The sequence below is a fragment of the Neltuma alba genome, unplaced genomic scaffold (genome assembly GCF_004799145.2).
Source record: "Neltuma alba isolate B1F8T4 unplaced genomic scaffold, ASM479914v2 tig00013498_pilon, whole genome shotgun sequence".
NCBI classification, from domain to species: Eukaryota; Viridiplantae; Streptophyta; class Magnoliopsida; order Fabales; family Fabaceae; genus Neltuma; species Neltuma alba.
The window spans coordinates 55,838-173,201 of record NW_021637724.1 but is presented as its reverse complement, the minus strand read 5'-3'; the positions used below and the strand labels follow the sequence as shown (position 1 = coordinate 173,201).

Sequence of the window (117,364 nt, the reverse complement as noted above, 5' to 3'; positions counted from 1 at the left end):
GTAGGATTACACAATACTACTGTTGTCCTTATTCTGAATGGATTAGCTATGTGAGCGTGGTTGAATTGAAGTTAAAGTAGAAAACATGTTATTCTTATTTACATCAAATTGAATATACTGCCTCCGTTATGCATTAAGTTTTATATTACAACTAAATAACTAATTGGGATATTAAAAAAAAAAGTTAATTTGGTTATTTGTTACAAATATGTGTTAGTCTCCTTAAAATATCCTCTTTAATCATGGGTACTAAATTATTAAAATTATCCCTTCTAGAAAATCTTTACAGTCAATAAAGATATTTTGAAAAAAAGTGAAAGACAAAGTGAACAAAAGTCTTATATTTATAACCAGATCTACTTCCATCTAGTTTTTATATTAAAGATCGGAGGTAGTATATAGAAAATTATTTAGGTTAAGATACATCCAGTACCTCAGGATATTTTCTCATGTACATTCAGCACTTCGAAGTATTTTGTGATACATTTAAAATTCTAAAATATTTTTCAGGTGCATCCAATACCTTAATATATATATTTTTACCTTGGTACTGGATGCATAGAAAATATTTTTTGATGTTAGACATACCTAAAAAAAATATTTTAAGATATTGGACATACCAACAAACACTTCAAAGTGCTATGTGCACTTAAACAATTACTTCACTGTGCTGGAATATTTTGAGGTATTAAATGCATTTAGAAAAATATTTCAAAGTGTTTAATACGCCTTAACCCAAATTATTTTGACAGATAAAAAAAAGTGATTAATAAATATCGAAGAAGCTAGTGACTGTTATGCTATTAATGATGGTCAATTAACAATGCAATCCCCCTCCCTTCTCTCTAACGTCCAAAATTATGGCTTACTAGCCCAAACAAAATAAAAACAAAGAGAATAATAAAATACGCGTACCAGTAGCAGGAAAACCTACGCATGAAGACGCTCGGCAGAGCATTATTTAGAAGTTTGTAGGTAATTAGGAAGATATTGGCACTAGAATATTTCCAAGTTGATTCTAAAAGTTAAGATCCTGTGGCGAGAATATTTCAAGATTAAGAGCTAATCGAATTAATTTTCTTGGTTTAACATGTGCAGACGGTAATGGCGTGCTCAAAAGTCAAATAATAACCTGCATCAGTGCATGAATAAAATAATAGAAGTCTGTCTCGCCCAAAAAAAAAAAAGGAAGTGTGAAATCATTGGAATACAATGAAGAAAGACGAGGAAAAATGGCTGGGGAGCCTGGGGAGGTCAAACTACGACCCCAAATATTCTGCATCCTATACCAAAACTGTAATGATTACGAGTTGCCAAATTACCAAATAGATTGACTAATTCACATGAACTCTATATGGGAATATGGCCTAATGTGAAGTGGGGACTTTTAACTTTTGACCCTTTTTTGTTGTTGCAATTTTAACACTTTATCTTGGCCCAACTCACCTGAAATATTGGGCCAACCAGATTATTAACCCACCTGAATCCCTGTAGTATGTAACTTTAGCATGCAAAAAAATATGGCCTTTCGTGTACCCAAAAAAAAACAAAGAAACAGCTTTTCTGCTTGTTTTCTTACGCCAATGCCCGGTGATACTTTGATTTTGTCAAGCTAGCCTCATGTGTCTTGATTACTTTCTATTTTTATACCAACAAAGAATATTGAACGTTGTACCAACAAAACAAAAAAAACTGAACCTTCCTGTCTCTGCCGAGGAGATGCCAACCATCCATATCCATAATATATATATATATATATATATATACACTCGTATATGTCACTCACATATCATGGAACACGGGAATCTAGCAATATAAAAAGGCCAATATTTTTTTTAATAAAGAGGGCGAATAATGGGGAGGAATCGAATTTCGTGCATTCTGCTACGTAAAATTATAAAATTTCTTCTGTTATAAATTTCAAAACGTCGACCTGTGCAAATGAACTTTAAAGTTTTAATCTGAACCCAAATAAAAGTTCTCAGAGCCATCTAATTCATCTCTTTCGTGAACAGCATAAACCTTTAATTAAAGGTATTAGAAAAAATCAAAGCGATGAGAAACAGATGAACTAAGCAGAATAGGCAAGATCATGGGGCTTTAAATATGTCGGGATTTTGATCATTGTCACTTTCCTTAAAAACATACCATATCTATTGAGAATGAGAATCGGCCCTTGATCATTTTGTTTCATAATCCCAGTGTGTGTTTAGGAGCGGGGGATATTACAAGAATGAAGTCAAAACATTGCACTGTCACCCTTCATTTTGCGTCCAAAGAAAAGACGGAATAACTGTTCATGAATCATGAACAGCAATGCTAATTTCTCAAATCTCGTTACCATGGGACACTAGTACTGCCTCCCATTTTTAATACAAATATAAAAGTTACTTGATTAATTTGAATTAAATTAAAAAAAATTGTTACGTTATTTATTTGTAATAAATAGATATTGTCTTTATTAAAATATTCTTGCTAATTATGTGTATCAGCTAACACTACCATTTAATGAAATATTTAACATGTACAACTATTACAAGAATTACTTTTAAAAAAAAAGAGATAAATATGAGGGACAAAGTGAATTAAAATATTATATTTAAAGTCAAATTGAAGGTCAAACCATCTCTTATACTCCTCCGGTCCTTATTATAAGACCCCATTTGACTTTTTATTTGGTCCTAATTATAAGACCCCAATCCATTTTGTCTCTTATATTTATGCATTTTTTCCAAGATAATCCTTCTAATAATGATAGTTTTAGCCAATATACTTAATTAGCAAAGATATTTTAGGAATGACAACACTTAGTTATTATAAATAACCAACTTAACTTACTTCCTTAATCTCCTCAAATAAGTTAATTGGGTCTTATAATTAGGATCGGAGGAGTATTAAAGATTGAAAGTAGTATATAAGATCTAAAATATCTATTTTCCATATATAATTAAATAATTAAATAAATTTTTTATATCGGAAGCTCAATTGCAAATGTTGGAAATTTAGTCGTAAATAATGAAAGATTACTCACTAATAAACTAGAAAAGAAAATTTTAGGGCCCCAGGATTTCGAAAGTTTTCATCAATTACAAGTGATTTCCAGTTATTTTTTTTATTTGGAGTTGAGCCTTCAGTTTTTGTAACTGAGCTTTTGTAATTTATAATTTCTTTACTCGCGATCTTTTAGATTTGTCGCCCACGATCAAAACTTTAGTTTTTTTTTAATAAAAAAATCATGAAAATTAAAAAATTTTAAATTGAAGATTAATTAATTAATATATTTTTGTGAAATGGCCTGATTTGAGATTATTCCACAGGCTTTTTTTTTTTGGTCATCTTACTAATTTACTTTAATCCTTAAAAGGCAAGGTATTTTTTTTTGGGGATAAATAGAGGGCAAGGTATTGGAAAGAGGCGACTTCCGAACCTACGTGGCCCTTTATAACTGGTTAAACTCAAAAAGGCAGCGCGAGATATCGCCAAAGGTAACCCCAGAGCGGCGCATCCGGTGATACGAACCAAAATGGAAAATCTAAAAGACGAGAATATAAAAGAGAAGCAGAGATAAGATAACACTGGAAGATCAAAGCGCATAAACCCTAGCTCGAAAATCTCGCGATAAATAAAAAAAATTGCCTCGTCTGCAATCTCCGCTTATCTCTCCGTCGAGAAGACCAATCTCTCTCCTGTAAGCTCCAAATTTATCGCGATCCCCTTCTTTCCTCAATCATCGCTCGTCGTATTTTCTACTGCCATATATATGTGTGTATTTTGTGCACGCTGAAGCATTCCAATTGTGTTTATTTAGGATGGTTTCCTCTGTTCGCTTCAGGGAAATTGTTTGACGCTAATTCTTCTATGCCAATAAAATGTACTCGAATTTTAGTGTTGATTGGGAGTTTGGAGAGACTGCGTGTGAAAAATGTGGGAGGGGGAGGGGAAGACTTTGCTGTGAGATGGAGAGAAGGGTATGGTCTATTTAAAACGACGACAAGGCATTTAATCTCGAAGTTATTCAGATCGTTAAATTCTCAGACCTTCTTGTAAACAATCTAACAAAAACAGAGATGACTTAATCCTTTCAAATCGTATATTGGACTGACGAGTCTTATCCTTAACCTGCCAGGGACTGTCACACTGTTTTATCTTTCGCCGTAAAAATGGTTTTCATCTTCAACTATCGCAGTACTGTGAATGGGCTGGAGAAGTTCTTAAAAACAATTTTTCCTTGTTTTGTGTGTCTGATTTCATCTCTTAAACTTACACCTAGACTGGTTTGCTAGTCTGCCCAAACTCATGCTGCCTATGCCATGTCTACCAAGTCACTCATTAGATCAGATAAAAATATATACTTGAATTTATAATGTTGGTTTAATTTTTTTTTTTTTTCCCCTACGGCACCTGAATGGCTACCAAATGCTTGGATGACTTTTTTCCCTCTCTTTTGTGTTTTCTGCTCTCTCTGCTTATCGTGATTCATGTTGTACGCGTAATTAGAAAGAAAAATGTTTCTCATTCCATAACTCGTTTGCTCCTTTTGTTTAGGCTGTCATTACTACCCTGAAAGAGCTGCTGCATGCCAAGTGAGTTAAAGCTTATTTTCCTATATATATCCTGAGCAGTGTCCCAGTGACTGCATCAACTTTTGGATTATTTTCTCTTATTCTCTTCCTATAACTTATAATTAATTATGATTAATGATTTTTTTGGATTAACACCATTTGGGAAAACCACTTGAGAGTGCCCAAGAGTCAATCATTAACTTATATTTAATTTAGTGATTTGGAAATCCCCCCCCCCCCAAATTTATTGTTTTGGTAGCGACTTAACATGTGGATTCCTATATTTATGTGTAGCCTTCTCCGAAATGTATATATATTTAGGTTGATTTTTTGGTCACCTCCATATAACAAAAGAAAACTGAACATATAACGTATTGATAATATTTTGTTAATTGTTAGTGGTTCGAGAAAAAGACGTCTGTTGGGAATATGCAGATAAATTAGAAGGAAACAAGGTAAGATGCAAATTTTGCCAAAGGGTTTTAAATGGAGGCATCAGTAGATTGAAGCACCATCTATCTCGGCTTCCAAGTAAAGGAGTAAATCCTTGTAGCAAGGTCAGAGACGATGTTACTGATAGGGTGAGGGCAATTATTGCATCAAAGGAAGATGTCAAAGAAAACTCTAGCGCGAAAAAGCAGAAGCTACCAGAAGTCAAGTCTCCAAGTCCTGTTTCTGGAACTAAAACTCTTTTGTCTATAGATGCAGCGTCTCCTGTTATGAAGGGCTTCCTTACAGTCAGTCCTGTGACTCCTCCCTCTGTGAACCACCAAGAGAATGCAGAGAAAAGTATTGCTCTCTTCTTTTTTGAGAATAAGCTTGACTTCAGTGTTGCACGGTCGTCATCCTATCAACTAATGATTGACGCCATAGGGAAGTGTGGCCCTGGATTTACTGGTCCATCAGCAGAGATGTTGAAGACAACATGGTTGGAAAGGATAAAGTCAGAAGTTGGCTTACAGTCCAAAGACGTTGAGAAAGAGTGGGCTACCACAGGTTGTACAATTATCGCAGACACATGGACTGACAATAAATCAAGAGCCTTAATTAATTTCTTAGTCTCATCACCATCCAGGACATTTTTCCACAGATCTGTGGATGCATCTGCATATTTCAAGAGCACAAAAGGCCTTGCTGAACTTTTTGACTCTGTTATTCAAGAGTTCAGCCCCGAAAATGTTGTGCAAATTATCATGGATAGCAGTTTTAACTACATTGGCATTGCCAATCATATTGTTCAGAACTATGGAACTATATTTGTCTCTCCTTGTGCTTCCCAATGTTTAAACCTAATTTTGGAGGAATTCTCAAAGGTAGATTGGGTAAGCAGATGTGTTTTACAAGCACAGACCATATCAAAGTTTATATACAATAATGCATTGTTGCTTGATCTTATGAAGAAGTTCACTGGGGGCCAGGAACTGATCAGGACCGGTATCACAAAATCAGTATCCACCTTCCTGTCATTACACTCCATGCTGAAGCAAAAATCAAGATTGAAGCATATGTTCCACAGCCCTGAATATGCTTCAAACTCCTCATATGCAAGTAAACCGCAAAGTCTATCTTGTATTGCAATTGCTGAAGATCTTGATTTCTGGAGGACAGTGGAAGAGTGTGTGGCTATCTCCGAGCCTTTTCTGAAAGTCTTGAGAGAAGTTTCTGAAGGAAAACCAACTGTAGGTTCCATATACGAACTAATGACGAGGGCAAAGGAGTCGATTAGGACATACTACATAATGGATGAGAACAAGTGCAAGACATTCTTAGATATCGTGGATGAAAAGTGGCGGGACCAACTCCATTCTCCTTTACACGCCGCTGCCGCCTTCTTGAACCCTAGTATTCAATATAATCCTGAAATAAAATTTCTTTCCTCTATAAAAGAAGATTTCTACAAGGTTTTGGAGAAACTACTTCCTGTACCTGACATGAGGCGTGATATCACTAATCAAATATATACATTTACAAAGGCTCATGGGATGTTTGGTTGTAGCCTAGCAAAGGAGGCAAGAACTACAGTCTCGCCGTGTAAGTATGAAATTGCGCCCTTGTTCTCTGTGTCTCAAAGGCCTTATTTTGTCAGCTGATTGTTTCAACGAGTAAATTTCATGAAATCTCCTTTGGCCAAAAAAAAAGAAAAAAATCACAAAATCTTGGGGACGGACTTCATTTTATCATTTATAGCCATAAGATGCAGAAAACAGACCATGTATTTTGGAGCGTAGCTCACGCCAAGTTTCCTCTAGTTGTTACAAAAAACTTTGTTTGAGGTGTTATTTTATGTAGAATTTAATCCATTATTTCCCAGGATCATGCTAACCACGAGTAGCTGTTCATAGGTTTCAAAACTTCGAAGTGGTCCCTGTTATTTTTTCCTATGGGCTATTGATTATTCATTATGAATTTTTTTCTGAGCATTGTGGGCTTTATCTTGCCCATAGGAAATGAAAATTTCTGAAACTTGGTTTTGCTTGGTTTTTGATCTGGGAAGCCACTAATCTAATTTCAACACGAACTATATATTCCGGTCTGGAGGAGGGCAGAAGGTTCGATTCGTGAAATCGTAAGGGGACGCATTTAAAAGAAATGGTTCACAACTAAATTAGCCGTGGCTATATTTTCAAGTGATGGCAGGCTGGCAGCTTCCCCTTCCACAACATGTGCTTATTGCTTTGGGTCTTTGTCATTATTTCTTAGAGTAAGAATAACATGCAAATTGCTTATTGCATTCTAAGTCTCTTGTTCACATTGTGTTATAGATACAATATGATTTTCTGTTTTCTTTCATGCAATTGCTATAGCTGCAAATCTGCCAATGTTACTACCATATTGAGGGAGAGATAATCAACATGGTCATGTATTTACTGCAGGGCTTTGGTGGGAACAATATGGTGACTCTGCCCCTGGGTTGCAACGAGTGGCCATTAGAATATTAAGTCAAGTCTGTAGCACATTCTCTTTTCAGCGGCACTGGAGTACATTCCAGCATATTCACTCTGAGAAACGAAATAAGATTGATAGAGAAACGTTGAATGACCTTGTCTATATAAACTACAATCTCAAGTTGGCCAGGCAAATGAAAGCCAAGTCTTCGGAAGCTGATCCGCTGCAATTTGATGATATTGACATGACTTCGGAGTGGGTAGAGGAGAGTGAAAATACAAGTCCAACTCAGTGGCTTGATCGTTTCGGCCCTGCCTTGGATGCGAGTGATCTGAATACCAGACAGTTTAGTTCCGCTATTTTTGGCGCAAATGATCCCATATTTGGGTTGTAATTGTGGGGCTTCTTAATTACTTATTCCGATTGTGCGTTCTTTTACTCGCTTGTAAAGATTTGTCATCCTCAGATCAAGCTGAGGAACGTATTCTTTCTTGACAGTTGTAGATCTTGATGTATATTAACATGTTAATGATGTAAATTGCATTAACTGCTGATTAGGGCCAACAAGAACGACAGCGGCCGGCTGCCTGATGTAGTGGTATCCAAGTTCGACTCTCTGAACTGTACTAAGAGAACAATTACTGTCACATTATAGAAGGCAAATTTTAATATATCATCAAATCATCATGTGTGTTTTTTAAGCCGAATTCATAATTCTACTGTATTAGAAGTCAAATTCAGCTGAAGTTGCAATATTTCGTTGAACAAAAAATCTATCACATATATTTTTGTATTTAATTTCCTATACTATTTTTAGTTTCTTATCACAAAATTTGAAAACTATGTTTGGGCTTGGAACCAACCAAGAGCATCCTCTACTGAGTATGAAGGATAAAGATAAATTCCTTTTATCTAAATTTTTTCTACATATTTTCACCAAAAAAATTGTTCTACATATAAAGTCTGGTCACTTAAATTAAGGGATGGTATTTCTTATTCACTGTGACTTAATGAAAAGTGAATATTTAATTTCTGAAGCTGAGAAGTTTACGTGATTTCTCTTTGTAAATAAAAAGGGATTATTAAAGAACTTGCAAGTGTGAAAAGAAAATTATTGGGATTTAGGTAACTCTTTGACACTGACATCCTTAAAGATAGTCGTAGTTCTCCTTCGAAAAATAATAATCCAAGGTATCATTTGGTACGAAATATTAAAAATGAGGAATAAGGACTAAAATTGCAATTGAAAAAAATTATTAAAAAAATATTTAGTATAAGTAATTACGTAATACATAGGATTAGACAAATCCATAAAGGTGGGATTAGGGAATATCATCTCCCATAGTATTTATCAATTTCACATACATAGGTTTTATCTAATTTTATGTAACAAGCAGTTTTTCATATTAAATATTCTTTTAATAAATTTTCTCTATTATAATTTCAACGCATGCCTCTCATTTCAGTGCCTTATAACCAAACAGTATCTAAGAGTTTAAGAAGAGAGAGAGTTTAAACTTTAATTTAAATTCGATGAATAAGATTGGCCAAAGAGAGAGAAATTTGCGAGAAAAGAAATTCTTGCATAAGCTAGAGCATGGCATGTAGCCGCGGAATTCTTACGTATTCGGTTACTCTTGCGAATAACTGAATGTGTTGCCGACGTGGCATCCTTGGTCACCCGCCTCCACTTTCAAAGCGGGGGCAGGCTCCTCCTCAACCGGAGGTTTTGGCGTTTTTACGTAGTTAGGAATTTCGACTTCCTCACCGGCCTCAGTCCACCGCCTTCTATCTAATCTTTTAAAATTCTACAATGACCAAAAGAAAATTGTGTGATCAAGAAATCGGTAGTTCGGAATATCATGTAAAACGAGATTGTTGATTTTTTTTTCATGAAAAAACTTCAACTCCTCTTCCACTGAAATTGATTTATTCAATGCGTTTTTCTCATTGATTTGCAGCAGGATTGGGCATTAAGGTTGCTGTCAAGCCAGAATATAAGATCACTTCTCCGGTAAATTTTGCTCTGCTTATCTCCCTTATTCATTTATTCCAAGATATATGACCTTCATAATATTATTAATTTTATCGCAATCTTGACTTGTCTCTATGCTTTGATCTCGATAACTTGTGCGTGAATGCTTTTTAATCCCCATTTATGCTAGTTTAGGGGTCATACTTTCTTCCTTGTGTTCATCAGGATCTTTTATTCGCTACGATCAATTTGATGATTTCTTATTCTCTTTTCTATGTATTGGATAATTTTCTTGAATTTCACTCGTTTTAATGTTGCAAAAGCTGACGAAAATGATAGTCCTTTTTTTCCCTGGACGTTACACTAGCTTTGTATTTCTATCAAGGCAGCCGCAATCTTGCAGGTCTGGGTTGGGTGAGCCTTTTTGATGATGCTTTGTTTTTCTTGTTTAATCTTTGCTTTGCATAATGAATTTATTTTATCTTAAATCTCATCGACAATACTTGGCTCCTTCAATTGCTTTGACAGGATCTTCTAAGGCCAATGAATAGCTTGTTTTTATATCCTTTTGCACCTCTTCTTACGTGGGCGCAAGGTTGCATATTCACTCCTTTTTCTGCATACGTTAATTAAAATTGAAAAATCCTCGTTTTCTGGTATTTCATAAATCTGGGAAGGATAGCCCTACTTATTAAATATTCGACCCAATGCAGCTAGTTGGTATTTTGCCTTTATCATTTAGATGTTGCTTAAATTTCTTATTCAGCTTGCCCCCTACCTTGCATGGGAAAATGCTCAAGCTATGCGCAATTTACTTGAGGATATTTTGATCTCTTAGCGTGACTTTTCAGTGCTTTTCTGAATTTTGTAGCCTCATTTATCACTGTATGCTGGAGATCTTGCATCGAGTAACTTCCAATTTGATTTTGTCTTGTAAAGAAAAATTTGACTGAAGCCGAGAAGGAAAGCCCAAAATGGAGCAGTTTTGGTGTTGAAAATCTTCCAACTAAAGGTGTTGAAGCAGCATCACCAGTGGTATGTTATAACATTTACTATTGTTTTCTCTGATTATAATGGTTTTTTATTTCAATTTTTTCTGGGACACGTGTAACGGCTACAAGTTTATAAGACTATTTAAATTTTGTTATTTTATGATAAACTCAATTTTTTTCTGTATATTGATAAATAGTGACTGGTTTATCTTTAAAAATTCTTTGGCAATGATGATCTACGAATATAGCTTCCAAAGTTCCAATGCTGTGAAATGAACAGTATTTTCTTGCAGATTCCTGGTCCAAATCCCATTGTGAGCAAGTATATTGCCTTGGGGCTTAGCCGAGAAGCTGTCCCCATTGCTGTTTCAAATTATGGTGATAATCCAACCAAGGTATGTGCTTGACCCAAACAGCAGCATAACTGAAATGTATGACTGAGTGTTTCTGAAGAACGGTATGCAACAAAAGTCTTGCTCTCTGCATCAACTTTACTGATCAAATAATGAATCGTTTTGTGTGCACAAGATTCACATGGTTCTTCCTTCAGTGCTAAAGTTCTTCCTGCAAAACACTACACTGAAATAACTGTCGTGGAGTCCTGGAAACAAGGTGATTAAAAAGTTGTCAGTTCAGTACTGACCTGAAAATTTTATATCCTGTTTGATCAGATTATCTTCTTCATCTGGCCCATATAATCTACCCCATATTACTTCCCTATTGACCAATTTCTTGCAAACCTGATCCCCAGCCACTAGCACTCTGCCACATTTTCTTCTGCTATAAGTCAGAGGAGGGCGTCATGGATTGCTATCACCCCATCAAGTCTAATGGTTATCTTAAAAAGATAATTGTTAAACATCAATATTTTCTTCCCTTGATTAATATTCTTGAATTCCTAATTTTAGACATAGCATGACTCTGATGGTAGTTCCTGACTAGAGCTTCTCCTTCTTCACATGTTTCAGCATCAAGTATGTAGTTTTGGCATCAAGTTTTTTTTTCCCCTTTCGGTAATCGTCTAAAAATTCTATACATTACAACCTCAACTTTGTATATGTCCTGTTTGGTCTGATTATCTTCTGACCTTACCTCCCTCTACGTGCTGAGGGGGAGGGGATTATCTATGGTTAGCATGGAAACTAATAGCCAGTTTTGATGAAAGCTACATGTGCCCATGTTCCAAGGAAGCCCTTGTAATATTTTGGACAGTTCCTTTTTTGGGCATTTTTTGGATCTATTTCTAGCCGGAGTATGGGAATAATCACTGGCACTACAAGCCTTTCTAGGTAACAAGATTTTAGGAGTCCTACTAGATGAAATCCTTTACCCTGGATATTAGTTTCGCTTTCAGCTTCATCATTCTTAGACTTGAGATGAAATTTCTATATCTTGCATTTCTACATTAGCTGGTAGAAGATGTCTGGCAACCTTTGCTGTTTAATTTGCCTTGCTAACCTAATGAATGCGTTGTTCATTTGAAGGTTCGGGAATTTGTGAAGGGCTACACCATTCGGCGCGAAATGGGGTTTTCATCTAGTGCGGTTGCTGATGCCTTGGTCATGCATGAAAATAATACGGACAAGGCCCTGGCACACGTTTCGTTGGTGGTTCATCGTGATATTCCTGAACGATGTTTGTTGCAAGTGTTGTTTAGTAGATAAATTGATTTTCGAAAGATAACATTCAAATATAGAAACACAAGCACAATCCGCTACTGTCTGTTTTTCTAGAACAAATAGACCATTGTCCTCTCAACTAGACATGCAGGCGGTGCACGAGAACATTAACCCTGTTTCTGCCCGAGGGAAAAAGATGAAGAATTTTAATGAGTGGAATAAAATTTTAAAGTTGAACTTATTAGAATCTCCCAATTTTTTTCTTTCCTCAAACCTACCAGACCATAAAATTCTAAGGTGGAACTCATTAAAATTAAACGTATGATTTTTCATTATGGTGCAAATTCAAAATATAAATAACACCTTATTTTGTCTCAGAATATTTCACCTATGCAAACTAAAATTTAGATAATAACTAGTTTTATTTTATAATTTGTTATCGTGATATCAAAAACTTAAAAACACATTTTACATCAAATTGTATCATGGAAATTACAAGAGGAGGAGAGTTACGTAATCAACTGTGTGCTTACTCCCAATTAAATCAATACACATGAATTTTTTATTTACTACTCCTCCAGTCCTAAATATAATGCTTTTATACTAATGTGTATAAATATTTTATATTTAGGACAGGAGGAGTATTTATTTTACAATAAACCATTTTTATTAATATTATTAACACTTTACATTAGAATCCACTGGTTTTCATTTATCACAATATTTTCTAGATTTCATTTATCGCCCCATGGATGTTAAAAACATAAAAACATTTTCCTGTTAATTTTAAAATTTTTATCCATGTAGACTATTACTTGTTATCCGTACATAACAAAAATGAGTTTACTTTAAAAAATAAAATTTTATATTTTAAAAAAGTTCTTTGAAAAAAATAAACGCTTCTTTACGTAGATTTGTGAGCATTTACAATTGCATTTTTACTTTTTACACTACAGAGCATATTTACGAAACTCATTGGATGTAAAAATGTCTAGTACAAGAAAAACGCTTAAAAACCAAAAGATGACCCGCCAAAACAGCACTCTATTTGATAGTTTTGTTGATGAAAATTGGGAACTTCTTTGACCGTCAACGAATGAAAGAACAACAGAAACCAACTCACTGGAGGAAAGCTGAACTTCTATAAATGCACCGTACTGTTTGGCCAAAAAATAAAATATAAATGCACTGTACTGCATACCTTCAGTAATCAATGCCTGCTGCACTACTAACTCAACAACCCGCTAACTACCCTAGTTTGCAACTGAGACTGTTTTACAGATGGACTTGAAATCTGAGGAATAACAAAATTCCTAATAATGTGCGAGTATATATGTCCAATCTGTATAACTCCAAGGGGATAACCAATCAATTCAGACACCCGCACAAATCGCTCCTGAAAGACGAATATGTTGCAAGGAGAGAATTCAACACGTGATTCTTAAATAATCACTTCCGCTATCAATTTCATGAGCTCAAATTCAGAAAGAGACTAAGAGAGAACCTGATGACCAAGATGAGCAACAAAACTTCCCCTCATCAACATGCTTCACATCAAGCCCAATAAACCAGGATCCAGCACTAACATCATCATGGGCGTAGGTACGGAGAATTGATCTGCCAATTCAAGAAAAAAGATTCAAGCTTGTGCTGTAAAAGCAGTTACTGATACAACTGATGCAGCAAAGAAGAATGAATCAGACCTGTTAATCGATATGAATTTAGCCAAAGCACGAGATATGACATACATCTCTCCTGATGCATGACGAAAATATCTGTTGGCCAGAAATTTATGGATCACTTTGAGTTGGTAAATGGATGGAATTAACTTGCTTGTACAACTTGGGAGTCCATCAATGAATTCATGGCAGTAAAGCAGATTAATACGAAATTACTCGCGATTCAACTTACGATTTTTTATCCCCAAATTTCCACCATTCTGGTTCATACCATTTATGGTTCCTGCATGATTCACGTGTAGTGATAAGAAAACCATAGAAAATCTCATTCATAAATGCGCACCATTTTAAACAGCAAGGTTCATAAGGGCCTCACGGTTCAGAGAATACTTCGCCTGACTTCATGCACCCTATGTAAATACGAGGTTTATCTAAATGAGCTGCAAGTGTAGCTCCCAATGCATCTGTTGGGGGAAGAAACAAGTAAGCTACGTGAAATATAGACATCCATAAGGGGTTAAGTCAATAGCGGCGAGACAACCCGGGAATTTGCCTAAATAATGCAAAGAAGCAGACAAGAAATATTTTCACGTAGCCAATAGGAAAAAAAATTAAGCATATAACTGACTGTTCCTTCTGGAAATATCAAAATGAAGGAGCAGCAGCACAGGGATCATGAGGCAGTTTAGTCATTTTTTGTCTATTATTTTTTTGTTTCGGGTCGTCTCCCTCTTCATCCCTTCGTTAGAGGCGTACCTAAGACACTTCATTAATATGCATTTTTTGAGCCTGAGGTTCCTTCAGTGATAAATCATGTAAGTTCAGGTTAATAGAAACATGATAAAATAAGCCACAAAAGGCATTTGATGCATGATGAAATAGCAGACGTAGGAATTGAAACAGGACCTTTTCTTGAATGCATGTCCACAAAGATGCTAAGTCAATGAATGACATAAAGACTCTTTTCTTGGAGATAGTCTGAATAGGGCCACAAGAAAGAAGTATTTCTTGCAACGTATAGTTCAAGTTAATGACTAATAACTACGTGTAAGAGATAATGCTATAAATGCAGTACACCTGACCCCTGCAGAAGAAACCAAATAGTTTAGGTGAGGCATAGCCACATTAGAGTCAACTGGCCTAATGCATAGAATGACATGGCCATTGCGTTCTCTAAATAGGAGAGTGCATTCTATATATCCACAGTGAAAGTACTCTAAATAATCACATTTCTTGAGCTTAAACATCAGAAAATTAGCATTAGACTAATTATTCTCTTTTCAAGGAAAAACTAACCAATATTTACATAAACATCATCATTGACTTTGGCATAAAACTCAGCTTCCCATTTATCTGCAGCAAAAGCAAAGAACAACTTAGCCTTCTTTGGGAGCTCCTCATTAGCCTCCACATGGTTATCCTGTTAACATGATCATTAGAGATCATTAGCGAACTCGCTTATGCTGCAGAACCTTATGCTCTTCTCACAAGAAGTCATGGCGTATAAAACAGAAATTATAAGCCCTAAGCAGGCCATGCAATTGCCACGGCCAAAGTATTCTATCACATCTGGTATCTACCTCAATAATGCCTAAAGTCAACATAAACTATTACTTTTAGAAGCAAAAATGTTCGTGGTCAAAAATAATCTTACACTCAATATGTATAAAGATTGGTCATCAAATCAGAAATAGACTGAAATAATGACTTTCACGCCTTAATCTAAAAAGAGTGATCTTAAACCTAGTGGCTCATACAAACAGAAGCATAGAATAACAGAATTCTCAGATCAACGATTAATTGGAAAACACAATAATGGCTGAAATAAAAGTTTTTCTAAAGCTGTTTGGTCTGCCTTGACTCGCATAACTAGTGAATAATGTGCTTGTAACAGTTCGTAACAGCTTCTAACAGCATCCTTCAGTGACATAAAGGTTTTGCAGGCTCTCGTGCGTTATTTAGTTATATGAAAATTGTGCTTTCGAATATCGAACCTCTTATTTCAAAAAGCATGCAATCATTAGGACATTAGGAAAGCAATGCCATATTTATAGAGGACGGTATCCCCACAGTTTCATTACATTTCTAATACGGTAAAAAATGCAAAGTATATCACTAAAATAAAATCCTTGAAATATATAATACATACAAGGATCATGAAATCATTAGTCTGCCTATTTTCACGATCAATGTCTCTATCCAGACTGTCCCCGCGATTAGCACTGGAGAGTTGTAAAATTTCATAAGGGTTCCAGCTGAACCAAAAAAAAAAAACAAACAAACAAACAGTTAGTCTGAAAGTATTTTTACCTCCTTCCAATAACAAATCGTGCAATGATACCCTTCTTTTCCTCCATTTTCTTCAAAACCGCACCTGCAAAAGTTGTGCCCTAAAATATAAGTCTCCTTGAACTAAAGTTTTAGCATGACAGGCTGTAACCTCAACATAAGAATTAAGAAATCTTTAAATGAATACTCTATGTAGTACTGAAAGCTATATACTTCACAAACCATCAAAATAACTATAAATAGAACAAAAGATAAAAAGCACAAAGCACTGTAACTTATAAAACAAAGTGGTAAAGTCTTCACGAGTCAATACATATATACAAAGAGCAATAAGAAGGGTATACAGATATAATGAACAGATTGCGTTTACTCTAGAAAGCAATATTTCCCAAGATTGAGGGGCGCTCAGGCACAATCACAAATCGTGCTTAGAGTTCTCATTGCAGCACATGATATGATGACATCTTAGTTTCTTCATGTTTTGAGAGAGATGCAGAGTTGTAGACAATTAGAATAGGTTCATACTACATTACTAGATATGCTCACGCCAGAGTTGTTCAAAAGGAAGTCACCAGTTTAAAACACAAAGCAAGGGAGAGCACAGATATCCATGAGATCGGAGGAGTGATATTTCTACCAGTTCCCATCCATGCCTTGCGGATTGCATCTCTATTGTTCTTCCGGCCAAACCTTGTGATTATTCCAATCACTACCAAGGGCCCTTTCCTAGTGTAAGTCCCATTAGTCTCAGTCAAACGCTTCGAAACGAAGCCTTCTTGTCTAGCTGCAGCAAGTTCCATCTCAAGGGAATCAAGCTTCTTATGTTGTTCCCTAACAATCATAAATCAAGACCATGAAAAAAGTTGAGAAACTCAGGGAAATCAACGGAGATCATTACTCAAACCATATGGCCATCAAGAATGCTTTTTCAGAATTAACTTACCTGCAGGCTATGATTTTCAACGTATCATCCACAGATATCGCAGATTGCCCCTATAGTGAAAAATGAAAACCCTAGAGTTAACCTAGCCAGAAGCAGAGATTCCTACTCAAACAAGATTTCATAAACCGTACAGATGAATCACTACAAAATGAGAGTCCTCAACGTGGCCCTAATCAAATAATTCTCTAACTCTAGATAGTATCACGTCATAAATACAAAGGACGTTCCGTAATCTAAAGGCATTCCACGTCATGGGAACACATTAGTAACAACATTCGGCCGGTTTATTACTTTACTGTGCAACTATAATGAGTTCCTCCCACAGGATTTTGTCTGCGTCGAAATCCAAAGAATCAAAATTATTACAAAACTAAAAATCTATGACGAATTATCACAGTTAGGAGCCGCATTATCACCTATATCTCCCATTAAAAAGTGCGCGCAAGCGCGCGCTGAGAGAGAGCTATGTTGTCAGTGACTCCATGAGTGATGAAGCCCATAATGCGCTAGAACAACGTATGCACCATCAATCATATAGATAAGGATAGAAGAGTAGTCACCTGCCCAGTTATCCTGTCAAGTTCTCTAATCAGATACACCCTGTTCTCTGCGTCCTGCCATAACCTGATTCCATCAGCGCAGGAGGGGAAAACAAGGCAAAATGGAAGTAGGAAAGAAAAAATATTAGAATTCCCTTAAAACGATAGCCGAAGAACTGCAGAAGAAGAAGAAAGAAAAAAGAACCTTCCAGCGACGTAGAAAGAAGCAAAAATAGCGAACATGGAGATCAGAAGAGTTGGCACCCGGGACCGATAGGCCATGGCAGAAAGCCTGTAGCTCGACCCCTTGCTCTGCATTTAAGTCCGAGATGCCTCCGAACTATGAAGCAGATCCAAATCTTACAAAATTGATTCGATTATGGGAAAGATGCGGGTGAGAGAGGGAAGACTTACTGGAGGATGCAACCAAGCGGGACCTGCTGTTGATGTTTGGCTTTCAGTGCCGGAGACGGTATACAAAAATCATCCGGACAAGTATTTATTAAAAAATATTTTGTTATTTTTTCCGGATAAATATGATTGGTAACTGCTATCATAGTATGATTAGACGAACCTCTTTGTTCATTTTTTGATACAACGAACCTCTTTTGCCGCCATTAAGGGAAAAAAAAAAAGATCCTTTTTCAAGGATGTTATGTTAGGAAACAAGTGAGATTCTTCGAATGAGGGGGCCTGGCTAATTTAGGATGGCATAGAAAATAAGTGAAATTCCTTGTCTGATTTTTCACTGCTTAATGAAGGCGGAAACGAAAACCATGAAAATTATCAACTTTGCCCTTTTTCCCCCCCACTTTCCATTTCTTTATAAGATAGTCTGCCTATATAATGACGTCGCCGTACATGCGCCCGAGGAGCGGCTAAAAAAAAAGGGGGTAGGTGAGCGCTCCAAAAAAAGTAATTTCCCATAGATACCCTTTCGTATCTTGCGTTGCTTTGTTCCGAATTCTGAACTTTCCATTTCTCCCCGGGGATATTTTTTTTAACCGGACCCAGAGATTCATTCGCAGTAGTTGCGTACAAGATTTTATTGATTTAAATAAAAACATGTAAAATACTACTAACAGCGGCTTTAATAATTTTGAAGATGATTTTTTTGCCAACAATAATTTAAAAAGATAATTTGACATCAAAATCGTTGACTTACTATGTTATTCTTGCAGTGTTTAGTTTTTTGCGGCAATGAATGGTTTCACGGAAATCACATATGTTACAATAAGCTTACCATATGAATTAGTGCTTTGTAAATGTGACAAATCCATAAGTTTTTTTTTTGAGCAAATAAAATCCATTTTATTAATAGTCAAAAAAGAGTACAACCACTAATAGTCCGGGTCCAAAAAAGATTACAGCCTAACACATCAAACTCACCAAAACAAAAGAAAAACAATTCTAATAAATGATTTATTTTGTAAACAATTTAAAAAGGGATCCTTGGCTACCAATATCGAAGACCTTGTCAATTAAGCACATAATGCCATCACAATGTGGTCACGGAAGCATGGTGAAGACGCGCGTGGTGTCTGATGTTGTGTTATGTTTGGAAGGCGGAAGCGCCGAGGAGCTGAGTTGAACGGGCGAGTTTGTTAAGCCCATAGCGTACCAAAACAAACCCCATTCAAGCAGTATTTGGGCTTTCAAAAAGTTCCCCGCTGCTTTTTTGATACAAAAACGACCCAAATGTTTAAACCCAACTGCACCTCATTAAACCTAGAAGCCCATTTTATTTAAAACTCACACAGGTCCGTCTTTGTTAAGCCCAATCCACTTCAGCTAAATATTGCATTGAAAATACTGTTAAGCGCCTGGCTCCCCTCCAACTTTATACACCTGAAAAAATACCATTCCCACGTCAATCCATATAATTTGTTTCATTCACAAAATATATATTCCGGTTGTTGATATAGAACTTAATTATTTATATTTATTAATTTTTTTTTTCAGAATACCTTTATTAGTACTTCTTCAACCATAATCAAAAAACAAAGGGAGGAAAGATATTGAGATATATGATCATGGTTTTTTAGGAAAAACATGTCAAATTTCTCATAATTAACCAACTTACTCAATTTTATTAATCTAATTAAATTAGTTAAACCGGTCTTATATTAAAAATCGAAAGAGTATTAAATAATATAATTGATGAAAGACTAGCATGTGCTAGAAGACTTCGTATCGGGAGATCACATTTGAGTTAGGTTTCCAAAAACAATTTTTGAAAAAAATAATGTACAAATATTAATTCCCACATTTATAAGTGAAAATCTTAATTACGAACTCATGGTTATATTTGAAATTTAAATATCTCATTTATGCTTAAAATTTCTGAATTTGTTACAGCTTATTTTTTAAAAAAGGGGTTAATATATATTTTGATCCTTTAAATTTACAGTCATTTTAATTTTAATCCCTTAAGTTTCAAATCATAAGTCTTGTTCCTTCAGATTTCTTTTTATTTAAAACATTAATTCATGAACGCGTGTGTAATTACCATGCGTTGCTATATCTTGGTACGCCGCTGTTTTCATTTTAGAGATGCTCTATGTGAATATCGCTCTTAAAAATTCAAATCATACATGCTTTCGTTTGATAATAATCAAGGTCTTCTTTGCCACTGTTCATCTAAATTGAAGATAACAAAATACTACCTCCAGTCCTTAATATAAGATCTTATTTTACTTTTATTTTTGTCCTAAATATAAGACCTCAATCCACTTTGTCTCTCATGTTTATATATTTTTTTCCAAAGACAATCCCTCTAATAATAGTAGTTCTAACTAATACACTTGATTAGTAAGAATATTTTTGAAAAAACAATACCTATTTATACCAAATAATTAACTTAACTTTTTTATTAATATCTTCAAATTAGTCAACTAGTTTTTATAATTAGAACCGGAGGTAGTGCAAATTAAAGATGTGTGACGCCTACTTCTATCATAATAGCCGCTTATATAAAATAGACATGTCTCACTTTATTTTCCTGTTAATAAATTTTTTTTTTCAAGTTTCCTTTCAAAGCTTCGCTTAATTGCTCTATTGTTTAAACTTTAAAATCTTCTGTCTGAATAAAGAAACTTCTTTCAGCTTATAGCTGAAACTCAAAACCTCCCTTATAAGTTAAAAACTCTCTTAATATTACTATATCCGGTCTTTAATATAAGAGTTCATTTAATTTTTATTTTTATATTAATTATAAGATCCCAATCTACTTTAACTTTTATATTTATTTTTATTTTTTTTTCAAAGCAATCCTTATAATAATAGTAGTTCTAACTGATATATTTGATTAGTAGGGATATTTTAGGAAAAATAGCACATATTTGTTACAAATAATTAACTTAACTAGTTTTCTTAATCTACTCAAATTAGTCAACTAACTTTTATATTAAAGATCGGATGTAGTAGTACTTTATTTGGCAGTATTGCTAAATTTTCATTCGCTTCGTGTAACAATCCATTCATTCGCTCCGTGCAATTTGCTCCTAGTTGATATGTGCTAAATTTCACGCCACCATGCAATTCTCAGATAAAAATATACGGCATCAGTGTGAATGGATTTAAGACCTAAATTGATGAAAGCTTACAAAGCATCATTTAATTGACCGACCTGGATCAATACGGTGTGGGAGTATACATTATTATGCGTGAGATTACAAAATTTGGCAACAAAATCCACTTGCGTGGCAGCCAAAATCCCAAGCTTTTGCTTTCCGTATTATCGTGTTTGAAGCGCCAATCATTATTATAATGCCAAATTGATCAGTGATGGCCAGGTTTTTTTTCTTACCAAAGCATGCCTTTAATTATATACTATGACTATATCTATACACAGCCAACTACCCCCATGTCTGACTCTCGGATGATTATAAACAAAAAGATTGAGTTTGATTTTTGTAATTAACTTTTGACTCTGTGCACCCAATCGTATATGACTCGAACATCAATGATAAATAATCATGTAAATTAATTAACTATTACTGAAACGCACACTAATATAAATAGAACGCCATATTGCCAACCTGATCTCTACTCTCCCCTGCTAATTTTTTTTCCCAGCCATATTAGTTAGGGATTGAGAGCTTCACATGGCGCCATACTTTTTCTAATAACAAATATTAATGAATTAATAATACGCCCTCTCTGTAGTTAAGAAGCGTTGACATAATTAATTATATGCTCCACATTAGGCTGCCTGCAGAAATGAGAGTATTATTTCAGCATATAGGGTGGTTCCGTTCCATCTATCTAAGGCTCTGTAGATTGAATTGAATACTCCCGGGGACTTTTTATTTTCTATGTGCAAGCTCCGTTAATGACGTCATATGTACCTCATATTGACGCGACGCATATAAAAATCTATCTACGAGCTTGATTGGGTGCACAGACTCAAGAGCGGCCGGAATTAATACTGGGTAAATGCATCGGATGGTCAACACTAGTAAAATGGATACAATGAGATATTTAGCGTAAACAGATGGCCCGCCAATTAAATGGAAGCAAAGTTGATAAAATTGAAAGAATAAATACAATAAGGAATTTCCAACAAGCTACCCACCTAAAGAATAACAACTTTCTTTATTTTAATTGGTCCTTCTTTAATCATGAAACAATACTTTCTAAACCTGACGATGAAATCTATGAATCAAAGAAATTGTTGAATAAGTCGATGGAAGGAGTATGTGGTGAAACGAAGTATGAAGGGCTAGGCACGAAACTACCCTCCATAAAACTCCGATGGAGGGCTGGGCTCAAATCATGAAGGAAGCTGCCCACGGCTGGATCCGCCGTCGAAGGCGGCGAGAAGAAGCTAGCGGGAATCGGAGACAGTGCAGCAGGTCCGGGCGACAAAATCCCAGGAAACGTACTATTGGGCCGCTCAATCGCATCGCCCACCTCCGCGATCCCTTCGCCGTGGCCGCCAGCTTCCACACTCTGATGCTGTGCCAGTACTTTCTTCGGTTGGGGAGACCTAGCTTTCTCCATGGCGGCGAATCGCGCTGCCGGTGATACCATATCGCCATTATTACGGTTGAAAGGATCGTTGGGCGCCATGTTGGAGGAAGAAGCCGAAGAAGAAGAGGAGCCAGTGAGGCGTTGAACGAGGCTCATGAAATCGCCCGGCGTGGTGTGGATCACCTTGGGAGAGACAGTGTAGATGATGACAGGCTGGCGCGGAGGAGGTTGCGGTTGCGGGGGTTGCGGCGCCAGCGGTGGTTTCTTGATCTTGTGGGAATCTTTGTGTATCCTTAGGGGAGCGGGACGAGGGCCTTGCAGTTCTCGTCTCGGTGATTTCCCTGTCGGAATATCCGGGAACTCCATTACTTCTGCTTGCAGCTATGGATATGATTGAATTGTAGTTGCAATTAGAGTAAGGAACAGAATATGTAAGAGGAAGGGAACAAGGAGGATCGGTGGAAAAGCCAAAGATGATAGAATTCGATGTAATTATTTTAATTCGAACGGATGGGGAAATATATATAAGAGAGCTGACATAAAACCTAGGAAGAGAGCTGGTCAACAATGAAGGGAGATTAATTTAATACCTAATATATTCGTTAGTAAAAATTGGCTTCTTCTAAAGGTAATTTTTTAAAGGAATCATATATATACCAGGGCCGGTTTCGTGACGTCATGGTGGTCTGAATGTGTCTATTCTCTTTTCCAATTTTTTTTTTTTAGGGGGGGTGTGGTTTCCTTTGTATATCGTCCAGGCGGGCGCGGAGAGTTGGAAAGGGTCCGACAGTGCCATGTCAGAAGGGCGTACTGGAGGAACGGCGTAGGATGGAGGAGTAAGCACGTTTTATGTTAGGACGGACAAGTCTATTAACAAGTTGACGGTTGACAAAATTATGTGGCTGGGATCTCTCAATGGCACCCAAAATATGCGCGCCACGATAAAGACAAAGCAGTGATTTTAATTAACGGTGTCAGTGGAACAATCCTGAAACTACAGTATGTTTTGAAGCACGTTTCTTTTATAATTAAGTACCAGGTATGTGTCCTAGATTTCTTGCGACTCACGGCCAGTATAGCTGGAGTACTGGAAGTTTTGGATATAGTAGTACTTAGCAGTAGGGGATTAGGAATTATGAGCGCTGTACATTTGGAAAAGAGGGTTTGTGGCTGGGAGGCGAATGACCGATTTAATTTTTCGTTAATTGATTCAGATATGTAGCGGGTGGCTGAATATAATTCTTCATCTGTGGGCGATTCCCCTAACTTCTGTACATCGAACATTTTGTGCTACTCCCTCATTCCAAAGTCCAGACTTATTATTATTGTTTTAAACTTTTTATTTTATTTTCTATTTTTTTATTATTCCATAAATCCAATATTTAAAGTTATTTTCTTAACCGTTATCCTGATCATTTAATAATTACATGGATAGTTATTTCAGATTTATTATTTTAACTGGTTATAAATACACGTCTCTCTCATTATATTACTCATGCTTTTCACCGGCATCACCTTTTCTCTTTTTCCTATTAATCTTGTTTCTCTTTTACTCTCTTAACTAGCTAAAAGAATTACATAAGGACACTTCAGTCAATAAATGTATAGTAATAAATCTTGCTCTCATTTTTTTTTTGGCGATAGGGTGTGTGCTTGTAAAAAGAGATTAATATTTAATGGCAAAAAAAAAGAGATTAATATTTACAATGTGCATGCTCGTTCCGTATTTGAATTTTATGCTCCTCTAGTCCTTAGTATAAGACCTATTTAACTAATTTGGCTAGATTAAGAAAGTTAGATAAGTTAGTTAATTATAAAAAATATGATATGTTTTTCATAAAACACCATAATCATCTTTCTTAATATTTCCTTTCTCTTTTACTTGATTATGGTTGAGGGAGCATTATAGGGGTAATTTAGAAAAAATTAATAAATACGATAAATATGTTTTATATTTAGGACCAAAATCAACTCAATAATTAAGTTCTACATTAAGGACCGGAGGATTATTAAGCAGTTGGGTTCATTGGAGTAGTATAAATTGGCTTGTTTAGTTAGGAAAGGATATTATTAGGGGATAATACGTTGCACACACTCCGTATATTTGAAGGTTGAAGTTGGGTGGTGTTGAGATTTCAAATGGAAGGGGAGAATTAATGGCAGGTTTTGTCAAAAGTAAAAATAGCAAGTGGCACTCACTTGCACATGGCATATGCAAGGATTTGTTAGATATGGTGTCCTTGTCTGCAATTAATAATAATATCTCACCCCTTCCAACTTCTAAATTAAGTACTGTGTCATTCAGGTCCCCAAAAAAAAAAAAAAGCACTGTATTTGCATACCCCTTTGTCCAGTCGCAATTGACGGCTCATACACCAATATGCATAGTCTTACGGAGTTATTACAGTTGCAATGGTAGCAAATTAATTTATACTGTTAATTAGTGATCCCAAAAAAATTAGCCAGAAGTGTACGTATATTTTCAACTCTATTTCAGACTTCGAAACAACATGTTTATGAGGTAACAAATGATATAGTGCCTCACTAGTCTCTTTAGTATACTACGCACGCATCTTCGTCGTTTCATCGTGCCAGACTTCTTTAGTATAAATACCACGCAACGAACTATATACGCATACGTACCAGTTCACAAAAAACTCTGATCTAAAAATGACTTATAAAACCTCATTAATTAATTTATAATCTACAAAACGAACTATAATGTGAATATGGTTGCAATAGTACTAATTAGTAACGGTCAACACACACACATAGTGCCGTCAGTCATCGTTTGAGACATGACAGCGTGGAAAATTAATTTTGGTTACTTCAAGCACTCTGACGCCCTTCTTTTGCTCGTCCTGGGTAACGACATCTCCTTGAAAGTGTCAATTAACTGAACTAACTAACGCGTCCAGGTATACTCATACTGATTAATTCTAATAAAATACTTAAATTGTCTGTGACTCTGATTTTGCGCTGTCTGACTGCAATTGAATATCTCATCGGACAAGGTTCCAGGCCCCCAAAAATAATTACATGACTCCGTCTAGTGCATGAGCGGGTAAAACGATCGGAGCACCAACTAGTTCGTGGGGCCTGATTTATGTTAACATTATTATATTATCTCCAGTTCTTAATATAAAAACTAATTGATTAATTTGAGTAGATTAAAAAAAATTTAAGTTAGTTATTTATAATAAATAGGTATTTCTTTTCTAAAATACTATTGCTAATCATATGTATTACCAGAACTATCATTTAATTAAACATTTAACATATCAACTAGTACAAAAACTATTTTAGAAAATATGAATAAATATGAGAAATAAAATGAATTGGGATTTTAGTTTTAGAACCAAATTAAAAGTCAAATTAATTCTTACATTAGGGAGCGGAGGCAGCAAGTATAGATGAGCATCCAAGTCCAATGTTTCTAGGAACTTCTCGATCGAATATGTTTGCTAAGCTGTATATTTTTTTAAAAATAAAATTTCCTTGCATATATATAAAAATGCCTTTTTTTACTGGGCTCAAATGGTCGCTTTCGGAAGGAACAAATAACAACGTTAATATTATTGACAAAATATACATGAGATGTGAGAAAAGAACGAAATATAACTAAAATTGAACTTCCTTTTGTCTTGCTGATAAACCATATCTGGGACTCGAGAAATGAATGACCTAGATTCGAGCATGCATGAAATGAATCTCAATTGATTTTATTTAACCCTTGTACCCTTAAGTTATATAATAAATAATACTCCTCCCGTCCTAAATATAAGACCCATTTTATAGTATAAATTATACTACAAAATGAATTTTATATTTAAGATTGAAAGAATATAACTTTTCCCGCTTATCTAAAAGAAAGGAAAATAGAATAGAATAAAGAGAGGTCAGAAATAGAATGGATGTGTTTGTCGTGGCGCTGTTTAATGATAAGAATGTGAGTTATATTCTACCTGACCTTTCATAATTGGGGTGAAAGAAGAGTTGTGGGGCAAATTAAAAGCGAGCGGAGAAAAGTAAGCCGGAATGGGTCAGTGGACCTCTAATCCCTCTCGCATTGACCCAAAAGAGCCTTGACTCAGCGAAGCGATGCAGTCAAGTGACTGGGCATCCATTTCCTTCACTTTCCATTTTCAACCAAAGACATTTTCCGCTACCAAACACATTCACTGCTTGTCTTCCAATCAACTCAGACATGTTTCATCTCATCATAATAACAATAACACACATTTTTTATAGTGCTTTTAAGGATAAGCGCTGCTCTGCAGCATTTATAACTTGTTGATTGTGCCACTTTTTGCAGATTTTATTACATGTACATTACCGATAAATTGATAGATTAAATCCTATTTGATTCATTCATATTTTCATTTTAAATCAATTGTATAGTATTTTAAAAGCCAGTTAAAAAAATAGTACTAATGTTTTTATTTCCTGACTTGAGTTGGTTCCTTTAATGCTCGAATGTCCCTAGACTCAAATTCTTGACGGACCGAGTCAAAGCCCATATCAGCCGGTATGGTCTGACGTCTGGAAACGCGAGCTCAGCCCTTCCCCCATTTCCCAGCCACGGATCCCCTCTGCTTTGTGATAATGTTCCTCCCATGTTTTTGGGAGAATTGTCCTTAATTAATTTTAATAATACTCGAATCTGATCTTGATAGTTGTATGAAAATAATTTTACTTAATTACGATCAATAAGATCCTACGAAGTGTTTGCCAAAAAAAAAAAAGGAATCCTATGAAGTGTGTGTGTGTATCAGAAGTCAATTAAGAAAATAACAAAAATAATCACAGGGATTTGGGAAAAGAACCAGGTCTAGGGATCTGGATAGTTCTGAGGGGTCTTAGAAACTATGTCTGTAAAATCTGAGACATCCTGATCATCCCATTCGATCATAATCCGACGGATAAGGGATACGCGATGGATAGAGCCGGGAAAACGGGCCGAGCCTGTCGGGCTGGCCCTTTTAGGCCCTAAAATTATGAGGGCCGGGCTTGATATTTTTATCTTAAAATGAGAAATAAGCCCTGGAGGGCCGAGGGCTTAAAAGGGCCGGCCCTTTTAAGCCCTTTTATAATTTTTTTATTTTTAAATTTTTGATATAATATTAATGTTATTAATTTTTTACATTGTTAATAATATTTCAAATATTTAGTTATTATTATCATTTTAAAATTAAATTTAGTTTTAGACAATAATTATCCAATTAAATTTTTAAAAAATAGGTTAATTTGGACTTTAATAATGATTTGATTTATATTATATGCATCGATATTTTAAACTATATATATATTTGATAATAGAATTTTTTATACTTATATAACTTGTGATTCTATAATTTAAATTAGAAATTCATGAGTTTTAACAACAATGTTTCTCACATTAAAGTAAAATAATAGTTATATTGCAAAATGTAAAAATAAAATTCTTATAAAGAAGAAAAACTTGATTTTTTGTTACGAAAGAAAAGCATACTTATGAAGAAAAATAATTAATTATAGTGATGATGAAGTTTCAAAAGATTAATGATAATGTTTATTTATTACACAATTGCATTATAGATAAAACTTTTAGATGTTATTATTTTGTTAATGAATGTTTTAGATGTTCTTAGATATTGATGAATATTTATATATGATAATATTTTATATTTGTGACTTAATTTTATTCATATTTATGTCTTTTATTAATAATTTCATTGGTTTATTTTTATATTTTTATAAAAAAATATGATAAATATAAAAAATAGCATTTTTTCTTAAACGGGCCAAAAGCCCGCGGGCTGACCCTGGCCCTGTAGCTTAAGGGCCGGGCTTAGCAAATTGGGGTATTTTTAAAATTTCAGCCCTGGAGGGCCGGCCTTTTTAAGCCCGCCAGCCCTGAAGGGCCGGCCCTGATTCCCGGCTCTAGCGATGGATGGCTTATTCATGAATTATAGTGAAGTACTCATTCGGTCTTTAATATAAGACCCATTTGACTAATTTGATTAGATTAAGGAAGTTAGTTAATTATGAGAAAAGTGACACATTTTTCCTAAAACACCATAATCATCTTTCTTAATATCCCCTCTCCATCTTCTACTTGACTATAGTTAAGGGAATATCTATAGGGATAATTTAGAGAAAATTAATAAATATGATAAATGGGTCTTATATTTAGAACCAAAACCAACTTACTAATTGGGTCCTATATTAAAGATTGGAGGAGTACCATTTTTAAAAGGAAACAGTGGTCGTGGTGAAAATGGACGAAACAAAAGAAACGCACATGCACTAACGATTTCATTTGCCCTGGCTAGTACTCCTCCGATCTTTGATATAGAACTAATTGTTGAGTTAATCTTAGTCCTGAATATAAGACTTATTTTTATATTTATCAATTTTTTTAAAATTATCTTATTGATATTCTCTCAATCATAATCAAGTAGGATAGGGAGAGAATATTAAAGAAAGTGATTATAGTATTTTATGAAAAATATGTCATATTTTTTATAATTAACTAACTTACCAAACTTTCTTAATCTAATTGAATTAGTTAAACAAGACTTATATTAAAAACGAGAGAAGCAGTAGCTAGTAGCTAGTGGGGGAAGAGGGAGGGGAAAGGAAGGAAGATATGATATGATTGTGATCAGGCATGCGTATAAAATAAAAGGAGCACGTGGTCACGTGCCTCCATTCCCGCACACCCACGTGCATTCTCCACAAACTCGGTTCTTTTTGCACGTCTCTGCAATTAATCCAAGAACTCGATCACTTTATTTGAAACGTATATAGTGAAAGAAAAGGCTTATTGCCAGTTAATTGCGCCCATCAGCTTCCTGGTATACAAACCCCAACCCTGCCTCCAGTGGCAGATTAATTAATTGAGGCTCTTGATGATATAAGCCCATGAAGCCTTTATTTTTAAAGTTGCATAGCATCCAAGAGCAATTGATATAGATGAGGAGACACTCACACCAGGGATATCAGTATTGCTGAAACGCCATAACCATTCATTGTATTATTAGATTAGAAGATGGCAACGAAGGGTAAACATCAATTTGGGAGGATGACGATGGTTATATAACTTGTGGCGGAAGAGATCGAGCAATCTTTGGCTTGGTTATGGGATTCAGCTCATCATCCCTCTAATACCCACCAAACAACGCTTCCTGTTCCAATCATGTCTCGTGGTTCGCGCCCACTTGATGCTAGCTGTACGTTCAAACTTCAAACTTCTCCACCCATATGTATATATACGTGCACCCGTCCTCCACCACTAATAATACGAGTAACAAATACTCTTCGCCTGCGACGTAGAAAGTATTTTTTTGTCCATAGTCATAGCATAATTTTTGTTCTTAATTTAATTATGATTCTGCAGCTATTATTTTTTTAAAAACTATGTATCTATATATATATGGATATGTTAAATAGCGGTAAGATTAAAACATTATTAAATTTTACAACAAAAGTGATGAGATTCAAGAATTTTCTTAATTCTAACAATACACGCAGGGAATGAAAAGTAGATAGAAAAGCTAACAGTTAACAGGAAGTTAACAGTACAACAATTATATATTTGGTTGGCAAAAAAGAAAACAGTTATATATATTTTTGCCAACTAACAATTATATATTTGGCTTCTTAATTATTCTTGGATTTATATATACACAGTCATATATAAAAGAACCATGCAATTAACAATAATTGCCAAGAAACATGTAGCAGGTGGACTATTTGCGATTCACATGCATGCAAAGTTATCAGATGTTGAGCCGTCGTGCACATGAGTAATTTGGGAATTAAAAATAAACAAGTTTTGCCTTTTGGACATGAGAATCAGAACGAGACATTAATGAATAATGAAGAAGAGAGAGGGGCAGTCCAGTCCGCCTCTGAAACAGGACGCCCCCAAAACATGAACACCAACCTTCCTTCTCTTGAGCGCCTTCCTCTCATCAACTCTCCATGCGCCCACACATATATGTGTATATATATCCCTTCCCTCCACACATGCTTAGTTAATTCCCTATCAACTGATGATCTCCTTCTCCGCAAGGTAGACCCTGCATTGGCAATAATGCAGTCTTCAGCTGGGTGGCTCAAACCCAACATCGACTTAGCTCCCTCTTGCCCTCGCTGTGCCTCCTCCAACACCAAGTTCTGTTACTTCAACAACTACAGCTCCTCCCAGCCCAGATACTTCTGTAAATCCTGTCGCCGCTACTGGACCAAAGGCGGTTCTCTCCGCAATGTCCCCGTCGGCGGGGCTCCTCGCAAATCCCGCCCCGCTAAGCCCTCTCGCCACCCCACTCAAACCTCACGCCTTTCCGTCAGTGTCATTTCTTGTTCTCAGCACACACCTAATTCTGACCCCGAATCCGGTGGCTCCCAGATCGACATGGCCCTTTTGTTCGCCAAGTTTTTTAACCAAAACACCACCTCTCACCAAGAATTCAATCACCAGCCCATGAATGGATCATCCAATCCTGTGACACCCGAAAGCGTTGAAGCCCAGAACGACGAGACTCGACCACCGTCTGATCCAGACGCAGATCGCGATCATGATCCCATAGAGGGGCTTCCTCAGCAAGAGCCGGGTCATAATTTTTCGGGACATGAGTTGGAGGGCTTGTTTGATGAGGATGGAGTGGTTCGAGATGTTTTCTGTCCCGATGTTACGACGTCGTCGGCGTTGGCGTGGCAACCTCCAAGTCCTATGATGGCATTTCCGCAGGAGTTGGAGTACTCCATGTCCATGGTGATGCCCTTCCACGACGACGATCAATTCCCGATTACTTCAGTTTAACAAGAGATTGGGGAAGATTGCCATGCCTAGTTAATCTCATGTCCTCCTTAATTTCTCGACGTCATGCCAGTCATTAGATTTTAATTGCCCCTTACTATATTAACCTTTTTTTTTAAAAATAAAATAAGTTACTCCATATATTCTTCATTTATTAACTACAAAGAGGAGAGACACATTCTACTGCTACTGCCACGTAATGTCACACACACACACACACACTATACGGCGGATCTTCAAGTAATTAACAATTGAGTGTTTTGATGCACCTGTAGCAGTATAGAGCAAAGGATTAAAAAAAAAAAAACTGAAGCAGTAAAGAGCACCAAAGACATCTCACATGGTAGGTAACAGTTCTGATTACTTAAACCATGCATATGGGAACATTCATAACCGATGGCCGGGATAAGTGAGTAGCTTTTATCTGTAACTCAACATTTCGAAATAAAATGATGTCATCTATTCACTTACGGCCAAAAAACAAAGCACTTTTATTAGTTCAGCGATTAGCTTCCCTCTTTAAAATTTATTCAAGTCCATTTTCCTATATTGATTTTATTAATGAGAATCTCTTGTCAAAATCATGTGACTGGTCACCGTGCATGAGACATATAAGAGAAACTAAAGTACTACCTCCGGTCCTAATTATAAGATTATGTTTGACTTTTATTTTGGTCCTAAATATAAGAGCCCAATCCACTTTATCTCTCATATTTATCCACTTTTTTCAAGATAGTCATTCTAACAATAGTAGTTCTAGCCAATGCACTTGATTAGTAAGGATATTTTAGGAAAGACAACACATATTCATGACAAATAATTAACTTAACTAAATTCATTAATCTCTCCAAATTAGTCAACCGGGTCTTATAATTAGGACCGGAGGTAGTAATAAAGTTTGAGACGGAATTTTCGTTGATTGAATAATGGAAAATATTTAACTCAAAGGGAATAAATTAATCTCGTTGGCAAACAAGGAAAAAAAAAGAAGACATTAATTCCGTCTACGTAGTTATTATATATTAATAGCAGAGGGCTGGCCACAAGGGTCCTCGAGATCATTCATCAGCGTTTGTGTGCGAAAAGATCGAAATGCACGTCTGGGTGTTTCCCTTCTTCGGCGCCATACGCCTTGAGCATCACTGCCACAAGACAAAACATACGCATCGATCTAAAATAGAATTCTCAACCCTAAAACATACTTATATGTATATATATTTATGGGTATGGGAGAATTACAACAAAAGACACATACTCTCAGCTGCTAGTGGATAGCGATCAAAGAGCGCCCCTATTGCTTTCAACAGTTTCTGCACAACAGGGATACGCGTCAGTGATATTTCAAATGCTTTTTTTATGAACGGAAGCTAAGCGCCAACAATAAGTAGTAAAATACCAGTGATAGTTCAGCCGGTTTTACAGGAAGCTCCTCCACGCCCGTTATCTTGCTGCATCATTAACAACCGCAATTATAAGCAATGCGGTTCTGGATGAGTTGATATGCTATATTGTTATATACCATGATTTCACTGATCCAACACCTACCTAATCACCGGTCTTCCTTCATCTTTTTCAAATGTGAAGTATCTGAACCCACTGGTGAAGGGTATCTTGTAATCTTTCCACCCTGCAATTAACCAAGCCCACTGATCCCATTATAATACTCCTCCGGTTCTTAATATAGGATCCAATTTTTGAGTTGATTTTGGTCCTAAATATAAGACCAATTTCTCATATTTATTAATTTTCTCTAAATTACCCCTATGGATACTCCCTCAACCATAATCAAGTAGAAGAGGGAGAGAAGGTATTAAGAAAGATGATTATGGTGTTTTAGGAAAAATGTGTCACGTTTCTTATAATTGACTAACTTACCTAACTTCATTAATTTAATCAAATTAGTTAAATGGGTCTTATATTAAGGGCCGGAGGAGTATCATATAATTCCGATCAATTTCAAGCTTTCAATTGATGATCTCAAATATCCAGATTAATGTTGGCAGAGACAAACAAAACAAGGGTCGATGATAGATAATAATTATAGAGAAAATTGGGGGGAAAAAAAGGGTCTAAAACGAGGTATACTTAGGTGCAAACGCACGGTGACAGTAAGATGTTCGCTCTTGATGTCTTCGATAAAAATATGGATATTTTTACCCATGGCTTCCCTGGCTGCCAAAAAAAATTTGATGACATCCTGTAGGAAAGAAAACGAGCATTGAATTAGGAACACATTGAGCGTAGGATTCAGGGGAAGAGGGAAAGAGAAGTTGAATATGGCCGGTGAAGAAGGGAGATAAACCTCGTCGCCTTCATGAGGACCGTAGAAGAGCAAATCCTGGAAGACACATTGAGGCGCGAGCAGTTCTTTCAACCTCTGAGTGTTTGATTCATGAACGGCGACGTAGAAATCTTGCACAATTTCCTCCAAGGAAGGATGTGGCAAGAACTCAGGGACTACACCGCACGATCCATCGTCGCTAAACCATGCTTTCCCTTTCTCTCTCGGCTGTGCCTCTAATGCCAAGGCACCAAATGTGGGTTTCCATCCTTGAAATTTTACTGCTAAATTGCCAGAATGCGTCTTCTTGTTCAAAATCTGGTGCTGCAAAGTCTTGTTGGAGCTCGCGAGGAAAGCAGTGTTTTGAGCCAGAGATGCCATGCCCGTGTAACTCCACGCAGCATTTGGAGGTAGGAATGAAGGCGCGAAGCCATGTTATTGGAGCTCGTCCTAATTGAGTTACTTGTCATATTAGTCTTCGAATCTGTTTTCCGTGATGAGGATTCCAACTCGGGGCAAGGAATAGATCCATGCCGAACCCGATTCTAAAGTTTCCCTCTCTATTCAAGTTTGCGGAATCTAGTTATCCTGTTTCCTCAATTATTTATACGGAAAAAAAAAATACATTTATCTGTCTTTTGGCTGACGTCGAGCCTGCTTTCAACATCTTCGATTACTCCATTTTTGGCTTTAACTTCATGTTCATGTGTCTCAATTTTTTACCGGGCTGTTTACACGAGGTGGTTTGAAATTTTATAAGCAGTTTTTTAATCATATAAAAAGAGTTTTTTCTCAACTTATATAAAATATACTTATAAAAACTTATAATCATGATTCCAGAAAGTCTCTACATGTACTCGCAGTCATTACGTATAACATGTTCTATCACCATGTTACTGAAAGTAAGGAATCAAGGTGATGTGATATAGTTAATTAGTTATTTTAACTAATTCATCAAAATTAAAAAAAAATGATAGTTAACTTGTTAAATCTCTGCCTCGTATTAAAAATGTTTTTCAACTTTACCTATATTAAATGAACTTGTTAAAAAAAAAAAGAGAAAATACAAAGAGTTACATTTAAACATTAATTATAGGAATAAAATATTAAAATTGATAAATAACTATTAATTACTTCTTAAATAACTTATATTTTCAACTAAATTAATTTTCTAAAAACCACCCATAGTCGTATACTATATTGTGAGTACTATGTGTTATAACACGTTTCCACCTGGAAAATTACGTCCTGTCAATTGTCAAATAGTGCAGAAAGGAAAAAGGAAAAAACAAAACAAAACAAAAGAAAAGAAAACGGATCTTGCCGGAATAACAACATATGCATGCACGTGGTACCCCCAAGATAATGGGAGAGTAGAGTAAACTCGTCTTTTCCCTTCCCCCCCTTTCCCTCCTTCTCCAATTAGCTTTACTTGAAAGTCTTTTCCGTTAAGTTAATGGACAGTGAAAAAAGAAAGAAGAAACTTTTGTTTCTGTTTTAAGATTTAAAAAGATAAAGCCAGTGGACAGAATAAAGTAGTACTACCTCCGGTCCTAATTATAAGATCCAGTTGACTTATTTGAAGAGATTAAGGAAGTAAGTTAAGTTAGTTATTTGTAATAAATAAGTGTTGTCATTCCTAAAATATCCTTGCTAATTAAGTATATTGGCTAGAACTATCATTATTAGAAGGATTATCTTGGAAAAAAATGCATAAATATGAGAGACAAAATGGATTGGGGTCTTATAATTATGACCAAATAAAAAGTCAAACGGGGTCTTATAATAAGGACCGGAGGTAGTAGTATAATATACACTTAAGGAACAAAACTATCGTTTTCCGCAGTTGTACATTACAACACAACCAAATTTACTCTGATAAAAAAGAAAATGATTACATTAACTAAGAACGATAACACACTGGAAATAAAGTAGGTTGAAGACATTTAAAAAAACTGGCGACGAAGACACTATTAAAATCCGGGAAAATTAGAGATAAATCTCTCATTGTCACTTTAATTGGCAAATAGGATTTAAGATGATTGATTGCATAAAGGAAGATTAATTGCACACAAAAAAAGATGAGTTGCACAAAAGAAAAATAGTTTGCACAGAACATTACTTGGATATAAAGAATTAGTTTACATATAGGGAAGATGACTTGCATATAAGAGAATTTCATTTGCACAAAAGTAAATTGAGCTGCACGTTACATAAAAGAAGATTATTGCACACAATGAAAGATATATTACACACAAAGGAAGTTAAGTTGTACACAAAAAAAGCTAAGTTGTACAAAATCCTTAGGTCTCATTTGCCAATTAAATTTTTAATAGGAGATTTATTCTCAATTTTCCCTTAAAATCCGACTGGGTAATTTCTAAATGGTATTCTCCAAATAAAAATAAAGTGTAATTTCTTTGCTAAGTTACCAAAATGGTTTTCTTATGAGCATTTCAAACTTACCATATCCGAATCATTCAGATCTAATTTGAAAAGTCTAAATTTAATTTATTTTTTGTTTTTATTATTTTAATGAATATAAAATCTAAAATAAAGATAATATTTTAATTATTATTTTGTTTGGAAAATAATTTTCTATTTAAAAATAAAAATAAAAAGACAAATTAGATATCAACCATCTAAATTAAATCTTCATGTTCTCAATAGGATGACTCAGCGTGCACGTTCAAGTTAAGTCACCGTTTTGGCAATTCGATCCGAGAACTTCGCATCACGCATCAAACTCAAAAGCGCACACAACGGTGCAAATGCCAAGGCAGCTAGTCTCTGTTTTTTGGGGCCCAAAGCTTAGTTTTTTAATCATTATTAAACAACTGCTTCTCAATCAGGTTCAGCCAGGCCACTAGGCCAGTAACTTCCATTCTTTCTTTCTTTCTTTGTTTTCTTCGGTTAAAAGTAAGGCAGGACAAACACACAAGATATAGGAAATAATAATAATGTAGCAATACGGAACAGTTTTGCTCATCTCCATTCACAAAGTGAACGCATTTTTAAAAAGAGCAATGTTAAAGGGAAAAAATTTACCCAAAAAACCTGCATCTACCTCGATCGTAGTTAAGTATGAAGCTCATCAGATCACTTTGCTATTTTATCTTTCAAAACGCAGATTTTAAAAAGGTTTAAACCTTTGGCATTTATTCACGCTCCGTCCATTCCATCCCTTCTATTTGAAATAGTTACATTATTCTCTACGGGATATGGATGAATATAAATATAAAAAAGAGGTAAACTTTATTAGGTGAATATTGGTAGTTTGAGGGGACCATGCATCTTCATGGGAGTAGGAGGAGGTGCACTGCCAAATAAACTAGGGAAAAAAGTCCGAAAGGAGATCTTGAATTGGAAGTCCTCGCACACACCTGTTGTTTGTGTGATGCACATGGCCTCACCTTTTTGGATTGGAGGCAATCCTATATTCTATATGTCAATGCTTGCTTCTGTAAGTTTCCGGATGCAACAGTGCTGGCCCCACTCTTTTCCAATTTTCAATATTTGCGTCGGGATATTGTTTTCATTTTTGTAATAAATTGACAAGACATCCTAATTTGAGAAAAAGTGTTTAGATGAGAAGCAAATCATAATTCTAAAAGTAATTTTACGGTATACGAAATAAATATATAAAAAAATTTATCTCAATTTATAAAAATATATTTTTAAAAATACTTCTTATAGCTCCCAAACACCCCCAAGAAAGGAAGGAAGGAGTATACCGGGTTTTGAGGGAGGAGAGAAACAGGAACCTGATAGCTAACAGGTGTGAATTAAATACGAGAGATCACTGGACTCGATGGATAATAGGAGGGCGATGGAAGGTTAAAATTTTTGAAATGCTACATGTGGTGTTCACAGGGGGGAACGTAACAAGTCGCTGACATAAAAATTGGGGAGGCATGTATAAATAAATGGGCATTATCGTGGCACAAACAGTTGATTTTTAAACAGGAATTCCTGCGTCCGGGAAAACAAGAGAATAGAAAAACAAAGTCATGAAGAAGACATACGGATGCCGCTTGTCCTGAGATTTGCCGTCCAATGGGAGGGTCACACATTGACATGGTTCCCCAACAAATCTGTGCATTTCCTCCCTCTCCAGCAGCTTCGCCCTTGAAAATCTCAATGTTTCTGTCTTCCCACGCCCCTGATCTCTTTTCAAAGCTCGTCGTTTCCCAGACAGCATTACTCAATTTACTACCTTAAAAGGGGGCAAAAAAAAAAAAAAACTCCTCTTCGTGTGATCGTTAAATATGGAAGGAAATACTCTCTCGCTCTGTTCTTTATTATAACAAACAATTATTAAACTCACACATTCAAAATATCAATTAAAAGCAAAAAAAATGTGTAAGATATATATTTATTAATCATATTTTTATTTATTAAAAAAGTATGTAAAAGATTATGAGTAAAAATTTACAAGTGACATCTACTCCTTCCGTCTCTTATTATAAGATTCAATTTTTTGAATGGGTTTGTCTCTTTTTATAAGATTTTCTTTGAGTTTGTCTGATCATTTAATACAGTATTAACTATTTTACTCCTAATTTAATATATTTAATACATTTTCTTTATTTATTTATGTTATTATTACTCTTTCACATTTATCTATTTATATATTGAGGTATATTTGGAAAACAACTGCACTTACTACATATTAATTGCTTTTAATTAATTTTAATTGTTTTCTTAAACCATGCAATCTAATAAGGCATGGAATAGTATTTAACAGGGTAAAAATTGAAAGATCAATTTAAAATTTTAGACAAGAGGAGTTATTTTTTATATGCAAGAACACACAGAGACGTAGAAATATTAAACACATATTGAGAGAATTGGGGGATGGGGGGTAGACACAATATTACTGGATGTCTTGATGTTTTCGAACAATTCAATAGGTGGCCTTGAAAGACTCTCACAACATGAAAGAGCTCGTTTTTAAAATTGTAGGAGCAGGCTCTCCCTCCCTCCCTATGTATCTACGTGTGTGTGTGTGTATCTATATCAGGCAGAGGAAGGGAATGGTTACAAATAAAGATGGAGCAGAAGTCGGAGATAAGGTGTGCCATTGAGGAGTTGTCGATGGTTATTATAGCCAAACCTGGAGATAATAATGCTGATTCAGCCTTCATCTCCGCCGAGTCTTTTCTATCTCTGTGCTACTTGGTCCTACAAGTTCTGGGTGAGTTATTGGTTCTGACCACCAGCTAACGCCTCTCTCGCCATATGTTATTCCAATAAGTTTCAGTCATGATAGTGACCCACACCTAACGCATCTTGCATGATTGATTGATGCTCTCTTGCAGATAAGATAGGGCCAACCATGGCTGTTCTCACACGAGACATTTCTCAAAACGTCAAGGTCTTAACATATACTAATTAACTTGCTTCTTCTTATCTTATGATCCATGATTTTGCTTTTCTAATTACTTTTGTGCTCCCCCTTCCTTCGGCATGAGGCTGTTAGATTGTCAGTTTTTCAGCTAACGCATCATATATACCTGCACATTTGCTTATCATTTAAGATTAATCGCAGAGATTGGAAGGGTGCATAAATCAAATCCCTCCGTGAACTCAAACTTGGTTGAGATATTGAAAGTAGAGGCAAGCCTAGGCAAAGCAAAGAAGAAGGGGCCCAGCTGCAGTAATGCCTTTGTTTGGCTCACTAGGTCAAACCGGTCATACCTTTTTTCTGCTTTTTACCTGACCTTAGTAATTTTCCATGAAATATTTAGACCAGATTAATTGTTATTGTAATTGAATATGATACTGATATGTGCAAATTTTGTCGATCGGTGCAGATCCCTGGATTTCGCGTTGGCGTTATTGCAAAGCGTAGCTGGAGATGGGGGGAGGAATATGGAGGAAATAGTGACAGAGTGTTATAATAACACTTTGAAACCCTGGCATGGATGGATTTCATCTGCTGCTTTCAGAGTACGCATATATATGGACCACTTGTTCTTCCCTTCTACCAACAGTAGTTTTTTTCTGGGGGTTTATGGTAACCTATCTCGAGTTTAATTTCGTTATTGACCTCACAAGTGTCTCTCATTCATTTGGAACTTCACCTTAAGAGCGTGTAGCATTAGTGACAGATAAAGCAACATTCTTCTGCTGCTGTTGCTTTCTGAAGTTCAAAATCCTATTGCGACTATACAAGAGTATACATGCATATTTTGCAGGTGGCTCTAAAGCTAGTGCCAGATAGCAGAACTTTTGTAGATCTGCTCAAGTCAAAGGATGAAGACTATGATACAGTAAAGGAGGAAATGCAGGAATTGGTTTCTCTACTTGGGCCTTTTCTCCACGATGTCCACTGCATTTTAGTAAGCTTTTATATTGTATTTGTATTGTACTACTTGGGGAAATAATTAACATACTGATTCCTTTGTTTGTCTCTTCTACATATATATGTATACCTGGCTAATCAATGCCTACTTATCTTGCAGGAAGTTTATAAATTGGCTAAGATTAAGTCAACCTGAAGTTGAGATTGAAGAATCCGACCCACATTTTCATTCACGTTATGTGTATTATATCTCCTCTAGCTTGTGACCTGGATGAGCTATATTATGCATCTGTAAACTTAGCTTGATCTATTCAAAATAAAAGAAGATAATTTCGTATAATGAATGTGTTGCAGTATGTACATATAACATTCCACATTGAAGCGATTCTAACACAAAATAAATTTGGTCCGCACCCATACTTCTCCATTGTTTCAAAATGGGCTTTCCATCAATTGGTCCTGTATGCCTCTACCCCCTCAAAAGATATAGTACTACTGTCTGTGTATGAACAAGCCTTACTGAATTCCTGCGAAAAATAGAGAAGCAGAACAGCAGAAAGAAGCAAAATTCAATAGGTAGCAGCAAACAGAGGAAGAGGAGAAATGCTCAAGAGCTCTGCAGCAGGCATAGCCTTTAATCGACTGTAGATACGGAGGCACTGGGCACTGATTAAACACGATATTACGCCTTTGGTTTTGAATGTTGCCGCCATAAACTCGATTGACATAGTCATTTTTGAACGTTTGAAAGTTATGGTTAAAGGTAGACGATTCTTGACGTTGCTATAAAACCGACCGGTAAAGCTTCAACGTTCAAAAATGAGACTGATAAAATGTTTTTTTTTCCCCCGTTTAATCACGCCAAATTAATCTCTTCAGCGTAGAAGAACCTCGACTTGGCGAAGTAATGCAGCCTTGCGGCGAAGTGACTTTGGCATCCATATTTTAGACATTTCATTCTCCACCGAAGAGCAGAGACGTCTCGTATGGTACAGGGACTTGCAGCTCAATTTACATCAGAGAGGTCCGGCATTGTTATTGGGTAATGGCGGCTCTGATTACTTAAACCACGCCCATGCAAGGGGAATATGGCCTGGGCCTAGTCTCTGACTGCGTGCCTGCTAGCCCACTCGGCAACCCACTAATGGGCCGGGCCTCATCACTCAAATAATCATATCACCCATGAATGATTCGTATAATTGGCCCAGTTAGTGGCTTTGATCTGTAACTCAACATTCTGAAACAAAATGATGTCATCTATTCACTTACGGCCCATGATTCTTACTTTTCCGAAGCACTTTTCTTGGTTAGGTCATTTGTTGCAACCGTCACCCCTTGACCACTCCTCCCTAGAAATTTAACCTCTTGTCAAAATTACGTTATTTGCCGCAGTGCACAGGGCCTTAAAGGAACTAAAAAGTAATGCAGTTTGAGACGGAATTTTCGTTAATTGAATAATGGAAAATATTCAATTGAACACGCGAGCGTTTGTGTGCGGAAAGATCGGAATGCAGGTCTGGATGTTTCCCTTTTTGGGCGCCATAAGCCTTGAGCATCACGGCCACAAAAGACACAGATCTCAAACACAATTCTCCACACTGACGCATTATCACACATAAGGCACAATCACAAAAAATAACAACACATACTCCCAGCTGCCAGCGGATAGCGATCAAAAAGCTCCCCTATTGCTTTCAACTGTTTCTGCACAACAAGGAATACGCGTGTAAAAGTGATATTTCAAATGCTTTTTTGTTATCAAGGGAAGAGCCACCACTAAGAGGGTGTTTGGCAAAGCATTAAAAAATACTTTTAGACCCAAAACCATGATTTGGGTCCAAAACTATCCAATCACTTCAAATTTTTGGAAAACCATGGTTTGGGCTTTTGGAAAAGTCAAAAGTATTTCACTTTTAGAGATTAAAAACTGGTGCTTGGGGTAATTATTATGGGTGTTAGACTGATAGTATGAGACGCAAGGAATAAAAAACCGAACCAGTCAGTAAACCGATTGAGACATTGGGTTAAGGGTTAATAGGTTAGATCGGGTCAAACCGGTAATAATTAAAATAATTTAATTTAATTTAAATGTGTAAAAATATTCCTATTTTAGCCCCAAAAAATCAATATTTAATTTATTTATTTATTTTTTCCTTTTAATTCTCTCTCCTCTTCGTACATTAAAATTTTTTCTGTTTTATTTTTTTACTTTTATTTCACATCTTCCGTCCTCATTCACGTGGCTTGGTTTGCTTTTTCAAGTTTTCAGTTTTTTGTTTTCTTTCCCACTCCTTCTCTCCTGTCACACGGATCCATCAAATCACGCACCACATGCCTTTTGTTTTACTGCTCTACACTTGAGTGCCGATCTCATCTCCTCTCTCACCGAGCCTCCTCTCTCTTCTCTCTTTGTCCTTACCTTTAATCACAGTCTCTCTCTCCCACTCTCTTTCTCCTTATCTTCCATCAACAACATGAGCTGAGTTGTGAGTCGAATACTGAGATGAAGATAAATAATACTGACAACCATGGAGTGCAAATGACAGTGATGAAGCAAGAGGTGAAGAGTGAGATGTCACAATCGTGACTTAGCAGCGACGAACACAAATGAGGCCTAGCATTCTAGACAGACTAGCGGAGAGATTTAGAGTTTCTCTTCTTTCTTTCAACTTTTTCTCCAAATATTCACTGTGTTTAAAATCTTTTAAAACATAAAATGATGTTGATTCTTGAAGGCGGAAGATTGAAATCATTAAACCGGGCAACCCATCTTAATTGCCTGGTTATCCGGTTTTTTCCCGGTTTGAATAGTGTCGGTTTTTTTCCTGAACTAGACCGGATCAGAGACTGGTTCATCAGTTTTCTAGTTGAATCGGCTGGTCCGGTCCGATTTTTTCTTCATTGGTCAAACGCCTTTCTCCTTCTTTCTCTTTTCTCATTCTTTTCATTTTTTGACCGGCTCTCCTCTTTCACTCCACATTTGATTTTTCTGTTAGGAAGGAATATTTATTTTTCTGAAACACATATTAATCTTATATTTTATAAATATTTATATACATATTAACAATTAACTAATAATATTTTTTATATATTATTCATTATGAACTTAATTGGAGAGTTAATGTTGGTAATAAATGTAAGAACTATTCTATATAATTATTAATTTTTTTTAAATTAACCGTATTGATATTCCTTCAATAGTAATCAAGTTAGGGGAAAAGAAATAGAATCAAAAAAGATGTTTATGATGTTTAAAAAAATATATCATACTAGTTAATTCAGTTAATATTCTTAATATATTCTAATTAATTAATTAGATCTTTATAATTATCATACTAACTTATGTCTTTTTTGGTAATTTGTATTTAAAAAGTATTTTTGATAACAACTATCTAAACAGTTTTACTTTATTAAAATCACTTTTTTTTTATAAAATCTATTCTTCATTAAAAAAGACATAAGTTAATATGATAATTACATAATAATATATTTTTATTTGAAGTAATAAATTTGTTAACACTATATTTTTTACCAACATAATAAATAATATATAAAAATATAATTAATAAATAATTAATATGTGTATATGTATTTATAAAATATAAGATTAAATATGTTTTTAGAAAATGATTATTTCTTTTGCTAATAGAAAAATATTATTTTGTCTTAAAGATTTTAAACATGAAATCCCATAATATTTTTTCACAACTAGTTTTTTTAACAACATACTGCCTCCAATATTTAATATAAGAGCTATTTTGATATTCAATTTGGTTTTAAATATAAAATTTTAATCTATTTTATTTATCTATTTTTTAAAATAGTCTTTATAGTAGTTGTATATGTTAAATATTTTATCAAATGATACTTCTAGCTAATACATATGATTCAAAAGAGTATTTTAGGAAAGACAACACATACTTATTACAAATCACTAACTTAACTAATTTCCTTAATATACTCAAATTAGTTAACTAGCTCTTATATTAAGGACCCAAAATAGTATTACAATGTAAAAAAAAAAAGAACCACATTTTCAAAAAGCAATATTTTTTTGGTTTTTCATGAAACCATGATTTAGGTGGGTCTAATCATAGTTTTGGAGCTAAACCATGACTTCATAAAAATGTAGGGTATTCGGCAACGTTTTGGGCCAAACCATGGCTTAGACTCTCAAAATAATTTTAGCAAGTTTACCATATACTTCCAAAATATATTTTTCAGAAGCTATTTTAAATCATGGTTTGATTTAATTCAAACACGCCCTTGGCCAGTAAAACACCAGAGAATACTCGTTATCTTTGCCGTATCATTAACAACCTCCATTATAAACACTCCGGATCCGGATGATCACTTTATATGTTATGCTTTCAGGGATCCAACATCCTGTGGGAAAGAAAACAAGCATTGAACTAGGAACATATAGAGCGCAGGATTCAGGGGAAGAGGGAGGGAAAGGTAAGTTGAATATGGTGGAGAATGGGGATAAAACCTCTTTGCCTTCATGGGGACCGGAGAGGAGAAACTCGTGGGGGACACATTGAGGCGCAAGCAATCAGTTCAACCTGTGAGTGTTAGGTTCATGAAAGGCAACGTAGAAATGTGGGACTGTTTCGTCCAAGGAAAGGAAGGATGTGGTAGTAACTCAGGTACTACACCGCACCATCCATAGTCGCTCCGCCATGCTTTCCATTTCTCTCTTCCCTGTCCCTCTAATGCCAATGCACGAACTGTGGGTTTCCACCCTTGAAATTTTGCTGCTAAACTGCCAGAACGAGTCTTCCTGTTCAAAATCTGGCACCGCAAATTCTTGTTGGAGCTCGAGAAAAGCATTTGGAGGTAGGAAGGCGCGAAGCCAAGCCACATTATTGCAGCTCATCCTAATTAATTTACTTATCATATTCGTCTTCGAATCTGTTTTCCTTGATGAGGATTTCCATTTGGGGCAAGCAATACATCCATGCATCGCAGTCACAAAGAAGCACCATTCTGTTTCCTCACTGTATATTTAATTTATAAAAAAATAGCTTCCCCTGTCTTTTGGTTAACATCATGCCTACTCCCGACATACGATTCCAGACTTTACATCATGTTCCAAGTGTCCCTGTTGTACGCATCTACTCGCAATCATTAAATATAACATAATTTTCTGTCATCATGTTATTTAACTAATGAATTTAGGGCGGTTACAATATTGTAAATTGATAACGTGCAGCTCATCAAATTTCGAGCAGAACCATACATGACCGTGATGCCAGGAAGTTACAGAGATTAGTGATGAAGGTGCAAACATAACGTGGTCACGGGGTGGAGCATCCAGTAAAACTAGCGATTGGTTGGTTAAAATTTGAGGGCATAGTGAAAAAAAAGTTACTCTTCCGGTCCTTAATATAAGACCCATTTAACTAATTTGATTAGATTAAGGAAGTTAGGTAAGTTAGTTAATTATAAAAAAGTGACACATTTTTCCAACCATATCATCTTTCTAATATACCCCCTTTAGCCTTTTACTTGATTATGGTTGAGGATATTTAGGGGAATTTGAAAATTGATAAATATGAGAAATGGCTCTTATATTTAGGACCAAAACCAACTCAAGAATTGGGTCCTATATTAGGACCGGAGGAGTATTATATTTTAAGTTAAAGAGTTGAGACCTAACCATGCAATGGCAAAATGTCCGGAATCCAGCTGGATCTGCCTCGGATGTGGCTTTAGGTATTACATATGGAAAAGATTGTTAGTTGATAATTTATGAATATTCTTGCAAGTAAATTTCTGAGTTGGTGACCCTTCGAAACTCTGTTCATATGACGAAAAAGGGAGATAGCAATCAAGGATAAGCAATGGAATCTTTCAACAAGCAGCAGCCATTACAACAGGAAGGGGTGTTGCCGCACATAAACAGGCAAACAGCACACATGCGCGTGGTACCCCCAAGACTGAGACTGAGTACGTAAGCCTATACTGCCATTTTGTAGGCCCATATTCTCTTGTTTCTGTCTTGCTGATTCCTGTATTTATAATTTGTCTGAATTAGATTCCCCAAAATTAAATGTTATTTTTTTACCCAAATTAAAGAAAAGTTTCACTGATAACTTTTAATTGGAATCAAGTATATATTACAAATAAAAAGATTAAAAATGCAAGTATGCAACACTCCTAACAGAGATGCATGAGCATAAGTTCGTGGAAAATGAAGGCTTAAAACTATCTTTTTGTGTAATTGTAATTACCACAGGGACAAATGTACTCTAATTAAGAATGGCAACGCACTGCAAAACAAGTAGATTTAAGAAGAAAAAAAAGGTAGAAAACAGTGGAGGTGAAGGGATTTACATTGGGTGCTCATCAGATCTGGACCGTCCAGATTTATTTTTATTTTTTAAAAATAATTATTTTAATAGGTATAGAATAAAAAATAAAAATAATCTCTTAATTATCATTATTTAAAAATATAATTTTTTTATTTAAAAATAATTATTTAATAGTATTAAATTTGGACCGCTCAGATTAGATCTGATGAGCACCGAATGGGACCCGAAGGCGAAGACACTATTTAAATGCGTTGGGTAATCTGCCGACAAAAATAAAGTATAATTTCCTTTTTAAGTAACAGTGTTTTACCCATTCGATCCGAGAACTTCGCATCACACCTCAGCACCCAAAACGGTACAAACGCCAAGCTAGCAGCTACTCGCTTCTTTTCTAATCGTTAAACAATTGCTTCCCATTCAAGTTCGGCCAAGCCAGTACTCATTTCTTCTTCTTCTTCTTTAAAAGTATGTCTTCTTTTTTTTATTTTTTCAAATAATTCGAGTAAAAAGTTACCCACAAAACTCGCGCATCTATCTCATGCCTAGGTATGAAACACGTCGATCACTATGCTCTTTTTGTCTCTTTCAAAACGCAAATTTTACAAAGGTTTTAACCTTTGACATGTATCTATTCAATTCCATTTTTCTATTTGAGATAGTCTCAAGTAGTTACCTTGTTCTCTACAGAATATGGATTAATATTAATATAAAAAAGGTGAATTTCATTAAGTGAATAATGGTAGTTTGAGCGGGTCATGCATCTTCATATGAATAGGAGCAGGTGGCAAATGAACTGGTTGGGAAAAAATCCGAAAGAATCTCGAACGTTCACACACACACACACACACCTATTATCTATGTGATGCATGTATGTGAGCCACTTTTTAATTGGAAGCAGTCCCATTTGCTATATGTGCGCGTGTTAGTGTTTGCTTCTGTATGTAAGTTTCTGGGATGTAACAATGCTGGCCCCACTCTTTTACAATTCTCAACTATTTGCCTTGGAATATTTCAAGAAAGGAAGGAACACCGGCCTTCCCCTAGTTTCTCCTATAAGAGGGAGAGAAACAGGAAGCTGATAGCTGATAGGTATGAACTAATATTAAATACGAGAGATCGTTGATAAGGACGAATGGATGAGGATAAATAAATGAATGAATGAATGGGGTTGGACTCGATGATTGTAGGGTGATGCAAAGTTAAAATTTTTGAAATGCTACATATCGTGTTCGTAGTGGAACAAGTAACTGATAAAAATAAATGGCATTATTTGTGGCACACATGGTCAGGATTCCTGCGTACGGAAAGACAAGTATAGAAAAATGAAGTGAAGAGGAGTACATATGGATGCCGTTCGTCCTGAGGCTTGCCGTCCAATAGGAGTCATACACATGATGCCCCAACACAACAGTACATTTCCTCCCTCTCCAGCAACCTCGCACTCGAAAATCTCAATGTTTCTGTCTTCCATGCCACTCTCTCGTTTTAAAGCTTATCCAGTGCCCCATCGTTTCCCAGACAGCATCAATTTGCTGCTTAAAAAAATCCTATTCATGTGATCAGTACCGATTGTATTTGTCACATGCTCCTTAAGCCTTTCGATCTCAACCAAAATTTTATCACTCGAGATTATTCTTTTCCCTTTCCCAATAGCAATTAGTACCAGTGTTCATCGGCCTTGTATAAACTTGATATAAAACTAGCTCAGCCCAGTCATCCAAGCCACACATTAAGCGCGACAGACAAAAAAAATTGAATTGTAAGATCGGATGTCTATATATATATCTTGAATTTATTCCAAAACCCATGCATGATGTCTTAGTTTTTCTCCACAAAACATCATAAAAACCATTATATATACAGGATAAGTTATGATTTCATAGCGATTTACATCAACTTCTTAAAAAAAAAAAATTGTATAATTTCTACTATATATGTTATATTGGGGGGGGGGGGGAGGTCAAGATACCGACTTGATATAACAAGGCAAACTGGTTGAGGAAAGACTGAGACGATGAAAGGGCTAGATAGATTCTGTTGCCTATTGAATTTTTGAGCGAATGGGACCTACACCAGATAGATCTATGGAGATCATATTTTATAAAAGAAGGATCTGTACAAATATGTATAGAAAAGATAACTCCAAGGTCAAATATATAATGTCACCATCAATGGTTTCTACAGCAAGTATCATAGCCCATTGTATTTTCTTTGTCCCCCCCCCCCCCAAAATTTTTGGTCGTGGTAGCACATTGTCCCTATTATTAAACAAAGAAGGAGGGTGAGGGTGGGGGTGGGGGTGGGGACGCCATGTTATTGGATGTTTTCAAAAAATTCAACAGGTGGCAATTGCAAGACTCTCACTACACGAAAGAGCTCGTTTTTTAAATTTCTAGGAGTTCTCTCTCCCCCCCAGCCCTCCTGCCCTCGCTCACTATGTGTCTGTGTGTGTATATATATTAGGGAGAGGTATGGAAGGATGAAGTAAGATGGAGCAGAAGTCGGAGATAAGGTGTGCCATTGGGGAGCTGTCGATGATTGTTATAGCCAAACCTGGAGATAATAATGGCGATACAGCCTTCGTCGCCACCGAGCCTTTTTTATCTCTATGTTACCTAGTCTTGCAAGTTCTGGGTGAGTTACTGTTACTGACCACCAATTACCACCCATCTCTACTTTTATGTTCCAAAGCTTCAGCCACGAAAGTGACGCCACTCCTAACACATCTTGCATGATTGATTGATGCTCTTTTGCAGATAAGATAGGGCCAACCATGACTGTTCTCAGACAAGACGTTTCTCAAAACATCAAGGTCTTAACGAATAGATACTAATTAACATGCTTCTCTTATTCTGAGGGCTCAAACACACTCCTCTTATGATCCATATGATTTTGGTTTTCTAATTACTTTCGTTTTCCCCGTTTCTTTGGCATGAGGCTATTAGATTAACTGTCAGTTTTTAAGCTAACGCATCATGTATACTTGCACATTTGCTTATCTTTCAATATTAATTGTAGAGATTGGAAGTGGCGTATGAATCAAATCCCTCCGTGAACTCAAACTTGGTTGAGATATTGAGAACAGAGACAAGCCTAGGCAACGCCAAAAAGGGGCCCAGCTGCAGTAAAGCCTTTGTTTGGCTCACTAGGTCAAACCTTTTCATACCCCTTTTATATTTTCACCTGACCTTAGTAATTTTTCATGAAATATTTAGAACAGATTAATATTATTGTGCTGTCACATATGCATGATATGTCCATATTTTTGACGGTGCAGATCCCTGGATTTCGCGTTGGCGTTATTGCAGAGCGTAGCAGAATATGGGGAGAAGAATATGGAGGAAGTAGTGGAAGAGTGTTATGATAACACTCTGAAACCATGGCATGGTTGGATTTCGTCTGCTGCTTTCAAAGTACAAATCTATATAGACCACCTGCTCTTTCTAACAACGTAGTTTTTTTTTTTTTTTCCTGGTAACCTGTCTCGAGTTTTAATCATAACTATTGATCTTACGAGTGTACCTCTCATATATTTAGAACTTCACATTAAGAGCGTTATAGCATCGTTCTTAGATAAATCAGCATTCATTTGCTATTGTTTCTTTCTGAAGGTCAAAATCCAATTGAGATATAACTCAAAAATGCTATGTATTGCAGGTGGCTCTAAAACTAGTGCCAGATAGCCAAACCTTTGTGGATCTGCTCAAGTCAAAAGATGAAGACTATGATACCCTAAAGGGTGGGATGCAGGAGTTGGTTTCTTTACTCGGGCCTTTTCTCCACGAAGTCCACTGCATCTTAGTAAGCTTCTATATTGTATTGTATTGTAGTACTTGGGGACATAATAATACTCGTTAATTCCTTTGTTCGTGCCTTCTACATATATATGTATACCTAGCTAATCAAAGTTTATTTAACTTGCAGGAAATTTATAACTTGGATAAGCTTAAGTCTGCTTGAAGTGATGATTGAAGAGTCCAACCCACAGTTGCTTTCATGTTATATGTGTCACCTCTAGTTTATCAATTGAATGAGCTTAACCGGCCGGGATAAGCTGTGTTATGCATTTGTAAACTTAGCTTGATTCATTCAAAAGAAAAGAAAAGAACTTTGTATAATGAAGGTGAAGCATTTTGTACATATAATATTCCACGCCTGGAAGCGATCCAACCACAAAATAAATGTGGTTCTACAATCCACATGCTTCTTCATTATATTGTTTCGGAATGTTTGTTTTTCATCATTTGGTCTTGCGTGTACTTGCATTTGTGTATGAACGCTATAATAATAAACCTTGTATATCCGGTGGGTTTTGCAGCATCAATTACACGTTGAATTATAGTCTGTCAATAATCAAGTCTTGAAATAAATTTTTAATTAAAATGTCTTGTCTGGTAACTTTATTAAGTACTTTCTTTAGGCTTCCTTTACTTCTTTTTAGTAAATTTATACTGTTTAATCTACCTTCTTCACTAGCACGTCCAGCAACATTCAAACTGTCTTATTCCTTAGTATTTGTGTGTCAACAAGACTTACAAAATTTGTCAATCACCATCTTATTCATTGCTACTCTTTCTTATGATTGGATCCTACTGCAATAAAAGAGGATCCATTTTGCCCTCGCTAAGAATAGCGAGGGGTGCAGGAAGCAGCAGATAATTAGGGCCGGAACTGGAATTTACAACAAATTAAATTGCAAGGCCAAAATTAATTTCAGCATTTTTTTTTAAAAAATAAGATTATAAATACTTTAATATTCACAAAGAATGGTGAGAATCATGAGGGGCAAGCACCTTTGCCTCCTTTTGAATCCGTCATTTGTTTAGAGAATCAGTATCTCTTTACAATGACTAGCTTTAATTTTTTTTTTTTTTAAGAATTAACAGCAGTTGCTATAAATAAGTCTGCGATCAACTTATGAGTATGACATGATAATAAGGGGAAAAAAAATCAAAACTGTTAGATACGCACCTTCATATTTTATGTTAACATGCATATATCGACCAGCTATCACGTTTAATGTAGATTGGAGGATATGATTACTTCATACAACTTGAGGAATTGAATGAAAGAGGGGTGCCTTCTTCAATCTTCTATGAAAATGAGGATCTTGTAGTTTGTATATGAACAAAGTCCTCTGTCCAAAAAAATTACGGGCTTCAGTTAGTTGCCAACAAACAAATTCTGGAAGTGGAAGCGGTGGATTTGGGTTCTGAAATGTGAGAAAGTTTTTTCCTGGCTGTCTTTTTTTGGGCAGAAATTTTTTTCCCGAGTATTGAAAGTTGAAATGCAGATCCCCGGAATTTGGACATCATGTTTCTTAGTTGCAGCGGCGCACGTCTTCCAGAGTCACACTCACACACTGCAAAACTTATCGCTGAGAGTCTGATTTATATATGCGTGCCCTCTCTCTCTCTCTGTCGACTTCGATCTTGGTCGGTCCAATCAGAATCTCGGTATACTTGGAGCTTCCACGTTGGGGTCCTTCGAATTCGTCAGACGTTTCTAAGTTAGATCTTTCAATACTCGTTCCATCCTGCACTCTGTAATTGGCTTGACAGTTGAAATTGAGATGCGGAGTACTATGAATAGTTTCTCATTTGGATACGGGAGTCCGAAGCCCTACCCAAAAAGCGACTTTGACCTGGAATCCGAAAACCCACGTAACGATCCCGAAATCCCATCTGAATGATCAAATCATTTGGAAAGTCGCCTTCATTACTATTTCAAGTTGCACCAATTTATGGGCTGCTTCATCTCCTTATCTGTTGGGATCACAATTCTTCTGATCCTTTCTGTATACGAGAGCCAATACAGAGCGGCAAATACTTATGGTAAATTCGATCTGGGTTCGGACGATTATCCAATTGCCAAAGCTTCAAAATCTTATAATGGTTGCGGGCCAATCTATTTATACGAGCAGTAGTTGTGGGATGGGAAGATTGAGAAGGAGGAAATGAGGAATCTTGGTGTTTGGAACCTTATCAGAATTGCTGGTCAAGCTGCCACTTTTGTGACGCACATAAAAGAGGGGATTGATATTACAGCCAAAGATGACTCTGCTGTGCTCTTGTTTAGTGGAAGAGAGACTCGTACAGGTGCTGGTTGTTAGGCTGTCGCTGTTTCCAAAACATCATGGTCTCCTATCGGCAGATTTTTGAAACTCAAATCTAGTGACTTGTGAAGTTTTATTGCTGGGAGCAAGAAAAAGGAGAATAAAATGAAGAAAGATTACGTTTTCCCGTTTATGCTAAATATTACTGAACGCTCGGCGAAGCTACTCTACATACTGAGTTATTGAAATCTGGGCTTAAATTTGTGATAGTACTAAGTTCCCACCCCTTTTCTGCTCCGATTTCTCCTTTTACCTCGTAATATAAAGGTGGCGAGTTTCCTTTGCTGCTTCGATGATAAATGACCCCACTAACCACAGTCTCTTGATTGTTTGTGTTGGTAAAGAAGAAACCATGAAATGGAGATCACTTACAGAGGAGGATGCCCGCGACACTTACAGTTTTGAAAACCTCCGATTTAGTTTTCGCGGTTTCCGGGAGCTTAGTGTGGCACAGATCCCACGAATATAACTCTGTGCACTTTTCGTTTGAACAAGCAATGCATAAGATATACTACTTCAGATTCTGTTCACAAGGCTTCATTGATAGTTTATAAACGAAATTCTATAAATAGGATTAGAGGTAGTATTGTGTTTTCTTGTGGATAGATGAAAGAATTGCTGCAAAGTCCTAAATAATTAAGAAATATAATTATTAAAAAATTTCGGTGACAACAGAATAATCTAACAAATAATAATTACTCACTTATCATTCTGTAATTTTTTTTGGGCGACAGAAGAAAAAACCCAAAAACAAAACTACACTGAAAAGCTACGACGGAAGGATTGTCTTTTTTAACTGCTGTCATACTTGAATATGAAACGGCTTATGGAGTTACGGGATTCCTTTGGTTATATTATACAGCGGAACTGAGGGAACTCAATTTTCGTGATTATGTCAATATAAATCAGAATTGCTTATGGGTTTTTCGGATTAGTTCTGATTTCATTGAATGTGAGAGGTATGGTTTCAAGCTAGAGAGATCTGCAATTGGGCTTGCAGAGTGACGGTTGTTCTATGCAAAAGCAGCTGCTCTAAAAGGGCAGGCATTGGTGAGAGCTTAGTTCCAGAAACATTTAGAACACATTAATTATTATTGTGCTATTGCACATGCATCGTGCCTACCCTGACTCTCTCCCTTCGCATAAGCGAGGCAGCATAGTCAAATTATGTACACTGTACTGTCCATTTAGTTAGTTTATTTTACCGAGAAAATACTTGGAAAAAGGCACAAAAATAAAGTCTGAATGTATAAATTTTTAATTAACAGAAGAAAGTAAGACTTGAACTGACATTTAAAAATTATCATAAAATTATTTGTTATTTTCAATTGAGTTAAGGCTATTTATGTTACAGAAGGGCTTTCAAAATGATAGGTTAGGTCTCATTTTCCGGACCCACTGTCTCCACCCTCCAGGGAAGCGTGAGAATGTGAAGTTGCTTAATTACTCATAACGCCGCATAAAAAACCCTGAAGATGAAACACTCGCATTCACTAGCACCACTTGAGATTTTGGGTTCGTTTGGAATAGCTTATAAATAGCTTTTCAATCGTGATTTACGAAACACGAAATAAATATGTGAAAAGAATTTTATCTCGACTTATATAAAACATGTTTATAAGTGATTTCAATCGTAATGACAAATAAGACACTTGTAAGCATCCGTCGATCTCAGCCCCAGCCCCGGCTCATAACTCAAGCCTCCTACGGCCCATTTCAAGCAAGGTCTCCAAAATATCAATGACATGGGGAAAATGGTCATAAATCGTCGTAAAAAGTTCAATTAGAGGTAACAAAAAGTAAAAATTTTAGAAACTACATGTACAGATCCTTTGGTAAAAAAAGATAGGTCCCAGTAAATCAAGCGTTAGGTGTCATGTACTTGGATCGTAGGTAAGCTTGACCCTTTTCCTAAAATTTTATAATAAAAAAAAATTTTCGATAGGATTTTTCAGCACTCAATTTTTATCTTTAATTTTTAATTAGATCAAATTCTCCTCGTCTTTTTTTTTTTGGTGAAGAAATTCTCGTCTTCTTCGAGTACAAAGAAACGAAACCAACCAAATACTTTTAAAAATCTCAAAATTAAATAATTTTTTTTAAAATATCTTTAATTTGAAATCAGTTTTATTTATTATATTTTAATAAAATTAACAGCGACATACTTTTGTCCGGAATTTTAACGTTTCTCTTTTTTTTTGTTGTTGAGATTTTTCTAACTAAATAGCGATTAAAAAAGAAAATTTTAGTTCCATCCAAAATCTTACCTTTTTCTCAAAAATTTCTAAAATTCACCCTACATCAAATTTATCAAATGTCATTTTCTCCACCCGAATACCCGATGGCCTTTCATTCTTCTGGGGATATTAGATAAAAATGTTCTGCGCTGGATGCGTTCTTTGTTCTCCACGTGATACTATTAGCAGATTTATAATCTTAATATTTGCAAAATCAGGCGTTGTTTCTAAAAGGTTTCAGGAGGTGAACGCAAAACGATTGTTCGGTGACCAAAAAAGGAAAAAAAAAGATTAAGAAAAAGGAACCATCAGGAACCAAAGTTTTATCCCCAAAAGCTACAAGAGCTATACGGTCCGCATCATGGTTCGGGTTACAGGAACCCCCATCACTTGGCTCCAATCAAACGCACTTTCATCGGAAACCAGAACGATCGGTTTAAAAACAGGAGATCTTCATATTGCAAGAAACAGAGAATTCCAGATGTGAAAATAAATAGGGCTCAGATTGAATGGGTACGAGAAATTTATCAGCACAGATTGATAAAAATCATCAGAGTGGTGCATGACTTTCTCTGATACTCATCACTGCCCACAGCATTCAATATGAAGAAAGAAGATAGATGGAATGGGCGAGGACCCAAAAAAAAAAAAAAACACAACTAGAACAAGCATAAAGAGAGAGAATGAGGATGCAATGGCCGGATCTGAGAAATTGAATGGCTGAGCGGGCAAATGGTGAAGAGGAACCGCGGAAGATGGTTATATATATAAGAGGAGGGGGCCGGCGTTCGTCCAGCCGCAGCAGGCATTGTGGCCAGGCAGCTCAAAAACCCTAAAGTCTTTTTATGACGTGCTGACACTTTTGCCCCCACTAGTTTATCCTATTTTCATGGTACGGTTGTCAACAGATCACGCCTCCGCGTGGAGAAAGAAATGGCGCATAGGGCTGGGATTACTCATTCCCAAATAGGCCTTAGCTCAGGCCCAACTTCGACCATCCTATATGAGCGTTAATCTTTCAACAAAAAAAAAAACATTAATGCATACTTTAGTTCTTTAAAAGTCTCCCAAATTTTAAATTATAGATTTTAGTTCTTTAAATTTCTTTTTATTTAAAACATTAAATTTTATAATCCAACCAAAACTTGAACCATTTGCTTCTTGATTGGCCAAGAACAAACTTAAAGGACTAAAAGTTACATTAACCGGGGGAAAAAAAAAAGAACGAAAACTTCACTGGATAAATGCCGGTAGAGGTGGATAAGAAAAAGGCCGACTCTTGCCATCCTGCTTCTGTGAATAAAATAATTTTTCAAAACATATTTTTAACATGTCATCCGGCCACATAAGCTTCTGGTTAACCACGTCATAAAAAAGTAAAAGGTCTGGTTATTTATGCTGTGTTTAGATGGAAAGAAAATAAAAGAAAATAAAAAAAGGAAGGAAAACTAGGAAAGAAAATAAAAATAGAAGTGGTTTTTTTTCCTGTTTGGATGAGAGAAAAAAAGTGGAAGAAAAGAAAAATTATGAAGAAAATAAGGTGGATCCCACAGTTCATTTTTCTCTCAACTTTTCTTCTCATCCAAACAAACAGTTAAGGATCAATGCCTTTGATAATTAAATCTATAAGAATTTGACTAAAATAAACTCAAACAGGTCCCTAATTCAAATTTAAAACAAATCATGAGGACGCACAAATTTTTTCTCTTAAAGATAGATATGATGATTTGAATTACGAGCCTTCTTCATCCAAAAAGAAGAACTACGAGCTTTCTGATCGGAAACTCGATGCAGACGAAACCATGGCCTTTCACTCTTTCTGCAGTAAACTTTGCAGGGTTATAGGATAAGGCCAAACTCAAGCTAGACGTGAAAGATTATCCCCAAATGTAAAACATATATAATACTTATAATTATCATTAATCAATAATTTAAAACAATAATACGCCCTCCATATAAACACAAATATTAAAATAAATCACATTTATGACTTAAAAACAGCTTAACTCTTTATGATTTATATATTGATTATATTTTTATCTATCCAAAGACATAAACGTTACTGTATGCGTATTCATTTTCTTTCCCACCTGTTCATTACTTTCACAAAAAATAAATTTACAAAAAAAGGCTATGTACATGAGACGGCCCAAAAGTTCTTAATGCTAATTAAGGAACCGTTTAGCGGAAGGGGGAAAATCATCAAATTACCTGTGGACGTAGTCAAAAAAATCATGTCAAAATCCATTTGACCATGTCTTCTAATTTTAACTGGAAATACGAAATTCACGTCCTCGATGTTGAGGCTCGGGATTGGGGGGGCCGCCTCTTTCCGCCGGGCAAGCCACTGTCACTGATACTCCCTTCCACAAGAATATCTTGAAGCTCAGGAAATTCTGTTCTCCACGACCGCAACGGTACGAGATGGCTGTCATCCTTAGTACTCCTCCTCCTCTCCTCATGCCGTTTCACGTTCTCTGATATCTCATGGAATGTTCTGTTTATCCTCGCAATACCCCTTTCAACTGGTTCTACCACATGTGAAACTGTGTATTTCATGTCGTCAACAATCTGGAATATAGTGACAGAAGGGGTAAAAATTAGGTTTGAGGCGGATGACTGAGATAGCTCAGTTTAAACTGTATATATATGTTCATATCTCACAATTTCACCACTTCCAACAACCACGTCACGAACACTGTGAGTAAATTTCATTCTCTCTCTCTCATCATGTCGTCCCAGCCGCATTTTGGTTGTACGTTCAGAGTCTTGAACCTCCTCGGGATCAGGTAATGCCCCTAGCGATGCGTAGTCATCCATCACCGCTACATTACGGACACACCTCTCCCCCCTTTTGTAAGGTACTGCAGGGAACACATAAAGGTGCACAACAGCAGCTATGCCCATCTGCCAACAAATTATACAACGGGAAACCATGATTAAAAGAAAAGGCCCTCCCGAAACTTCTTAATTGAATGGAAACGCTATAGCATACGCCACGCAAAATGAAAAATTTAAGCTCAAACAGAAGCATCACACAGCAAACTAAAGTTTAAAAAAAATGGCTTGACTCTTCACTTTCTGACAGTCCCAAAGCAAAGCGCTCACTGACCTGAAACGATTTCCCAAGAAAGAGCAGAGCTCAGTATAATCCAGGTGCGAGTATGACCGTAACATGCGCGAACAGAGTACAAAGCTCACCAACTAAAAATGATACTTCCCCAAGGTATTATACACTGCTTAATTTTGGCGGTTTACCGCCCATTCATCAATTCTAATTGTATCCCTTATCAAATTTTATGGAATGTTTACGAAGACAAGGCTGCTGATACCATCCGTTCAGTAAAAAGATCATGCTCATACATAATTCATCCACCACACGTATTTGATTATAATAATTATATAGATAGATAGGTAATAATCAATTTGTGGTATCCACAATTTACCTGAAAGTTCACATTATTCTTTTCAATATTTACATATCCACATCAGTAAAATTTGCCAGTGGCAAAAGGATTTCATTCATAGATCTCACATGGTGCTGATTAAAGCTTAAACTTGCTCAAACCACAACACGTAGATAATACAACATATCAGCACTTCCGGGAATTTAAGCAGTTTAATAATGAAGAAATATAAATGAGAATAAAAAATAGAAGAGTCCCACAATGACTAACCTCTATACAGATAATGTAGTCTTGTATACGTGTTTTCAACACCTGCGCCAACGAACCTTTAAATGCTCCAACTGAAACAAGAAATGCGACTGCCACTCCTTGCCACCATGTCAGAAAGACAATTGACTTGAAAGTTAGGAACTTAGCCAGCGGTTTAATTGGCTCCAATTTATCTTTAGTAACAGAATAGAACTGTACAAGGCAGTACAAGGCCCATGTCTGGCTAAAATTAAGAACAACTGCCAGGTAGGGATACCTGCAAGTAAATAGGAGAATCAGACTGTAAGAATTCTTTGTCCGGAAAAAAAAAAAAAACCGCAAGAATTCTAATGGCAGGTAGCCCTCCCCCATCAAAAGAAAAGGGTAGAAAACTAGAAATAGTAATTTAACCTTTTCAGTTGGTGATCCCAAGAAAATACAATATGTGATTTATATTGGAAAACATAATTTATATTTAGGAATTGAAATATGTCCTATGATATGCACAATGCACAAGCAAACAATATCAAGACACAAACTGATACATTAGCTGAACTTACCCATACTTCCATTCAAACTTGCCCTCTCCATACACGCCGAAAGACTGGAGGATCATTGCCAGCAATGCGCATATCATTTTTAGTATCATCTGAAGTAAAGGTTTTATTCATCAGAACAAGATACACTCTGATTTGAGGAGGAAGGGGTTTTACATATCTCAATCCACCAAATCACACATACATATTGCACAATGCCAATTTTCACAGCATTATAGAAGTCAGGACCAAGATACCAATCTCTTAAGAGGCAGTTTAAAGGAAAGGGATGCTCTACAACTCCGTATGCATATGCTTCTTTTAGAAGAGGAGAGTTGTAATCCGTTATACTCTTGTAATCCGTTATACTCATGCTTTCCATAAACTGAATTGTCTTGTCCTCACCACCTATGAGCATAAAAAATTGAGCAAAAAGTAAGACAAGCACAATCTGTTTACAGCTGCAACCAGAGAGAAGTATTTGGGCATACAATCTGTTTGACATACCTAAGCAAGCTATCAAGTATCTCTCAAAGCAATATAATGCAAAAGCCTCATAGCAATCTCGGATAATTTCACAGTTGAATGCCGCACTAGAATCAAGTAGTGATAAAAACTGCATAATAAAATTTAGAAGTCAACGATGTGTTATTCATGGAAAACTTAAAAAAAAAAAAAAAAAAATTATAAAGCTGATTTTATTTTGTAGTCAATCAAGCACATATGCCTATACTTATGTTTGCTGTAGCTCACAACAAATAGTTTTTGCCTGAAATCAGGAAATGCAAACCAGGCTTTATCGAAAGTTGTATTATTAGCTAAACAAGGCCAAGAAACCTAGCGTTTTAAAATGAAAAGGAGCATTGCATTCAACATACATTGACACGGATATTCATAGAGAAACAGATAGATTTAACAAACCAACAAAGAAAGAGGGTAAATATTATTTAATAAATGTTACTTACCGATTCCAGTGCATAAACAGGAACCATTAAAATGAGGCCAATCAAAAACTTCTGCTCCTGAACAAAAGAATACACATATATGAAGGGAAATTACCAGCGGTGAAATAACCATGTTAAAGAAAACTAGACAAATATAGTAAAAAGCATTAAACGAGGGGAAAGGGGGCCAAAAGGCATAAGATTGAACCTCCGGCTGATTATAGGCAGATAAATGCTCGAAAATCAGATACATGGAGAGAACAAGAGCAACAAGCACAAATATGCTTGAACTGGAGATAGCCCAGCTGAAGGTTCCTGCAGACTCCACGCCTAGGTTTAGGAACCACATATTTCCTGACCTGATTATGGACTCAAGGGGCGTATAAAGAGATATGGCAGAACATAGAGCACCCGTCAAACTGAGATGACAAAAAATTATTATTTCTTGTAACAAGTGGTCTGCATTCCTTGATCAACTTGATGATTTGCTATTTCCACGCCTTGTGGTGTCTCCAAAAGTCTAAGATGCTTCTGATTCACTCATTCAACTCTCTTTCCTTCCGTCTGCTCTTGACTGTATGTAATTAGTCAAACCTGTAAGGCACAATATTTGACAGAGGAAAATCACCCTTCTGTTATGACAAATAGTCCTCAAATATAATGTGCACCATGAAGAACTAACAAATTCAATTGACAGTAGACAGGGATGTTAGCTTTTGATACATAAAGAAGTCCACAAAGACAAGGACAACAATCCAGCATTGACAATCATATTCGCTATTTAACTAATTTAAATAACTACAAGAAATGGCAACATGTAGGAACACTCTAAAGGCCATCCTTCAAACTCAGTATTATAGTTCAATGAGAAACCTTATGCGTAATAGGAAATAAAGTAATGACAATCCCTGAGAGATAAATTAGAAAACATAAAACCATCCCCACATGTTTTGGCACCCAAAACAACCAAATCTTGAGGCATCATTAAATGTAAAAGTATACATGCATCATACTTTCATGGAAAATTAAGTTCAACCACTGGATAACTCAAAGTTGGTATGGCGAGTTTTTAAGTCACAGGTACCAAATAATATAGAATGGTCAACTAATCAAGCATGCAAACCCCACATCACCTTCTCTAGTAAATATAATAACCATAACCATAGTTAGTTTCCACCTTGTCAATTACCTCAGGTGAATAATCATCATCAAACAAGTTCTGTTCCATCTTATACTAGGGAGGGGAAATGCAAATCAACAGAGCATGAGAGGCATAATTATCAGTAACTTGTTTATTGATGAAATATAGGCACGATATCTTCTCCCCATGTAAAATAACGTCCATATGGAACTTAGGAAATGGTTATATCAATTTTCTTTCATACGCTAAATTGGAGCATTGCTCCTACTCTATGAAGCATGTCCTCAGGGTGACACATGCACATAATTTACTACTACTACTACTACTACACAACAACAACAACAAGCTTTGTTCCATCATGTGGAGTTAGCTACGTGAATTGCATTACCCCACATGCATATATTTTACAATGCATAAAAAAGTATTACCAAAATTTTATGTTTTTTTCAAGTCAATAGAAGTAGATGCGGTGAAGGGAGACAATAACTTCCAATATGAATAGACTCCGGAGTTAAAAGATGGAAGGTCATAGTATTTCTTTTTCTAAGAGCGCAACATCACAACAACATTACATCTTCTCATTCCAATTTCTGGTGCAACCAATCTAACTGTCTGGTAAAAAGAGCATTATCATGCATGTACTCAGTAGGGATTAAAACATAAATAACATAGCGATCAAGCAGAGGCTCCAGTAAGACGTTAAAAACCACATTAAAACGAAGAAAGCATAATGAGAGAACTTAAATAAGAGCATCATCACTACGATCAAACAAACATCAGTATTTCATGTCCTAGTCTTCTACTCTCGCGGCGCCTAACTTATAATTACTATGGTTGATTAACCTTTCGGAATTTGACAAGAGCAGAGGAGGCTGAAACAAAAGATCCAATGAGCATCATTAATACGATCAACTAAACACTAATTCATGTAAGCCTTCTTCCCTTGTGGCGCCGAACTTATAATTATTATGGTTGATTAAAATTTTAAAATTCAATAACAGCAGAGGAGGCTGAAAGGAAGGGTCAAACGAGTCGGGTGAGGATGACTTACCTTACTTGCTCCGTATTCCCCAAAAATAAAACGGGGAAAAAAAAAAGCAAAAAGCAAAAAGCAAACCATCATCCATCATAAACCGCTGAAGTTCAATGAAACCTCAGTTCATCAACAACTGTGCATCAGACTAACCTGCCGCGATGGTTAATCAAACAACAGTTGTAAAGCACGCACATCACTCACGGCATGTAAAATTCCAGCAAGAAGAATCCAGTGGGAAAAGGAATGCGAAAAACCCTAGGCTACATAAAAATGGAAAATAAGTTGCGTATGAGCCGAAATAACTCACTGCAACCGAAAAGAAATACGCAATACAATGTGGCGCCAAGGATACTACTGAAGGAAGATTAAAAAGAAAGAGTTCAAACCTTTGCTTAAGATTCTGTCCCTGTATAATCGAGATGAATAGTTTTGCGCAAGAATCTATAGCCCAGGAAAGGGGAGAGAGAAGCAAACGAAATTTGCATCGGCGGTTGGAAAACTATAATCACGAAATTATCTGAAAAGAGAGAAGATTCTAAAGAGACTGGAGCGATTAGATGTAGTAGTCACAGACGAAATCCCAGTCGTTCGTACGAGGAAACCTTCGATTGATTGGTCTTTGTCCCCTAGGTTTGCTGAGTTGGCGCTTTAATTGAGGGTTGTGACTGACCGAGAGGCGCGAGTATACATTTTAAGAGTGAAGGAATTGGCTTGGTATTATATATATTTAACAGGTAGAGAAAAGAAAGGGAAAGAACACGTCATGTTGTGTGCGCGGCAACCGGCAAAAGCAGGAGGGCTGAAGCTTCCCATCTATCTTGTTTGATACTGACGTTCGGCTTCCGGTCAAAAAAAAAGATACTGGCGCTCGGCTTTGTCCGTTGTCACTCGTGCTTCTCGCCCTGCCTAACAATCCGATCTCCCGTTTAGACTGTTAGGTCCTCACCTCAAAATATAGATTTTTCAGGGGAAAAAAATTATTTCATTTTATAAATCTTTTTAAAAATTAAATATATCATTTTTTAAAATTTTCATTATTCATTTATTTATCATCCAATACAAGCGTCTCTTATTTTTATTAATAAATTAAATTATGGGTAAACACAAAAACACAGAAATTTTTTGCCATATTACTTCTCATATTTTGCCTGAGCAATAGACCAGAAAGAGTTTGAGAGAGCGAGGGCCGAGGAAGAGAAGCCTAAACTGGCAAGGTTTACCCGCCCGCACAGGCTTCAGCCTTTATGCCCGTCCCCCTTTAAAATATAAAAGAAGGGCACATGTACTTTATTACAGATTTCATTTGGAATGCTGCGTCAGATACTCGGAACACACATGAAATTCAAAATAAAAAAAATGATTGAATCACTATTAAGTAGTTGGACAGCGGTATCTTTCAAAAACGCGAAAGTTTGTCTATTAGTATACAAACTTACAAAGGAATTGGGATATTCATTACATGGTTATACAGTCACCGTATAAGTATACTCAGCAAAAGTCAACGAACCCATTACCATGGTCAAAACCCCGGGGGGTGGTGGACCCATCAGAGAAATTACAAGAAATCTTTGTACCCAGCTCCGTGTTTGCTTTTCCTCCTGAAACGATGCGAGTGTTTCTGAAACTTCTCATTTCAGGATACTCAAGGCATCAGCTAGCGTTTATTTTCAACCTGCTTAATAACTTTTTGATCGTCTTCTGCAGCAATAGTGGATCGAGTCCGATACCCCTGGTCAAACTCCTTTAACGACCTTTTCTTTCATGCATACCCAAGACACTTGCCAAGCATAAATTATGTTAACACTTATATCTACGAGGCCCTTGCCAGAACATACCTCAAACGAGAGAGGTGCTAGAACGAGCTACCCTCTGAGCTTCTTCCAAGTCCCTAAGAAACCTGCGAATTCAAACAAGATATATATAGTGCCAAAGAAATCGGGACTACTATCTGTTAGGTAAGACTTCACAGTTATTAAAAGCATCCTCACCCCATCAATGGACAGCTAAATATAACAAGTACATCAATCTCTGCAAGACAAATTTAAGACCAGACCAATGAAAGTCTATCAATCATTCACGAGGAACGGGAAGAGTCTAGTCACAGCATATGGCTTTTGTTTTAAAAGCAGTCCACTGAAGCATAACTCACCAACAAAAAAACCACCAAATCCCAAGTTCCCAACCACGTCGCTTTAAGAAATATTCAAATTAAGATAAATCAAGTCCCAATTAAGACAAATTTCACTCTCAGCACAAGAACCAAGCCAGAACCTGGAACTATCAATTCAACAGATCTATCCATTTTAGCATGCCAAATTTAGAGCAGAATTGGTACGCAAAAGCTGAAAATATCACTTGAATCCAAAGTATCTTCATCAGTTTATCTTACCCCTTAGAATTAAGAACCGTAGTACCACAAAGTATAAAACGGATCCCACTATTGTTGTTATTTTGCATCGCAACACATCGCGACTCCTCATAAGTTGTCCCACCAACAATGAAGATGATAACTTCCTGTGGCCTGTATTGCATGGATATACCAGTAATGATACATCAACATTCAATACATTTGATATATTATATAAAAATTATTAACCAACTGCACTATTCATAAACCACTTTGAAAAGAGGTAGAGGAAGGCCAAAAAGAACATTCAATTAAATTATTGAGATCTTTCGGTTAATAATATATTCAAAAACCTAGTCATTGATAAAACACAATAGTGTCGTGCGATCTATTAAGCCGACCCCATCTAATAGGATAAGGTTTTTTGTTGTTGTTGTTGCACTATTCATAAACCAGGAATAGTAGCTTCATTTCTCATATTCGGCATGATGGACAGAATCCGTAATCCAGTTTGAGATTATTCAAAGGTATGATAATTATCATATGTGAGACAGAAAAAATTAGAAGCAACCAGAAGCAAATAAGACACAGCTGTGTATTTAATAGCAACTAACCTTCCCTGCTGAAAGTGATTTCCAACAATCGGGTAGTCCACATCCCTCAATCGTCCTTTCACTATACTTTCCATGGTCTGAAACAGTAGTGGCTGATGTTGAGTGTATACATTCTCCACACCCTTAACATAATCCAAAAATAAATTTAGTTTAAGATCTGGGACTCAAGTTATAAAGCATAAGGTGTAATAATCAAATTTGTTCCATGAAACCTTCAATCCACGAGCCATGTTACGAGCAATATTCAGTAGATCTCTACTTCCATAAAGATCACCAGTTCTCTTGTCAACACCTGCTTGCTTCAAAAGAAACTGGACAATCTGTCGTAACACAACAAAAGATATCAATAGCAGGGACTTTCTCATGCATTGCAGGGCCATCAAGAAAAAAACAAAAAAAAGTAGCTTCATATTTCGTCCTCTAAATTTAATCCAGTGAAATTTCTAGTCAGGAATCCAAAACAAAAAATAGGACAAGGTGAAGCAGCTAAAAGCAATCTGCAATCATTTTTCATCATGTGGCCGACAAAATTCCTAGAAGATAGAAGACTGCTAACCATGATGGGGAGTATGCAGAAAAAAATTCTAAAAAAGGTAAGGAACACCAGAAGAAATTCCGGTATGCCACAGTTTAAATTAATTTACCCCAGGCTTGTACTTGGCTGATCGGGATGCCAGTTTGTTGAAAAGCTGCATTAATTGAACAGGGCTATCCTTCTCATAACGCAAAGCATACAACATGACTAAGCGCAGCCGGTCCTCATCTGATATACTTTCATTGTTTAATAGATTTGTCACTGCCTGGAAAAGAGTACATAAGAAAGAGAAGTCATAACCTGGAAAGTATGTAAAATTGTTAATTCAAAGCAGCTATCAGTACATGTGATACGGGAAACTGACACTTAGAATTGCACTTCTTTTCCTTCTTGCAACTAGGATATCAGTGCATACCATATAATTTTTCTAGGCTGAAGATTAACCCATTAAATAACCCAGAAAAGCTTAAGCAAAAGGAAGTTAAGAGTTTCAATAATTAGAAACAAACAACATATACCTCAAAAGCAGCCCCTTGCCCTCCATTACAAGCCAACTCTTGTTCTGCTTCTGAAACTAACATAATCTTCCTCTCTTGAACTATCCTGCTCATTTCTGTAACCAAGGCTACATGTTTTGACACGTTTCCATGCATTTTTCTGTACTCAGGGTAATTGTCAACAAATTTGGCCATGTCCTCTGCAATCAGTCAAATCCTAAAATTAGCGACCCATCTACTTTGCTGCAGTGTTTGGTGTGTTTATTATACTAGTAACAGCACAAAGAATTTTAATCTTAACAAATTGAAAAATTTAAAGCACAAACCTACTGTCTGGATGTTCTGGTTACTCTTTGCCACTTGCTGAAATTCATCCACCAATCGCTTGATGTTCATACCTATATCTCCAAAATTCTCATACATGTTGGCTTTGAAGAAAGAATCTTGTTCTGATGACAGCACAACCTCCTGTGACAAGTAGTAGTACAAGAATCACTTTCCAGTCAGGACACTTTTTAAATTCCAACATCATGACATAATAGTTCATAATGACTTGTAAGGAGTGTAGCAAACCTCCTGATCCTTTGGAAATTTACCAAGGGATTTTAAGTCTACTTTGTTATCTTGGATTCCTATTAGTTCATGAACCATTGCCTGCAAAATGCCATAACACAAAAGAGCATTTCTTTTATATTCAAACAACTTTTCGGATTAATCAGCAAATGTTTTTCCGTAAGCAATAAAATTTTAGTTTTAAGCCCACAGATACCTGATAGGTCCATTGATTTAACAATGGGGTTACAGGATCATCCCTCCGGTCAATCACCAATAATAATGGAGAAACTTCTGTTCGCCTAAAATCAAAAAGACCACTTTCCTGTTGGTACATCATTTTCTGTTTCAAATACAATAATTCAATTAGATATTTAGGAATATTAACACAATCAACAGGATACGATTATATGACATGTTGAATCTAATTTACATATTGCCAGCCAAAAGAAGCAAAAAATCTTCTTAACATTGCTCACAAGCATAAATGATAGCATGCTTTACATACCATGATGCTCTCTGCATTATATTTTGTCATATAAAAGATAAAAGTCTATTCACCGCCAAAACCTATAAGCGGATCACTCAAATGCACTTACAATAACAACAGGTAACGTCAGAATCTCTCGATCTTTTAATAAAAGTGAAAAAAAAATTTGATAGTCAAAGAGTTAGAAAACATGGCTTTATAATCATTTTAAGGAAAAAAATTCTCATCACGACTTACGGCTGCTTCCTGTGCTATCCTTTTTGCAATGTCAGACGTCCTTTGGTATCTAATAATAGGTCTTCGTTTTAATGCCAAAAAAACAGCCCCAATACTGTCAACAGCCCGATCACAGAAGCGCTGCAATGCTGAAGGATCCACCATTGCTGGGAGCATATAAATGTAATTTGAAGGCATATTTAAGGTAAAATGGTAAGGATCAAGAGCAACAAAGTCTGCATAAAACTCCTGGATCACCAGGACAACAACAACTATATCAGCATGAGCCCTAGATCTAGAGATTGCACCACAAAATATAGAAGAGGGTCATAAAGGGCTTTAAGTTCAACAATATGTGAAGTCATTTATCAGATAAAAAGCTACAACAAAATCTTCATTACAATTATAGGCAGGAGAAAGAAGGGAAAAAAAGGAAATTCTATTCATCAAGGACCTATTTCACAATAATTATGATATTATTCAGGAACAATAAACTGACAAGTAATCATCTTATCTGTTTTGGGGGGGGGAATTCTTAGCAAAGTATCTATTACGACAAAATCCGTGTGGAAAGTGCTAAAAGCATCAAACTGAGACAAAAGAGCTCCTAAAAGTCCAAAAGGAAGAAAACACAGTGCACACATAAAGAATCACCTGAACTTGCTGGACAACTTCCTGTTCATCTGAATCAGCGAGTATGTGAATTTGAGTGTCCTTCAACATATTGGAGAAAACTGTAATTTCAGAACGGATTCACAAAGTGTCTTCAATCAATGGGAGAAAATTGCTCCTAAACAATGAATAATTGTAATTCATGCTCCAAAGGACATGTTGACAACAATTTTAAAAACCTACAAAGATGATATTCTCCAAATCTAGGATTGGCTATCTGGCGGCGCAAATGCTGGATGTTCTCCGAAGTTGGTCGAAGGAAGTAAACAGCCTTGAGATGTGACATAGATTCCTTTGACTTCGAAATGGAATCTACCAACTCCACCAAAAAGACCTCTTTCTGAAGAAGCTCTGACTGTGAATAAACGACACTGACAATACTTACCTGCACCAATTTGAGAAAGATATCCACTCAAACTCAACCACAGATTTCCACCTTTCAAAATTTCTTGAAATTTGAAATTGAATCCCTTCAGTAAATTGTTCTATGGTTTTAAAATAAATGAACAATATGATAGCAGGCAAAACAAACATAACAATAGTAACTGGAAGCTGAGTCAGAACAAATACGAAGAAGCAAAAGAATTATAAAACAGTCCATCATGATTGTAGGTGATGCGGAACGGGAGCAAAACTGAACGCAGATAGTAGCTGATCTAGCAGAAATATCACTCGCCCGAATGACTAGAAATCGCAAATGCGGAAACAGAATCCGAACCGACAAAAATCGTGATTCAGAGCAAAGGATTACAAGTGCCAAGTCCAACCATCGAACACCAATTACCAAAGTTGGTTAGTAAAGGGACGTACCGTCTGAGAATCTAAGATAAGAACCTTCATGCCAGAGATGTCTTGCAACATCCGGCTGATATAATCCCGTACCGCAGATATCAGCACCATTTTTCCGGGTTTAAGCCGGATGAACCCCTCAGTTCCTGGTTATTGATCTTTCCCTTGACGACGACGACGAAAGTTCCAATATGGCAGGTGCGAATCGGCAAGGCCCGAGCAACCCAGATCTGGGACGAGGGAACAAGAAAGCGTTCAAGTCTTAACGCACCGTTTTAGTTGCCCGTCAAGTTTATGCTTCGTTGGATTTGAGACTTCTCGTTAAGGCAGCGAAGAGTTTTTTTTTTTTTTACCCCCTCCCTCTTTTTCCCCTCTCTGAGGGGAAGCGGGCACAACATTGGAACATTGAATATTATGTACGACTGTAGCTTATTGACCCGCAACATAACGACCGTGGCCGGCAACACACGCCCTTTCCTTTTTTATTTTTTATTTCCCGGTGAATGCACTTTTCTCATTGGGAGAATTGAAAAAAAAAACTGTGAAAATAAAAAAATTATAAATAAGAACCCATTATAGTACTAATATTGATCTTGATAACAATTGATAAGCAAATAACAAAAAATTTGTGAATAAGTCTTTATATGTAATTTTTCAATTTTTGGAGTTTTTTTCCATGATTTTTTCCTTTCCCATTTCCTGCTTGGAGTGGAATTCGCCCATTAGCAATGGATTCATCAGCAATATTATAATATGTGTATATTAAAATTTATAACAAATAAAAATAATGTAGGAACAACCTGTATAATTTAATAATTATCCATATGTGTAAATCAAAGAGTATTGGTATTACAACGGTTATCTAGTTTTCCAATTTTCGCGCATTCATACTGGAGTTTTTTGGAGTTGAAGCTAGCTTTCGTTAGAACGGAATATTATTTCATTTTTGGATTAAAAAAATCAATCTAGCATATAAATTTTATAAGAAATAATAGCTCTTTTCACCAGCCATGAATAATTTTCATACAATACAAAAATCTAATTAATAAATTGAGATTAATCCCTGAATTCTTTTGTAGGCTATTACGGCCTTTTCATTTATTTATTTATTTAGACCAGATTTATTTGTTTATTTATGATTCAAAACTTAGAAGCTAGCAGGCAAAGATAGAGTACACGACATGCAGGTCAGCATTTGCCAAAAATAATTGAAATAAAAAACAGTGTTTATCTTGGAAGAAACATGAGGTTTAGGGATGATCTCTGGGCCATCCAACTGGGGCACTGATTCACTGGCTTGAAATGAAAACATGGTTAACTGTCACCTAGTCACTGAGCAGTGAATTCTTCTTTCTTTCTTTCTTTCTTTTTCCTGATTGGACTGAGCAGTGAATTCTAATACCTGTTTGGGAGGGCTTAAAAAATCCTCTATAAGCATATTTTACATAAGTCGAAACAAAACTCATCTCACATACTTGTCCCGTATTCCATAAATTACTATTAAAAAATAATTTATAAGTTACTTATAAACTAGTCTAAACGGATTGCTAATCTTCTCGTTGGAGTTAAGGCAAAGATATCCGTGTCAGTAAACCCTTGTGATAAAGTTCAGACCAACTGCCATCTTACAGAAATAAAGGGCGAACTACTCCTTTATGTTTCAGCGTTACGGAATACGGGCCAATGGCCCAACACCCCCCCCCCCTTTCTTTTTTTTGGGACCGAAGATGGCCTACCAGCTCAACCCAAACGTTTCACCCAAAAAAATCGGAACGCCGACGCAGCCAATTTCTCCTGGATCAAAGCAGGAAAGGAAAACCGACCCGGTTGCATCCCGGAGAAAAACTGCACTCCCCATCGGTACAAAGCTTCAAAACCAGAATTCAAGTGCACTTTGAAGTCGAATGGATATGACGAAAACCTTGAACTTGAGGGTCTCCCCAATATCATTCTCACCTGCAATCGCTGCAAGTAACTTCTACTTGCCCCTTCCCTACCCCAGAAATTTTTCTTTCCGATTCTATGCCAGCTCATTCCATCAAATTTCAAGAAAGTCCCAAATTCTCCATGCCAAGAAAAGAAAACCGGAGTCGGAGCCAGTTCTCGAATCCACACTTGTCGAAGAAATATCAATGAACGATGAAGAGGACGTCCTTGATGATTTCGAATACGGTAGCGCTACCATTTGCACTGAACCTCTTCTTTGTCTCTGACTAAAAATTTTTCTGAGATGAACTTGAAGTTCATAGTTTTTTTTTTTTTTTTAAATTGCGCAAGTATTATTCCCAAACATGCAAATCGAGCTTTAGTGACCATTTGCGGAAGTAAGGACGAGTTTATACCGAAATTTCCAGTGAATTCATTTTTGCTTCAAACCCCATAATTCTGACGGAAGTTATTGATCTCATGGTGGAATTAGGGGATGACGATGGCAGCTACTACGACGAAGAGGAGTATGAAGATGACGAAGCTGAACTCTTTGTAATTTTCTTTCTTGTCTTGATGTGTTGCTATAAAATTTCGATTTTGTTTATACACATATCAATTTGCGCATTTGGTTTTCAAGGTAGGTGATGGGGGCGGAGGCGGTGGGATTTCCCTGGCTGGAACGTGGTGGGATAAAAAAGCACTGGCGATAGCTGAAGAGGTTACCAGGTCTTTCGATGGGGAACTGCAGATATATGCTTTTAAGACACTGGTCAATTCCACCATTCGAGTGCGCATCGAGAGACTTTCCAACAAGTAAGCATTAGATGCTATTTCTTAGTGTATTTTCTGGGAAAAATAAAAGCAAAGACGTGGAACTTGAAGCTTATACTCTGATTAGGTATAACGTATTTTATTAGGATTTTTGTTGGATATGCTGCCAAGCAAGGATGCGTCCATGACTGTATGGCAATGTCTTCTAACTCGTGGAATATATCGTAATTCAGATATGATAAAAAAGATGACCAGAAAGTAATTTCTGTGTCTGCCTCATTTTGTCTTTTGCCAAGTGCTAATATCTGCTCATATTTTCATTTCTTTTTAGCCCAAGTTGTTGAGGTTACTGTAACATAGTAATAGTCAATGGGCACTTGATGTTAGCTTTCACTTTCATATATCGGTAGGTCTGGCTCGCCTAGCATGGAAGACATTGAAGCTTTTTCTACAGCCTATAGAGCAAAGTTAGATGAGGCCGAGCTTGCCAAATTTGTGCCTGAAGATATAAGTTTGGAGGTACCATTTCAAGTATTTCATTAAAATGTTGTGTAACTTTGGCTTGTGAGAAAAAACCCATGGGACTGGCATGATGAACAGCACTTGAAGGTGCAAATAGTTGAATTTATGAGCAAATGATTAATGAACCATGTGGTCTCCTTATAGGAGCAAAGGTTCTGTTTTTTCTATCGCCCGTGTTTTTTAAGGCCAGAGCTCACAAATTGAAATTTAGATTTTCAATGCTTCCTTTTGACGAAGAATCAAACTTATAACTTCCTTCAGGTGTCTTCTCCTGGTGTTGAAAGGACAGTCCGGATTCCTAATGATCTGGATCGATTCAAGGAACGGCCTATGTATGTGAAGTACATGAGCAGTGAGGATTTAGAAGGTTCCACTGCAGAAAGTGAGGGGGTGTTCCGCTTGATAGCTTTTGACCTGGAAACAAGATGTTGCACTTGGGGTTTGGCAGACGTGAGAGTAAATAGAGAGAAAGCAGGGAAAGGAAGACCACTGAACAAAAAGCAGAGAGAATGGCGTTTAAGCACTCCCTTTGATTCTTTACGTTTAGTTAGGTTGTATTCTGAAATGTAACTTGGTTGGATCTTTGGCAAGAGGTCATATTTTGGTACCCCACGCCTGCCTGCGTCTTTTTGCGGGCTTGGCGTGTTTAGAGAGCTTCATATTCATGCATGTACAGAGCGAAGAGTAGTAGTAAATTTGTGTCAAATTAATTAATAAATTTAACTAATTTTCTCAATTTTATAAATTAATTATTTAATTACTATATTAAGAACAAAAATAATACTCCTCCGGTCCTAAATGTAAGACCCTTATACACTCTTGTATAAGGGTCTTACATTTAGGACCAGAGGAGTAGTATTAGAAATTGAAGTACTCAACCTTTTAGACGTTTGGATTACACTGTGTTTTTATATAGAATGATTTGATGTGAAGAATTAATTTCCATCGTCACATAAAACTTTACTATATGAAAGTAACTTTGTATTACTGTATAAAAAGTTGACAACTAATCATCATGTGTATAACTCAATTATCCTATTAGAATTACATTGTCGCATAAATCCAGGGAGAACATGATCATGAGATATGAGTCTGTACAGCTACATTTATCATATTTTGGAGTCCTCTTATTAATACGTAGGAAAATATTTTTTTTATTTTTCACTAAAAAATAAATTAGATAACATTTATTATAATTTTGTTATTATTTAATAGTGATAGTTATTATCTATTTATTTTTAAATATTAAACGTGACGTTAGAAAAAATAGCAAAAATGGTATTTCATTTTCAGATTTGCTATTTTATTATATTTTTATCTTATGCGGTCTGAATAAAATATTTATAGGGAGAATTGCTACAAAGTTGAGTAAGAAATATAATTATTAAAAATCTCAATGATAACAGAATGTAATGACAAATTTCATAATAATAAATAATTATTATTTATTTATCATTAACATTTCTTGAAAATTATTTTTTTTGGAAATTTTATTATAATTCTTTCACGAATGCTCCGTTATTCTTATCCTATACCATAAAATGGCATCTAGTTCTTCATTTGGCATCATAGATGACACGTTTTTAGGTTTCAGATGCTTTACGCTTTGTTGCATAAGGCGATTGATTTAAAATTCTGGGTCAAATAGATTGATAGATTAATGAAATAATATTTCACCAAGAATGACCCGTTTGGCCCTAAAGGAAGAAAGAAAAGAAATCACTCCTTTGCTTACTCTTATGAGGTATCCAGATCCAGAACTACCAAATACCAACCCGTGGGCAGGAGGACCGATGTATTGTAGTACTTTTTTTTTTTAATATAAAATTTTCTTTGATTTTTATTTTGACCCTAAATATAAGACTTTTAATTTATTTTGTCTCTTATATCTATATTTTTTTTTCAAAATAATCATTCTAACAATAGTAATTCTAGCTAAATATACTTGATTAATAAAGATATTTTAAGAAAAAAATATATATTTAAGATAAATAACTAACTCAACTTGTTTTTTTAATCTCCTCTGATTAGTTAACTAGAAGGTATAAAATTAATTTATAACTGTAGAGTACTAAATTAATTCCGGGCGAGACTTTGGTGAGCCAGGAACGAATTGGGTGATGTTTTGAGATTTGAGGGAACCCTTTTGATCCACTGAGACTGTTACACGTTTGCTATGCCCCCCGACTTCTCCACGTTTGGAAAACCGGGCTTTGGCTCGTCGTCCGGATTTGGTGGTCACTGTACATGATCGGAGTCCTAGTCAGGCCGGGGGGAAAAAGGGCTGGCTTAGCTTCCACATAACAGTGCCGACACCTGCGCAACTAGCTCTACCGAGGTTCCCTTGATCCCTTCCTACTCACCTCTTGCATTTATTAGTAGCTTTTGGCCTTTTCAGTTAACAAATCATCTTCCTAACCAACCAGGCTACAGCTCTCTAGAGTTCTATTGACCAAATCACCCTCTTCCCTTCTCCTTGGCACTTTCATGTTGCTCTCAGTCACCCAACTTCACAACCACCCCTTCCCCACCATCTTTTGCTGGTTAACTCCATTCCATGTCTTTTGACACCGTTCCTCTCCTCGTTTTCCTCCAAGCTTTCCAGATTTGGACTCTGAGTCCTCTGTTTCTGCCAAGTAAGCTCTATTTCCTCTCCTTCCGACTGTGTCCCAAGCCCATTTCAATAAACTAGCGTCTTCGGCGTTCAAATCTCCTTAGCTTCTGCCTCTTCACCCTTCAAATAAGCATATTTTGTTTCTGCATGTTCTTTCACCGTGGACATCTGGGAAAATTGGTGGGTTCTGCAAATAATGCAGATGCTGGGTTTGGTTAGTTTCTGGATCTCTTTCGCCAAGCTTAGGACTCTGTGCTCGAGAGCTTCTGGTTTTATGGATAGAATGATGAAGGGTGATTCCAATGTCTGGGTACTTTCTTCCTTCAATGGGCTTGTAGCCGCAGGATCCTTCATATCTTTTCTTATGGTCCTTTTCTGGGCATACTCTTTTGTGTTTCCCACTTCGCACTTGCTCATTCAGGGGCTGGAAATTCGTAACATTTCTGACTCGGCAGCTCAAAGTCGTGAGATTCTGAAACCCAATGTATCAGTTTCTGCTTGCAATGTGTTTGACGGAAGATGGATCCGAGACGAGAGTTACCCTTTATATGATGCTTCACACTGCCCTTTCGCAGAACGTGGTTTTAACTGCCTTGCAAATGGGCGTAAAGACAGAGGTTTTACGAAATGGAGATGGAAACCCAAAAATTGTGAGATTCCAAGGTTTGATGCTCGTAGATTACTGGAGGAACTTCGTGGGAAAAGGGTGGTCTTTGTTGGGGACTCTTTGAGTAGAACACAATGGGAATCTTTGATATGTTTACTTATGACAGGAGTAGAGAATAAAAGAAGTGTGTACGAAACCAACGGCAATGAGATCACTAAACGGATTAGGTTTTTAGGTGTGAGATTCAGCTCTTACAATATTAGAATCGACTTTTATCGATCAGTATTCTTGGTGAAGAATGGTCCGGTGCCAAGAAATGCTCCTAAAAGGGTGAAGACAGCACTAAGACTGGACAAGATGGATGATATTAGCCATGAGTGGATTGATTCAGATGTTCTAATATTTAATTCAGGTCACTGGTGGACACGAAACAAGCTTTTTGACGCGTGAGTAGCTTAACTTTCCTAACATAGATGGGATTTACATTTTATTGTCATGAAATTTCTGGATCTGATTTGCTAACTGGTCGGCGTCTTTGGTAAAAATATTCCAACATTTGGATTGAAATGAGTAGTCTTGAGATTATCTATCAGCAATTAGTCTATCACTTGTAACTACTGTTTTAATTTTTGGCATTTATCCTTAATAATGGTATGTTTTGGCTATGTTCTATGTTATCTCAATTTAACAACGTCAGCGAACATTTTGATTTGCCTCAGCTTTCTCTAAATTTGTAACCATGCAAAGGCAGCGCTTTACTTGGAAGTACTGACACGGTCTTGAGACAGGGGGTGGTATTTTCAAGTCGGTGACTCGCTAAAGCCTGGAATGCCAATCAATTCTGCTTTCAGCACAGCTTTGCACACCTGGGCGTCTTGGGTAAAAAGCGCGGTGAACACAAATAGAACGAAAATATTCTTCCGTACTTTTGAGTCATCTCACTGGGGGTAAGCTGTTCACCGCTTTTGTTTTCCGAGTCTCTGGTTTGGTAAAGGCAGAACTAAGTTCTAAGGCCATAAATATGATTCTATTGTGAAGCAAATAATAGGATGTGTATTTAGTTTGTAATGATGAAGTTGGTGGCCTATGTGACAGTAAAACTTGCAAAGTGACTAGTAGACCATGGAAGAGGACAAATGGGAGAGATCGAAGCCCTATATCAGATATTATAATAAGGACTGTGAAGGAGATGAATGTATCAGTAAGAGTTTTGCATGTAACCCCAATGGGTGCATATAGAAGCGATGGGCATGTGGGGCACTGGAGCGACAACCCGTCTGTGCCCGATTGTAGCCATTGGTGTCTGCCAGGAGTACCTGATATGTGGAACGAAATTTTCTTCTCGTATTTGCTGTCAACCAACGGGGCTAGCTGACATCACAGCTTTTTGTAAAAAGTTGGATGTTGCAATCTCCTCTCCTCCCCTGGTTGCTATCTCTAAAAGTTCTTCTTCTTTCTTTCTTTCTTTTTTTTTTTTTTCCTGGCCAGTTATGTCTAAGTGTTTTTCTTGGCCGGTTATATCTAAAGTTAACCAAATGCTGGGGCAGATAAGTTGCATGTGCATGTGGGAAGCAATTCCTTCAGTGTAAGCTTGTGAATAAACGAGAGGCTCTGTGGTGTACATTTGCTTTTCTGTGATCAAGTTTTGTAGTTTTTGCCAAGAAACAAGAGTCTTCGGTGTAATGCACATTTATGTAATCGTTCATTTCCGTTAATAAAGAAATTCAACTTGAATTCCAGGTTGATGTATCTGTGTTGACAAGGAATGGTTGGAGGACGCAGACTTTTGCTTTCTCCTTGAGTATTTAAAACGACAGCATGGTTCCTAAAAGGAAGTTATCAATCAGTCGATGGGTTGATAGAAAATGTGGAAATAACGTGTAGGGTGTGCCAATGATGGGAAGCTGTCTCTAGGAAAAGCATCACATTTCAATTCATTGAGCTGATAATTCCTGTGAAAACACGAGTAAATTGAAGTGTCTTTTTTCCATACGTTAAGAGGATTTGAATTTGTGATATCTATTCATATTCTGCCTTTATATCCTTGTCACCTGAGCTAGTCTCAAGTAGTTTGTAGGGATAATTTCTAATCATAGAAAACTGTCAACTTTAATATAATATAAAACTGCATGATAATTAACTCGCAATAATTTCAAGGGCGAAGGGTTAAAAGAAAAAAAGAAAAACTTGCTGCAACTCCCCCACGGACTCAACGTGCAGCGACAAAAACAGCGAGATGCACTCCGAGGAAGAGCCAAGGAGAATTCAAATATAAAAATGACTTTACGTTGAAGATAACTGAGCCTCTGTCCTTCATCGCTGCCGGAGGATGCACAGCTCTCCGCAGGTTCCAAAGTGCAGGCACATAGGAATTGCATACAAGGTAAGTGCTCGGAGTTTATGGGTATGGGTCTTGCACATTCCTTCCTATTTTCGTAGTAATTTATTTAAATAATAATAATAATAAGTTAACTCCTCAATGCCTTTAAGAAGAAGAGGAATAAGTTTCAGAAGCAAAGGAACTATGGGCGAGAAGTGTTTTCCACTGCAAACATATAAAACTTAGAATGAGTGTCAAGTTACTAAAAACTTGCAGACATGCTAATCAAATCAAAATATTTCTAAATGCCGCCTACAAAAAGCCCCTGACGCCTCACTTTTTACTTACAGTGTTATAGAACAGACATTCAATAATTAACGCAAGACCCAACATGGCCTCCCCACAGCCAAACAATTTCAACTTCCCTTTCTTCCCTTCGCCACCTTTTCATCCCTTCCATCCGCCACCCCCACCGTCCCATTCATCCCCTCCTCCACCTCCTCCGCCGTCTCATCGATTTTCCCCTCCGCCTCCACCTCGGCGTGTACCTCCACCACCACCTCCACGCGTACCTCCCCCGCCACCTCCACGCGTACCTCCCCCGCCACCTCCTCGTGTACCTCCCCCGCCACCTCCTCGTGTGCGCCCGCCGCCGCCGCCATCTCATCCAATTGTTCCCCCTCCTCCACCTGTGCGGCCACCCCCAGCCCCAGTTCCACCTTCGCCTGCTCCAAGCCATCCTATAGTGATTGTGATCGTGTTTGTTTCGTTGGGCGGCCTTCTCTTCCTTGCATTGCTGGCTTTTGCTCTGTTTTGCTGTATTAGGAGGAGGAAGAAGAAGGCGTCCCAAGAAATGGACATTATGCACGTTGATGAGCATAAAAAGGTTAAGGAAGAAATTGTGTCGGGTCCTTTCGGACAGAAGGTTGTGGTGATGACGGTAGAGGATGATGTGCATATCGGCGGTGAAGTGAAGAATGAGAAGTTTGGCGACGGTGTCCATGCGGAATCATCGTCAGCTAATGATCAGGGCAGCTCTAGTGGCCATGACCATGACGTGGCAAATACTTCTTCTGGTTTTGGACACCATCATCATCACGAGCTTCAGCACAAGCGAGCAAGCCACGACTGAAACCCACATGAAATACTGTCTGCAGTGCATCAATCAATAAACTCTCTGTTCGCGGCGTCGGGCGCGTAATTCTGTTCAGTAATTTGATAAAATTGTGAAGTTCCCCCCCCCCCTCCCAATTTAAAGCTAGCGACTAAACTATGCATTTAAATAAATAAAAATGTAAATATGCAAATTCCTTTCTCTTGCTCTGCATAGAGTTTCAGATAATAAGCACTATTTATGTGTGTCATATAAAGATAATAATAATGGAATTGGTTTCGAATCAGTTTCGGTTCTTATCACTTTGATGAACACCATAAACTCATAGGACGTGGATCATCTATATCTCATTTGAATATTCTAGATTTTATTTTTATTTATTTAAAATAATTATTTTAATATGTATAGAATCTAAAATAGAGATAATTTCTTAACTATCATTTTTACAAAAAACATTTTTTATTTAAAAATAATTAATTAAAAGTTTTAAATCTGAACTGTTTAAATCAGATATATAGATAGCCAAGCTCTGATGAGTTTAGTTGAGACTGGTTCCAATTGGTTCCTCGAGGCCCAAGAATTTGATACTCGTTTGGGTTCTCCTCTTCTTGGTGAAAAAAAGGTTACAAAAAACAAAAAACTGGGCGACGGCTGGAAGTAAATGAACCTTTATCAATGCAGCATCGTTTTTTAGTTTTAGCCCGGACTTTTTGGGGTTTTCCACTTGATTTCCATGGCTCCGGTCTGATAGATTTGAGCATTTTTTGCTCTGATAATGATATTAGGCTTCGATTTGGATATGCAAACTAAATTTCTAAAATCAAATTCCGGAATCTTGCAATCAGTTCTTTCATTTCCTTTGATTTTGTTTTCCATTTGTATTTGATCTCGTTTAGAAGGAAATGTTTCGATTTGACCAATTAAAATCTGCCACATCTTAAATGTCTTAATTTAGATAAAAATTAAGGACATAGTTATATTGTCTAATTTTAAAGATTTCGGCCTCGTCCATATTTAACACATTTGATGTTGATAAAATCTTCGGCCAAAAAAATCTTGGGCCGAAAGTCCGCGTCACATTGGTGCGATCACCAATCGAAAGAAGTACAAGATTGCATGTAGAAATAAATGAAACAAATATCACACAACACGAAACTGATAAATACTACATTGATAATAAGCATATTTCTTACGAGTCACCAACACAAACGAAGTACACATAAACATGTGATTCATTAAGTATTACAAGGTTTACCCGGTTCTACATGAAACTTTATTCCTCTTCACAATCACAAGCAGGACAAGTGAACTCTCACAGCACACACCATTCCACCAATGTTCTAATCTTCCATGCGAATGATGCATCGGATGGACTCCCCTTTGAGCATGTAGTCAAAGGCTTTGTTGATCTCTGAGAAAGGGACGGAATGAGTGATGAACTTGTCCACTTCCAGCTCCTGCAATTTCATCATTATTACATCCCACACCCATCATAAAACCAGACCACATAGGCAGAAACAACATACAATAAAACTCACTCTCCAACTAGGCTTACCCCTTTCATGTACTTATCCACCACAGAAGGCAGATCAGAGCGAGGTTTGTAGTTTCCATAGAAGGTACCCTTCAAAGTCCTCTCGTTCAAGAAGTTCATAGGATGCGTTTTAAACGCATCATCCTTGTTTGGCACTCCAACTAGTACTGCAACACCCCAACCCTGCACGCAATAACCTCTCATTTGTTAGTCCAGCCTTCGAATGTAGCTGCTTATCGAGTTATTAGAATATGTCTTTCCAGCGATATCAAGGATGTGAGTTTTGAATAAGTACATCGTGAACACATTCGAATGCCGAGATCATGGCCTGGATGCTCCCCGTGCATTCAACCGCGCGATCCACTCCTCCGTTAGTCATTTCAGCTATGACCTGTTCACAAGTGAAGCTGGCCAACTTTGATATGATATCCAACTATATTTATTCATCAAATCGATTAGTTTTTCGATGCGTAAGCTAACCTCTTGCACGGGCTTGTCATGATCTTTTGGGTTCACAAACTCATTAACCCCAAACTTCTTGGCTGCCAATAACAATAGGAAAATATAATTCCATCAACACCAATAGGTAAATATTTATCAATTCAATGAGCCTCGCGGATTCCATTTTGTAAGCAAGGAAATATAAGTAGTACCTAGCTCAAAACGGCTGGAAACTAAATCAACCCCAATAATTCTGGACGCACCAGAAACCCTTGCCCCTTCAGCGGCCTAAAATTCATATTAAAAAAAACAAAAAAAGAAAGATCAGGAGTTAATATAATATAGTTGTTTAATTACGAACTGCTATAAAAAACTGAACTCAACGCAAAAGAAAGGTGGAAACATACAGCCAGTCCAACAGCTCCAAGGCCGAAAACGGCAACAGAGGAACCGGGTTTTGGTTTTGCAACATTCACAGTAGCACCAAATCCTACAAGAATGAAGGAATCAATCAGAAAATAGTATTACTACTTCATCCAAAGATTATATCCATGACGAAGGAAGGGGGGAAGGATGAAAAACCTGTGCAGATCCCACAACTGAGAACACAAACTTTGTCAAGAGGAGCAGCGGGGTCAATCTTAGCAACACACCCAGCATGCACCACGGTGTACTCGCTGAATGTGGAAGTTCCCACAAAATGGTATATTGGCTGTCCGTTCTTGGAGAATCTGGACTTGCCGTCGTTGATCATGACACCCCTGTCCGTGTTGATCCTCAGAAGATCGCACATGTTGCTTTCTTCCGACTTACAGTGTGGGCACTCTCCACACTCGCCTGTGAATACCGGAAGAGCATGATCTCCTGGTTTCAGATGGGTCACTCCCTCCCCTACGCTCTCCACAATCCTATGTATAATATCACCATCCACACATGTTAATATTTTAGTTGTTAAGTTAAAGGAATTTATAAATAGCAAGGGGAAAGAACATACCCTCCGGCTTCGTGACCTAATATACGAGGGAACACTGGAGTTTGACCCTGTCATCGGAAAAAAATATATAATAAAAGTAAGATTCAGATCCCATAAAGGAAGAAGGATTCCTCAAAATGGGATGAGCGATTAAATAAAATAAGAGCACCTTTGCTTCCCAGAAGTAAACGTCAGTGTGGCAAAGAGAGGTAAAGAGGATTTTCAGACGCACTTCTCCAGCCTGGGGAGGCGCCACTTCTATCTCTTCAATCACCAGTGGCTTCCCTGCTTCCCAAGACACCGCCGCTACATTTCAAAACAATTCCACACAGCCCGATCAGTATATACTGTTACCAACACAAAGCGTCTAACGTGGATCAGCTTGAAAATACATCCCTTGAATTCAGATCCTCATATAATCATAGGATCCTGACCCAAAACAATAGAGTCATCTGATTTTCACAAATCACTTCCACTTTCCCAGGGAAAACAGAGCCAAGCGAGGTAGCATATAAAGAAAGCAACACCAAAAATCGGGGGAAAAAAAAAGAATCAATGGACCCTAACAACAGCTACAGTAAGAGTCAGAGATCAAAAGGAGGTTCTAGAGATTCAGAAGAGGGAAGGATCTTTGCAAGAGATAGGAAAGCAGGGGATGCAATATCCAGTTGCAGCAGTAAGAAGGAAGAAAACGGAGGGAATGATGAGAGTGAAGTCTGACCTTTGCACTTGATAATCTGACCAGCTGTGGCAGACATAGCTACTGGATATGAGTATGAAGGACGAAGATGACAGGGAAAATTGTTCCTATGTGGGGAAGGCAGCGGCCACCGAAAGCTGTATATGTTATTTTGGGAAGATGCCCACGCGTGTAATATAGCATAAGCGAGAACCCCGAATTAAGGAATATTTATTTAATGAAAACAAAAATAGGCCAAAAAAAAATTGAACGGAAGGGATTCAAATTCCAATACCGCTGTGGTTTTGCCGTGGTCGCGATCCAATACCAGCAGGTTATAATAATAAAAGGCAAATTAATCAGCAGAACGACCGTAGGTTATAGGTTGGTGGTTTCAGCGAAACCGGATAGATGGTCCAGATTTATCTTTTTATCTTTTTATTTGTTTAAAAAAATTATTTTAAGAGTTATAAAATATAAAATAAAGATAATTTCTTAACTATTATTTTTTTTAAAACTAATTTTTTCTATTTTAAAATAATTAATTAAAATTTAAAAACTGAACTATTCAAATAAGATATCAATGATCAAGGTCTAATGAATTTAGAATGTTTATCAATATACTCTTCTAGTTCTTAATATAAAACCTATTTAACTAATTTGATTAAATTGAAAAGTTAGGTAAGTTAGTTAATTATAAGAAAAGTGACACATTTTTCCTAAAAACCATAATCATATACCTCATCTTTACTTGATTATGGTTGAATATCCTGAGCCTTATATTTAATGTCAAAACCAACTCAAAAATTAGGTCATATATTAAAAACTCGAGGAGTAATAAGCATTGAAACTGGATACATCTTCGAGCGCCCCTTGGTTTCCTCATTCAACGTAAGCCTTTTCTGGTTTCAAAGATGCGTCTCTAGTCCTTCCTTCCCACTTGGTTCCATTCCAATCTCCCATATGTTGTTATCTTTTTCTAACTCAAAACTCCATAAAAAAAAAATTCCCTTCAAATTTTCCATGTAATATAATTTTTATATTATTTTGTTATAAGTTTTTAACATCATTTACATTAACGTAACATAAGCTTTAAAAATATTTCATGATGGAGAACAAATATTAACAAGGGCACAGGGTTCACCTGGGATTTTAAAATGTTGAGTTGTTTTTGGGGGGCGGGCAAAAATGTTGAGTCTCTGTGTGCTGAAAAGTGAAGTAATAGAGTGATCGATCAACTTTTTCAGTGTTTCTGCTCTGCTCTGCCAAAGACATCATCATATTATAAATCATTCGTAATGTTACGGAATTTGCTTGAGCTACACCGTTACCTTTATCTGAAACAGAATATAAATTGTGACAACCAAAAGAAGATGGTAAGATGCAACTCCAAGCCTCAGGCCAAAAAATAATTAAATTAAACACTATTAAAAGAAGCAATATTATGATGTCATGTCCAACTGTGAATTTGATGGTTACGGACAAATATGATCAATCTAACATGCAGACGCAGCAAAATAAAACTAGGAAGAATTATACTGAAGTCCCAATAAAAAAAAACTATTAACAGGTCTCAATAACAAATTAAAGTTTTGTTATTTTTTACTCATGACAATTTACTTAGGTTGATATTGAGATTTTTTGTTAATTATGTCTTTTTGGACCCCATAAAACCATGCAGTGGGAATACAATTTCGCTTTGTATTGCGTCGTATTTTTTTTTTAAATAGCCCAAGCCCAAACCCAACACCCGTCGAAATTACGTGGGATGAGAAATACAACAGCTTAAATACGAAGACAAATCTAATTAATCATAAAACATATCAAACACACCGAAATTTATGTAAATTTGATCAGTGTGACCTACATATAATCTCCTCATTACGGTCACCAGGATGTCGTGGCCTGTCTTCTTTTATGAATTTTCAGTGGTTGAAAAGCTTCAACAGTGCATGCAATTTCCTCTTTTCAATCTTTGACTATGAATGTCGAAATCTTTATTATTCTAGACTGTTTGTTTCATTTGAATTTTTCGCAATCGATTTCTGCCCTTTATTTCTTTCTTGTTAGCTGTCACGAGAATTTGACACGTTTTAATCCGCAAATATTGATCCATACTAATGTATTATTGGGATAAGGTACTCAAATACCCTGAAAGTATTTATAAGGAATTACTCAGTATCTGGATTTTTTTAACTCTTATATGTCTTAAAAGTTTATTTTGTAACATTTTTTTAGCTTGAATCATTATTTGCCATTTAGTTTGAATATTAAAAATACCCCCAAACCGTATAATTTAACTGTCAAACTTAAAGACGGATGATATCCACGATATTTTTGCTACAAAAATAAATTTTCAAAGCATAAAAAAGGCAAAAAAAACTTCTAGGAATCAGATATTCCTTCATGGATACTTTTAGAATATTTAAGCGATACTTTCATAATATTTAGACACCTTATCATTATATTATTTGATTCCATTAAATTAAAGATTTATAACACCTCTTTTTTTTTTTTTTTAACACACCTACTTAAGGTCTTATTCAAACATAAGTATCAAAGAAATACGATATCGCATACACTGGTATTCACAATGTGCGTTGGAAGGCGCAGATGCCAAAATTTCAAGTAAAAAACGTCCTTATGTACGGTTCTCAACATTGCGACACTGCACAAATTTGATAATATACACGGGGCATATAATTAGTTTGGTGTGAAGCTAATTTATTCGTGTTTTTCACACCCACAAAGAAAACTCTGATCCTGACGGCACACATGGTTTACTCTTGCATACGAATGATGCACCTGATGGACTCGCCTTTGAACATGCAGTCAAATGCCTTGTTGATCTCCGATAAAGGCACAGAATGAGTTATGAACTTCTCCAGTTCCAGCTCCTGCAATTTCATCCCAAGATCACACCCACCACCACAGAGATAACACAAGAAAGTTGAGAGTAAAAATTTCATTCAACCAGAAGAAGACTTACCCTCTCATGTACATGTCCACAACAGAAGGCGCATCAGAACGCGGCTTGTAATTGCCGTAGAAGGTGCCCTTCAGAGTCCTCTCGTTCAGGAAATTCACTGGATGAGTGTTTGAATGCATCATCCTTGTTTGGCACTCCAACCAGTACCGCGCCACACCCCATCCCTGCGCACCGTATACCGTTTCCACAGTTAATTATATGACTTTTAATTAATGTTTACCAATTAGCAAGCAGATGAGTTTAGAATAAGTACATCGTGGACACATTCGAATGCCGAGATCATGGCCTGGATGCTCCCAGTGCACTCGACCGCACGGTCCACTCCTCCCATTTGTCATTTCAGCTATTACCTGTTGAGTGTTCGCAACTAAAACCAGGTTAATTACTATCATGTGACAGTGATAGGCGACTCTATTTATCACACAACCAACCCAACTCTTTATCCACGTATGCACTAACCTCTTGAACAGGTCTGTCATGATCTTTTGGGTTCACAAACTCAACTCATTGACCCCAAACTTCTTAGCTGCAATATTAATAACATTAAGAACATAATTAAACTACCATCAGTATATTGATTGCAATTAATTAGATGCACTAAGTCCTTCCTGAAATATGAGCCGTACCTTTCTCAAAACGGCTGGACATTAAGTCAACCCCGATAATTCTGGATGCCCCAGAAACCCTTGCCCCTTCAGCAGCCTACAAATTTAGATTCGGAAATGTGTCAGCACGTAACACAGCCGTCTAATCATGAACTGCTTAAGAAACTGAACAAGGCTACAAACATACAGAGAGGCCAACAGCTCCCAATCCAAAAATGGCAACAGAGGAACCAGGCTTCGGTTTTGCAACATTTACCGTGGCACCAAATCCTACAGAGGAACCAGGCTTCGGTTTTGCAAACATTTACCGTGGCACCAAATCCTACAAGAATAAAGGAATCAATCAGAAAAACTGTGTCGCCTCCTTCATCCAACGTGATGATATGCTTGTTGAAGCAAGGGAAAACCTGTGAAGATTCCGCAGCTAAGAATACAAACTTTGTCAAGAGGAGCAGCGGGGTCAATCTTAGCAAACACCCAGCATGCGCCACGGTGTACTCGCTGAATGTGGAAGTTCCCACAAAATGGTATATTGCTGTCCGTTCTTGGAGAATCTGGACTTGCCGTCGTTGATCATGACACCCCTGTCCGTGTTGATCCTCAGAAGATCGCACATGTTGCTTTCTTCCGACTTACAGTGTGGGCACTCTCCACCCTCGCCTGTGAATACCGGAAGAGCATGATCTCCTGGTTTCAGATGAGTCACTCCCTCTCCTACGCTCTCCACAATCCTGAATATAATACCACGATCCAAATGTAGATAAGTTTGTTGAAGCTGAAGGAATTTATATTCAACACGAGATGCGTACGAAAGGTAAGGAACAACCCTCGGCTTCGTGGCCAAATATACGAGGGAACAACGGAGTTTGTCCCTGTCGATGGAGGAAAAAATAATAATAAAGATTCATGTTCGAGATAGGGAAAAGGAGGCGTAATGATAGGCGGACTGTATCCTCTCCACTACCTTTCATCCTCTTTCCTCTCCACTACCTTCTTTTCTCTTCACAACCATTGGATCAAAATTCCATAATTCGATTTAACATCTTATAAAAATAATATTATTAAAAAAAAAATTTAAACTGTTAAATCTGTTCTGAACAGTTTTTAATTTAATAAAAAAAATTAAAAAATTGCTTTATAATAACAGTTGTAGTTATACAACTGTTCAGATTAGATTTTAACAGTTTAAAAATTATTTATCTATTTTATCATAATATTTATTTCATAAAAGTTATAACATATTAAATCTGGACATTGGAATTTTGATTCAAAGTTGTGAAGAGAAAAGGAGGGTAGTGGAGGGGAAGAGGATGGGAAAATTATGTGGAGAGAATCCAATTCCAATGATAGGCAATGAAATAAGAAAAGACCTTGGCTTCCCAGAAGTAAACATCAGTATGGCAGAGGGGGGTGAAGAGAATCTTGAGACGCACTTCTCCGGCCTGCGGAGGCGCTACCTCTACCTCTTCGATCGACAGAGGCTTCCCTGCTTCCCAAGCCACAGCAGCTACATTTCACCAATTCCGCACAAACAAATCAGTATATAAAAGCACACATATAACGTGGATCTTTTCGAAAATACATCCCCTGAAATCAGACACTTATAGATGAATACATAGGATCGGAATCCAAAACGAAGCAGTTAAAATAATTTTTCAAAAAATCACTTGACATTCCCGAATGAAGCAGAGAGAAGCGTGTCACCATCCGAGGAAAGCATCAACAAAAACCCGGGGGGGGGGGGGGGAATTGCGATCTAGTATTGAAGACTGACCTCTGCACTTGATAACCTGACCAGCTGTGCTAGACATAGTTGTTTGTGAGCAGTGAGTACGAAGGTCGATGATAATAGTGAGAAATTGTTGAAAGCTGGTGTGATGTGGGGAAAGCAGAGACCTGTGAAAGCTATATATACAGGCGGAAAGAGATGCCCACTTGGCCACTTGTGAAGCCGAGAGAGAACCCGAAATGAACTGTGGAATGTTTTTTTTGTTTTAAAAAAATTGAGATGAAGGGGTTAGGACTTGGAAAGGCGAGTGGTTCTCCCAACGGCGCCTTGGTTTTGCCACGTTGCCTTCCCTGGTTTCGACTTGAGATTATGTTTTTACTTATGAGATCCTGTGTCTGCTTCACCCCTTGGTCCATCAAAGCGGAGCATCCGGGGAAAAATAAAATTAAAAAATAAAATACCAGGGCAAACAGGGAACTGATCGTGTTGACCCCCGTGAACACAGGTTTGGCTTGGCCGTTTGGAAGTGTAAATTAAATAAAAGTACGTTTACATGTCATTCAATTTCCCACGGTTGAAAAACAACACGCCTCAGGGATGAGCGTCGCCACTTGCTAGGCGTCTACTAAATAAGTAATAATCTAAAGAGTAAATTATATTGTGATTGAGTTTCTTTGAAATAAAATATAATTATTTTTTAAGCACAAGTATGGTTTAAAAATTAAGATCAACTACTACCAGCCATAAGCCAACCCAAAAACGCGAATGCAACGTTGCATTTTTGTCCAGTAGCAAGACTTTGACATGGTTGAACTGGTATTGGCAAAAACTTTTTTTTTTTTTTTATGGTGATGGTGGTGATATTAAACATCCCTTTATTTAATTTACACTTCCAAACGGCAAAAAAGATATTTTATAAAATTATTATTAAGATGGCAAAAAAATATATTATTAAATTTAAATTATTAATTTGGTGCCAACAGTTCACAACTATCAATTGTGATTAAAAATATTTAATATCATTTTTATTTATGTCTCTATTAATAATACTCACTTTCTCATTCTCCAGTCTCCCTAAATAATGAGTGTTTTGAAAAAGAAGTTGTATTTTTTTTACATATTTATTATCTCTAATTAATTTTAAATACTTTTTTATTTAATAATGCATTTATTTTATTTTATAAAAAGGATTAAAGAGAGTAATATCTAAATCTAAATGATCTCTGTATTAATTTAATGGTTAAAAGGGGGGAAAGGAGTGGGAAAGCAAAAGGAAAGAACATTACGCCAGACACCCATATCGGGCGAGGGTCACGAGACAGATAAGCACACAGGTTCCTCCAATTAAAAAAATTTCATGTATTAATTAAATCAAATAAGTTCCCAGAATCAAACCAAACTGATTGCCAATTTGGAAACGGGGAACCTGATTCGTGATTCGTCCATCGGTATCTGTATTACTAAATTAATTTGAGATCTTATACCAAAGTAGTATAATGTAGCCCAGGTTGCCCCCCCAAAAAAAAAAAAGTGTACCCCAGGTAAGTGTGATATGACCGGATGTATCCGATGACAAAGAAAAATACGAGTATATACATATATAGAAAAAAACTGCTTTCAAGTTGGCAAAAAATAAAACTGCTTTGAAGGGACGCCACATTAAAATGCACTGGATTATCAAAAGGTGATGCCCAATGGCGGATAGATTTCTCTGGCAAACTGCAAGGCATGCCGGTTCCCCCGCCTCCTTTGGAATCCGAGGAATGTGAGAAAAATTATTCTCTCCAGAATATATATTAGCAAGAGTTTTGGTATATTAAATAATAAGGGTTAATACTATTATATTGATGCTCATAATTTGATCGTATTTTAGTTTTAGTCTCTATAATTTTAAATCATGATTTTTTATCTAAATAGTAACTTGATATAAGTTCAACAATGACCAAATATAGGACTGTTCACTGTTCAGCACCAGCTGGCTAATATGCCACATATACATGCTCTCATGCAAGCTCCACCTAGAGAATGGGTTGAGTTACTTTAGGCAGGATGACGCAGGGATGTTTACTAGTAGAGTATCAAACAAATATCATATCATATGGTACAATAGATGATAATGCATACAATCATATATATTACAATGTGTTTTACTTAACAACAAAATGAGATACCGCACAAATTTGATGAAATACACCAGGAACTGATGAACTGTACATGTCCATGAAACCCGATTCTTCTTCACAGCCACAGGGAAAACTCAATTCTCACAGCACGCACTAATCCAAATTATTATTCTAATCTTCCATGCGAATGATGCCCCTGATGGACTCCCCTTTGAGCATGTAGTCAGATGCCTTGATGATCTCTTGAGAAAGGGACGGAATGAGTGATGAGCTTGTCCACTTCCAGCTCCTGCAATTTCATCGTAACATCTCACACCGGTCATCAGCAACATATTTGATGACACAATTGAATTCAAGCACCATACAATACAATTCACAATTGACTCAACCCTTTCATGTACATCTCCACAACAGAAGGCACGTCAGAGCGGGGCTTATAATTGCCATAGAAGGTGCCCTTCAGAGTCCTCTCATTCAAGAAATTCACTGGATGAGTTTTGAACGCATCATCTTTGTTTGGCACTCCAACTAGTACAGCCACACCCCATCCCTACACACAACAACCATTTACGGCAGCTCTGGCTTCGTAGCTGGCCTATCTATTATGATGACTTTTTAACAATTAGAAAGCAGACGAGTTCTGAATAGGTACATCGTGGACGCATTCAAATGCTGAGATCATGCCCTGGATGCTCCCAGTGCACTCAATTGCACGATCCACACCTCCATTGGTCATTTCAGCTATTACCTGTTACACAACCAAAACAATTAGTTAGCTATGATTTGTTGGGAGATTCTATTTATCAATGATCCAACCGGTTTATCTAGGCACGCACCTCTTGTACAGGCTTGTCATGATCTTTTGGGTTCATAAACTCATTCACTCCAAACTTCTTGGCTGCCAATAAAGATTAAAAACACACCATCATTATATCTATATGTCTATATATTGCGTTATTTGATTAGATGTGAGGGGTCTCTTCTGAGGATATGAATTGTGCCTCCCTCAAAACGGCTGGAAACTAAATCAACCCCGATAATTCTAGATGCACCGCAAACTCTTGCCCCTTCAGCTGCTTGAAATTTAGATTACAAAATGTGATCAGGAGATAATGTAGATATTTGAGTGTGAACTGCTGAAAAACTAAACGCCACAAAAAAGAGGGAAAAGGCAGTGATTAACGTACAGCGAGGCCAACGGCTCCAAACCCGAAGACGGCAGCAGATGAACCGCGTTTTGGTTTTGCAACATTCACAGTAGCACCAAATCCTACAAGAACAGAGGAATCAATCAGCAAATTGTATTATTGCGACTTCGTCCAAAGATTAATATGCATGTTACGTTGAAGGAAGGGGGAAAAGGCTATAAAACCTGTGCAGATTCCGCAGCTGAGAACACAAACTTTGTCTAGAGGAACAGCAGGGTTAATTTTAGCAACACATCCAGCATGCACAACAGTGTACTCGCTAAATGTGGAAGTTCCCACAAAATGGTATAATGGCTGTCCGTTCTTTGAGAATCTGGATTTGCCGTCGTTGATCATAACAACCCTGTCCTTGTTGATCCTCAGAAGATCGCACATGTTGCTTTCTTCCGACTTACATTGTGGGCACTCTCCGCACTCGCCTGTGAACACCGGAAGAGTATGATCTCCTGGTTTCAGATGAGCCACTCCCTCCGATCCCCTACGCTCTCCACATTCCTGAATACAATACCACGATCCAAATGTAGATAAGTTCTGTCTAAGCTAAAGGAATTTATATTCAACGCGAGATGCATACGAAAGTGAGGGAACATATCCTCCGGCTTCGTGGCCAAATATACGAGGGAACAACGGAGTTTGTCCCTGTCAATGGAGGATAACATTATATATATAATAATAGTAAGATTCGTGTTCGACATAGGAAGAAAGATGCGTAATGATAGGTAATGAAATGAAATAAGAGAAAGACCTTGGCTTCCCAGAAGTAAACATCAGTGCGGCAGAGGGCGGTGAAGAGAATCTTGAGACGTACTTCTCTCCCTGCCCACTTGGCCACTTTTGCCGCCTAGAGAGAGCCCCGAATTTAAAAATAAAATAAAATGAGAGGAAGGACTTGGAAAGGCAATACCGCTCTGGTGTTGCGGCGTGGTCAGGAGGTGGAATTCGCTCTGTGATGTCCAATAAGAAGTCCCGAGTGGTCTCTCTCCAACAGCGCCTTGGTTTCCTTAGACCACGCCACGTAGGATTCCTTGGTTTCAACTTGAGGTTCTGTTTTCATTGAACATATTTTTCAGCGTCACACCCGGTTAAGCAGAAATAAGAATAATAATCCAAAGAGCAACAAGGAAACCAGTCGGCTTGACCTCTGAAAACACATAATAACACCACCGATTAAATAATCTATAGGGCAATTTGTTACCGGGGGCTTGTTTGATATATGATTTTTTTTTCGCCAAATGGAACACAAAAAAAGAAAAGTACTGGTTTTTAATATAAAAACTAGTTGACTGGTTTGAATAAATTAAAAAAATTAATTAAATTAGTTATTTATAATAAATATGTATTGTCTTCTCTATAATACTTTTACTAATGAAGTTTCATTTAATGAAACATTTAATATGTGCAACTACTATAAGGATTATTTTGAAAAAAAATAGATAAATATTAGAAATAAAGTGAATTAGAGTCTTATATTTAAAATCAAATTAAAAATTAAATTAGTTCTTATATTAATAATAGTGTTTTTTCTTTTTGGCAGTTAACAAGGATTCATTTATTAAATCAACGAATAAAACTGAGTGCTGATCACCAGTGCGGCAACGGGGAACTTGATTCCTCATTCCTCCACTTATAGTTGAGCTACATTATTTGAGATCTTTTATGAGGTGTAACATTCGGGGGGTCCAGGTAAGTCTGATCAAACGTGTCCAATGAGAAATGCAAAATGTCCCCCAAATTGAAGGAGATGGTGGGCCCAGATATTGACCGCCATTATTTCGGGGGGATTTGGTGGGAGGCATTCTTGTTTTGTAATTTTCTGTACCAAAGTTTCTATCATGTTATGATTCACGGTCCTATGCCTTGCCTTGTTACCTACTTTAACACTGCACATTTTTGTCGCTTTCAGAAACGCCACGTTCCCGTATAACCTCTCACGGAGGTAAAAATGTAGAATTCTTGTAAGAAAACAATCTTTTAAGAAAAATAGTAAAGTTTATTTCGCAGTGAGTTATAACTTATAAAACGAGGAGATTATGCGTGACTTTCGTTTTCTTGGCTCCAAACAGGGTTATTAGGCTCAGAGGAGTCATTAACCTATTATGCATGGTATGGCGCCTGCTTGCATCAGTGCATGCCAAGACTATATGCTCACGCTAAGTGCCCGCAACTATTTCAAAAGTAGTAGTAGTATTATTATTATTATTTTTTTATGTTACCTCTAAAGGCATGGTAAGGGAGCACAAGCATTGTGCTGTTGCCTCATGTCTTCTCTTGTGATCTTACCCTCTTGAATTGTTTTTCTTTCCGTTGTTTTGTAACCGTGCTTTCCTACGAAAAGGGTTAATTTAATCCTAGTGAGTGTTTCTTCCTGAGTCACAGAAGAGTTGCAGAATATCTCTTAATAACAGTGTCTTTATGACCCGACTTGAACCATTATATTTTTCTATTGTCGGCAACATTAAATCACTTTGATTTTTTTTTTCCAGTTAGAAAATTAGAGGTGAATCCCAGCACGTAGGGAATTGATTAGTTATTAACTTATTGAAAAACAATATCTTTAATCCAAAAATTGGGAATTGGAGGTAGTATTGTTGATGCCGTTAACCGTGCGTATATAGTTTAGCGCCATGTTGCTTGCTTTGGGTTGTTGGGTTGGGACCGTGGGTCCGCGATTGCGTTTGGGCGATTGTATTTGGGTAAGGCCAATGGCCCAAAAAAAAAGGCGCCGGGATTGTCTGAACATCCCAAACCGGCGAACCCAATGACCGTGAAGGAGATCAACGGCTGTGAAACCCGAGAAATGTTAGCCGTCTCCCAGCCATCAACTTCCATACCGCGTTATCATCATCATTTGGCATTTTGCATGCAAAACTCATTAGATATAATAAGAGACGACGAAGACAGACTATAGGACTGGATATAAAACAGGGGATGAAGACTTGAAAATACTGTGTTGCGTATCATCAACATGATAATATCCCTTTTCCATTGGGCTGCTACTGATATATGTGTGGTAGGAGCCCCAAGAACCAAGGACCAATAAAATGGTTGCCTGTTTCTTCAGTTGTAGAGTCTTCCCCGCATAACGGCAACCACAGCCCTTTGCTTTTGCGTTCCAGGAGTCTTGGCCTAATTACCCAACTTAATTAACCCTCTCTGTTGTTGGTGACAACACACTGCAACCATTCATACATATATATGGTCTATGTATGTCTGGTAATTAATTGTTAAACCATTGACTCTTTTTCTGCCCAAAAAAAAAACCAAAAAAGAAAAAGCTGCTAAACCCAAATATCTACTCATAATTGGTCAATGCTACTATGACTTGTGAGATAAACACAGGCAAATTAAACAGTCACACAGACATAATCACAGTACTCTGAGAACAGCTCTCCTAGCTGGCTAGCTACATATATATTGTAGTGGACATGCATATTGCTTCCGGCGCTTTCATCAATTTATTGACAACTAGCTGCTGTTATCATTGGTGGTCGTCTTCAAAGGCCAAGAAATACGTAATATAGGAGCGTCACTGGTAGAGAAATTAACATGCCAAAGATAACCCTGCATATATATTCACAAAACAAAAAAACAAACATCAAAGTAATCATCAGGCTAGCTGGCTAGCTAGGGTTAATTATTGTTAATAACACATCATCCAGAAGAAGGCAATTAAATGAATTAATCAGCATGCATGAAAGCGCAGACAATAATCTAAGTAGCGGCTGTTCTGCACAAAGTATTAGAAAGATTCAGTTTGGGAATTAAAATAGGTACATATTATAATCATAATTAATTATTTACGCGTGGGCTCGATTCAAAGTCGAGTGTTTCCTATCATGTGTGTCCGCCCATGATACCCTTTCTGACTTTATCGGATATCCACCTGGCCACCCTCTAAAGTACATCATCCATGCTCCACGTATGTTCCCAAATATTATATCATTAACCAGTTAATTAATTACCATCGTTTTTGAGACAGCAGGGTCGTGACGTCATGCATGCAGCATCAACAATACCTAGCCCGTGCGCGCCGATTGAACATGGAATGTGTCTGTGTGTGATTGATTTTGTGGGCTTAGTTATGGCTTAGATTTTTTTTTTTAAGCGACGTCAATTCTGCGCCTCTTGAAGGGCTTTATTAAATTAGAGCTTACTTATCCAATTTCGATATGTCTAAATATTCAAGTCATTCCCCTGTGATTATCAACCTATACGAGTATATTCCAGAATTGACGTACCCAGTGCTCAAGATATCAGGATGTACTCCATATTCCCTTGCAAATACAAAAGGCACGATCCCTTGTGGAAGAGAAGCCTGACAAACCAAAAAGTTAATTCATAATTAGCAACTTTAATTAGCTCAGAAATTAACTAATTAACGTACGTCTTTGTATCTATACTATAATAAGTACCTGCACAATGGCAGCTCGTAGCTTGGGTCCTCTCAATCCAATGGCGACAGAGGCGGCAGCCATGACAAGAGGCCCCAAGAGGAAGCGTAGGGCCATTCCCATGGCTGCTCTTTTGGCGCCACACGCTATGATCCGAGGCTGAAGTGCCATGAATAGACCTGCATGCATCATATATTATATGAGAATTACAATGAGATCCCAAGCAAAAAAAACCATTAAAAAACAAGTTTCAGAGGTTGTCATTTTCACTATAAAACATTATAGGTTGTTGAGGCTGTTATTGGGACCTTTTGGTAACTATCTCTCTTCTATGGAACTTGATTATAATTTTTCCTTATATATAAATGTATAATATCAATATATTCTAAGACAACCTTAATTTTCGGGGGTGTTTGGATAGAAACCAAACCATGGTTTCAGAAGTGCTTTTACGGATTATGAAATAAATATGTGGAGAAGGTTATCTCGTTTTGCGGAAAAGTGATTCTGAAACCTAGGTTTTGGTTTTGCCAAACACCCCCTTCATGGGACATGACAATTATATATATGAATCCATGGAAACAATTAACTCTCAACATATATATATATTTACATGTTTCAGAATGTCAAATTTAATTTCTACCTACCTAAGCTGAACATAGCCATTCCAAGGCCGGCGTCCGAAACTATTTCAACACATGAATTGACCAGGCTAGGCATCCCTATATTCCATCTGCAAATTCACATTAATTAATTCAAAAGGATCATCGTTTTTTAATCACATAGGTGCTATAATTAATTATTAAAACTTGGTGTAGGCTTAATAAGTCACTTACTTGAAAGAGATAAGAGACCAAACCAAGCCTAACACGCTAGAATATGTATTAGGGTTCCGCAGCAGTTTCCTTCCTACAACGTTAAGTATAAGTCTCATCATTACCAGAGCTCGTGGCATCTTCTGGTTTGTTCCCACTGTATCTTTGGCACCTCCTTCCTCCAACATTGGAATATCGGTGATGTCTCTGAAGCTAATTTCTTTCTCTTTGATAATATATCCAAAAATAGCGCACATCATCAATATAGTAATCTAATTAATTAAATATAAACGCAGATATTTGAAAACAACCGACGAGAAAACATTCAGCCAGCCTAATAATTGAACTTTCAGCACCCACGCACTCCACGGAATAATATTGTTTGAAAATAATTTGATCTCCAGAGACAACATTATCAGGCAAGAAATTAAATTATAGGTTCCCATGATTCGGTGTTATAGGTGTAAGGATTTCATACTTATTTTAACCTCCAACTATAGGGACTAATTAAAATGGCTTCCTTCATCATTACACACGTGCTGTCTCCGATATGATGGCTACATATATCAATGAAGCTTCTCAGTAAAGGCTGTTTCAGGATCTTATAGAAACTACACACGGCGTTGCACAGTGAAAATGTGTTGATATAATCAACTGTTTCAAAAGTACGCATCATTTTATTAAAATAATGCTCCACAAAAATCATTCTGAAGTTCTTGTTCGCACAGTATCTTACCCGTGCTCGTGCATTTTCTTTAACAAATTAAACAACTCTGTGATCTAAATTAAATGACGCAGCTGCTAGAGGAGATTCACTATTCATGGATATTTCGTCATTCGTGTTTATTCTCTACAATAATTTCAATATCTAAAAGCGATTTCAGATTTTTGTTTTGGTGTTTTATAGTACTACCTCATGTCCTTAATATAAGATCCTATTTGACTTTTATTTTGATCCTAAATATAAGACCCCAATCCACTTTGTTTCTCATATTTATATATTTTTTCCAAAGTAACCCTTCTAATAATAATAATTCTAGTTAATATACTTAATTAATAAGGATATTTCAGGAAAGACAACACCTATTTAAGACAAATAACTAACTCAACTTACTTCCCTAATCTTCTCAAATTAGTCAACTGGCTCTTATAATTAGGACCGGAGGTAGTATAGTATTAGATGAGACAAAAAAAAAAACAACGAACCATGGAATTTCAAATAGTTTGTTCACTTGAAAAATGACCAACTTAGGTATAAATTTAAGTGAAAGCGAGTGAAAAAGGAGGAGCAACGAGATGCAGCAAAGTCTGAAAGTAGATGAAAAATGCACTTGAAGTCTAAAACGAGCAACCCATGCTAAAAATTCATGAAAAAGACAAAGACATTGCACATGACCATAGAAATTGGAGACACAACTCACACAAAAAGGTACACCTGAAACAGCCACAATGCCTCACATTTGACTTGGTTCCAAACTAATGTGCCAAGCATGCGACTGCAGCGATCATATATTGTTCCCTCCCCAAACCCCTAAACGACACAAAGTTCACAACACCATACGCACGTACCTGACACGGTGATTTCTCGGCATCCTGGTCCGTCTCCGCCCTGACACATCCCCGGCGACAACTGTTGGTAATTCCTCCCACCGCTCGCCGGAGATGTCGTCCATAACGGTGGGCTCCTTGGCATCGTCATTTCATATTCGTTGAAGTTAGACGCCCGTGGCGTGGCCTGGAGGGAGCAGGCATCTGACGACGTCGCGTAATCTATTACCCGTGGGCTCCCGGTCGGGTATCCGAATCTGATGTCTTCGGCCGCGCCGGCGTGGTGTGACTGAAGCAGATGGAGTGGTGTATTAGCGGAGAAGATTTCTGCGTTGGACAGTCTGGGAGTGGCGAGGCCAACGGACGAAGATAACGTGGAGTCAGGAGCAGAGGACGTGGATCGTCGGATACGGACTCGGATGCGTCCATGGCTGTCAGTTTCAGTTTCGGTTCGAAGCGGCACGTCACGACCGTCCAGGGAGATGACGTCGCCGTCCACCTCAAATTTTACGATGGAGGCCGCTGTAGGTCCAGGAAACTTGCTCCGAATCAAAAAGGTGGCAGCTCTATACTCGAACAAGAATAGCAGCAGGGTGTACCTGAAATTAGATCCATTATATGAATGTGATTTCTCTTATATATGCAGCCATTGTCAAACTGTCCTAAAGTATATAAATGCTTTTTTGATATACTAATCATCTTTACATGATATGAAGCATACAAGATACTATACATTAATTACATAGGATTATATCATGATATGCGAGATAATACAACGGAAGGATATGCATGGGAAGGTGTGCGTATATATATATACCAGACGATAGATTGGAGCACGACAAGTTGGACCATGAGGGAATGGGTGAAATGGCCGTACATGGCTTGGAGTAAGGGAATGCCCATAACAAGAGTGTTGGGCAAAGAGGAGAGAGAGAAGAGGGTGATGAGCCAATCCAAGGTTGCAGAGCGGAAGAAGAGGAGCCAGAGAGAGAGGGAGAAGAGAAGGGAGAGCTTGGAGAGAGTGTCTGCTAATAGGAACTGAGAGTCCATTTGGTAGGGATTGTTACGAGAAATAAAGTGGAAGGAGAGAACAGGGACGGCGAACACCGCCACAAAGCGGTTGATGCCGGAGCACTGGGCGCTGGTAAAAACGTTGAACCATTTCACCGAAGCGTAAGCCACCAACATGGAGAAGTATAGAGGCACCATTGCACTCATCACTTTGTAGAAATCACCCCATGTTATCATCTTTTTCAGGCCTATCGAAACCCCAGTAAGTAGAAGTAATTTATAATGAAGACACATAGCGTTAAGCAGATAGGGTTTATATACTCCATTTTTCTTGTGTAGTACTGCTTTGCCCTCCCCAACATTGTTGATTTACTTGGTAGGTGTTTTGCTTGGCCATTGGCACATATATAGTGGTAATCAATTGCTTGTTGTTAGGGTTTTAATCATTGAAATGTTGCACGTTTGTTTCCTATATACATTTCTTTCTTATTTTTATGACTTAATTATTTTCAACGTGCATGGCAATATTTATTGCGCAATCCTCAACCTCTTTCATCGTAATAAAACTCTGCTCCTCCATCCCTTTGAATCAGATACAGCGTACATATATAACAGCCTACAACCATATGATGGAAAACAATAATAATTCTACTGCGAAAGAATAATTTAACATGATCATTTTTAATTAATACTTATTTTTGTAACCTTTTTACAGAACAATTTTCATAATGAAACTTTTGTTTTCTTTTTATAGATAAGGATCAAGGACAGAAACTTTATGGATGAAGGTCGTATGTGTCAGTTGAGCAATGGTTTTTGACAGCTGCATTGTTCCCTGTTATTACTCTCTCTCTCTCTCTCTCTCTCTCTCTCTCTCTCTCAATTCTTACCAAATCTCTTATATTATATGCCAAATTTTTCGGTAGAATATCGGAGTTTGTATTACTTGCTCCAAACATTAATTAGGCTCTCATGAGATTGTTGCGCAATATGTTTCTTCATATATACATACATGAGTGTGTGTCTTAATTATCCGAAAAAGTAAATAAATATAATTATTGCCCGTTGAAATCCGGAAAGCAACGCGAAAATACACAGTATGGCTATAGTTTGTTGCTACTCTAATTATTTTCAACACACCAATTTTAATTCATGTTCAATTATGAAAATTAGCACTTCATTCACTACTTTTAAAGCTTGGGGCTTGGCATTTGGCAATAGGTTATTTGTGACCACATGTTGGTCTCAGCAAAGTTTTCCTCGAAATATTTTAGTTTAAGATTGGAAACAATAGATAGATAGACAAATGTCCAGTCCCATTTGTCATTTTGCGGCTACATTTCTGCAAGTGAAACAGTTCCTATAAGAACCTAAGAACGTGAGATGCTGGGATGTTTCAACAAATAACAATCACTTTGGTATCTTTGCTGGATGTAGCTCTTCGGCGGGCAAAAAGAAAACACCATCCCACACTCCTTTGTGTGTCTGATTTATTAGAATCACGAAAAGAGCAGATAATTAAGTACGTTGTGTTGCTCCATTTTTTAATTTCATACAAGGAACTCTATATTCACCCAACTAGAGTTAAGTTAATGAGGTCAATGTAGGGATTTGCTTACCGTTAATGAGGTTCTAGTTTGTTTGTCACCAAAGCTATGCAGAAAACTAGGAGGGAGGGGGGGAGAGAGAGTGGTGAGTGGGGAAGGAGTGTTGGTGAATAAGAGGCAAAAATTGTCCCATCTAGTGTTTGTTGTTTGTTCATGATGCTTGTTTGATGGAGAGGAAGAGAGAATAATGGATTGGGAAGGGTGGACATGATTAGACCATTTCAACTTTGGTTAAAAGTCTGTCGTCTCAATTGGTACTTTTCACTTTCCCATTTGGAACCCACCACTTCCACTTGTTCCACCCCTTTTCACTTCCATTTCCACGCTCTCATATCCCAAATGTGGAATAAACGTTTATTATTAGATTCATTACCATTTTGTCCTTCTGATCAAGTCATTTTTGTTTATCAAATGAATTATGTTTTTGACAAACTTTCTCATTAAGTTATTACAATAAATATTGTACCAAAGTCGGTTAACATGCGACAAACCTTGTCCCACGGCGTGTGATTTGTGTGATCTTTATCTGCCGGCCGGAGGATATATGCATATTGTGAATGCGGCACCAATGGACAACTTCATCTTCTCTAAAGGCCTGTCGTCTTGGAGATGGTTTCGACGTTCATTTAAGTGATCAAAGATCAAATTTTTTGGCATACAATGAGGGCGGAAGCCTAGCTGATCAAACTCATCCTCGTGGCTCGGAGGCCGGGGCTGGGTGTTAGCCATCCGTTCGAGTCAATTCTCTCTCACCCGTTTACTTTAATCGCCCGTCACGCGCATATAGATTCATCAGCAAGAATGGACATACTACACATTTACTTTCAAGGATTTAGAAGGGAAGGCACATTTATCTTCCCAAATTAATAAGACATTATTCAATCATAGTGTAATCTTATACCACAATCCGACAGCATATAATTTTAGATACCTAAATGTACCAGTGTCTATATCTGTTGTGTGAAAACTACTAAAATACAATATTCGCCCCTTATATACACACTACTCAGGTGGGAAAAAGAGATCGTGAAGGTGTAAGCAGCGAGAGAGAAAGGGGGCGAGGGGAAGAGTGGGGGAGAGAGGAGGACACAAATATGAGGGCAAAAACGATATGGCATTAAAAAAATTATTGTGTACATGAGACTAATCACGATTGAGCTAATTTAGCTAGAATGACTAAGTCTAAAATCTTCACATCCAGTGTATCATCTACCTTTACAATACCATCAGTGCCATCTACCCCAATCAACTTGCCCGTGGCACCACGCAAAGCCCCACCCATAATTTTTATCTTGTCTGATTTCCTGGGTACCACAGCCTCCATTTCGCTGGGAAGAGCCGTTATTGTTTCACCATTTCCACTTGATCCCAAGACTACCCTGCAAGATCCATCCTGAAACACAGTATAAAAGACGGAACGAGTTACTAGGAAACAAAATTAAAGACAAACCACTCATGTCAAAGTATACAACTGAAATTAGTGGATGTGCTCTAAAAAGCAAGTTACACTAACTAATTTGAGTAAATTAAGAAAATTTGTTTAGTCAGTTATTTATAACAAATATGAGTTGAATTTCCTAGAATACCCTTCCTAATCATGTATTTTAGCTAGAGCTACACTGATATAATATTTAACATGTCAAACTACTACAAGAATTATTTTGCAAAAAATGAATAAGTATGAGATACAAAATGGATTGGAATTTTATATTTATGACCAAATTAAAAATCAAACAAACTCTTGTATTAAAAAACGGAGGTAGTATAACCATTTTGGATGAAATCATCCCTCAAGAGAGGATGGACAAAAGTCAAGACCATCCAGTTAAAATGTCAGCATAACCAATCTTCAAGCTTAAGTACATGCGAAAAATTTATTCAAGCAATCTTTGAATGATGTGAACATACCGCAAGCACCTCTCTTATAATTCCCACAATAGATTCCTCTCCAGCACGGCGCACATTGACTAATATATCTGGCATAAACCATGGTCCTTCACTGTCTGCGCCTACAACAAAATTGAACCATCATTTCAAATCTTGGCAGATCCAATCAATAAACAATACAAGGGGACTCAAAGCAAAGGAGACTTTGAGGGATAATTATAACATTAAATGGATTTGTAAAAAAAATTAAAAGGGATAAAGGCCATGGAATAATCAGAAGATCACATTTGATTGGTGATACAAATCAGTCATCTATCCTAAGATAGATTAAGATAAATAAAATGAGATAAACAAATCCCAGTAACAATGAGAGGCAATGACAAAATTAGGAGGAAGTTTATCAAGGGAATAAGAGAGATGAGGGTAAAAAAAATGGAGATAGTATTAGAAAGTCTAGACAGGGTGTGTCTCATAAGCATAGAATATGAAGAAAGTTGCATGGAGAACAAGGTCAAAGCAGTGAATATGGTCAGCAAAAGGAAGGGGACAATGCAGAGAGTGAAGAATGTAGTGCAAACGGGAGAGTTAGCATGGCAGATGGCACACATCACTTTGAACACTAACACCCAGTTTCCAATTTCCAATTTTATGGCTATTTTATTATAGTGTTTATTTCCAAGCATTATAAAAAGCGGTCATAAGTACAGTCAAAAGAGGCTAGTCATAGGTATTGTCATTTATGAACTTTGAGAAGATTCTCCATGGCTATTACGAATAGAGTGAGATCCTTGCTCAACAGTTTCTAGTAAATTGTTCCTTGAAAAAATATTCAGTTCTAAAGTCTATCCTTATCATTTTGGTGCCAAAACCTCCTTGATCCAAATGGTGCCCACTCATTCCATTAATGTTCCGCAAGATCCATCAATCTATCCATCAACCCACTTCTAACCCTCTCAAAGAACTGCTCTTTTGATAACATCAAAGCTGGAAGCCATTAGTGCACTGGTTGCAGAGGATAGCTCCTGCGCAGGACACTAATGGCAAGGGCGAAACCCCACCATCCAGTTATTCTGGTAGGCAGTATTTCCACTGGGCAGAGAAAGAACAGGAATTTGAAAGTAAAAGGTGTATTTTACTAAAAAAATAAATAAATAAATAAATAAATCTATCACACTTAGCTTGCACAAAAACAGATTTCCCTGAGTTCTGGTGGAGGAGATACTCGTGAATGAATTCTCAGAGCTGAGAAGTACTTTCATCACTATCAAACACTAGACGACTTTTAGGCGGATATAGCAACCATGTATCTTGAAGGTCATGCATCGGATTCTTTTAGCCTGGATCAATAATGACTGCAACAATCTCTATCGGGAAGAACTAGTCAAGGCATTGCAAAAAAATTGCAACCCTGTAGAGTTTATCACAGAGAGTCGGACCTGATCTAGAGAAGATTAGGAGGCAGAATTGGCCTCCACCAGCCAGTGCCAAGAAGCTTCAACGTTTCTAGGGTCATACAGGATATTAACTATGCTATGTAAAGGGTTACTGAATCATTGCAAGGCCATTGGAAGACAAAACTGGGAAGAATGCTTTTTGCATGATAAAGCTAACACGGTTTTGAGCCCCTCAAGAAGGCATCAACTAGCGTCCTGGCTTTGAAATTGCCTGACGCATCCATGGGTACTGTCAAATACAGCCAAGTACTGGTTCCCATTCACGTACTTGGATGAGATTTTCCGTTGCTATTAGGATTAGAGAGTGAGATCTTATATCCTCTGGTTCAAGTAGATTATTCCTTCAATAAAAAACAGCAAGTGAACCCCCCCCAAAAAAAAAAAAAAAAAAAAAAAACAGAGAAAAACGAGAGGAAGTACCAATCTTTAACGTGCACATGTGAGTGAGGAGAATGCAGCGGTTGCACAAAAAAATAATCCTTTGACCAGAAGTCACGCTACAAAAAGCTAAAATACAACATAAAACTATCTATCCAACATATGGAACAGCACTTATATACCTATAACCGGGGACATCATGTCCAAACCACCAGTTCCTGGAGTCATAGGCTGCCCTCCAGGGTGCCGGGAAGATAAGATGCTGAGTTTGGTGTCATAGGCTGTCCACCCGGTGTTGATGGTAAATATGGGCTTGGAGCATTGGCTGCAAGAATCACCCACATCAAACAGAATGAATACAAGTACGGAAATAAAAACTGCAAAGACAATAAAAATGAAGATGGTGCTACCATATGCAGAATTATCCCTAGGTGTCCCAGCTTCGCTGTAACTGCCACCAGGGGTACTAGCCCAAATAGTACCAGGAGTTGGAGCTTCGTACATTCGTGAAGGAGGACTCCCTGGCTGAGATATTACGAAGAAAATAAGAAAAATAAATAAAAGGTCATTCTGGTCACTCAAATTAAGTCCATAGGGTATCTAGCAAGTTAGCTAAGATTCTGAACCTGATATTGTGGACTGGTGCCCCAAGAGCCAGGATTTCCATCCTCCCAGTTTTCCCTATTATTTTCATCGCAAGTATTAGCATTAACAAACACATCATTTTTGTATACCATAAAAGTTGATTGTGTGTTGAATTTGAAAGACATGGTTCCCTCAAAACTGAAGTGAAAAATGCAGTAAACTGGTAGAAATGAATTTGAAGTTTTTAATAGTAAAGCACTTTGAGACCTTTTTGAACTACTAGCTTTCACTACGGTCATTGAAAACTAAAATCTACTGTAGTCAATACCTATGAGGACTCATGGGAGTGTAAGGATTCCATGCTCTATCACGCATGGGAGTTCTCATTCCATCATGAATAGGTGTGGCTGCAAATCGAAGGGTGTTAAGCAAATGCATGATATAGGTTACATTTACAAGATATCTAATTTCATCCAGCACAAAAACTTAAACAAACCTCCAGGATCTCTCATAGGAGTCATATAAGGATGCAAGGGAGTTCGAGATGGGTGCATTGGGGTCTCACTTCCAATTCCATACCGCGATGAGTCACTGGCAGAACGTACAGCATAAGAAGGTTGACTCAGAAATTGTTCAAAAAAATTGAAGAAATTAGAAATTCATGTACAGGAAAATTATAACTCACCGGTATGGGGTAACAGCCACATTATCAGAAATATGATTACGATCAACTGCAAATGATCAACGAGTTAGATTCCATATATATACAGAAGTGCAGCCAAGAGAAGGGATCATCCAAAAAGCTTGCCTGTCACAACTTTCATTTGTGACTCCAGTTCAACCCGAACTGATGTGCCGTTAACTTCTATAACACGCCCACGATAACCTTTATAGGGACCTTGGCGAATTTTAACTGTTGCACCAGCCAATCCATCATGCCCTCTTCCACCTCTATGCCTTCCTCCAGCTATCCACATTTGAAAAGAATGAGATCAAACAACTTTCTCAATAAAACAATGCACTAAATCAAAATGACAGACCAATATAACATTCAAGTACAAAGAGTTACACATACAATCAATTGGTGACCCTCCTCGAGAAAACCTCCTAGGAGATTGTGGGATTCTTGGCGGAGTTCTAAGGCTGGGAAATCTTGAGTAAGCATCACCCTAGAGTTTAGGAGCGAAAAACAACAAATTATTATGAGGACTAAATAAAAACACTTGCCCCAGATATTAACAAACATAAGAACACAAACTAACTACATTTCTATTGCCATTGGTCCGTGAACCTCCCACAACCACACATGATTGAGCTTTCGAACATATGAAGCCTGCATGTTCAAGATGATGTCGATCATAGATAAACAAGACTCCCCTATATATGTGCTCCACCGGTCCTTGTTTGCCCTGTAACACATAAAGTAAAACTTAACAATATGAACTTTCAAGAAACCAAACTCGGCAAAATCAGAATCTTACTTTGCAGGGACCCTCAACTATCCGTACAACATCCTTTGTTGACACTGTATTCTTAAACCTATCCTGCACACTTATTTTTTTATCAATCTTGCACTTGATTTCCCTTAATTTCACCAGTGCAACTTCAGGTCTGTCAGGAACTCCCTTAAGAACCTAAAACAAGATGAAAACATTAACATGGGTAAAAACAATGCATGAGCATTCTTGACAAGTGAGGCGAGATACAGACCTGAAAGGCCTCACTTTCTACACGGATTATCACACCAAAGCTCAAATTACTGCACCAAATTGAATTAAAAATGAGTAACATGTAAAAGCATATTGAGAATAGAAGCTAAAAAAATGCTTACTCTAGCAGGACAAGATCATGTAGCTCATAGTCGCCGATTCTTGTAACTCCCGTAGTGACTTCAGAACTCTCCACAACATCATCAGCAAATACACGAATCTGGAAAAGAGAAATTTCCACGTCAATTACTTAATCATAAAAATTAATTTGTAAACGCTTTTTCATACTACTATTGGAAAAATAGTAACCCACATGTTCTTTTGTTGTATCAGATAAAATAATCAGCACGTGCTGCTCCACCTTCACCACCATACCAGTAGCCCCCTCTTGTGTGCCCGAAACAACTTTAACATGGTTCCCAGGCTCAAAGTATTTACAAAGTTCCCTTTCATTTACAGCAAGAGTTTTCTGCCAAAAACCAAGGAAAAAATAAAACCAATTAATAACAGAACATCATGCAAACGTAGTAGGCAATCCAAAGGAGAGAGCCAGAAAAAATAAATTCATGCTTACAGGAAGGCCCTTGATTTCTGGCCTTATATGAACATTATCCTCATCAACTTTCTCTACCCACCCCTTTAAATTCTTTAGATCTCCCTTGATGACGATAACAGCATCACCTTTCATAAAATGGCCTTTCTTTCTGTTTGCAAATAATGTTGACAGACTAGCTACATCTCCATCTCCATTCTCACCCGGCTTTCGAAATTTTTCAAGTTCATCAAATGTAGGTTTGATATTTTGTGCACTGATTGACTTTATTGATACTGTTTTGTACAAGAAACCGTCTTTGAACATCATGCCTCCAATAGTTTCAAAGCGTTCCCCTGTCATGGGATCGCGTCTATGCTCTACTCGGATGTGCAGTTCCCTGCAGGAGTAGAATCCATAAGAAAAGACTACGAAATTTTCCAAGAAACATATAACAGTGTTATCCACAAAGAAAAGAGGAGGAAAAAACAGCATTACCTAGCTTCATCAACATTCATAAACCGAGGAGGAGGAACAAATGCTTTCTTTTTCACGACTTCTCTACCTTCCTGCATCACACATATGTTATGAACACATTTTATTAAGCTATTTCACAAAAAAAAGTTGGTTGCTCGACAAAACACACAAACTCTCAAGCAGGAGAAAAATTACACACCAATTTGTTTGCAAGGGCTTGTAAGTCTATCCTCGGAATCAATTTCACAGTAACCCTCTGACGTACATTATCAACATCCACAACCTGTGAAAAAAGAAAGCTTGGTTGTAACTAAAGAAAGCATGTACATGATATCATATGTTTCCCAGAATGCAATCCATACCTTTGCAAGGTCCCCCTTGTATGTCCCAATCTTCATTCTGACCCATGTATCTCTAGAAAGATCAATAGCTTTGCTTTCAACTGAAAGAACATCAGTCATCTCTCTGATCGGAACAAGTGTTATCTTCTGAGTAAATATGGTGCGTAGACCTTTACATGCCTGAATCATAAACAAGGGTTAAAACTCCACAATAATATCCTAGTAACACAAAATATAAACTTTACACGTCAACAATACCTCTCGCACATGGGCTTCTTTATCAGCTTCAACATATATATAATTTTTGAGGTGATCAAGAGCAACAGCAGACCTTATTTGAAGTTCAGACCCTTTATCAATATATTTTTGCATGAGGCAAACAGCCGCCTCACGTTCACGACCAATCTGTAAGCATTATAGAAAAGTTTAGGAAAAGCTTTAAATTCCGTGCGTACACGAGAAGCAATTCATATACACAATCAGTATCATAGAATTTATACATCGCAAAGATCATACCGCACATTTAACCATCCACAATTTGGGATCTCTCACAGATGGCAGAAGGGCTTGCTGCTCTACATCTGTAGCTTCTTCATCATAATCTGTGACACGCCTTCCATATCTTTCTTGAATGCTCCTTGCCATAGCTTCAAGGTCTTCATGGTCTTCTTGATCATGGGGCAGCATACGCCGGCTATGCATCCTCCTTCCACCATCTTCATCTGGTAGATCAGTTCCTTCTTCGACGATGAAATCTGCATGATGCAGGCAGCCATCATCATATCTCCTCATATTTGACACAGGGTAGATGAGACATCGTAATTTCAAAACTCTAGTAGTAACATATGACATGTCAAACAAGAAAAACAGAAAGTTCAAGCCATTCACAGCATTCTGCTCAACGAAAGTCCACATTATTTCATCCTGGAGAATGTACATGCCCGACCCCAATCACATAAACGTGAAGGACTAAATCACACATGAACTCCGAATAGATGGTTACCCCTCAGCAGGAAGCAATTTCAGTCAATTGCAGAATAAGTAAGATTACTGTCTAGTATTCAAATTGAGCCAATAAGATATGCAGGAAAAGCTTACCATCCTCGCCTTCTTCCTCTTCCTCTTCCTCATCGCTGTCCACCTGCGCCTCTTCATCGAAGAAATTGGAAGCAGCCATTCTCTTGTATTGGCGCTTTCGACCGCCTCTTTCATCAAAATCATCATCATCCTCCTCCTCTTCCTCATCCTCGTCCACCTCCTCAGCGTCGTCGTCTATGAACCCAGATCTTCTGCGCTTCCTGGAGGAGGCTCCTCTGTGGGCCTCCTCTTCCTCCACTTCCGCTTCATCGTCATCAACCACTTGGTCATCTTCGTATTCCTCCTCATACTCCTCCTCATCGGGATCCATCCCTCGGTGACGCATGACGAAGCCGAATGCGTCTCACGACCCTTCTATGCAAGTGCACAAACCATGAACGTCGGGATTCTGCGATTTTAACAAAGGTTGTTGAATATCACAAACCCTAAGCTGAATGGAACTGAGAATGTTGAATCGGGCGAGTCGGCAAGCGAGTTATGTAGATTTTATTTTCCGAGAAATATATACTACTATGAACGTCTGGATTCTGCGATTTTAACAAAGGGTGTTGAACGTCACAAACCCTAAGCTGAATGGAACTGAGAATGTTGAATCGGGCGAGTGCGGCAAGCAGATGCGTAGATTTTATTTTCCGAGAAATATATACTGCTATTAGTTACAGCTTACAGGAGACGAATTCATTTGTCTCAACGTTATATGAATATCCCTGTACTGCATTTTCTATTTTAAGCCAGAAATCTCACATTAATTTTTTTATGTTGTCTTGATATTTTATTAATATATTTGATAATTTTATTTAAAAAAAATTGGAGATAAATTCCTCATCAAAAATTTTATTGATAAATGGGACTTAAAAATTTTGTGCAACTTAATTTCTTTTATGTGTAATTTATCTTCGTTTGTGTGTAATGATCTTCCTTTGTACGATGCGCAACTCAATTTTTTTTTTACAAATGAGATTTTTTTTATATATAAGTCATCTTTCTTATGTGCAAACTAATTCTTTATATCTAAATAATACTATATACAAACTATCTTCTTTTTGTGCAATTTACTTTCCTCTATGTGTAACTAATCTTCTTTCATGCAATCAATCATTTTAGGTCCTATTTACCAATTAAATTTTATCTCTAATTTTTCCTAAAAAAATTAATATTCTGTCTATGTTGTTGCACAGAATATTAAAATATATGTTAAACGTATATTGTTGCCTAGGTTAATTCATAGCTATTTTTCTGAATAATTGAGGGTCCAGATAAACTGAACTCGTATTCTTCTTATAAAAATTCCAATATATTATTTCTTCCAATGTATATTTATAAAACTACTCCACCAATCTTTAATATAAGACCTATTTAACTAATTTGATTAGATTAAGAAAGTTAGGTAAATTAGTTAATTATCAAAAAATATAACATATTCTTTCTAAAACACCATAATTATCTTCCTTAATATCCTCCACCCTCTTCTATTCGTTATAGTTGAGGAAATATCCATAAAGATGATTTAAAAAAATTTATAAATATGATAAATAAATCTTATATTTATAACCAAAATTAATTTAATAATTAGGTCCTAATTATTAAGAATCGGAGGAATATTATTTATCTTGAAAAAAGTTGAGTGGGTTTTTTTTATTTCTTAGTTCTTTTTTTGCAAAAGTCATATAAATGACATTTGTGGTTCTTTTGCTAGAAAACTACATGAAAGGATCAAGACGAGGTTACGTTTATTTTAAAGGACTGGCGTAGATTGTTTCTAAAATTGTGTTCCAACTTTCAAGTTCCATGCTCGTATTCAGGAGCAGTAAGTAATGAATTAGTACTCTCTTTTTTTTTAACTCCTCTAGTTCATCCGAAGTGAATCAGTCATTCTTCTTTCTTTCTTTCTTTTTAACCAAAAATCATGGCATTCTAAGTGGTAAAACTCTGCCAAAGCAAGGATTAAAAAATGATTTTAAGTGCGTAATTTGTCTAAAGGACGTCAATTTAACTATAAATGTCTAAGAATATGTATAATTTCAGCTCAAATTAAAATAAGCTAAATTAAATACCAACTAGCGTCATTTTTTTCTTCCTCCCACAAACTGGTCACAGACTCGTCATTGAAAGCGAAAGGAAAGCATGTCTTCAACAGTCAACTCAAAATCATCACATCTCTTCTCCAGGCTATATATGCTGATGCGAGCTTCTAATGCCAATTTTCATAGAGCCTTGTTTTCCTGCGTTACATCAATTATTACTCACTCTCCAAATATGCGCTGCCAAGGGAGAAATATGCTCGTACGGGTTCCAATTTTAAAAGGTGTTTGGATGAAAACTAAAAAGGTGTTTGGATACCCTAAAAAGTGCTTCTGAGAAGCACTTTTCCGCAAATCGAGATAAACTCCTCCACATATTTATCTTGTAGACCGTAAAATCATTTCTGAAACCATGGTTTGGTTTCCATCCAAACCCCTCCTAAACCATAGTTTTAAAAGTGTTTTTATAGTTTACGAAGTAAATATGTGGAGAAGTTTGCCTCGTTTTACAGAAAAATACTTCTAAGAAACACTTTTCAAGGTTATCAAACACCCTTTTAGTTTCCACGGCCCCTCTCTGCACATTAAACGAAAAGCTTAGAATTGTCCACTGCAGTTTTCAATAGATCCTCCCTTGGATAAAGAGTCGCGGTTACCTTGAGGATGTTCAGCGTGCTGCTGTGTTCAAAGCCTTTTGAGTCTTGTAGTGAAAGTATCCACTGCATCAGATTTTAAAAACGACGCTTTGCAACTCTGGTGATGACATTATATGAGGCGCAGGGCAAGGACTGTTTTTATGTAATTCTCAAGCCAGTCCAGGTAATAAAAACTTTTAAGTGATTTTTAACTAGTCACGTAGCTCAGGAGCATCGATGTACGCTTAACATAATCTTAGATATATGATGTAATTTTCCAACATTCTTGTCTTCCACATGGTATGTGTTGCAAAAGATGAAAAAAGTCTGGACTAGTTTTTTTAAAAATAATTCTATAATTCATAAAATAAATAAAAAACGTTTTATCTCAACTGATGTGCGCATTTTTTAGTGTTATTAGGATAAACCAAGCACCTCAAAGACAACATTAGAAGATTAACCTGTAAATTGAGACTATATTAAAACAAAACTCAAATATCATCACATCACGTTCATCGCAGAGATGAAACATGCACTTCCACGTGGATCATAAAACTATTTCACACCAGGTTGACAATTTATTTAAAAGGAGAATTAAAATGCAATCTCAAAAAAAAATAATTACTAAAACATCTCAATAATAACTTAAGTAGTTTGTGATAACAAATTTTAAAATAAAAAATAACAACTTCTGAAATTTGTTTTATATATATTTTTTCATAGGACTTGTAATTCGCCCATATTTAAATTTAATCTCTGAAAGGTTATGGTGGTTATTATTCGATTATAGTGAGGAAAGGATCGCCCCCTCAGCCCACGTTTCTATTCACCGCGGGCCAACCTAGCGTTTTAGGCTTTTAGCCCATACAAGACGTCCTCTTCTCCCCTCCGTTGGCGCGTCAGGCTGCTCGACGGTCCCGCCCTGCGGCGAGCTCTGGAAGGCAAACGGTGCGTTTTTCGCCACTATGTCCTCATTGGGGATGAGCTCCACCGAAAATTCATAGCAGCACCATCCATTGCTTCAGATATCAGAAATGGCTAGTGGCACTCACAAATTGAGACCATTGGCACCTCATTCCCATCAGTTTATCTGCACTCGAACGCACCAGATTGGAGCTCTATTCCTTGTCGTTGCCACCTTCTTCTTCACCAGGCTCTTCGATCGTTCCTTTGCTCCATGTAGCTTCTCCGTTGATCAAGTGCGGACGTCGCTCGACTTAGTGCCAGGTGGACCCTACACTTGGCCGGAGAGTGGGTATGGGTCTCAGCTCTCCCTTAAGATCTACGTCTACGATGTGGAGGAGATCGACGGTTTGAAGGTCTTGATGTATGGAAGGCAAGGCAAAATCACCGAGAATGCCTGTTTGAAAGGCCAGTGGGGAACTCAGGTTATTCCTTGTTTCTGTAATTGGGCAACTGTAGTTTAATAAATTAGATTCTGCTAAATATACGTGTTGCACGTGATTTTTATTTAAGCGGGGCTTGGCGTTTAGAATCGAAGGTGTGCTCATACTTCAACTGCCTTGAAATTGCTAGTTACTTGAGCTCCTTATACTCTGGAAAACAGAATGCCCTAAAGTATGTGAATTGTATGGATCTCTGGACATAACGCGACATGCGATTGATTCAACTGCACTTATTCCATAGATCCTCGCAGTGATATATGGATGTATAAGCTCAAAGTTCAGTGCGAGTCTATCCTGGCTGAAACTTGAGGACTGCCAGCCAGCTGACAATATCAATGAATGCAAACTTTATATTGTCATTGCATGTTTCATGCCATTGGAGAACTTTGTTGTCGTATCTACTTCGCCTTAAAATTTTTAGCTAATTTCCATTTTGCTCTGTTTAAATGGCGTTTTGCTTGAATTTCTGAGTTCTCTGATGGCTATATTGACTGTAGGTCAAAATACACAAGTTTTTCCAACAATCAAAATATCGAACGGAGAAGAAGGAGGAAGCGGATTTATTCTTCGTCCCATCATATGTTAAATGTGTTCGAATGATGGGTGGTCTGAATGATAAAGAAATTAACCGGACTTATGTCAAAGTAGTTCTTCATTTCCTTGTTTGAAGTAGTGTGTGCTTTTGTTCATATGCACAGGACTAAGGCGAACTCTTTTTCTTTTTGGCTTAGGTGTTAAGCCAAATGCCGTATTTTCGGTTATCTGGAGGTCGTAACCACATATTTGTTTTCCCCAGGTAACCTTAACATATTTGTTTCCGGTTATCCGTGTAAAGCAGTTATTTGTTCCTCATAAAAGGGTTTGGAGGGGGTATTGTTTATGAGAATTTGAAGCTACGAATGCTTGAACAAGCGTGGGATCATTGAATTGATCTTTCTCCCAGAGTTTCTTTTTCCATTTGCTTGACCCCACACTCGTCGGTATGCTAATGACTTCACTGGCGTACTCTTCCTTGTATATCAACATACACTAAACGGTTTTGTTCTACAGTTTTATGCATGAGCCTCCACCCTTCCCCCCAATTGTAATAAACCACAAAGGCACATGTAAGCTATTACATGGCATGGTACTTTGACAGAAAAGATTAACTTTCGAGAAAGTTTTTTCCAGTGGACTTTTGGCAGAGGAAAATTTTGGTGTTCCAATAGGCTTGAAGAATTCCTAGTAACCAAAGCATCTTAACTTCATATAGTCCACCAGATAGCTGTTGAAAGGGTTCTGCAAACTTTGTTGACAGGTCCATCTGCTTGTGAATATGGATCTTAATGATTTAAACATACCCTATGAAAATCAGCTCAAATAAATTGTATCTGATAATTTCTCTTTTCAAGGTGTTTGGTTCCTCATTGCTTTCTAACGCATAACTTTGAATTTTCTGATCTGCAGTGGGGCAGGAGCTCATTTGTTCAAATCTTGGGCAACATATATAAATCGCTCTATTATTCTTACTCCGGAGGTGCACTTATTTCTTGTCATGAAGCTTATAAACTTTACTTGGCATACTTTAACTACTAAAATTAGCATATGAGGATCAAACTTTTGTCTTTGACTTCGACAAGCTGGAAGATGAAATTATTTCTTATGGAGAACAAACTAAGGAATACGTGGATATACCCACTCACATAATACTTGGACAGAATATGGTATGAAATATGATACAGGAATACATCACAAGAGCCATTAACAATAAATGAAATTATTTATTCTGTTTTTTTTTAGCGTGTTTATAGTGACACTATCAGGAAAAAAGGTTTAAACTTGTATGAAGCATTAAACATGCATGTCATTAATTTTATTCTTTTTAAGGTGGTTCTTCTCAAATAAAGTTTGCGTAAAATATGTTAAGTTCCTCAGAACCTACCTGCCTTTCATTAATTGAGTTTTCCTGATTGGTGATTATAGTTTTGGAACAAACCAGGAAAATTGACTATACATTACGATGCTATTCTTTATTGCTGCTGGAAAATTCGTCAAGGTTACCTTTTAGGGTGATTAAGAAGTAAAGGGCAAATTACATCTTTTGTTGGCATGCTGCTAGACCATAATTAATTGTCAGGGATCAAACATATTGATTATGGTATTCTATGCAACTGAAGGAATCCTAAAAGTTAATTCATAATCCTGCCCCCTTTCTTTTTTACCGTTCTAAAATTATAATTCTCATATTTGTATGCATCATCACTCCATTACCATGATCATTCTATGGAGCCATGTTTAGACTTTTTTACTGCCATGTTGCAAATGCATCTACATGTGATTTAAGGGCCAATCTAAACATGCCTGAAAAATAATATGATTACATGTGGAGGTCAGTTGTCTGCGTGCAAAAATCAATAATAGACAGATGCATGAGGTCCGTATGAAAGTTTTTTAACTATAAACCTGTTATTGGACATGGCAACATAGGGTGATCGGACTGATAAGAGAGATACAAGTGCCTTTAATACGTGGAAAGACATCATTATTCCTGGCAATATTGATGATGGTATGACTAAAACTGATGCTCCAGTGGTCCAGCCACTGCCTTTGTCGAAGCGGAAGTACTTGGCAAATTATTTGGGACGTGCACAAGGAAAATTGGGTCGCCTTCAGCTGATACAGCTTGCAAAGCAATTTCCAGACAAGGTACGCCATCTTCTATGACTTGGTAACTCTTGCCAAACTCATCTTAACAGTAGGCTATTTTCGAGCATTGTGTCTCATTCATGTGGAATTTCATTGATTGACAAAATTTGCTTACATTTAGTAAATGGGGGCCAACACCATGTGGTGGGAGAAATGCCAACTGCCACTTACATGGATACACCGATTGTTAATGTTCATTAGGTGCCTCAATGTGATCGTACTTCTGCATGTCGTCTTTTGAGCAATCTCTAGCTTAATTATCTGTTGATTCCACTTAAATGCACTCAAAACACATGGTGAACTTTTGTCTCTAATGTCTGTTTGTACTGCTTTTTTTTTTTTTTTTTTTGGTGAACGTGCTACTTCAGGCTCCGTTAAATCTTCATTGTGATATTATGCAGCATGTATAATGTATTGATGTAATGAACAGTTGGAATGTCCAGATTTGAAATTCAGTGGACCCGAAAAATTGGGAAGGAAAGAATATTTTGAACATTTGGCAATGCAAAGTTCTGCCTTGCTCCACGGGGGGAGTCATCTTGGACCCTTCGCTTTTATGAGTCTTATTTTGTGGTCTGTTTCTCTCTCCATCTGTGTGGATCTGTTCGGTTTGGTGTTTTGCCCAGAATGGGCTTTGCTTGAAAGAAATGAAAATAGTGATAATTTGCTTAACAGGAATGTGTCCCCATTATATTATCCGATCAAGTAGAACTGCCTTTCCAGAATGTCATTGATTACAGTCAGATATCAATAAAATGGCCTTCCAATCGAATAGGCGCGGAGCTATTCCAGTATCTGGAATCAATACCAGGTCAAAACTAATATGTGCCATTTGCCTCTTGATTTACTTACCATGTCCTTCCGGCATCTTACAGCTATATAACTTGTAACCCGTTTTTCAGATGAAGATATAGAAGCAATAATAGCTCGAGGAAGACAAGTAAGGTGCTTATGGGTGTATGCTTCAGATTCGGCACCCTGCTCGGCAATGCGTGGAATAATGTGGGAACTGCAGAGAAAAGTGAGGCAATTTCATCAGTCAGCTGAAACGTTCTGGTTGCACAATGGATCCATTGTAAATAGGAACTTGGTTGAATTTTCCAAATGGGGTCTCCCGGTCCCTTTGCCTTGATTAGCCGGGAGATACCTTAAGCTTACATATTCCATGTTCTGAAGCATTCAATTTTTTTTTTTTTGGGGTACAAGTTACAGTTGAATGATGAATTGTTCGTGTAATGTATAATCTGCCCTCAAATAACTTCGTTTCCTTAAAAATGTTTATTGAAATCCATTTTGGACGAGGGTTGGGGCGCAGAGGCGGTGGACGTGACAGGCGAGTATGAACAAGGGATTTTATTTTGGTGGGGTGCAAAATTGCTTTTTTCAAGCGGATTCAAACAATGATCACCTCTGGGAAAAAAAACTTAATGTAATTGACTAATTTGGAAATAATAAAGAAGTTAGTTAAATTAATTATTCGTAATAAATAAATATTATCTTTTTTAAATATTTTTATTAATTATATATATTTAAATTATGAATTGATAGTAACTCATTAACACATACAATCACTATGGGAATTAATTACTTAAAGATGAAACGAATAAATATTAAAAACAAAATAAATTATAATTTATATTTAGAATTAAATTGAAAATGAAATTAAAATTAACAGCAAACAACAAATGATCTTGCCCCTCCCTCCCGTTTATGCCGCCTCATTATCTCTGTTCTAGAGATCTTAATCCACTTGTTTTGTTTTGCACAAAGGAGGCCCCGAGGCCCAATTACATCATAAATGCTTCCACGTTGCTTTTGGAGAAAATGCTAATGCAGTGCAATCCATGGGGAACGGAATGATTTTATCCCTTTTTGGCCCCACGGAAAAGTTCTAGCAAATTTTATATTTTATAAATTTAACTTGCAAATGTAAAAATTTGACCTATGAATACAAATAGTTTAATTTAACCTTTAACTTGTAAATATTATATTTTTGAAACTTACTTATGTTTAACTTTCATACTTGGACTTATGAGTAATTTTTTCTATGAAAATAATGAGCTGCCAAATTTCATACTAG

At 36.9% G+C, this 117,364-nt stretch overlaps 14 protein-coding genes, 1 long non-coding RNA gene, 1 other non-coding gene and 3 pseudogenes across 24 annotated transcripts; 8 read left to right on the top strand and 11 right to left on the bottom strand.

Annotated features, from left to right (window-relative positions):
- Window positions 1-3,579: 3,579 nt before the first annotated feature.
- Window positions 3,580-8,129, top strand: LOC114737792 (uncharacterized). 3 transcript variants are annotated; one of them, XR_003739466.1, is made up of 4 exons: window positions 3,580-3,688; window positions 4,546-4,583; window positions 4,962-7,263; window positions 7,436-7,516. XR_003739466.1 is itself a non-coding variant. In XM_028925766.1 (4 exons), the coding sequence occupies exons 2-4, from the start codon at window positions 4,577-4,579 to the stop codon at window positions 7,840-7,842; spliced, it is 2,046 nt and encodes a 681-aa protein (XP_028781599.1). In that variant the 5' UTR covers window positions 3,580-3,688; window positions 4,546-4,576; the 3' UTR covers window positions 7,843-8,129. The 3 variants fall into 3 exon arrangements, 2 of the variants coding, with proteins under 2 accessions (XP_028781599.1, XP_028781600.1); XM_028925766.1 differs by having other exon boundaries at window positions 4,962-6,593; window positions 7,436-8,129; XM_028925767.1 differs by lacking the exon at window positions 3,580-3,688 and adding an exon at window positions 3,837-3,968 and having other exon boundaries at window positions 4,962-6,593; window positions 7,436-8,129.
- Window positions 8,130-9,099: 970 nt separating this feature from the next.
- On the top strand, window positions 9,100-12,275 carry LOC114737794 (uncharacterized; annotated as a pseudogene).
- Window positions 12,276-13,267: 992 nt separating this feature from the next.
- LOC114737796 (hydroxyproline O-galactosyltransferase HPGT1) lies at window positions 13,268-17,945 on the bottom strand. 3 transcript variants are annotated; one of them, XM_028925772.1, is made up of 13 exons: window positions 17,899-17,945; window positions 17,690-17,796; window positions 17,506-17,569; window positions 16,946-16,995; window positions 16,640-16,833; window positions 16,024-16,087; window positions 15,863-15,935; window positions 15,010-15,133; window positions 14,090-14,177; window positions 13,946-13,996; window positions 13,738-13,809; window positions 13,539-13,651; window positions 13,268-13,430 (listed from the first exon to the last, which is right to left on the bottom strand). In XM_028925772.1, the coding sequence occupies exons 2-13, from the start codon at window positions 17,764-17,766 to the stop codon at window positions 13,408-13,410; spliced, it is 993 nt and encodes a 330-aa protein (XP_028781605.1). In that variant the 5' UTR covers window positions 17,767-17,796; window positions 17,899-17,945; the 3' UTR covers window positions 13,268-13,407. The 3 variants fall into 3 exon arrangements, with proteins under 3 accessions (XP_028781605.1, XP_028781604.1, XP_028781603.1); XM_028925771.1 differs by having other exon boundaries at window positions 17,690-17,824; window positions 17,899-17,927; XM_028925770.1 differs by lacking the exon at window positions 17,899-17,945 and having other exon boundaries at window positions 17,690-17,886.
- A 3,972-nt stretch (window positions 17,946-21,917) lies between these two features.
- Window positions 21,918-23,000, bottom strand: LOC114737798 (protein MKS1-like). Its single transcript, XM_028925773.1, has one exon. The coding sequence runs from the start codon at window positions 22,822-22,824 to the stop codon at window positions 22,141-22,143; it is 684 nt and encodes a 227-aa protein (XP_028781606.1). The 5' UTR covers window positions 22,825-23,000; the 3' UTR covers window positions 21,918-22,140.
- A 9,173-nt stretch (window positions 23,001-32,173) lies between these two features.
- Window positions 32,174-32,571, bottom strand: LOC114737801 (uncharacterized). The gene is made up of 2 exons (XR_003739467.1): window positions 32,520-32,571; window positions 32,174-32,406 (listed from the first exon to the last, which is right to left on the bottom strand). It is a non-coding gene; the product is annotated as an uncharacterized LOC114737801 (long non-coding RNA).
- Window positions 32,572-38,489: 5,918 nt separating this feature from the next.
- LOC114737800 (glycolipid transfer protein 3-like) lies at window positions 38,490-40,210 on the top strand. The gene is made up of 7 exons (XM_028925774.1): window positions 38,490-38,742; window positions 38,867-38,922; window positions 39,020-39,030; window positions 39,107-39,229; window positions 39,362-39,497; window positions 39,746-39,889; window positions 40,013-40,210. The coding sequence occupies exons 1-7, from the start codon at window positions 38,598-38,600 to the stop codon at window positions 40,046-40,048; spliced, it is 651 nt and encodes a 216-aa protein (XP_028781607.1). The 5' UTR covers window positions 38,490-38,597; the 3' UTR covers window positions 40,049-40,210.
- Window positions 40,211-48,640: 8,430 nt separating this feature from the next.
- Window positions 48,641-50,129, top strand: LOC114737799 (glycolipid transfer protein 3-like; annotated as a pseudogene).
- A 4,888-nt stretch (window positions 50,130-55,017) lies between these two features.
- On the bottom strand, window positions 55,018-55,112 carry LOC114737821 (small nucleolar RNA Z221/R21b). Its single transcript, XR_003739468.1, has one exon. It is a non-coding gene; the product is annotated as a small nucleolar RNA Z221/R21b (small nucleolar RNA).
- A 1,396-nt stretch (window positions 55,113-56,508) lies between these two features.
- On the bottom strand, window positions 56,509-62,158 carry LOC114737817 (protein LAZ1 homolog 1). Of its 3 annotated transcripts, none has more exons than XM_028925800.1 (9): window positions 62,142-62,158; window positions 59,866-60,251; window positions 59,679-59,735; window positions 59,221-59,329; window positions 58,919-59,121; window positions 58,738-58,826; window positions 58,199-58,454; window positions 57,186-57,428; window positions 56,509-57,092 (listed from the first exon to the last, which is right to left on the bottom strand). In XM_028925800.1, exons 2-9 carry the CDS (start codon window positions 60,004-60,006, stop codon window positions 56,808-56,810), a joined length of 1,383 nt encoding a protein of 460 aa, XP_028781633.1. In that variant the 5' UTR covers window positions 60,007-60,251; window positions 62,142-62,158; the 3' UTR covers window positions 56,509-56,807. The 3 variants fall into 3 exon arrangements, with proteins under 3 accessions (XP_028781633.1, XP_028781632.1, XP_028781631.1); XM_028925799.1 differs by lacking the exon at window positions 62,142-62,158 and adding an exon at window positions 61,985-62,113; XM_028925798.1 differs by lacking the exon at window positions 62,142-62,158 and having other exon boundaries at window positions 59,866-60,430.
- Window positions 62,159-63,175: 1,017 nt separating this feature from the next.
- LOC114737818 (vacuolar protein sorting-associated protein 45 homolog) lies at window positions 63,176-68,736 on the bottom strand. 3 transcript variants are annotated; one of them, XM_028925803.1, is made up of 14 exons: window positions 68,568-68,736; window positions 67,941-68,142; window positions 67,740-67,819; window positions 67,107-67,334; window positions 66,597-66,722; window positions 66,401-66,481; window positions 66,154-66,295; window positions 65,849-66,027; window positions 65,440-65,595; window positions 65,008-65,115; window positions 64,796-64,917; window positions 64,224-64,355; window positions 63,823-63,862; window positions 63,176-63,731 (listed from the first exon to the last, which is right to left on the bottom strand). In XM_028925803.1, the coding sequence occupies exons 1-13, from the start codon at window positions 68,655-68,657 to the stop codon at window positions 63,856-63,858; spliced, it is 1,653 nt and encodes a 550-aa protein (XP_028781636.1). In that variant the 5' UTR covers window positions 68,658-68,736; the 3' UTR covers window positions 63,176-63,731; window positions 63,823-63,855. The 3 variants fall into 3 exon arrangements, with proteins under 3 accessions (XP_028781636.1, XP_028781635.1, XP_028781634.1); XM_028925802.1 differs by lacking the exon at window positions 63,823-63,862 and having other exon boundaries at window positions 63,176-63,532; window positions 63,670-63,731; window positions 68,568-68,657; XM_028925801.1 differs by lacking the exon at window positions 63,823-63,862.
- A 1,531-nt stretch (window positions 68,737-70,267) lies between these two features.
- On the top strand, window positions 70,268-72,504 carry LOC114737816 (uncharacterized). Its single transcript, XM_028925797.1, has 5 exons — window positions 70,268-70,718; window positions 70,957-71,027; window positions 71,113-71,288; window positions 71,657-71,765; window positions 72,030-72,504. Exons 1-5 carry the CDS (start codon window positions 70,451-70,453, stop codon window positions 72,336-72,338), a joined length of 933 nt encoding a protein of 310 aa, XP_028781630.1. The 5' UTR covers window positions 70,268-70,450; the 3' UTR covers window positions 72,339-72,504.
- A 1,675-nt stretch (window positions 72,505-74,179) lies between these two features.
- LOC114737814 (protein trichome berefringence-like 7) lies at window positions 74,180-76,728 on the top strand. Its single transcript, XM_028925794.1, has 3 exons — window positions 74,180-75,435; window positions 75,778-75,936; window positions 76,085-76,728. Exons 1-3 carry the CDS (start codon window positions 74,579-74,581, stop codon window positions 76,362-76,364), a joined length of 1,296 nt encoding a protein of 431 aa, XP_028781627.1. The 5' UTR covers window positions 74,180-74,578; the 3' UTR covers window positions 76,365-76,728.
- Window positions 76,729-77,674: 946 nt separating this feature from the next.
- Window positions 77,675-78,709, top strand: LOC114737819 (proline-rich receptor-like protein kinase PERK10). Its single transcript, XM_028925804.1, has one exon. It carries the CDS (start codon window positions 77,701-77,703, stop codon window positions 78,439-78,441), a length of 741 nt encoding a protein of 246 aa, XP_028781637.1. The 5' UTR covers window positions 77,675-77,700; the 3' UTR covers window positions 78,442-78,709.
- An 854-nt stretch (window positions 78,710-79,563) lies between these two features.
- Window positions 79,564-82,235, bottom strand: LOC114737807 (alcohol dehydrogenase 1). The gene is made up of 10 exons (XM_028925780.1): window positions 82,093-82,235; window positions 81,541-81,677; window positions 81,393-81,439; window positions 80,981-81,306; window positions 80,806-80,888; window positions 80,611-80,686; window positions 80,438-80,499; window positions 80,253-80,348; window positions 79,979-80,140; window positions 79,564-79,880 (listed from the first exon to the last, which is right to left on the bottom strand). The coding sequence occupies exons 1-10, from the start codon at window positions 82,127-82,129 to the stop codon at window positions 79,764-79,766; spliced, it is 1,143 nt and encodes a 380-aa protein (XP_028781613.1). The 5' UTR covers window positions 82,130-82,235; the 3' UTR covers window positions 79,564-79,763.
- A 2,568-nt stretch (window positions 82,236-84,803) lies between these two features.
- LOC114737808 (alcohol dehydrogenase 1-like) lies at window positions 84,804-87,455 on the bottom strand (annotated as a pseudogene).
- Window positions 87,456-89,728: 2,273 nt separating this feature from the next.
- On the bottom strand, window positions 89,729-93,533 carry LOC114737795 (alcohol dehydrogenase 1-like). The gene is made up of 8 exons (XM_028925769.1): window positions 93,468-93,533; window positions 91,450-91,545; window positions 91,293-91,343; window positions 90,869-91,199; window positions 90,684-90,766; window positions 90,498-90,573; window positions 90,333-90,394; window positions 89,729-90,244 (listed from the first exon to the last, which is right to left on the bottom strand). Exons 1-8 carry the CDS (start codon window positions 93,531-93,533, stop codon window positions 90,119-90,121), a joined length of 891 nt encoding a protein of 296 aa, XP_028781602.1. The 3' UTR covers window positions 89,729-90,118.
- A 597-nt stretch (window positions 93,534-94,130) lies between these two features.
- LOC114737805 (auxin efflux carrier component 6-like) lies at window positions 94,131-98,706 on the bottom strand. The gene is made up of 7 exons (XM_028925779.1): window positions 98,276-98,706; window positions 97,480-98,057; window positions 95,932-96,136; window positions 95,743-95,828; window positions 95,117-95,274; window positions 94,943-95,019; window positions 94,131-94,265 (listed from the first exon to the last, which is right to left on the bottom strand). Exons 1-7 carry the CDS (start codon window positions 98,704-98,706, stop codon window positions 94,199-94,201), a joined length of 1,602 nt encoding a protein of 533 aa, XP_028781612.1. The 3' UTR covers window positions 94,131-94,198.
- A 2,467-nt stretch (window positions 98,707-101,173) lies between these two features.
- LOC114737802 (putative transcription elongation factor SPT5 homolog 1) lies at window positions 101,174-109,170 on the bottom strand. Its single transcript, XM_028925775.1, is given in 23 exon segments — window positions 101,174-101,469; window positions 101,985-102,085; window positions 103,978-104,040; window positions 104,043-104,120; window positions 104,206-104,320; window positions 104,422-104,476; window positions 104,709-104,787; window positions 104,877-104,971; window positions 105,066-105,111; window positions 105,189-105,347; window positions 105,456-105,549; window positions 105,646-105,789; window positions 105,862-106,014; window positions 106,091-106,139; window positions 106,212-106,309; window positions 106,403-106,558; window positions 106,664-107,021; window positions 107,120-107,190; window positions 107,298-107,381; window positions 107,461-107,619; window positions 107,698-107,844; window positions 107,956-108,194; window positions 108,538-109,170. Coding segments are annotated over 23 exon segments (3,114 nt in total). The 5' UTR covers window positions 108,863-109,170; the 3' UTR covers window positions 101,174-101,223.
- Window positions 109,171-112,156: 2,986 nt separating this feature from the next.
- LOC114737803 (probable glucuronosyltransferase GUT1) lies at window positions 112,157-116,585 on the top strand. The gene is given in 10 exon segments (XM_028925776.1): window positions 112,157-112,581; window positions 113,097-113,243; window positions 113,331-113,395; window positions 114,046-114,115; window positions 115,066-115,284; window positions 115,715-115,781; window positions 115,784-115,857; window positions 115,960-116,095; window positions 116,187-116,456; window positions 116,487-116,585. Coding segments are annotated over 9 exon segments (1,362 nt in total). The 5' UTR covers window positions 112,157-112,227; the 3' UTR covers window positions 116,417-116,456; window positions 116,487-116,585.
- The last annotated feature ends 779 nt before the right edge of the window (window positions 116,586-117,364 follow it).

What these genes read in the sequence shown, in the direction of transcription:
- LOC114737792 (XM_028925766.1), top strand. An exon ending in AAGAACTACAGTCTCGCCGT is followed by an intron (nt 6,594 to 7,435) that starts GTAAGTATGAAA and finishes TATTTACTGCAG; the next exon opens with GGCTTTGGTGGGAACAATAT.
- LOC114737796 (XM_028925771.1), bottom strand. Translation starts at nt 17,802, where the DNA reads ATGCAGAGCAAGGGGTCGAGCTACAGGCTTTCTGCCATGGCCTATCGG. An exon ending in TCTTTCTACGTCGCTGGAAG is followed by an intron (nt 17,570 to 17,689) that starts GTTCTTTTTTCT and finishes TGATGGAATCAG; the next exon opens with GTTATGGCAGGACGCAGAGA. An exon ending in AAATTCATATCGATTAACAG is followed by an intron (nt 13,652 to 13,737) that starts GTCTGATTCATT and finishes TTGAATTGGCAG; the next exon opens with ATCAATTCTCCGTACCTACG.
- LOC114737798 (XM_028925773.1), bottom strand. Translation starts at nt 22,824, where the DNA reads ATGGAGTTCCCGGATATTCCGACAGGGAAATCACCGAGACGAGAACTG.
- LOC114737800 (XM_028925774.1), top strand. Translation starts at nt 38,598, where the DNA reads ATGGAGCAGAAGTCGGAGATAAGGTGTGCCATTGAGGAGTTGTCGATG. An exon ending in CTTGGTCCTACAAGTTCTGG is followed by an intron (nt 38,743 to 38,866) that starts GTGAGTTATTGG and finishes GCTCTCTTGCAG; the next exon opens with ATAAGATAGGGCCAACCATG. An exon ending in GCCTTTGTTTGGCTCACTAG is followed by an intron (nt 39,230 to 39,361) that starts GTCAAACCGGTC and finishes CGATCGGTGCAG; the next exon opens with ATCCCTGGATTTCGCGTTGG.
- LOC114737817 (XM_028925800.1), bottom strand. Translation starts at nt 60,006, where the DNA reads ATGTGGTTCCTAAACCTAGGCGTGGAGTCTGCAGGAACCTTCAGCTGG. An exon ending in CTGTTTATGCACTGGAATCG is followed by an intron (nt 59,330 to 59,678) that starts GTAAGTAACATT and finishes TTTATTATGCAG; the next exon opens with TTTTTATCACTACTTGATTC. An exon ending in AAGTTTGAATGGAAGTATGG is followed by an intron (nt 58,455 to 58,737) that starts GTAAGTTCAGCT and finishes ATTTACTTGCAG; the next exon opens with GTATCCCTACCTGGCAGTTG.
- LOC114737818 (XM_028925801.1), bottom strand. Translation starts at nt 68,657, where the DNA reads ATGGTGCTGATATCTGCGGTACGGGATTATATCAGCCGGATGTTGCAA. An exon ending in AATTTCCAAAGGATCAGGAG is followed by an intron (nt 66,296 to 66,400) that starts GTTTGCTACACT and finishes TACTTGTCACAG; the next exon opens with GAGGTTGTGCTGTCATCAGA. An exon ending in ACATGGCTCGTGGATTGAAG is followed by an intron (nt 64,918 to 65,007) that starts GTTTCATGGAAC and finishes GATTATGTTAAG; the next exon opens with GGTGTGGAGAATGTATACAC.
- LOC114737816 (XM_028925797.1), top strand. Translation starts at nt 70,451, where the DNA reads ATGGATATGACGAAAACCTTGAACTTGAGGGTCTCCCCAATATCATTC. An exon ending in ATGACGAAGCTGAACTCTTT is followed by an intron (nt 71,028 to 71,112) that starts GTAATTTTCTTT and finishes TTGGTTTTCAAG; the next exon opens with GTAGGTGATGGGGGCGGAGG. An exon ending in ATCGAGAGACTTTCCAACAA is followed by an intron (nt 71,289 to 71,656) that starts GTAAGCATTAGA and finishes ATATATCGGTAG; the next exon opens with GTCTGGCTCGCCTAGCATGG.
- LOC114737814 (XM_028925794.1), top strand. Translation starts at nt 74,579, where the DNA reads ATGCAGATGCTGGGTTTGGTTAGTTTCTGGATCTCTTTCGCCAAGCTT. An exon ending in CGAAACAAGCTTTTTGACGC is followed by an intron (nt 75,436 to 75,777) that starts GTGAGTAGCTTA and finishes GTCTTGAGACAG; the next exon opens with GGGGTGGTATTTTCAAGTCG. An exon ending in TTTGAGTCATCTCACTGGGG is followed by an intron (nt 75,937 to 76,084) that starts GTAAGCTGTTCA and finishes CCTATGTGACAG; the next exon opens with TAAAACTTGCAAAGTGACTA.
- LOC114737819 (XM_028925804.1), top strand. Translation starts at nt 77,701, where the DNA reads ATGGCCTCCCCACAGCCAAACAATTTCAACTTCCCTTTCTTCCCTTCG.
- LOC114737807 (XM_028925780.1), bottom strand. Translation starts at nt 82,129, where the DNA reads ATGTCTGCCACAGCTGGTCAGATTATCAAGTGCAAAG. An exon ending in TTGGAGCTGTTGGACTGGCT is followed by an intron (nt 80,687 to 80,805) that starts GTATGTTTCCAC and finishes TATGAATTTTAG; the next exon opens with GCCGCTGAAGGGGCAAGGGT. An exon ending in CATTCGAATGTGTTCACGAT is followed by an intron (nt 80,141 to 80,252) that starts GTACTTATTCAA and finishes TATTGCGTGCAG; the next exon opens with GGTTGGGGTGTTGCAGTACT.
- LOC114737795 (XM_028925769.1), bottom strand. Translation starts at nt 93,533, where the DNA reads ATGGAAGTTGATGGCTGGGAGACGGCTAACATTTCTCGGGTTTCACAG. An exon ending in TTGGAGCCGTTGGCCTCGCT is followed by an intron (nt 90,574 to 90,683) that starts GTACGTTAATCA and finishes TCTAAATTTCAA; the next exon opens with GCAGCTGAAGGGGCAAGAGT. An exon ending in TTCCAGCCGTTTTGAGGGAG is followed by an intron (nt 90,395 to 90,497) that starts GCACAATTCATA and finishes CTTTATTGGCAG; the next exon opens with CCAAGAAGTTTGGAGTGAAT.
- LOC114737805 (XM_028925779.1), bottom strand. Translation starts at nt 98,706, where the DNA reads ATGATAACATGGGGTGATTTCTACAAAGTGATGAGTGCAATGGTGCCT. An exon ending in AATGGCTATGTTCAGCTTAG is followed by an intron (nt 95,275 to 95,742) that starts GTAGGTAGAAAT and finishes TGATGCATGCAG; the next exon opens with GTCTATTCATGGCACTTCAG. An exon ending in CCTGATATCTTGAGCACTGG is followed by an intron (nt 94,266 to 94,942) that starts GTACGTCAATTC and finishes ATATATATGCAG; the next exon opens with GGTTATCTTTGGCATGTTAA.